The sequence below is a fragment of the Bos grunniens genome, chromosome 8 (genome assembly GCF_055505025.1).
Source record: "Bos grunniens cultivar Pamir isolate PY7600 chromosome 8, Bosgru_T2T1.0, whole genome shotgun sequence".
In the NCBI taxonomy this organism is placed as follows: domain Eukaryota; kingdom Metazoa; phylum Chordata; class Mammalia; order Artiodactyla; family Bovidae; genus Bos; species Bos grunniens.
In genome coordinates this window covers 109657623-109777322 of record NC_141172.1, presented here as the reverse complement: position 1 = coordinate 109777322, position 119700 = coordinate 109657623, and the positions used below count along the sequence as shown (strand labels likewise).

Sequence of the window (119700 nt, the reverse complement as noted above, 5' to 3'; positions counted from 1 at the left end):
AAATGGCAACCCACTCCAGTATTCTTGCCTGGAAAATTCCACGGACAGAGGAGGCTGGAGGGCTGTATAGTCCACGGGGTTGCAATGAGTTGGACATGACTGAGCACACATTCAGTTACAAAGTATATAAAGATCTTATTAAGAACAGAAGATTCTGACAGCTAATTGCAAGATAAACCTGACAACTGATTAAAAAAAAAAGCAACAGAAGACTCCTGGGCCTCATCCCACTAAATTCAGTAAGTCTGGTTAGGTACAAACTTCTCGAGTCCTGGGCTTTTATTTAGGCTTTGGAATGAATGGGTGTTGGAGGGTGAACCTCTGAGTAGGATACAGGACTCTAGGCTTAAGGGCAGAGAGACATGCATTGGAAAGCAGCTCTGCTACTAATTATCTGTGTAATCTTGGGAAATCCACTTAATCTTTCTGATTCTCAGTTGTCTCATCTATAAAATGGGGTTAGCTATAGCTATCTCATAGTATTGCAGTAAGATTATAAATTGTGCCTAGTTACCATGCATAGCTGTTGGGACCTAACTCAATAAGTGGGGGTTAATACTATTGCAATAACATGGCAGACCAGTGGCTATGAAAACCTATAGTGTATAACAGACTCTCGGCAGTAATTAGTGGTCTTTAAATACTGTGAGACCAGAAGAGGAAGCACCTATTGATTCCCTATTGATTACTAGTAATCTCTATTGATGACTGTAGCCTGCCAGGCTCCAGTAATTGGTATGTTGAAAATGTCATAGCAGGTACTCACAAATAGCTCTTTGTCCTATTTTTAAATATTTATTGATTTATTTGGCTATGCTGGGGCTCAACTGGGACACATGAGATCTTCAAGCTTTGTTGTGGCGTCTTTCATTTGCAGCATGCGGGATCCCATTCCCCGAACCCAGGCCTCCTGCATTGGGAGCGTGGAGTCTTAACCACTGGGCCACCTGGAAAGTCTTGACCAACAGCTTTTAAACGGACGAATGAAGCTCTCATCTCGCTTCTCTGCCAATGTCGGTGTTTGGCTTCCCAGTGCTTATTTCCCTGTCAGCACTGGTTGTGCTGGAAGTTTGGGGTGTGTGTGTGTGTGTTTTATGTTATTTTGAGTCTTCCAGATACCTTTTGTTATGTAGTCACCTCAACATGGAATAAGTTGTTAGAGATCAAATTGTTTTCAAAAACGTGAGGGAGTTGTTGCTGAGGATCCATCCTGCTCTGATGTGTTAGGATTCTCTATGGCTAAGAATTGATGTTTTCAAATTGTGGTGCTAGAGAAGATTCTTGAGAGTCCCTTGGACTGCAAGGGATCAAACCTGTCAATCCTAAAGGAAATCAACCCTGAATATTCATTGGAAGGACTGATGCTGAAGCCGAAGCTCCTATACTTTGGCCACCTAATGCTAAGAGCCGACTCATTGGAAAAGACCCCGATGCTGGGAAAGATTGACGGCAAGAGGAGAAGACAGTGGCAGAGGATGAGATGGTTAGATAGCATCACGGACTCCATGAACATGAATTTTAGAAAATTCCAGGAGATAGTAAAGGACAGGGAAGCTGGAGTGCTGCAGTCCATGGCGTTGCAGAGTCAGACTGAACAACAGCATCTGATTCAATGTTTAAGTAACACCTTAATCAGACATAGCAGATGTGCATGTGTACCGAGTCACTTCAGTGGTGTCTGACTCTGCAACCCTATGGACCATAGCCCGCCAGGCTCCTCCGTCCATGGGATTCTCCAGGCAAGAATACTGGGGTGGATTGCCATTTCCTCTTCCAGGGGATTTTCCCAACCCAGGGATCGAACCCACATCTCTTATGTCTCTTACACTGGCAATCAGGTTCTTACCCTAGCGCCACCTGGGAAGCCCAACATGACATACGTTCATTGCAAAAATTTGAAAAATACTAAAGAGAAGAAATAAGGATGTGAAAATCACAGCTTACGCCACTCACCCACAAGAAACACTGTTAACATTTTTGTGAATTTTCTTCAAGCCCTTTTTTATATCTCTGGATAATTTTAAGTGAAACAAAAATTAGAATTAGATACTAAAAGAAATTTTCATGTATTGCACTGTGGGGAAATAATTCTGGTTTACACATGAGTTAACTTGAATTTTATGCTAACTGAAAGAGCCTATAGGTGGCCTATCAAACATATATTGTACATCTGCTTTAATTATTAAAGAAAAGGACACATTGACCAGAAGGAAAGAATGTCACGTTCAAAATAAAAGACTAAATGCCTCTTCCTGGGACACCAATGCTGGTCCTTCCCTGACGATAAGACTCCCTTCCCAGGCGCCAAGGCCGCGCTGAGTCAGCGTGTGTGTGTTGATCTGCTCTTTTTGAAACCTTGAGAGAAATATTTCCCTCACGTGTTTGATGTCCTTTGGTTTTGACAAGACATAAAACTCTGCTGACAACCATGTTTCTCCAGCACAGTTCCTCAGAGTAATCTGAGAGACGGTCTTCCACGCTATAGTCCTCGCTTTGGCTCAAGTAAAACTCTTCTATTATAGATTATCTATTTGTTATTTTCATCAACACAGACTGTATACACTCTTTTGCAATGTGTTTCAGTGTTGTTATATTATCTGATTTTTCATATTATTAATGTTCTACAAAAGCATGATTTTTTTTAGATATCTCATAGCTTTTTTTTAATTAATTTTTTATTGAAGCGTAGTTGACTTACAATGCTGTTAACTGCTGCTGTACAGCATTGAGATTCAGTTATACACACATATATTCTTTTTCGTATTCTTTTCCCATATGGGTCACCCCAAGATATTTGAGTATAGTTCCCTGTGCTATTCAGTAGGACTTTGTTGTTTACCCACGTAAATCTATATCCACATCTCTGAATTTTCCTCCTTAAATGTGAATAGCCTTTGAGATGGATCACCAAACTGCCCTCCAGAAAAATTGCACACATTTACATTCTCATCAGTAACATTTGAGTGTGATTTTCTCCACTGATTCCCCGTTGTTGGCTACCGTGGTTTAAGAAAAAACTGTGCCTATGTTTCAGATGAAAAATAGTATATCATTTATTTTAATTGTGTTGTTTTATTCCAGTAGAGTGTAAAATTGCATAGACATTATTTTCACAACTTTGCAAAAAGATGTGTACATATCAAATGTGAAAGAAACCTTGGAGAAATGTCAGCAGCTGTGTTATAGGATTATGATATAATTCCATTGTTATAGGCTTTTTTAATTTAAAAAAGCTCTCTAGCTGATCACTATTTCTTTCCCCAAATCCCTCCTCTCCCTCTTCCTGGGCAGAGCAGAGACTCCGTTTCTGAGCCTTGCACCTGGAGGTGGCCGTGATTCAGTTCAGACCATTAGGATATAAAAGGAAGTGATGTGCAAGCTTTCTGAGTCATCTCCATTTAAGCTCCTCATTTTAGGTGTTGGCGCCTTCCTCTTTCCCAAGAGTAGCAACCCAGCTTTGATTAAGCAAATGATGACCCCCTAGGGGACGGCGGAACAGGGAACCCGGTACTGTTCACAGCAGAGTCACCTCATCAACCCAGCCTGCCTCACCTGTTTTTTTTTTTTTTTTTTTTTAATAACTTTATTTATGTCTTTATTTTCGGTTGTGCTGGGGCTTCCGTACTGTGCGGGCTTTTCTTTAGCTGAGGCGAGCGGGGCTGCTCCGACTGTGGCGCGCGCTTCTCCTGACAGGGTTGCTCTCGTGGAGCCCACAGGGCACATGCGCGTCTGTCTTGGCAGCACGTGGGCTCCATAGCAGTGGCGCACAGGTTAGTTGCTCCGGGCATGTGGGATCTTCCCGGCTCAGCGACTGAGCTCGCGTCTCCTGCCTTGGTCGGTGGATTCTTCGCCGCAGAGCCACCAGGGAAGCCCTGTCTGATCTGTTTTTAAGAGAAATGAATTTCATCATGTTTAGGCCACTCTAGAGTCTTTGCTGTAGCAGCTTAGCTGTGACCCTAACAAACACAACTTCACCCCACCCCAAAAAAAGATTTGGGACAGTTTAGAGGTCAGTTCACAGTTCATGGAGCTGGTTGGAAGCTACCATGCATTGTACAGAATACCATAAAGTATTGGTCTTTTCTATTCCTTCATATAAACTTTGACTTCTCAAAAATTATATATTTAGTATATCTTAAGCTTAGGATGTTTAGAAATAATACCTGTAATCTGTTGTTATTTATTATTATAACCTAAGATATCATAGATAATCAATATAATCTAAGTGTGTTGATAGAACTCAAAAATAACATTTACAGGGAAGGAATGGAGACTTAAAGGACAGGCTTGTGAACACTGTGGGGGAAGGAGAGAGTGGGATGAATGGAACAGTCGCAAAGACGTATACACTACCCCGTGTAAGTAGATAGCTGCTGAGAGGTTGCTGTGTGACACAGGCAGCCCAGCCAGGCACCCTGATGATCTAGGGGGTGGGGTGGGGGAAGGGCAGGGGGGCTCAGAAGGGATGCGGTATATGTATAATTACAGCTGATTTCTGTTGTAGTACAGCAGAAACCATCACAGCATTGTAAAGCAATTTTCCTCCAATTGAAAAATAATTTTTAAAAAGTCACAACTACACACATGCAGCCAACATCCTCTCTATAGGGGCTAAATTTTTCCCCATGAATATTTTGAAGGCTGCATATTCATCATTGGTTTTGCAGCATTGTGTATTCTTTTTTAAAAATTTTATTTCACTGAAGTATAGTTGACTTACAATGTTGTCTTAATTTCTATGATTCAGTTATATTGGGCTGTATTGAGGTGTATTGGTTAGACTGGGTTTTTCCATAACATGTTGTGGAAAAACCCGAATGAACCTTTTGGCCAATCCAATATATGTATATGTATTCTTGTTCATATTCTTTTCCTTTATGGTTTATCCCTGAATACTGAATAGAGTTCCCTGTGCCATACAGTAGGACTTGTTGCTTATCCCTTCTATATAGAGTAGTTTGTATCTGCTGATCCCATCCCTCCCCCCTGCTCCTCCCCCTTGCAGTCTGTTCTGTAGCTCCATTGTGTATTCTTAACGGCGATGACTATGGGATACGCGATTATGACAGTGGAAAGCATACATTAGAAGAGTCACATGGTGGGTTGGGCTGAATGCACACACAGTTGCTGCAGTTGAATGTATGTGCAGCCACTGCTCTGGACGCACAGTGTCAGGCAGCACAGAGCCAGCGTTGTCCCGGACACTGAAGGCAAGCAAGGGACTCCAGCACAGCACAGAAGTTCACAGGGTCACACGTTGCCATCGCAGTACGTCACCCACTGCGTCCACAAATGACTGGTTCCAGAGCCCCAAGAAGACCTGTATCCATGATTCTCATCACGGTTTTATAGCCAGCTATGACCCACCCTCTGACAACCCCGTATCTAGGGAGGCAATGTGACTGCTGCTCCCTTGTCAGTTGGGAGGAAAGCCCTCCCTCCTCCCGTGAGTGGTCCTCGCGTGGCAGCTGCAGCAGTGTGAGACAGCAGTGGTCCACAGCCTGCTCCTCATGGAAGCAGCCCAGATCCTGTTCATCTCGGTGATGTGGCAGAAATGGGACTCTTGTGGCCAGAGGGCTTGGGTATGCTTCCCAGCGCCATGTCTTGCTATTTTGAGAACCAGTGTGGGCAAGTGATGCAGTTCTGCATTTTGTTGTACTGATTTTAACTGAAGGTCATCATTAGCAATTCACTTAGGCTCCATTGCCGTCATAATTAGCATTTTTGCTGACTGTATACTATTTCATCAGATAAAAGAATCTGTCAAAATAGCTCCTTATTATGGACTCTTTAAGAAGTTCCATTTTGCGTTACTGTAAAAGTTGCTTCAATCAGTATCTTTGTCAATGTAACCTTTTGCTTCAGTTGAATAATTTCCTTAGGAAATGGGGTAAGTTTTGACTACCTCTTACGGAAGACCAGAAGGATGCTGTGATGACATTTTTTTTGTATTACCATTTTGTACTAGCCAAAAATGGGAAGACCAGACCTATTCTTTTTTTAAAAAATTCTTTCTCTATTGCCATGCTGTGTAACATGCAGGGTCTTAGTTCCCCAACCAGGGACTGAACCCACGCCCCCTGCACTGAGAGAGCAGAGCCTTAACCACCAGTCCACCAGAGAAGTTCCAAGACCAGAACTATTCTTAAGTAATAAGTGCTTAAATAAATTATGTTACATCCAATCAGTAGAATACTATGCATTAAAAAGAATGGGGATTATTCATAATAGACAAAAAGTAGAAACAATCCAAATGCCCATCAAATAATGAATAGATAAACAAAATGTAGTCTGCTGCTGCTGCTGCTAAGTCGCTTCAGTCGTGTCTGATTCTGTGCGACCCCAGAGACAGCAGCCCACCAGGCTCCCCCGTCCCTGGGATTCTCCAGGCAAGAACACTGGAGTGGGTTGCCATTTCCTTCTCCAACGCATGAAAGTGAAAAGTGAAAGTGAAGCTGCTCAGTCGTGTCCGACTCTTCGCGACCCCATGGACTGCAGCCTACCAGGCTCCTCCGTCCATGGGATTTTCCAGGCAAGAGTACTGGAGTGAGGTGCCATGGGATTGCAAAGAGTTGGACATGACTGGGTGACTGAACAACAACAATTAAACAAAATGTGGTATAACATCCATACCAGGGGATCTCATTCAACCACGAAAAGGAGTGGAGTTCTGACACACTACAACACAGGTGAATCTTGCAAGTAGTATGCTAAGTGGAAGAAGGCGGCACAGAGGCCTCAGATGACTCCATTCATAGGAAGTATCCAGAATAGGCAAGTCCACAGGGACAGAAAAAGGCTGAGTGGTTACTGGGGGTGGTGAGAGGGGAGAACGGGAATGATTGCAAATGGACACGGGTTTCTTTGGGGGATGATAAAGCTGTCTTGGCATTAGATAGTAACGATGGTTGTACAATCTTGTGAATGTACTAAAACCCGTTGAATTGTACACTCTAAAAGAGTAAACTGGGAAATTCCCTGGCGGTCCAGTGGTTAGGACTCTGGGCTTCCATCGCAGGTGGCACAGGTTCGATCCCTGGTCAGGGAACTCAGGTCTCACGTGTCATGGGGCAGGACCGAAAATAAAGCAACGTGCAGGGGAGGTTGGAGGGAAGCTTAAGGAGGAGGTGTATATGTAAACTTAGGGCTGATTCACCTTGGTTTATGGCAGAAAGCAACACGACATTGCATAGCAATTATCCTCCAGTTAAAAATTTAAAAAAACAAACAAAAAAGAGTGAACTTTATGGGATGCGAATTCTATCTGAACTAAAAAAGAATGAGGACGAGCTCTATTGACTTTGATGTATTATTCTTTGAAGAAACTTGCAGAACGATATCTAAAATATACCATTTGGGGGCTTCCCTGGTGGTCCAGTGGTTAAGACTTTACTTTCCAATGCAGAGGGTGCAGGTTCAACCCCTGGTCAGGAAGCTAAGATTCTAATGCCTCTTGGCCAAAAAACCAAAACAGAAAACAGAAGCAATATTGTAACACATTTAATAAGGACTTTTCAAACGGTCCACGTCAAAAAAAAAATCTTTAAAAAAATAAAATATACCATTTCTGTGAAAGTCTTTTTCTCTGTCTATAACAGAGGAGTATATCCATGATGCCCGATCCTATAATAAGTTCTTGTCCCAGAGCAGCCCCTTTCTCTTGGAAGCAGGGCACCTGCTGTGTGTCCGGAGCTGAGATGGTATGTAGGGACTTCTATATAGTGTATCATTATTCCCACTGAATAATAGGAAAAATAATACTTTTTTCAGATAACAAAACTGAGAGGGTAGAGAGACAAGTGGACTGCCAAGGTTGTACAGTGAGGAAATTGGCTCCCAAGCCTGTGTAACTCCAGAGAAGGTGGACTGGAGGCTCGGACACCTGGGGGCCGTCCTCAGCTTCATTTATTCTCTGTAGATTGGCCAGCCAGAGGCACGGAGGCTGCTCCACTTCACATAGCACGGATTGTTAGAACGCAGGTTTATGAATTTACACGAAGTCAATTAGGTCCTTTATTTGAGGACAGTAGAAAGGGGATTTCAGAGTGTCATCTTGCCCCAGCCAGTTCGCTTATCTCTGAATGGGAATATTTCAGTAGTTCCTGACTGGTCCTGTCATGCTCCCTGAACATCCTTTGCTCCTTCACAAAGCTGCCCTGACTGTTGTTTCTAACTAGAAAACCCTTCCTGCCCACCAATCATTCAACAAATTCCTACTTACATGTCAAAACCCAGCTTAAAAGTCCCTTCTGTTGTTTTCTGCTTAAAAACACCACTTATAATTGCCACTTCTAGAGCCTTTACAATAATATTCATAATATTAACATTAGTCATTATCGTTCAGTGAGCCCCCACTATGTGCTAGGCAATTTTAACTATTGATGTGCTTTGTCCTTTTCATCCTCCCAGGAATTATGCAATACAAATACCATTGTTCATATTTCTTTCAGATGAAGAAACAACCTAGCAACGTTAGGAAAGTTGCCTGAAGTCACACAACCAGGATGTGAGGAAACAGATCTTTCCAACTTCAGAGTTCACACTCTTCTCCTTTCCCCTCACCCCCTGTCTTGACCAGTCGCCGAGAATTGCAGATGCTGCTTGTCGCTGTCCCCATCATTGCATGTGAGCTCTAGAAGGAAGGTGATAGCTTTGATTTCAGGACTGTGACCCCACTGCAAAAAGTACGGGGTCTGCTCCCAAGTGCCCCATGTCCTAAAAATGTAGTTAGGAGGGAATTGTTCCACTTGGAGAAACCCAGCCTGGAGAGTAAAAGCAGTGCGTCTGTCCAATCACTGCGGATGGGCCTGTTCCACTGTCTCCCCTGGAAAGGTGATAAAGTCATGGGTCTTGCCTCCTTGAGGACTTGCAGATGTTTCCTGAGGCCATGAGAGCAGTTTTGCTTCTTGCCAGCTCTTGTGGCTGCTGGGAATCTAGCGCCAGGGTTCTGCTCTTGGGAATGTCAGCAGCCACCTCAAGCCCAATCTCTGGAAATTGCTTTGAAGTAGGAAGGCCGGTGGAGGCCACAGAGGATGGAGGCTCCACTGCCCTGTCTGCTGGCTTCTGGCTGAAGCCCAGAAGGAGCTTCGAAATCAAGAGGGTAGGCCCTGGCGATGGGGGCCTCCAGCTTCACAGTCTGTCTAGCTTGGAAAACCATCTTCATCTCTTACTAAGTCTGTGGCCCAGGGGCAAATTTCTCAACTTTTCTAAAGCCCAATTACTTCATTTTTACCAGGGAGGAATTGCCTCCTTTTCAAAGTTATAGGTAAAAAGAAATAATGTGAGCTTCCCTGGTGGCTCAGGGCTTCCCTGGTAGCTCAGTTGGTAAAGAATCCGCCTGCAATGCAAGAGATCCTGGTTCAATGCCCAGGTCGGGAAGATCCCCTGGAGAAGGGATAGGCTACCCACTCCAGTATTCTTGGGCTTCCCTTATGGCTCAGCTGGCAAAGAATCTGCCTGCAATGCGGGAGACCTGGGTTCGCTCCCTGGGTTGGGAAGATACCCTGGAGAAGGGAAAGGCTACCCACTCCAGTATTGTGGCCTGGAGAACTCCACGGACTGTATGGTCCATGGGTCTCAAAGAGTCAGACACAACAGCATCTTTCACTTTCCCTGGTGGCTCAGTGTTTCCAATGCAGGAAACACGGTTTGATCCCTGGTTCCTGGAAGATCCCATATGCCACAGAGCAGCTAAGCCCATGCGCCATGACAGCTGAGCCTGAGCTCTGAAGCCCGTGCTCCGCAACAAGAGAAGCCACTGCGATGAGAAGCCCCCTCACTGCAACTAGAGAGAAGCCCGAACAGCCACAAAGACCCAGCACAGCCAAAAATAAATAAAATAGAGAAAAATTTTAAACCACAAAAAACAATGCATGGGAAACCCTTACCACCAGACCTAGCACAGTGTCCTCAAGTAACAACTGACACTAATGATGAAAATAACAATAGTTGTTATTATTAAATGATCTGCAGATGTTTGTTGTTTGTGGCTAACTCTAACTGATACAGTTAAGGCTCTTACTTGGGGGTGCAGGGCAGTGTTCAGGAGGACAGGTCACTTGAGCCAGAGGGGCAGTTTCCCCTGGTCCAGGACAAGCTTGCCTGAGAACGTGATCTCCCATCCTTTGCATGTGAGCACGTGCTACTCCTTCTTTGCATCCCAACTCCCAGAGTAATCTGAGAAGGGAAAGACCAGGTCAAGATTCCGTCCCCACTCTTCTGACTCCCAGATAGCAAACGCTCAATTTCTATACCAGCCACCTAATGCAGGATCGAGCAATTAGCAGTTATTAAATGATGTTTTACTTTTTCAAGAAAGGGAATCAAAATTTTATATTGAAACATACTTAAAAGTCAGAAAACATTTTCACAGGGATTATTTTATCTGTCAATCCATTATCCAAGGACACAGTTCAGTTCAGTCTCTCAGTCATGTCCAGTTCTTTGCCATCCCACGGACTGCAGCATGCGAGGCTTCCCTGTCCATCAGCAACTCCCGGAGCGTGCACAAACTCATGTCCATCGAGTCGGTGATGCCTTTCAACCATCTCATCCTCTGTCATCCCCTTTTCCTCCTGTCTTCAATCTTTCCCAGCATCAGGGTCTTTTCTAAGGACACAAATACCCATAAAAAAGAAGACAGGCTTTATTTCAATTCTTAAAAAATCTTTCTTCAGCTCTTCCAGTTTCCACCTACAGGCCTCCAGTCACCTCCATATCCGAGGATGGGGAACTTGCAGATTCAGAGAGCCAAGTGTACATTGAGATTGGAAGTGGCTGTTTTTCATTCATCCTGGAAGATAACCCTTGCTGTGAGGCCCAGTTCACATGGGGAAATGTCTCTCTGAATTCAGTCCTTAACAAGAAGAAACTAGGGGCTTCCCTGGTGGTCCTGTGGCTGTAACTCCAAGCTCCCAGTAAAGGGACCTGGGTTCTATCCCTGGTCAGGGAACTAGACCCCCCATGCCACAGCTAAGACTTTGCATGCCACAATTAAAAGAGAAGAATATTGCAGTGAAGACCTGGTGCAGCCAAATTCGTTTTAAAAATAAAATAAATATTAAAAAAGAAACTAGCACACTGGGCAGTGTCAAATCCAGGAGGTGGCCTTTCTAGAGCACAGTGAGGAGGTTTAAAAAAAAAAAAAACACTTGACAGACGTATACAGTTTGAATTTCAAGCATTTTCCCTGGATGTTCCCTCATGTATACTTTCCTACGGCTGGACAAGATTTACATTTGTCATTTGTGAGCTTCTCATCGTATTCCTTCCAGCGGATGGGCCAGAGTTTGTTCGTCCAGCTGTCATTTGGTGCCTGTGTAGCTCTACCTGCTATTATATATACAATCAACCTTTATTAAAGCAAGACTTTTAAACCGTCTTTAGAAGTACTTCTTTGGGATAAATTCCTGGAAGCAGGTTGAGAGCGCAAAGGCAGGAATAGAGTTTCTTGGCCTTTCCTGAAGGTTAGATCATTCTGATAAAAACCCATGCATGAAGACTGCCCATGTGTCCTTCCTGGTCTGAAATGGAAAAGAAATACAGAGGCAGTGCCAATAAGGTAACAGGACAATTTGCTGAGCCAGGCAGAACTTTCTGGAAGGGGCTGGACTTTTCTTTTCCATGAGAGCATCCTCCGCTGATATCCCAGTCCTCAGTTTTGTGTTGTTGTCGTTCAGTCACTAAGTTGTATCTGACTCTTTGTGACCCCGTGGACTGCAGCACACCAGGCTTCCTTGTCCTTCACTGTCTCCTGGAGTTTGTCCACATTCATGTCCATAGGGTAGGTGATGGTCCTCAGACCATCAGGCTATTCAGGACCACTCCCCTTCACAAATACCTCTGCTAGAATCGTACCTCAGCAGTTAGCACAGAACCGGGCGCTCTCTGGAATCTCCCGTGAATTTCCAAGAGTCAAAGGCCTGTGTTGAGCAGGAATCAGCATCTTCCCGGAGCAAGGCAACACGGTGGAGGCAGCAAGACATGCGCTCCCTCCACCGTGGAGTGGAGGAGGACTGGAGCGTGGAGTGAGGGGCCTGCGCTCCAGGCAGGGCCCTGCCATCCGCCTGCTGACTCAACAGGCGCTCCACCCCCTGGAGAACCCAGGACTGCAATTACACAACTGCAGTGCGTTCCTTTAGCTCAGGACTTTGACTCGATAAAACACAGGAGAGGTCACACCCCGTTTACACCCCAGGGTGACTGATGTCATCCTCTGTGGATCTGAGCGCAGACCTGATGGGGAAGGGAGGTGAAGAGTCCCGCCCCAGGAAAAGGATTCAGAGTCCAGCCTTTCACAAAAGCTCTTAAAACTAAGCTTCCTTCTCTGCTGCCTCTGACCTGTGGGGCTCCCGCAGGAGCGCAGTGCCCCCAGGACAGTTGCAGACCAGGCCCGCTCTGGGTTGCTGGGCTCAGACAGAAATCGGGAAGTTTCCTGTTGGATTTGAAAACACAGCCGCAGGTCCTGGTGGAGCTGCCTGTGGGCCCCAGCCCAGCCGCGCCGCACAGTTCTCCTCACAACGGTGCTGTGATTCCTACTGTGTCGGGGCTCTGGTACTCTGGCCGTGGACTCAGCACCCTGATTTAATCTTTTTTTAGAAAAATTTTATTTATTTTTTGGCTGTGCTCGGTCTTCATTGCTGCTTGCGGGCTTGTCTAGTTGCAGAGAGCGGCGGCTGCTCTCCAGCTGCGGGGCCCGGGCTGCTCCTTGCCGTGCTTTCCTCGTCACGGGGTGCAGCGTGCACAGGCTTCAGTAGTTGAGGTGCACGGTCTTACTGCCCCTCAGCATGTAGGATCTTCCTGACCCAGGGATCGAACCCGTGTCCCCTGCATTGGCAGGCAGATTCGTAACCGCTGGACCGCTAGGGAAGTTCTCTGTGATCTAATCTTTACTCCAGTCCAATACGCTGTGGCTTGGATCACAGTCACCTCTCTGATTTTATCTCCGCCCCCTCTCCCCCTCATTCTTGGCGTCCTGCCCGTCTGGCTTTTCTCTTCCTCAACCACACTAAGCTTGCTCCTGCCCCAGTGACCTTGCGTGCACCGTTCCCTCTCCTCAGATCTTTCCCTGTCCACTCTGTGTCCTCATTCAGCCTTCAGCTCATCGGGCACCTTTTCCAAGTGGTTATGCTGCCCCCGGTCCTGCCTCTATTTTCTTCTTAACAGTGTCATTTTGGAGAAGGGAATGGCACCCCCACTCCAGTATTCTTGCCTGGGAAATCCCATGGACAGAGGAGCCTGGCAGGCTACGGTCCATGAGGTCACAGAGTCAGACATGACTGAGCGACTATCACTTTCTCAAACTATCTTCTTTGTTTATTTAGCCACAGACTGTCTAACTCCCTAACCAGAACATCAGCTCCACGAGGGCAGGGTCAAAGGCCGTTCTGTCCTCTGCTCAGACCTGACAGCAACAGAGGGATCCGCCCAAGAGTCCCAGACGGAGCCGCCCTCGCTCTTCCTTATCCGGCTTTCTCCTTCTCCTAAGTGGGGTAAGCCAGGGGAGAGGGCCCTGGGTGGGCAGCTAACTCAGCAGTTTCATTTACCGGGTGAATTAGGCTTCCTCCTCTCTCCAAGTCTGCAGAAGGAACAGACTGGACCCATTGAGCAGAAACTCACAGAGACAGACTTGAGATGGATGTAAATACTTCTGAAACCTTTTGGAAGGACTCATTGGAAGGACTGATGCTGAAGCTGAAGCTCCTGTACTTTGAGCACCTGATGCAAAGAGCAGATTCATTGGAAAAGACCCTGATGCTGGGAAAGATTGAAGGCAAATGAAGAAGAGGGTGGCAGAGGATGAGATGGTTAGATAGCATCATCAACTCAATGGACATGAATCTGAGCAAACTCCAGGAGACAGTGAAGGACAGGGAAGCCTGGCATGCTACAGTCCGTGGGGTTGCAAGAGTCAGACACGACTGAGTGACTGGACAACAACACAACAACAGTACTTCTGAGCAGAGCTGTCAGTGACTGAAAGATAATGCTGCTGCTTACCCGGGCCAGCTTTACACTTGGTTCATCCTTTCTCGAGCTGTCAGTGAGTGAAAGATAATGCTGCTGCTTACCTGGGCCAGCTTTACACTTGGTTCATCCTTTCTTGGCCCATTCACCTCCCTCTGCCTCCCTGGAGCCTGACTGCCAACCTGCAAACCCACTGGGCTCACAGGTTCTTGGAACTGGTCCCAGGATGGATGCTAGGGACTTTGCATGGCTGAAGGAACTAGATCAGACCATCTTTGTGAGCCATTTCATCTCCCATTTCAGGGCCTTGGCGGATAGGACTTTATTTCTAACCCTCAGCCGGTGGCCTGCAGGGCCTTCAGGGAGTGACAGACTGGATTAAGAGGCTAATTGTGAGCCAGGGTTAAAGCTCGGTGACCTGCAGTGCCAGCACACCGGTGACTCACCACGTCCCTGACACCTGCTGTTTGCTTTGCACTGAAACCTGATCGTCTGAATCAGGAATGCAGAGCCCGGGGAAAACACAGGCCTGGTCCTCTTGCCAGCTTACTGTTTGAGCTTGACTAAGTTCTTTCCTTCTCTGAGCCTTGGTGTGTATTTCTGGAAAAATGAGACTGTTTGGATTCGACTTCGATGCTTTTAAGGGCCTCTCTTGGCACCCTAACATTCCAGGAGTGAACCGCAGACCTGTGGTCAGGGCTTGTGCCAGCCTACAGTTCTTCAGCAGGACATCTTTCTTGGTGGACAGCCTGGTGGGGAATCAAGACTCCTGACCTCCATCATCGGAAGCTCAAGTCTTTTTGGTGTGTCTGGGTTTAGTCACAGCTCTGGCTGGGCAGAGGACGTTGATATGGGAGCTGTCACTGGGCAGAGCCCAGGATGTCCGTCAGGAGAGAGATGAGCTGAATCTGGTCCAGAATCACCCTGGAGGTTGTCTCACCATTACCCCTGACCGGGCTGCTCATCCAGAGGGCAGGCAAGGGACTTTTTCTTTTAACTGAAGTATAATTGAGTTGGGCTTCTCTGGTAGCTCAGCAGTAAAGAATCTGCCTGCGATGCAGGAGACCCCAGTTTGATTCCTGGATCCAGCAGATCCCCTGGAGAAGGGATAGGCTACCTATTCCAGTATTCTTGGGCTTCCCTAGTGGCTCAGACAGTAAAGAATCTGCCTGTAATGCGGGAGACCTGGGTTTGATCCCTGGGTAGGGAAGATCCCCTGGAGGAGGGCATGGCAACCCACTCCAATATTCTTGCCTGGAGAATTCCATGGACAGAGGAGCCTGGTGGACTACAGTCCAGGGGGTCACAAAGAGTCAGACACGACTGAACGATTAAGCACAGCAGCATAATTGATTTACAATGTTGTGTTAATTTCTGCTCTACGGCCAAGTGACTCAGTTATACACACACATATGTATACACTTTCTTTTTAAGTGTTCTTTCTATTACGGTTTATCCCAGGAGATCGGAGACAGTTCCCTGCACTGTGCAATAGGACCTTGTCGTTGGCCCACCCTGGTACCAGTTTGCATCTGCTAACCCCTAACTCCCGATGCAGCCCTCTCCCTGCTCCCTCCCCCGGCACCCACAGTGTGTTCTCTAGGCCTGTGAGTTTGTTTCTGTTTTTCAGGTAAGTTCACTTTTTTAGAGTCCCCATTTAAGTGATAACATGTGATATTTGTCTTTTTCTGACTCACTTCCCTTAGTATGATAATCTCTAGTTGCATCTGTGTTGCTGCAAATGGCATTATTTTGTTCTTTTTTATGGCTGAGTAGTATTCCATTGTATATACGTACCACATCTTCTTTTTCCATTCCTCTGTCCATGGACGTTTACGCTGCCTTCCTGTCTTGGCTAGTGTGAAAACTCCTGCTGTGAACATAGGGGTTCGGTACACACACCTCTACAATCACAGAGCATAGATTCTCAGAGGACTAGACTGTTCATGGTACAAAAATCTTTCAGATCACTACTAAAAGAACTGATACACTGGCTGTAAGAGAATACACCTCTCCTGTTTACAAAATTAACAAATACTAAAATTTAACAAATGAAGAAGACACAGTCGGTGCTCTCAGAGAGTTTGGATAAATTCTTTCACGTCCTTTAAGTCCCAGTCCTGCAAAAAGGGGTTAATATTCCCTGTCCACCTTTTTTTGGTAAGCAGCTGAATGTGACCTCTGAAAAATGGTGCACTATTCACTTGACCCAGAAAACCCCACAAAATCATGCAAATCAGGAGGTTCGGCGCTTCATGTTCACTTTAAGAACACTCATGAAATTGGCCAGGCCATTAAGGGTATGCATACCAGAAAAGCCAGCAAGTACCTGAAGGAAGTCGCTATAAAGAAGCAAAGGTATACAGAGGCCAAACAGTAGGGGCTGGACACTGGGTTGGTGGCCCCAAAAGATGCTGGATGTTCAGTGCACGTGCTCCAAGAGGCAAGGAGTGATGCTGAACTTAAGGGCTTAGACGCAGGTTCTCTGATCACTGAGCACATCCAGGTGAACAAAGCCCCCGAGATGCAGGCGCAGGACTTAGCAGAGCTCGCGGTCAGATCAACCCACACCTGAACTCTCCTTGGCACATTGAGAGGCTCTTGACTGGAAAAGAACAGATTGTTCCTAAACCAGAAGAGGAGGTTGCACAAAAGGAAAAGATACCCCAGAAGAAACTGAAGAAGCAAAAACTTATGGCCCAGGAAGAAATGCCTCAAAAAATAAATGCAAATAAAAGTAAAAAAAAAAAAAAAAATCCCTGTCCAGTATTGTTAGACTTAGCAGCAATCTCAATTTCAGATAAACAATGAATAATATTTTAGCATAGATATGTCCTATGCAATATGTGGGATATACTTACTATAAAAAAGAAACTATTTATTATTCATTGTTTATCAGAAATTCAAAATTGACTAGCATCTTGTATTTTATCTTGCAATCTTACCTCTGTCCAAGCTTGTTCAGAAATTTTATGAGGTGCAAAAAATAGTATGTGAATTAACAACGTATAGAAGTACTTTACAGTTTACAAAATTCTGTGTCAGCAGGATGACTTGGGGTTGTACTGCTTTGATGGAAAAGCTTCTCTTGCAGGCCCGTGAATCTGTTCTCAGAAGACGTGGGGAGAAAGATTCTGTCTGCATCCAGATGAACACTTTTTATTCCAGGGTGTGTCCATGCCAAGTCACTTCAGTCACATCCGACTCTTTGCGACCCTCTGGACTGTAGCCTGCCAGGCTCCTCTGTCCGTGGGATTCTCCAGGTAAGAATACTGGAGTAGGTTGTCATTCCCTTCTCAAGGAGATCTTCCCAACCCAGGGATCAAACCTGAGTCTCTTGCATTGGCAGGCAGATTCTTCACCACTGAGCCCCCAGGGAAGCCCTTTCTAGGGTGAGTGAGTGTGAGTGTTAGTTGTTCAGTCGTGTCCAACTCTTTGAGAGCCTATGGACGGTAGCTTATCAGGCTCCTTTGTCCGTGGGATTCTCTGGGCAAGAATACTAGAGTGGATGGCCATGCCCTCCTCCATGGGATCTTCCCAACCCAGGAATTGAACCTGCATCTCTTATGTCTCCTGCCTTGGCAGGAGGGTTCTTTACCACCAGTGCCACCTGGGAAGCCCTTCTTCCAGGGCAGTGGACCCAAACCAGTAGCACAGATGGAGCCTGGAGCAGCACACGCGAAAAGGTCCCAAGAATTTGCTTCTCAGAAAACTCAGAGCAAGACCGACCAGGATACAAGAGCACCTTCTGGCTGCATCCCCAGAAGTGTGCTGTCTAAGAGGCTGCCACTGCTTCTCAGCCCCCGGCAGGTGAAAAGGGGTAGGAATGGCTGGATTGGAGGAGGGGGAGGGTAGAAACCATTGTCCTGGCTGGAGGGGGGCGCGGTGAGGAGAAGGGTCTAACTCAGAGGTCTGTGGACCCGGGAGACAGCAGCCATGGCTTCTCGTCTAGCATGGGCCCTGCCTTCTGGAGGTGCCACTGCCATCCGAGGTGGCATTTTTACTTCAGTCAAGGGCTCCAAGCAGACATTCCTTTTGTGTCAAGAAGCAGGGCACCAATAGTGACAGCAATCATTCAAAACGTGAAGGCTGGGCAAGCCCTCGGAACCCCCCACTGCTCCCTCCTTCCATCTTCCAGACCGGGACCCTGAAGACGGGCTGAGAAGTGACTCGAAACCACGGAGCAAGTCAGGGGCAGACCTGGGACTGGAGTCCGAACCTGCTGCTTCCCGACTGAGGGTCAGATGTAGTATCTGTCCCGTGGAGTTCCCCTCTGTTGGGGCACCCCCCCGCCCCTGCCCACAAGGAGCCACTGTCCCCCGAGACCAATAATCCAGAGACACTGCTGAGAAACCCTGGTCTCTCAAAGCGTTTCATCATGGTGGTGGTCTCCCACTGCAGGATGGTATGTACCAGTCTGCAGAATACTTTCATGCCATCTACCTCCCCTTCCACTGACTTCTGCCTTCTTATGTCCTGTCCTCTCTGCGCTTGTCAACTCTCTAACGTGCCCGACCCTCCCAGGGAGAGGCAGTCCGTGTCACGGTTGGGACGTGGTCTCTGGAGCCAACCTGCATGACCTGGAGCTCGGTGTGAGGTGCTGTGGCCTTGGGCGAGCAATGGAGAAGGCGTTCACTGTGCCTCGCTCTCCTCATTCATGATGTGGAGATGATTACCACAGGCCTGCCTCACAGGGTTCTCATGTGAGGATTAAAGAAATTAACTGGTACTTTTCATTATTACTTTATCATTTTGGCCATGCCCCTCGGCCTGTGGGACCTTAGTTCCCTCACCAGGGATTGAATCTGGGGCCTCGGCAGTGAAAAGCTTGGAGTCCTAACCACTGGACCACCAGGGAATTCCCTTAACTTGCACTGACAACAGTTCCTAGCACACTGTTAAGGGAAGACCTGGTGGCTCAGCGGTAAAAAATCTACCAATGCAGGAAGCCTGGGTTCAATTCCTGGGTTGGGAAGATCCTCTGGAGGAGGGCATGGCAACCCACTGCAGTATTCTTGCCTGAAAAATTCCTTGGACAGAAGAACCTGGCAGGCTACAATCCATGGGGCTGCAGAGAGTTGGATACGACTGAGTGAACAAACGACAACATCTTGCTGTTAAGGCTTCACAAATATCACTTATTGTTACTGTTATTGCTGCTGCCCTGTTAACTTCAGAACTCTCTTCCGTGACCCCAGAGTCCTCCGCCTCAGTCCTGGTCCTTCTCCAAGACTCAGCTCAAATTCCCCTCCTCCAGGACGACCTCTTCGATCCTTTTCCCTTAGCAGAGTTAGATGTTCCCTAACATCTTCCAAACCCAATTGAATGCCTACATTTGCCTGTTTTCTGGTCTGCCTGCCTGCCTAAGCATGCTCTTCACCCCTGTCTTTATCAGCAACAACAAGGCACATCTATGTGCTTCACGGATGCTTGTTCAATGACTGATTGCATTGATCTCCCATCTAGGAATCATCTTTTTTTTTAACCTCACTCGCTCACTTCTGGCTTTATTCTTTTTTAAAAATTTTATTTTTAATTGGAGGGTAATTGCTTTACAATGCTGTGTTGGTTTCTGCCATACAGCAACACGAATCAGCCACAGGTATACATATACCCCTTCCCTCTTGAACCTCCCTCCCACCTCCTGGAATCATTCTTGTTTTCTTTCTTTCCCCCACCCCACACCCAATCTAACAGTAAGTCTTGACATCCCATATCTAAGATCAATTGTGAATCGCCTTTAGGCCAGTGCAGGCTGCCGCCTTCTCACCTGCGAGCCACTCAGTCTTCTCACTGTGCTCTTGCCCTTGTTGCTTCTGATTTCACCTCCATCCCCTCCTTAAAAGGCTCCCGGGACTTCACATTTCTCTTAGAAGAAAATCCCATCTACTTACTCGGCTACGTCTGTGCATGCTAAGTCTCTTTTTCAGTCGTGTCTGACTCTTTGCGACCCTATGGACTGTAGCCTACCAGGCTCCTCTGTCCATGAGATTCTCCAGGCAAGAATACTGGGTGGGTTGCCATGCCCTCCTCCAGGGGATCTTCCCAACCCAGGGATGGAACCCGCATCTCCTTTGGCTCCTGCATTACAGGTGTATTCTTTACTGCTGAGCCATGGGGGAAGCCCTATGTGGCAACAGAGCTCTGCATTTCCATCGCCCACCTCATTTTGGACCACTTAATGTGCTCTCCCTCACTTAATACACTCTGCCTATTCTGCCTCCTTTCAGACCCTTTCCTACCTCATGACTGCACTTGCTGCTTCTTGCAGTTTTTGCAGAACTAGCTTCTTCTTTTGATTTCAGACTGAATGCTACATCCTCAGAGAGGCTTTCCTTGACCACCCCAAGGAAATGTTTCCCAGTTTCTCTTTGTCACAGAACCCTTTCTTCTGCTTTGTACTATTTATCATAGGCTGTAAATATCTTGCTTACTTACATGCTCATTAACAGGTGTTAATTGGCTATCTCACTCGATATATTGTAAGCACCACAAGGGCGAAGTACTCACCCTTTTTTAAAATCTTATTCACTAGGATATCTCTTAATCAGTATTTAATATGTTTCTGCTGAATGAATGAATGATTTAATCCTCCTAGAAGCAGAATGTATAAACCAGGCATTATATACTCACTTTACAGATGTCCAAACTGAAGCTTAGAGGGCTGGATTCTTGCCCTGATGACATAGGCTGGAAGTAGTATAGCCAGGCCCTAGATCATGTACTTTTCCTGCTAGACCCTTTCACCCTGAAGGGAGATAGACTCTGGGTGGGGAACCCAGCTTGTCTGATTCATAATCTAATTCCCCAACATGAGACCAGGGAGCCAAGATTCCAAAGTTCCTGTCTGTAAAGAGGTGTCTGTATGTGGCTAAGGATTGCAATCAGTTCCAAATTCCAGGCTGCATTGACGCATACACCCAATACACTCAATGATCACAAGAAAAGTGCAGAGACTGAGGAAGAAAATCAGACCCACAGGCCTGAGAGCTGGCCTAATCTCCTAGGATCCTCTTCAGAGCTGTTCTAATTTAGGCCTGATGGAATGGGAAAGATGTTGTTTCTAGTTCCTTTAGTTTAATGTGGCCTAATTTGGAAGATTTTGCCATTTTGAGGTCTCAACTACCGCCTGAGAGCAGCCCTTGGTTATTGTTATCATCTAAAAGAATACTTTGGCTGTCAGTAGAGAGCTAGCAGCATTTCTTTGATTCCAGGAGGAAAGTTCCTGGTGAGGGAGCCTGGTGACATAAGAGGCCCTGGACCAGACACCAGAAGGGCGGTGCTGTGGGCGGGAAGGCCCTGGGCTCCCACCAGCAGACTGTTGGCCCCTCGCCGGCTCCCAGCTTCCTCCTCTGTAAGGAATGATGCAGGTCTGATTGTGGCCTGAGAGTCAGGGGGTTTGGATCTGACCCCGGCTCTGTTACTGACGTGGAGCATGGGATCCGGTTAAGGCCCTTTCCTTCTCTGGGTTATCGGTAGATCATTGTTATGAGTTCAGGTTTGGCAGGGTGGATTCTTAAGTTCTCTTCCAGCTCTGATATTTACTCATTCTGTGGCTTTTTCAGGGAAACATATTCTCCCCCAAGAACTGGGTTTCCTTATTTTCCAGCCCTTAGAAATCAGCATGAGATCTACATGGCCACCTCAAAATAGTTCAACCAAGAGTCTTAGTCCCAAAGGCCTGGGTTTCTTAAAAGTACCTGAGGAATCAAGTGCCCACTCCTGCTACTCTCCCAGCCCTAAACACCAATCCAATGACAGGTACCCACTCCAATGAAGGAAGCCCTTCAAGAAGGCCAAGGTCATGGAACAGGTTGGGGAGTATGAATCCACTGAGAGCCTAGAAGCTCTGGGCATTAACCCCCAAGGCCATTGTATTCACTTGGTCTTGACCCACTGCGTGAAAAGACAAGGTTCAGGAAAGTCAGATATGTTCCAGCGTCTTCTGAGTGTTTACTGTGGGGCGGGCCTCGGCTCAACACTTGTACACACTGCTTTGTTCAACCTTGACTTGGGAGATAGATATTATGATCCTCATTCTACAGGAGATGATGTTGAAACATGGAGCTAAAGTGAGTTGTCCAAAGTTATACAGCTAGAAAGACCAGGGCTGAGCCTGGTACTCTTTACTGCTGCGCTTGCTTCTCTTCTAACAACAGAAATCAAAAGTAAAGTTGAGGAGGCTCAGTAAACTGTTGTGGAAATCACTCTGGACTTGAGGACTGAAAAACTGGTTATGAACTCTAGTTCTTCTATTTACTATCTGGACTTCCCTGGTGGCTCAGGTGTAAAGCATCTGCCTACAATGCGGGAGACCTGGGTTCAATGCCTGGGTTGGGAAGATCTCCTGGAGAAGGAAACGGCAACCCACTTCAGTACTCTTGCCTGGAAAATCCCATGGACGGAGGAGCCTATTGGGCTACAGTCCACGGGGTCGCGAAGAATTGGACACGACTGAGCAACTTCACTTTCACTTTCTTCCATTTACTAGTTTGGTGATCCTGGGTAAGTCATTTGACTTTTTTAAGCAGCAGTATACTGACCTGTGGGCTTCCCTGGTGGCTCAGATGGTAAAGAGTCTGCCTACGATGAGAGAGACCCAGACTTGATCCGTGGGTCTTGAAGATCCCTCGGAGAAGGGAATGGCAATCCACTCCAGTATTCTAGTACTCTTGCCTGGAGAATCTCATGGACAGAGGAGCCTGACGGGCCACAATCCATGGGTTGCAAAGAGTCAGACACGACTGAGCAACTAACACTTTCACTTTAACTATATTGACCTAGAAAGTGGGGACAATCACTTCTATCTCACAGTATAAGGTTAAAAGGGAAAATGTTCATGAAGGGTTTCAGCATGATGTCCGACGTATAATAAGTGGTCAGTAAATGTTAGTCACTACTGCGATTAGTATACTGCTACTCTAACTATTCCTAGTGCAATACACTACTCCTGTCACTGCTAGTATCCCCGCCTCCTTCTCTCCAGAGTGGTCCCAAAGCTCAAACGAGACAATGACTGGGAAAGCCGTGTGTGTTCTGCACCTGTCAGTAATCCCCTGTATTATAATTATAGCAAGCTAAGGGAAAGAGTTATTTGTGAAGCCCTGACCCCATTCCTCTCCCAAATGGTTCAGATTCTTTGCTCTGCAGCCAGCGGTGATGACGAGCGAGGGTTTGACTCGGTGCCCACTGTGAATGACGTCCTTCAGTGGATCGCGGAGAAGGACAGCAAATGCTTTTCTGAGCTTATTTTAGCATCAGAAGGACTTTCAGGCAGGATTTCAGCATTTAGTTTCATTGGGGAAGGTGCTTTGCCATTAATCTGAATTTACAACTTAAAATTTTCTCCTCCTCATCAACTTAAGAAGAGAGAATATGGAAGCAGATCTAGGATATGGCTGGCAGACATATCCCCAGATCCAAATGAGTTCTAATGTGGGTTATTCCTGATTATTTAAGTAATGTGTGTTTATTGTAAAAAAAAAAAGAAAGGAAAAATGTGTAAAAGTATGAAGAACAATCTAAATACCCATAATGCAATCATTCAGAGACTAAAAGTGTTAATATTTTGTTATATTCCCTTTTAGACTTTTATTTTGTGTCTATATAAAATGTTATATTCATATAGATAGCATATAGAATTAGTAATATATGCATATATTATTTGTACTATGTAAAATAATATGTGAATGTAGGACTTCCCTGGTGGCTCAGACGGTAAAGCGTCTGTCTACAATGTGGGAGACCCGGGTTCGATCCCTGGGTCGGGAAGATCCCCTGGAGAAGGAAGTGGCAATCCCCTCCAGTACTCTTGCCTGGAAAATCCCATGGACAGAGGAGCCTGGTAAGCTACAGTTCATGGGGTCGCAAAGAGTCGGACACGGCTGAGCGACTTCACTTCTTCACTTCAATAATATATGAATATATTCATATACTTACATAATTGAGATCATAGTCTAAATAGCCATGTAAACTATTTTTTAATAAAGCTATTTTTTATTGGAGATTTTGGGTTCACAGCACAACTGAGCAAATGGTATAGAGATTTCCCATCTATCCCCTGCCCCTCACATGCAGTAATAAAGAACCTGCCAGCCAATGCAGGGGACATGGGAGATGCGGGTTCGGTCCCCGGGTTGGGAAGATCCCCTGGAGGAGGGTGTGGCAACCCACTCCAGTATTCTTGCCTGAATAATTTCTTGGACAGAGGAACCTGGCGGGGTATAGTCCATGGAATCACAGAGAGTCAGACACGACTGAGCGAACACGCAAAGCCCACTCTTAACTTCCCCCACCAGGGTGGTACCCTTGTTACACTTAATGAATCTACTTTGACGCATCATATTCATTCAGCCTGTTACGGGTCACTCTTGGTGGTGTGCATTCTGTGGGTTTGGATAAATGGATAATGCCATGTAGCCATCATTGTAGTATTGTTCAGGGTATTTTTGTTTGCCCTAAAAATGCTCTGTGCTCCACCTGCTGCTGCTAAGTCACTTCAGTCGTGTCCGACTCTGTGTGACCCCATAGACGGCAGCCCACCAGGCTCCTCTGCCCATGGGATTTTCCAGGCAAGAGTACTGGAGTGGGGTGCCATTGCCTTCTCCGCCTACTCATCCCTCATCCCCCTGCCACACCCTGGCTACCATAGTCTTTTAACTGTCCCCATCATTTAGCCTTTTCCAGAATGTCGTACAGTGTATGAACTTTTCAGATTGGCTGCTTTCACTCTGTAATATGTATTTGTTTCCTCCATGTCTTTCCATGACTTGACAGCTCATTTCTTTTTAGTGCTGAATAATGTTCTGTTGTCCAGATACGGACCTGGTTTATTCATTCACCTACAGAAGGGCATCGTGGCTGCTTCCAAGTTTTGGCAGTTATGAATAAAGCCGCTGTAAACATCCTTGTGCAGGTTTTGGGATAAACACAAGTGTTCACCTCCTTTGAGTAAATACCAAAGGACACACTTGCTGGTGTGTAAGAGTATGTTTAGTTTTGTAAGAAACCACCAAACTGCCTTCCAAATGGCTGTTACATCTTCCTTCCCACCAGCAGTGAGTAAGAGTTCTCTTGCTCCAAATCCTATCCCACATTTAATATTGTCAGCATTTTGGATTTTTGGCTATTCTAAGAGGTATGTAACCTATTTTTCCATAACTTTATATTGCAAGAATTTCCTTCATGAATATTGTTTTTTAAAGATGTATAGGGTTGCAACATAGGGATGGTATAGAGCACAAAGTGTTTAATCCCTCCCTATTGTTATCTGTTTGTTTATTTTTCTGGCCGAGCCACGTGGTTTGTGGGATCTTGGTTCCCTGACCAGGGATTAAACCAGGGCCTTTAGCAGTGAGAACTTGGAGTCCTAACTACTGGACCACCAGGGAATTCCCTGTTATCTGTTTAGACTTTTCTAATTCTCAGTATTATCCATAACACTCTGATGAACATTTTTGTATATAAAGCTTTATTTACGTCATTGTTTATTTTCTCTAGGGCTGAAGTTAGAGGACAAACACCTCACATTCTCATCGATTCCGTGAGGCGTTCCCTAGCCAGCAACAAGTATTACCATTTTTATAAAATTCGTGCCAAATCAATAGGCAAAAAAATAAGTAAATTACTGTTTCAGTTCACAAACCTTTGATTACTTAAGTTGAATACACAATATTTCATGTATCTTAGCCATTTGTATTTTCCTTTCCGTGAGTTGCTAGTGTCCTTTGCTGAGCAGACTTTGTTCATAGTGGCCCCAATCACTAAAGTTGTCTGCAGATGATGCCAAACTTTGCATCTGGCCACATCTGATAGTAGCCTAGGCTCCGGCAGGATTAGAAATAGTCCATGTCAGCATTGCTGCTTCAATGAAACCAGAAAGGGGAAAGTTTCTATGTTTTATCGGAATCCGAGAAATGAAGTTATTTTTGCTGATTGTATTATTATGCCTTCTTTTCTTACTCCCAAAGCTTCTCTTTTTTAAAATGCTGCTCTAGCAGGAAGGTTAGATTTAGTGTATACCTATTCTTTCTTTCAGTGTGTTCACTGACCGCCTACTATGTGCAAGGGCCAGTGCCCACAAGGATGGCTGTGGAGTCTGAGAACAGTCTGGGTTTTGGAGCTGGGCGGGGTTGGGCAGGGGCTTCCCAGGTGGCACTAATGGTCAGGAACCTGCCTGCCAGTGCAGGAGACATAAGGATGCGGGCTTGATCCCTGGGTTGGGAAGATCCCCTGGAGGAGGGCATGGCAACCCACTCCAGTATTCTTGCCTGGAGAGTCCCATGGACAGAGGAGCCTGGCAGGCTACAGCCCATGGGGTCACAAAGAGTCAGACATTGAAGCAACTTAGTGCACTTGCACACACACACACACGCACACACAGGTATTGGGCAAGTCCTTTACCCTCTCTGAGACTCTCTTTTGCCTTCTTTCAAGCACAGGTGATAACCCTACTTTTGGGGAATAAATGGGTTATAAATGCAAAACTCCTGGAATGGTGTCTGCCACATCACAAGGCCTCATTTGGCTCAACAGAAAATTCTTGAGCTATTTCTTTTTATTTGCCACTGTGCTAGGTGCTGGAGAAGGCGATGGCACCCCACTCCAGTAGTCTTGCCTGGAAAATCCCATGGACGGAGGAGCCTGGAAGGCTGCAGTTCATGGGGTCGCTGAGGGTCAAACACGACTGAGCGACTTCACTTTCAGTTTTCACTTTCTTGCATTGGAGAAGGAAATGGCACCCCACTCCAGTGTTCTTGCCTGGAGAATCCCAGGGACGGGGGAGCCTGGTGGGCTGCCGTCTATGGGGTCGCACAAAGTCGGACATGAACTGAAGTGACTTAGCAGCAGCAGCAGCAGCAGCAGTGCTAGGTGCTGAGGATCCAAAGAGGGGTCAGCTCTCTCTGCCCTCTGCTGCTCTGTGCATCCCTCCCCCCAATTAAGTCCAGTGGCCTTGGATGCCAAGGATGGGTTGACAGCTCTCTTTAGAGCCCTGGGCCTTAGCTGCAGTTCTGGAGCCACAGGAAAAGTACCAAACAACATTGTGATACACAGAGAGTCATAGCCATGATTTTTATCTTCTCTTTTCTTAACATATCATCAGCATTTTCCATTGAGAGCAGAGTTGTTAAGGGTGCCGGCTAGAGTGAGCCAGCCTTAGTCTGATTTCTGGCTCTATCGCTAAGTAACCTTGCAAGCTGTTTAACATTTCTATGGTCTAGTTTTCTTATCTGTAAAGTGGGGATATTAATAGATGGTTAGATAGCATCACCGACTCAATGGACATGAATCTGAGCAAACTCCAGGAGATATGAAGGACAGGGCAGCCTGGCGTGCTGCACTCCGTGGCATGGCAAGGAGTCAGAGATGACTTAGTGACTGAACTATAACCAAACAACAATAGTATCAGTACCCGCTTCCTGGGGTCTTTCTTAGGATTAAACAAAAGAAGCCATATGTAGCTTTTCGGATAACACGTAGCACACAGTAGGAGCTCAGTGGTCCGTTATTAATATTTCCATAATGTCTTCAGAGCCACCATTACAATGACGTTTTATGATTAAAAGAGATATAACACCTGTCTCTGATGTTGGTATTTGGACAAACGTAAAATATTATTCCTAAGAAACCAACAAAAAGTCATCTTGCAGTTTAGAGATAAAGGCAGGACAAGACATTTAAGTATTCAGTGGGGAGTGAATCCACACCAAGACACTTCCATCCCCTTTCCAGAAAATGCAACACTTACTATGCATGTCAACAGGGTAATCAACTCATTTTAGAAACTGCAGTTGGGGGTGACCCCTGTCTGAGGCAGGGAGCTAGCCTGGATTACTTTGGCAAAGCCTTCTAGTCTTTTCTCTGTGATTCTCCAGGCAAAGAAGCTGTATCAGCTTTTCTCTTGTAGTGCCAGAGAATCTCTGATATAGCGCAGCTCAGGGCCAAACCAGAATCTTTCAGCTGTCACTTGGGATATGTGGTAGGGTGGCTGTCAGGCCATGTCAGCCGATGAAGCCGTTTCTGGCTGTGGTCCTTCAGCCAGCCAACAAGCCTCAGCGTTAGCACTGGCATAAATGAGACTGAGCACCTTCTGCATGCCAGGCTCTGTAAAAACAGTCCCTTCAGGCCTCAGCTTAACTGAGGCAGAATTCACTGGTCCCATTTTATAGATGAGGAAATTGAGGCTCAGGGAGGTCAAAGGTTTTCCCTCCAAGGTCACACAGCTGGTAGAGTCATGATCCGGCTCTGTCTGACTTTAAAGATACAAACTCTTCCCAGGGCACCACAGGGTCTCTTTGCGATGTAATTCAAACTAACCAGCATGGATTAGTGCTCACATGGGTTCCCCCTACTAAGCACTGAGAACAGAGAGAGCAGCCTAATAGAGGAGAGCCAGACACAGAAATCCCAAGTTCTAGTATCCCACTGATGCATGCCTGTGAGAAGTAATAAAGCCACCGGGGCAGTTCAATTTATCCTGTTGTATACATTTCTGAAAGCTGTCCTTAATCCTTTCAGGAAGAGGCAGGGAATAGATAGATTGATAGATCAGGGCTATAATCAATGAACAAAGGGCAGTGGGAAAATAGGGAGAGAGAGGTGCATTCCCACTCAGAGATCCAGAAAATTCTCTCAGAGGATACAGTATTTGGGCTGGGGTTTGAAGGGTTAGAGTCAGCAAAAGACTATGGGGGAGGGGCTTGACCTGTCCCCACCCTTCCCTAAGAGAAGTAAAAACGGAATCTTGATTTGTGCTTCTTAAATATTGGTCTGAAACCAGAACCCACACACACCCCTCCCATTTCGCCCCTTCCCCTTACATACATAGAGGGACCTATTAAGATGCATTCATGTTGCTGTTGTTTAATTGCTAAGTCCAGTCCAAACCTTTGTCATCCCATGGACAGTAGCCCACCAGGCTCCCCTGTCCATGGAATTCTCCAGGCAAAAATACTGGAGTTGGTTGCCATTTCCTCCTTCAGGGGATCTTCCCAACCCAGTGATGGAACCCGTCTCCTGCATTGCAGGCAGATTCTTTACCATGTGAACCACACATAGGTACAAATGTAAAAACACACAGAAAATACACATAAAACACACACCAGTCCACGTGCAGATACTTAAAAACATACAATATGCAAAAACAGATACCAGCTCCCATACTTATAAGATCATACAAATATACACTCATATACATAGACTCACAAACGTGTTTATGTTTCATCACACAAGCACATACATGCCCTCTCCCCACCCACTCCTCATTCAGGTAAACAAGTGCATTTTTAATTAACATATAACAGGTTCGCACGCAAATGTGATCGCCCAGTTCTGGCTGGAGGCCGGTGACTAATGGGAAGCCATGTACAAAGGAAGCATCACGCAGGGGAGGCCAGGAATGGGTTGGCGGTGGGGCTGGGATTAAGCCCTGTCAGATGACAAGCGCCCCGGCCCGGCTGCAGCGCCTGTGCGAGCTCTGAATCCTGGGGGACGGTGCGAGGCTGCGCATCGGAATTCCAGCCTTGCACAGGGTTTAGTGTCGCCCAGGGTCAAGCTCTGTGGTCAGACCCACCCCTAGCCCTGCAATAGGCAGGCGGCTCTGAGGACACGCAGGTCTGCGGCGTGGGGCTTGTCCTAACACAGTACGCTGAGTGTAGGCAGCATTAATGAGGGTTTACTGTGGGCCGGGCACTGCGTTAAGCCCTTTCAGGGCATTACTTAATTCTCACATCAGCTCTGTGAGAGAGGGGTGGGCGGTGGGGATGTTAGCTGCCATCAACCCCATTTTAGAGGTAAGAAAACGGCACTCAGTTTTCCCACAAAACCACTCAGCAGGAAGCTTGGAGTTGAGGTTCAACCCTGTCCGATCTCACTCTCCCGGGGGTATAAGGTGAGTGTGCGTGTGAGCCTGTCACCCTCACACAGACGGTCTCTAGAACCCCCGTCCTGCCAGGTACAGCGCCTGGCCCAAAGCAGGTGCCTGGTGAGGGCGTGGGTCTTGGCTCAGTAAGGTCCTCAACAAGGGCCTCAGTTTCCCCATCTCTGAAATGGGAATGCAGCGAAGACCTCGCAGCGCAGGGCTGAGGCCGTGCACTCTCGGGCAGCAGAGGAGGTGCTGCGCTCTACATCCTCGCTGCAGCCACCCTGGCCTATCGCGGGGGTTCCAGCTCCGTCCCCACCCGAGCCCGGGAGAGGCGCTGGCGCCCCATTGTTTAAGAGAGCGGGGAAGCTCCCAAGAGCCGAGTCCCCGTCCCGGGGTCGCGCTCGCCGCCCAGTGGAGCAGACGACTTGGCCCGGCGTCTGCCTCGCCGGGCGCGTCCTTTGTCTGCTCCCCGGCGCCCGGGGCCCGGGGCCCGCGCCCCGCTTCTAGGGCAGACAAAGCCGGGGCTGCCGCTAGTCTGACCGGCTGGAGCGGCGCTCGCTCCACCCACCTCCCACTTTAGTACCGCCCCCTCTCCTCAGCGCCCTCTGATTGGCTCGTGGGGCCACAAAGAGGCCGGGAAGCGGGCAGGTCACGTGAGGCGGCGTGGCCTCCCATAGGCCTGGCCAAGCTGCCAATCAGGGAGGGCGGGCCGTCCGCGCTCGGCCCGGTCGCTCCCTCCGCTCCGGGGCCCGCCCGCGGGGCCGGCCGCCTGTCAGAGGGAGGTGGCGATGGTGCGCCCGGTGGCGGCGGCGGCTGCGGCGGCTTCCCTGGTCCGAGTGCAGCGAGGAGATGACTGACCGACCGGCTGACTGACTGAATGAATGAATGGCGAAGCCGAGCGCGCCATGAGGAGCCTGCCGAGCCTGGGCGGCCTCGCCCTGTTGTGCGCCGCCGCCGCCGCCGCCGCCTCAGCCACCTCGGCGGGGAATGTCACCGGTGGCGGCGGGGCCGCGGGGCAGGTGGACGCGTCGCCGGGCCCCCGGCTGGGGGGCGAGCCCAGCCACCCTTTCTCTAAGGCCACGGCTCCCACAGCCCAGGCCCCGAGGACCGGATCCCCGCGCGCCACCCTCCACCGACCCCAGGCTGCGTCTTCCTCAGCCCAGCCCCCGGAGACCACCCCTCCTCCGACCACCGCCGGGCCGGCTCCGACCACCGCCGCCGGGCCCGCGCGGACCACCTCTCAGGCACCGCTCGTTCCCTCGCGAGTCACACCTCCTGCGGTGGAACGTACTCCGACTACCCCTTGGGTGACAACCAGACCCGCGCCGACCACCCTCTCGACGACCACTGGCCCGGCGCCGACCACCCCTGTAGCGACCACGGTGCGGGCGCCCACCGCTCCCCCGAACCCGACCTCGGCTCTCCCCGGCGGCGGCGGCGGCGGCGGCAGCAGCAGCAGCAGCGTCCCGCCCACCCCACCTGCCACCGAAGCCCCCTCTCCGCCTCCCCCAGGTGAGTCCCAGCGCCTCCTCGGCCGCCGGACCCTCCCCGCGGCTGCCCGTCCTTCTAGCGTTGGGCTTCTTGGCTGGAATGGAGCATTTCTGGCCCCCAAAGGTTCCCCAGATTTCGACTTCAAGGGGAGGTCCAAGCTCTAGATAGCCTGCCCCACCCCCCTCCCCAGTCCCCAATCTGGAAAGCCTTTTGTCCCCCACTTGGGCTGTGCTTCCTTGGGAGGGGAGCGACTGCTGCGTGGATAGCATCGCACCTCCTTCCAAACAGCGCTGTCTTTGCCTTTGTCAGACGCGCTGGATGGTCGCAAACTTTTGGGTTCGGTTCGCTCACCGTGCCCCTCCGCCTGGGTGATCTTGGGAAGTTTGAAAACCAGCACAGTACCTCCTGCGACCAATAGATCAGAAATTGAAGGGATTCCTCCTAAGGCTCCACTTTCCTTGTTCATGTAAATATCAGACGTGCATGTGACAGGTGGAAAAGATATTGAGAGGATTTTGTTTACAAACAGTAGTACAGACCACTTGAGGCCAAAAGAAAAAAGAAATTGTAATCCATGTTTTCCCTGCAAATGAATGGATTCAGTAGTCATTTGGGACAGGTGTATATCTAGGCTGAGCACATTTATAAATTAGGTTAAATCCCTTCCTTGCACCGTTTTTTTGTTTTGTTTTTTCCTTCCTCAATTACAAGTCAGTATGTTTGGGCAAATACACAATTTAAGCAGGGAGGCCCATTTTTTCCTCCTTAAGGGGGATGTTCAGTTTTGCTGATGTTGATAAAAGCCAAATTCTATCTGAGTCCTGGTAAAAAATAAAGCTCTTCTTCCTGCTGATTGAAAGTCTTCAAGCAAAGTTAGAGACAACTTCTGTTCTTTTTCCTCTTGAGATCTAAAGTGGGCCTGGAACTAAACAAATAAAACCTGTCTTGTCAAGATGTTAGACAAGAGTTTCTGAATTCCTTTGCTTTGAGTTGGGGTTTGATTTGTCCAAACCATTTTGCCTTTAGCTGGATTTATATTAATGGATCTCTGACCTAATTCTTAGGCTCAGTGATTTACTGTGGGGTCAGGTATGGACTTTGGACTATAATTGAATTTGTAGAGTTTTCCCACATGATTATGAGTCTTAATACAGTCCAGTCTTGGGTTGGAGCTTGGCATTGACATAAGTAGGAATGCAGATTATTCACCCATAAAAAGCCAAGTTGGTATTTCTTCCAGCTTCAAGGAGTGTGCTATCTAGCTGGATTTTGACTGTAACCTCTTTTGGCCTCCCTATGGAGAGACCAACATGATACTGAGAGGTGGGAATCGTAGTATTTGAGTGTATGGACTCGATTCCATTCTTAGTTTGAATCCTATCTCTGCTGCCTTTTATTAACTGTGTAATTTGGGCAGGTCAATTAACCTCTCTTCATCTGAGAAATGAAGATAATAATAGTGTTTAGCTCATAGGATTGCTGTGAATCCTATGAAATTTGCTGTGAAATCCTGTGAAAATTAACTAAGTTAGTGCATTTATAGCACTTAGAACAATAGTTCTGGGTGCAGAGTGAATTAGCTCAGTATGTATGTTAGCTATCAGTATGATAGTTTGTTTTTTTTTTTTTTTTTTAATGGGACAGAAAGCATTTGAGAAACCTAATAGAGACTTGTGATGATTTTTATTTGTTTTAGTAAAATGTAATGGTAGTATGTGTGGTCAGTCATGTCTGACTCCTTGCGACGTTATGGGCAGTAGCTTGCCAGGCTCCTCTGTTCATGGGATTTTTTCAGGCAAGAATACTGGAGTGAATTGCCATTTCCTCCTCCAGGTAAAATGTAATAGAAAAGGATAAATTAGATTTTCCAAAGTTTGAAGCACACAGTAGTGTTTATTTAGGAAGATTCCTTCTTTTGAAAGGTCAGTATATCATAAGTCTGTGTAATTGATGTTATTTTACCTTAATTTTTGCATTGTTATTTTTAAATCACAAAGGTAAACTTTTTTCCTTTTATGTTGCTTTTTCTTTGTGATAAAATATACATAACATAAAATTTACCATTTTAACCATTTTTAGGTGTACAGTTTAGTGGCATTAAGCACATTCAAATTGTATAACCATCACTACCATCCATCTTCAGGACTCTTTTTTTATTTTCCCCAACTGAAACTGTATCCGGTAAACAATAACTCCTCAATGGCCGGCCATCCACCTTATTCCTAGCAACCACCATTCTACTTCCTGTCTCTGTGAATTTGCTTATTCCAGGTTCCTCATATGGGGAACTCATAGCATTTGTCCACAAAGATAACCTTTACCTGCAAAAATTACCAAGAACCAAAAGTCCACAAGTAAAGAGTGAAAGTCCCCCCCACCCACTCTACTACTTTCCAGTTCCAGTCAGTCCTTAAATGTTACTACCATTAGCAGTTCGATCTTTTCTCAGAGGCAAGTTGTGGCGTGCAGGATGCGTTCCCTCACCAGGGATCGAGCCCATGGCCCCTGCATTGGGAGCGCAGAGTCTTAGCCACTGGGCCACTAGGGAAGTCCCTAAACACAGGATTATTAGACATGGTTTAAAGCTCAGGGTGAAATACTATATAAATTGTATCCATTAGATATATTGGTTACGTGTCTACACTGCAAGCCATAGAGTTTGCAACTTGCTATATCCACTTAACTGTGTGTCATGGTCTTTCTTTTTCATGTCAGTACCTAAAGACTACCTTATTCTTTTCAGCAGTTGTATTTTTCATCATAAGAATATATCATAATCTATTTAACCAATCTCTTGTTTATGGATACTTAGATTGCTTCTTGGCTTCACTTTAAAAAGCACAGAGAAGAATGTGTTCTTGTTTAATCCATCATATTATATTATTAGTCCATCATATTATATTCTCTAATACCTCGTCTGGAGTTTTGTAGACTCCAAATCGATTGTAAGTAAAGCAAAGCTGGATTGAGTAATATTTGCCATTGAAACTGTTCCAGGCCTTTAGTAACTTCCATGGACTACCATATACCTATGTCTATGATGGTCTTCGGGCAACAGAAATTTTAAGATGCTCGAGTTTGGTAGCTCTGCTGTGCTGTAGATTTTCTGTCGCGTGTGGTTTTCTGTGAAGTCACCACGGACCGCCTCTGTCTAGTTCTCAGCAGCTGACTGCCTTTGGGGGCTTACTGCTTTACTGCGCAACTTTAGCTTTACAGTAATGTGATTGAGTATGGTCTTTCTATCTGAACATGGGCTCTAGTCTACTTTAAACAGTAAATACATCTCCTTGACAGAGGAAAGAGATTTGAAAGACCTGGTACTAACTGAATTTGAAAGACCTAGTGAGGTTGGCAAAATTGGATTCTCTGGCTTTTGGGAAGATGAGTACAGGGTGTTTTATTTTAATGTTCATATAAAACTGAACACCATTGATAATATATTATGTGTCTAGATGGGTCTTCTGGCTGCTCTTTGAATTAATAAGAATTTCTTCCATGAAGATCTAGTTGAGAGCTCTTGCCTACCCCTCAGTAAGGGCCCTCTTTTGTTTACAGGGACACTGATCTGCAAACTGAAACTAATTGCCCAGCAAGCAAGCATTTTCCTCCCACGGTCCTGGCAAAACATTTGACTGATTGGTTGGCTGGGTAGGACATTTTACGAAGGGTGAAGGGGAGGCTGTGATACTAGAGTATAACAGTTATCGATAGTAAGAGACTGAAGTGATGATAAATGTTTGATTTTTAAAATTATGGACCTTCAGGGCTAGATAGGACTTTAGAAGCCAGTACCTCCTAACGTGGCTCTACATTGCAAGAAATGCTTCCATGGACTTAGCCGAAATATTTCTCTTTGTGGTTAACACCAGCTGGTTCTGACTCTGCCCTTTCGGGGCCACGCAGAACAAGTCAGCTCTCTCTGTACCCTGACAGTTCAGGGATCTGTGGGCAGTGATCGTGTTCCCTCGGAGTCTGGACTAAATAACTTCAGCTCCCTCAACTGTTCTTTATGTGAAATGGTTTCAGATTCCCTTAGACTCTGCTGGTTGCCCCTCTTAGGGAATTTTTTAGTTTTTCTGTGTCTCTCCTGGAGTGTGGAGCACAGAGCTGAACACATCACCCCCGGTTGTGCTCTGGCCCGCTCGTGGTAGAGAGGGCAGTTGCCTCATTCTTTCTGGATGCTGTACTACTGTGGATGCACTTAGCTCCCGATCACAGGAGCTTTTCTGGCAGCCACACTACGTTGTTGACTCATTGAGTCCATTAAGATACTTAAGTCTTTTTTTTTTTAAACACATACTAGACGAGTCTTTCTTCAGTCTGGACTTAGAAACTCTTTGTTATCCTCTAAAGTATAAACTGAGACAGTTGCCAAGCATGTAAAATGTACTGTGTTAGGTTCAAGCCATCACTTTGGGCCTGCGGTCTGTCAGCGTACCCCACCTAGTCTCTTCACGCTCACCTGCAGGGTGTTCCTGTGCACAGAGTCCAAGGACACGTTAGGGCAGGCCTTCTTACCTCACAGGAGAGAGTACATTTAGGGATGATAAAACAGTTTGGAAGGGGAGAGATCGTGGTTTAGATTAGTTCTTGAGGGTCTCTTCCGGCTCTACAGTTCGGCGATGATTTGGTACCCATGATTCAGGGCACATGACTGCCCCCCAAGGAGCCTTAATCATTTATTTGTGATCTAAGTTAAGAGATGAGACTTTTTTTTTTTTCCCCCCAAGCAAACCTTAGAGTTTGAAAGCTCTGACTACTGTGGCGTGTAAATAAAATATTATGAATGGATTTTATTTGAAAGGAACATTCTGGAAATCAGGGCCCTCCTGTCTGTACTGGGAAATGTTTTCTTCATCCTAAAATTCTGTACAGCTAAGTTCAGGGTGTTAATTTGCTTATGGTTATTCAAGAAGATACCATTCATTTTAAGGACACAGAAATTGTTCAGACTTCAAAGATAATGTCTGTTCATAAACTTTTATTGAAAACCTGTGGGGCTGGGTGTGTTTCAGAATTTAGAATTTTTCTGATTTTTAGGAAGTTAATAAGTACATCCCAGTGAAGTCTAGGACAGCATCCTGTGTAATCAAACACATGAAGGTATTTGTAGCAAAAATGTGTGTATATTCACACTGAATGGGTTTTTAAAAAGGCTATAAATAACCTTGTGTTTGTTCAGGTCAGGTTTTGCTGCCAAATGAATAACAGAAAAACCTTCGGTTTTTTGGATCTTCTGGTATTTACATCAGCTCTGAGTGACTGTGGACCACTGAAATAGCGCTTACACTCACCTGTGGTGCTCCCTATGCTGCAATGCTGTTTTAAGAGCCTTGCATATATTACTCTACTCAATCCTCACAAGACTTATGTGTAATTGAGTTAGGTGTTATTATTATCTTCATTTTATAGATAGGAAACTGAGGCTCAGAGAAGCCCAGCTGTGAGGGAGTCTGCATTCAAACCCAGCCTTTCTGGTTCCAGAATCCATACTATTGGCATTTAAAGAAAGAGTTACATAGCAGATGAGAGAAGGAAACTATTTTGCTAAAAACATTTGTCCTTGAATACTAGTCTGAAAGATTTTCTTCATTCTCTTATGTGCTATTTATTCACCTCAAATCTTCTGTTTTACAATGTTTTACAGTTAGAGCTCCAGTTCTTCCTTTGATTAGGTTCTAATATTGTCTGTGATAGAGAGGATTGCCTGTAGTCTTTAGGGCTAGGCCCAGGGACTTCTGAAGTTTACTATGTCTTATTCCTGACCCAAATGCCTAGATTTCTGCAGAAATTCCTTAGTGTGATTAGTTTCTGGAACAGCATAGTTAAACTCCAGAGCATTAGTTTCAAATCTACTGAATTCTGTCTCCAGGAAGCCTTCTGGCTAGTTGAAAATTTACACACTGAAATAACCCGATTATGTCTTTTTATCTTGATTTTTTTTAAAGACTCATAAAATTGAAGTGAGCATTACTTTTTATCTCAGAATTTCTAAACATGTATATATTAACTTCCAGACATCTTGGCACCCTTATAAACAGAATGGAAGAAAAATATCATGGTACTGTTTTTACTGATGGGTAAATTATGGGTAGAGTGATTACTGCTCTAGGGCACTTAATAGATCAGAGGAGAATAGAAGTGTAAGATCTTGTTTGGGAGAAAGACTGTTAGATGATAGTTTTAGTTAAAAATAGCTTCAATTCATGCTTTTTGCTTTGATCTTTATTTTTGTGTGTTTTCTTTAGATATAATATAAACATCCTTAATAATAATGTTGAGATTATGTTTCAGGTATCTCTTCTGTAGTCACTTAGCCTTTTTCTCAAGTATGTGTTTTGGTTTATCTGCTTTTCACTAGAAACAACTACCCTAACTGCATTAGTAACTTTGAGGGGAGATTTTTTTTTTTTAATTGTCATGAAAAAGATAAAAAGTATGTCTGGATACATATGTGTTTGAATCACAGTAAAGGTTTACTCAAATCTTTTTACCTGTATCTATTCAAGTACATGTGATAAATATGTGTCAAAATACCCTCTAGTAATGCCACTGTTCCACAATAAATATTATTGTCAGAAAAATCTTTTCCTGTTACTTTTTCTTCACTAGGATAAAATCTTTCCTCTGTTCTCCTTGCTCATTTTTTTTTTTTTCACTTGAAACTCCTCTGTATGTCCCACTTTCTCTTGTCTCTTCTTCTTGGACCCATCCATTCTTTCATGTTCTTTAAGGAACCAAATTATCGTCTCTACTTAACAGATTCCCGCTTTGTCCTCCTTCAGTGCCTCCTCAAAGCCTAATTCTTCTAAGAAGTCTTTGCCGGGGAACAAAAGGTCCTTGAAGATGTCCTGGTAACAGGGTGCACAGGGCTGAACACTTTGCACTCAGAACAAAACCTGTCTTTCTCTGTGACTTTGACTTTTTTCCTATGGATCTGCTTTTAAAGTCTGTTTAACTTAGATTATTAAGCCCACTTGTAAGAAAATGTCATAGTTCATACAATATTCAGGATATGGTATTAATTCTTTCTTTTTTAAAAAAATGAAGGAAGAGATTTTATTTTTGTTCTGTATCTTCTTTATTGCCCAGCTTTCCCCCCGCTTCTCCTGAGGAATAATACAGAAAAAACAATTATCATAGCAGACGTTATCTGCCTCCAAAAAAAAAAACCCACAAAATTCCAGTACTTTAAATAAGTAGCAGATTTCTTTTTTTGTTTATGAGTAATATGAGTTGTTTTTGTTAGGTAGATGGATTTGGGCTAAATAGCAATGTAAATGATTTAATTTGGTTGAGAAACAAATGTTTGATTTTTTTGAATGACAGAATTAATTAATCAGCTTCTCTCTCATCTGATTTATACATTGGATTTGTTTTTTCAGTAGAGATTTTTGAAATAGGAATTTTCCTACTCTAAAATTCTATAATAAATCAGATCAGATCAGTCGCTCAGTTGTGTCCGACTCTTTGTGACCCCATCTATAATAAATAAGTTATGGTAATCTCCAAACCATTATGCATCTATTAAAATGCTTACATTATGCTAAAAGCAGTATACATAGGAGGAGGGAAATATACCAAAATAATTAGGTGGCGGAAGCTAAGTAATGCGAGTATGGGTCGTTTTCATTTCTTTGTATTCTTCTGGATTTTCCAAGTTTTTTTTTTTATTTTTAAATCAGTGTACCCAGTTTTATAGTAATAAAAATAAATGAATAAAATATAAAAAATGAGTAAAAAGTTATGATACACTTGATGAGCCTTCAGTTATATGTGATCAAGTCAAGCGATGTTACCCTGGGCCGCTTAATTGTAATTTCTGTGATGGATTCATCAGCTTTGGTCTACCTCAGACGTTTACTTGGCCTCAGTGAGTTGTGGTTCTGAAGAAAGGAGACTGCTGAAGACGGTACCCAAAAAAGGAAGCTGCTCCTGACACCTGCCAAGTCAAGGTCGTGATGACACAGCCAAGGTCTGGTACCTTCAGGAAAAGTTTAACTGAAATCTTAACAAAGTCTGAAAACAGCTGATTCTTTATCCATTTCACTCTGTCTAGGGAATTTAAAGCACAAACTTAAAATTAATTAAAGCAGCTTATGGAAATAGCTCTTGTTTAAATTGTGCAGAATTTGAATTCATGACATTGTCCACAGCCTTTACCAGTAGAAGCTCTTCGGTTATCTCTTCCTCTAGAGATACAGAGCTCCCAAAAGTTTGGTTTCAGTCTGTGCATATGTTTTTCAGTCAGATCAGATGGGGTTGCTTTTATACTGGTAATACAACAGCTGCTCTATATGATATCCTTGCCAGGGAGACAGCACTGAGGAAAGGGGAAATTTATTCAGTTGGAAAAAGGAATGTATCCTGCCCAGTCACAGGGCAAATGATCAGGGGTAGGTATGTTTTCAGCCTGGCTAGAGAATGTTCAATAACCTTTCTTTAGTAAATTTTAGACTCTTTAGATAACTGATTTTGGAAATTTTTGTTTCAGTCTTGCATGCTTAGAAACTGACATATTACCAAGTATCTTATTAAATTTTTATTTTAAAAAATCTGTAGTTTTTATTTGATGTATGTGAGCAAAAAGAAGAGGTTAGGAGTTAATCACAAGGAGAATAGCATGTTCTGTAGTTCCTCTAGTTCCTTTTTGGAAATGATCTTTTAAAGTGAAATTCCTTTAAACATTCTAGGGAAAGTTGTCTTCTCTGAAGGAAACTGCATGAACTGAGTAGCTTTTCCATTCTCTTCAGTCCTATCCATTGTGTATAGAGATGAGATGGCAGTTTGGGAAGGGTTATTAAAGGTAACAATGAGGGGCAAGATGGACTGCTTCATATTCCAAGATGCTTCCTCAGTTTTGCATCTGTATTGAGGATTGATTAGAGGAAGGCATTGGGCATCTTTTTTTTTTTTTTGCTGTAGATTTCTCATGTGACTTCATATTCCTTATAAGTCTACAGTGTTTTTTGAGTTACCCGTTCTATATGAACTGCTGTAACAGGTTAGGCCCACCATCCCTTGATGTTGTGTGGGTTAATGAATAGTTATAGAGTGTACCAAAACCACAAAGCAAACTGGCTGTTGGGTATTATTATACTGGATTGGTGGTGTGTTGCCTGCAAACCCATCCTGTTCAACTGGTTTTACTTTTTAAGTTAGTTTGTTGCTTCAACTTGTCCACAGAGGCAGGGCTGGATGGTCCAGCTAATCAGGGGAGCAGCAGTCAGAAGATCTCATTCGTCTTCCTTTCCACTCACTCTGTAAGTTCCCGAGCACGTTTTCTTTTTTGTTTTTCGTAAATGGGTCTGTGCCTTAGTTTCTCTAACTGTAAAAGGAAGCCTGTTGTGTGCACAGATACAGTGCATGTCACGTCTATACCACTGGCTTCTAGACCATCGTCTGTAAGATGAGTATGATAGTACCAACCTAATGGGGTTCTTGAGTGTTGACCTAGAATTCAAACCCAGCTTTGTCTGACTTAAAAGTCTGTTTTTTTTCTTTCCCTTTTGACTAAACTGTGCTGCAGTGCCAAAGCAGATGGGAGAAGCAGAAGATGAAATAAAGCGTCCCGTGGTTGCAGAGCACACTTTGGGTTCCATTTTTGTCACCTCCCTAGCCTCCTCCCCAGCAAGCCCATGCATTGCCCTCCTCAGCACTTGTTCTGAATTACACAGTTCGATTCAGGTTTGATTGCAGGAACTGCTGTGAAAATCAAAATTAGATCAAAGAGTGTTTCTCAGAGGTAGATACGGGTGTGGAGTGGAGGCGGCAGAGGGGATGATGGTAGGAATCAGATGAAAGGAAGCGGGCAGACTCAATGTGGATGTAAAGCAGAACTCAACAGTAGCTATGAGATGGTCTACTCAGCGCCAGAAGGATTAGGACAGAGACAATGTATTGCTTATTAGCATTTGGCAAGACATACCACACACTGCAAATGATAGTATTGATTGTTGTCAACTTGACAATGAAACCTTTCATCTTCAACTTCGTATGGACTCTCGATCAAGATGCTGATGCCAAACAATGTGTTGCAGAAAGTAGCAGGTGATGTTTGACGATGTGAAAGTCATGGGAGAATCTCAGACTTGTGACATCTGCAGTCAGCCGAGGGTGCATTTCCCCATCCCATTTTATAAACTTCCCTCCTCACTGGAGGGCAGGTTGTCTCTCAGATGAGACAAGGAGAAGCTATTATTTCAAGTCAGAACCAGCCGTTTCTGAACCAGTTGCAAATATACTGATGGATGATATACAGAGTGTTGGAGGATTTGATTTGGAAGCAAATAGCTTCATAAGTGGGAAACAGAAAAACCAATATGCACAGTAATGCATACGTGTATATGTATGTGGGATCTAGAAAGACCAATATGCATAGTAATGCATACATGTATATACATGTGGGATCTAGAAAAATGGTACAGCTGCACCCATCTGTAGAGCAGGAATGGAGACACGGATGTAGAGAAGGGACACGTGGACACAGCGGGGAAGGAAAGGGTGGGCTGCACCGAGAGAGCGGCATGACACACATGCAGCGCCGTGCGTAAAAGAGCCAGCCAGTGGGCATCTGCCGTGTGGCACCCGAACTCGGTCTGGTGCTCTGTGACTGCCCAGCGCGGTGGGGCGGGGAGGTGGGGGGCGGCTCAGGAGGGTGGGGACGTGTGTGCGTAAAGCTGATTCATGTTGTCCTATGCCAGAGACCAATACCACACTGTAAAGCAGTTATCTGCCAATTAAAAAAATATGCATCTCCCCCCCCAAAAAAAGAAATAGCTTCAGTTTGTACAGTATTACTCAACAGTAATTATGTATATTATTACCTCCTGCTAGTGCTCAAGTGTTACACTGTGGTCAAGTCGAACTATGTAACTATAGTTGTGGCGAATAGGTAGACAGTGCAAAACCTGGTCATATCAGTCTTCTGGTTAGTAATTTAAGATGACATGTATGCTGCAGCTGCTGCTAAGTCGCTTCAGTCGTGTCCAACTGTCTGCGACCCCATAGACGGCAGCCCACTAGGCGCCCCCATCCCTGGGATTCTCCAGGCAAGAACACTGGAGTGGGTTGCCATTTCCTTCTCCAATGCATGAAAGTGAAAAGTGAAAGTGAAGTCGCTCAGTCGTGCCCGACTCTTAGCGACCGCATGGACTGCAGCCTCCCAGGCTCCTTCGTCCATGGGATTTTCCAGGCAAGAGTACTGGAGTGGGGTGCCATCGCCTTCTCTGAGATGACATGTATACGTCAGTATAATTCTCCTCTGTATTCGCCATGAGTGACCATTAATGCTTAGGTTTCCTAATACGTCTTAAAACTTCTCTATAGTCTGTGTCTGTCCTCATTTCCTACCACCCTTCACCTTGTGCTTTAAACTCCAACAGATTCGAGTTGCTTCTGTTTCCCCCCAAATGCCATGCTTATTGTCGTCATCATTATTACTAATAAGACAGTCATCTTTGGAGGTTTTCCTCTGTGTCAGTTGCTAAAGAGCTTTAAATGAATTATAATGACCTTGCCTAATTATCTCCATTTTACTAAGCAAGAGTGGCGGCTTTGAGAGTTGAAATCCATTGAACAAGGCCTCACAGCTAGTAAATGTAGAACCTTGATTTAAATTTAGATCTGTGTAGCCTCAAAGCCTCCTCTCTTAATCGCTAAGCTAACTGGCCTCTTGTTACTTTGCTTCTGCTGTTCCCTCAGCCTGGAATGGCCCTTCTCTTCAGTTTGAATACAGGCCTTAAAACAGAAGCAAATGCTCGTTGATTTAGTCAGAAACGGACTTTACTAAACGATTAGTAAAGAGTTCACAGAATCTCCAGGGGAACCAAATTCAGGACATGGAGCTAGAGATAATACCTAGGGAAAACAGTAATCTGGCATTGAGAACCTTTGTGGTGGAATAGCAAGTCTTAAAAATTGGAAATTGGAGAATTCCCCCAAATAGGAAGGAATTAGTAGCAATTATACTATGATACGGGCTTCCCTGGTAGCTCAGAGATTAAAGCGTCTGCCTGTAATGCGGGAGACCTGGGTTCGATCCCTGGGTTGGGAAGATCCCCTGGAGAAGGAAATGGCAACCCACTCCAGTATTCTTGCCTGGAGAATCCCATGGACGGAGGAGCCTGGCGGGCTACAGTCTATGGGGTCGCAAAGAGTCAGACACGACTGAGCAATTTCACTACGACTTCACTATACTATGATACTAGGCTGCCCCCCCCCACCCCCAAAAGAAGACAGAGGTCCACCACATCCCTTTTTTCACCTAATAAACTTACTTGTCCTTGAGAAACATGCAACCTCCTATACTGTTTTACCTTATATATTCTAATATTACTGTACATATTTTTTTTGATTACTTGCTTTTTAAGGATTCTTAGTTTAAGTATTACTTGTTCATGTAATTGATTCCTCTATATGGCACCCCACTCCAGTACTCTTGCCTGGAAAATCCCATGGATGGAGGAGCCTGGTGGGCTGCAGTCCATGGGGTTGCTAAGAGTCGGACAAGACTCAGCGACTTCACTTTCACTTTTCACTTTCATGCATTGGAGAAGGAAATGGCAACCCACTCCAGTGTTCTTGCCTGGAGAATCCCAGGGATGGGGGAGCCTTGTGGGCTGCCGTCCATGGGGTCGCACAGAGTCGGACCTGACTGAAGCGACTTAGCAGCAGCAGCAGCAGCATACCTTATTCTTTAATGGCTATGTCTTAGTGATGTTTGTACTCTCTAAGACATCCCTGAGATAGTGTTCAGCATTCAGTACATAGTAAGTACTCAATAAATAGTTGAGCTGAATTAAGGCATAAATCCTCCTTGCCCAGCACCGCTAGAATATAAGTTCCAGAAGGGCAGGGATTTTTGTCTTTGTCTCTCTGTCTCTCTTTTTTTTAAACCACTGTCTCCCCAGCACCTAGATTCATTCCTAACATATGTTGAAACCTGAGAAAATACTTAAAGAATAAATGAATATTCCTAAATAAAAATTCTTTATTTCTGGAAATGACACTGTCATAAAACCCTTGGATGTGACCGCTGGGAAGACCATAGCCTTGACTATACGTACCTGTGTCAGCAGAGTAATGTCTCTGCTTTTCAGCATGCTGTCTGGGTTTGTCACAGCCTTCCTGCCAAGAAGCACTCGTCCTCTGGTTTCATGGCTGCAGTCACCGTCCGCAGTGATCTTAGAGCCCAAGAAGAGGAGATCTGTCACTACTTCCGCCATTTCTTTTTTTTTTTTGCCGTGAAGTAATGGGGTCAACCTTCTAAATATTTGCTGTTCATTTCATTTTTATATTTTGAATACCTATTTACTTATTGGAATACTACTTATAATAATTTTAACTGTACTGCTGATCCTTTCAATTCCAATTTAGTAGTAATACCCCATTTTACAAAGAGCCTGAGTCTGAGATGAGGTTAAGTTGTTTGCTCAATAGTCACATAGCTCGGAAGTACTAGTGAGCTGGAATTCAAACCCAGATCCCTCTTTTTTTGGAAGTGCTTTCTGTTAGGGCAAAACAATGTGCTAAAAGCAGGGTGTGCTCTAGTTTATCCTCCCAACCCGTGCTAGTTTTTGTTTGTTTGTTTGGCCACAGCGTTGCAGGCAGGATCTTAGTCCCCGAGCGGGGATCACACCCTGGCCCTCGGGCAGTGGAAGCACAGCGTCCTGACCCATGGACCCCCAGGGAACTTCCCATAATGCCTGTTAGTTTTAATGCAGCTTTTTGCCCCTGCCATCGTCACTCTTTCCTGATTTATAGTCATTGTTTTTCTGTGCATACCGTAGACCTGTTTCCCATCCTCTTTGGTGTTCCTCTTGATTCTTTTTTGTAGTAGGAAATATGTATTTTATTTGAAAGATCAAAGCACATCCTCACCTATTACTATGCCTGTTTATTTTCATTTCACTTTCATTTTTTTGTTAGCTTTCTTGATCTGTACAGTGGATCATTTCCAGAAAAGAAGACACAGATACCTGTTATGAGTCAGATGAGTAATATTATATACATTAATCAGGATGGTATGTAAGGACAGATAGCATACACCCAACCAAGGGCCATTCCAGCTGGTAGGACAGGTGAAAGGCAAGATTGTTAGAAACAGACACAGTAACAAATAACGATACAGAGTTACTACAAAAGCTTTTCTGTGCCTTTATCATTGTTTCACTTGTGAATTAAACTTCTATTGAGAAATTAGAAATGGATGCCAGACATTTGTAGCCAAAAAAATGTTTTATTTAAAATTAGTTTCGGAAAATTCTTTTTCTTAGCATATGATCTTTCTTGTTAACAATAGTCCTTTTTTAAACAATTGATGAGAAAGTAAACATTTCTCTTTGCTATATTTCTTTCGGTTGATAATAGATCACTCATTTAGAAATAAACAACTTAAAGCCAGTGATTAAGTAGTCTTCAGGAAATAAAGCCACAGGTGTCACAAGCTGTTACTTTGTATTTCCTTATTGCTTAATCAGTCTGAAGTGGTACCTTCCTCTTTCTTTTCTTTACTTCCTTTCTCTTTGCTCTCTCCCTTCTCTCTCTCTCTCTCTCTTTTTCTATTGTTAATCAGACAAGATTTCAGATCCTTTTTCATGTGTTTTTTTTTCCTAGGTGGGGGTTCTCGTCATGTTAAAACTGGCCTTTCAACTATGTTTCATTAGATGGTTCAGCTTAAGACTTTACATTCACTTTTATTTAAGTAATAGAGAAAAGGGTATGCTTTGTCAATAAGTTTACACTGGGCTTTCTGTGTCAACAAAATTAAGTTTTTTTATTCATTTATCAGATCATTGTTGGTTACCTGCTGTGTACCTAGTGCTGGGCTGGAGAGATGCTAGAGAGACAAGTGAGATGTGTTTGTTTTCTGTCCTGATCCAGAAAATCAGACTACAGGTGGATAAGTTCCACCAGAGTGGTACGCACATGCATCAGGAGCAAAGAGGGAACTCCTCACTCAGACCTGAAGGGGGAGGCGTGAAAGACAGTGTCCTTTCTGGAGGAACTCTTCTCTGAGCGGAGTCTTGAGAACAGACAGGAATTAGCCAAGTGCAGGAGGGAGAAAGTGTGGCAGTAGGAAAGCACGTGCTAGGCCTGTTGAGGGATGTGGAGTGCTGGGCGGCTCATAGGAGAGGGGAGCGCGTGTGCGGCTGGAACAGGGCTGGTGGGGTCTGAGGCTGGAACAGCCGGCGCTTGCCAAATCAGGCAGTACTTCGTATGTCGTGCTCAGAAACCGATTCTGAAAGCAACGAGGAACTGTAAGCCCTGAAGTGACATGGTGGGGTTTGAGTTTTGCGTCAGTCTGGAAACTGCAGGATACTCCTAAAAGTGATCCCCAGCAAAGATAATTAGAGGCCACTGACTGCCTCTCTAAATCTTTCCCAGCATTAATTTTGGATTAAAGGGTTTAAATGCTAAGATAATGTAATAATAGGAGGGGGACATGAATTGGCTTTCTATCCTCTCTTATTAAGCAAACATTTGAAACCTATTTTGCTTGTTGGTATAACACACGGACTTAGATGACTAAAATTAGAGACCCGACAAACGAGCCAGCAATGGTGCTCGGCCTCTTCATGCAGCTGGTGTCAGACTGAACAAACCCAGGGGTTTCCTGTGTGCCAGGCACTGCTGAGCTGAGCACAGAGAGGTGGACGACTTAGGTGTTTCCAGTCTGCTGGAGGGATGGACTTGTACACACGTGCTTTAGCAGACTTAGGTGTTAGATTCCTTTACTTAAATTTTCATTTTCTATCCTTATCTCAAACCTTAAAAGTGTGCATGAGGAAATCAAGGATAAGAGAGAGATTTCCCCCCAGATTTATTAAGATATAATTAATGTGTAACATCATATAAGTTTAAGGTACAGAATGTGATGGTTTGATGCACATTTATGTTGTAAAACATTTATCACAATAAGGTGAGTTAACATATTTCATGCCATTTTGTTGTTGTTCTGATGGGAATATTAAAGTTCTACAAAGAGAGGTATTTGTGTAATAATGAATGACAAATAGCTATAATTCAGCATTCCGTTTACCTAGCTCCAGAGTTTTTCCTTTTTCCCCCATCATATATTTAGCTTCCTCTGACAAGATGTGCATGCCTGCTGAGTCACTCGGTCATGTCAGATTCTTTGTGACCCCATAGACTTCAGCCAGTCAGGCTCCTCTGAGCGTGGGAGTCTCCAGGCGAGAATACTGAAGTGGGTTGGTATTTCCTTCTCCAGGGAATCTTCCTGACCCAGGGATCGAACCTGAGTCTCTGGCATCTCTTGCATTGCGGATTCTTGACCACAGAGCCATGTGGGAAGCCCTCTCTGACAAAGCAATGCATATGTATTTTCAAGCCTGAAAGTAGTTTTCTTCCCATATTCTCTTAATTCTTTCCAACACTACCCAAACTAGGTGAGCCTCAGAGGATCCAGCCATTAGGGGTTAAAAATGCAGGCTTCAAAGTCATATTGTCCGGAGTCAAATCCTGGTTCTATCACTTACCCTGTCTGTCAGCCTGCTTCATAGAATTGTGAGTTCTGTGAGGAGGTAATGGTAAAACAGCGGAAGCATAAGGAAAGAGTTCCCTACGTGTTCGTTGTTAAAATTGTTTTTGGAATAGCAACTCGTATTTTCCCAAACATTCAGGAAATTTTGCTAAACTGTGTTTGAATCAATCTACCTTACTCAAATGAATCTTGGTGAAGAGCTTTCGCCTAGCATGCACGTTTGAAATCTGACCTCTTGAACAAGAGGGGGTCAGTGAGTGACTTGGTATCACAAGCATCTATGAAAATATGCCTGTGAAAGTAGCACAAAGACACTTTACACTTTTTTTATTATGTAATATTTTGAAAATAGAAGATGACAGACCAGTGTAATGGCCTCTTTCACACCTATGTCACACGCCTGGAGAGCCATCCAGGCCAGTCCTGCCTCATCCACACCCCCGCCCATTTACCCCTCTCCTATTTGATTTTGAAACAAATCCTAAAAATCACATCATTTTGTCTATGAATATTTCAGACAGTATTTCTAAAATGTAAAACTTCTCCTATTTTTCTTAAGTATCTAAATGAGAATATGAACAATTTTTTAATATCATCAAAATGCTTTCTTTATGACTGGGGAGAGGAATCCTTCCTTTTTTCTGGCCATAGCGCGTGGCTTGTGGGATCTTAGTTGCCCCTGCGGTGAAAGCACCAGTCCTAACCCCTGGACTGCCAGGGAATTCCCCTTTCCTTTTTTAGAGGTAAACCTAGAGACATGATTAATCAGTCTGGGGGAGTAGTAATGAAAATTGGTTATTTTTTGTTATCATTTCTGACATTGCTAAATACCTCATATAGCCCAACTGTTAGTTCAAAACTAACAGTGTAAGGACTCCCTTAATTGGGTAGAATAAGGTACAGAAATTTTACTTTGGGTTGTGCTGGGTCTTTGTTGGGCACCCGGGCTTTCTCTAGCTGCTGTGGGCGAGGACGCCTCTTCACTGCGGAGCATGCGCTTCTCACTGCGGCGGCTTCTCGCTGCGGAGCAGAGGCTCTAGGCACGGGTCAGTAGTCGTGGCACACGGGCTTAGCTGCTCTGAGGCCTGTGGTATCTTCCCAGACCAAGGGCAGAACCTGTGTACCCTGCACTGGCAGGAGGATTCTCATCCACTGTACCACAGGGAAGTTCATAAGGATTTGCTGAGTTCAAGGAACTTTCCTATTTATATTCCTTTTAAAATGTCTGTGGCCCACATTATTTTTGTAACAAAGATATTCTTCCTTTTGATCACCTAATTTCTTTTATCGCCTTAGAATTTTAAAGTACTTTCCCCCTCCTATCTCCTAGCCTAACTTTTAGCTGGTTGGAGTGACTTTAGGGCTAATACAGGGGAGGTTTTGGTCTCCAGCAGAGGGTCAGTTGCAACTATGAAAACAACTGAAGCAAATGGTCTATTGATAGAAGAACACTTCATTATAAAAAGTTCTTTTCAAATTCCAGGATATGGGTTGCTTGGTCACTGAAGAGTCTGTTTTCCATTCACTAGCACCCTGGGTGTCTCAGCAGACCTGGTTAGGAATGTACTGCTCATTTTGAATGAGAAAAAAGGATAGAGAAGCTGCCCAAATGCTGCATCACTCAAGTCAAACATGTTACATCTGCTACATAGGTGACACAAGCCTTAGGCTTTTAGAATTCACTCAGACGTACAGATAACTTCCATTTTGAGTGGTGCCAATTTTGATTACAAAATGCCCATTGTACCAACCTCTAAATCCCCATTCTTTAATTTTTAAGCCCTTGGACCTCATAACTTCCCCGAAGTTTTACGTAATGCCAACTCAACAATTAGCAGAAGTGGTCGTGCTGATGAAACAGGTCTTTGATATTGGTTCAGTTATAGATCTGGAATGTTTATTCCCCTGGGCTTTCCAGCTGAGGGATTCCCAGCATGAACTCCTACTTTGGAAAATATCTGAGTGGGCAGCCTTGTTTGCCACATTGCCCTCATTGTCTCTTTGTTTATTCAGCTGAAAAGCTGCGCTTGTCTCTTATACAGTCAGGCATGAATCTCTAGGTCTCAGAAGCTGTTTAAATGGGTGGAAAGATGGGGAAGGGAAAGGATGCAAATTGTTATCGGATACTGACAGGGTGTGCCGTGAACGTGCTCGCTTAGGGAAGAGCATTATGACTTTAAGGTTATTACCAAGCACAACTCTGATCACATTTTTATAGCCCTGTTCTATTAGGGTCTAGGATTCAATGCAGTTTTCCTACCTTCTGGGTAAGAGACATTGATAATTCATTGGCACATGTGATTTTTTTTTTTTGCCGCAATAGAGAAATAGGTTTTGAGAACATGAACATACCATCTGGCCCAAGCAGTGATAAATTTTCTCTGATTATAATAGCGTGCACATGCTCTTGGCATTGACTTTTCTGGCTATCTGTCAGCTGGATTATTTTATTTTAGCAGGTTACTAAAAGGTCTCTTTGCCTTCATTCTTTCCCAATGCATTCTCTACATACGGTCAGAGTTATAGTTCTAAACTGAAGGTATGATCATGACATGCTTTTTTGTATAAAACTTTCCATGGCTACCCAGTTCCCTCAAGAAAGCCCTGAACCTATCACTATACCTGCTTCGTATTCAGGGTCAGAGCTAAGATGAACTTTTCTTGGTTCTCTGCCCTGTTTTAGCCCTGGTCACTACACATGCTACCCATTGCCATTCGGGATAGTCTTCCTTTCTTAGCATGGCCACACCTCATTCCTCGTGTCCAGTCTAGATTTCTTCCTCTGGGAAGTCTTACATAGGCGTCTTTCCCTGTGAAAACACATACCATGCTTTCGCATCCGCGGTGGTGTGGCTCCACCTCAGCACTTTTCATACTGTATCGCTGCTTTGTTTTTGTCTCTGCTGTAAGACCTTAAGCTGCATAAAAGCAGGAACCGTGTCTTTTTTCCACATCGTTGTGTCTTTAGCATCTAGAAATTACATTACTCATTTCTGGTTCAAAACTACTTTGTTGATAATTGAATTAATAAATTATGTGCTTTGCCAAGGGTTGTTTCTCTAACAACATCAGAGTCTGTTTTCATGTTCTTGATATTTTCCTTTTCATCTTCTAGTCATATACATTCATTCACTTACTCACTCATTTAATTATTCAACAGAATATTGCTTTGAACCTTTGCAGCCTCCATCCTTGCCCGGAGCATGTGGAAACAACAGGCAGAAGGCAGGCTGCTGCACATACATGCGCTCCTGTTGGCCAGCCCATGGAGACGGGGCTCTCCAGCACCCGCATGCACAGCCCTTCCTCGCCTCCTGCACAGCCGCTGCGTTTTTCTTTCCTGCCCTGCTTTTCCTTCTTACTATTTAGCTACCTTCTAATATACTCGATATTTAAGCTGCTTATTGTATGTCTCCCTCTGCTAAGAGGTGAGGGCCACACGGGCATGAATTTTGGTTTGTTTTATTGACTGCTGCATCCCCAGCCTTTAATGCTATGTCTGGCACAGAGTAAGTCAATGCCTATTAATATTTGCTGGATGAAGTAACAAATTCATGCCCTTAGGTGTGCTTCTCTTTCTTTTTCACTCTTTTGGTGCACCTGACTCAGTCCTGCTTCCAGTACCGAGCTGTTTGCTTTCTTTTACTTTTAGGACTTTGCATTTAGTCCTTATCTTGAGGCCATAGTCTTAGCCACCCCAGGCAAAGATTCTGTTTATCCATTTATTGCCTTGGGTGACCATGACTTAACTTCAATCTGACGTCCGCATCTCCTAACCTGGTGTCTGAAGCCCAGAGAGCCATGGATGTGTGTGTTGGGGAGGGCTGAGTATGCACTCAGAGGTGGATCAGATGTGAAACCTGTTTTTCTAGAACCCAAATAGGACAGGTAGATTAGTAACCATAGTACAAGGTCATGTAAGATAGTGTTAATAATGAGGAATATTAATCATTGGGGAGTATGTCTTGTAAAAAATTATGAAATACATCAAGCTTCCCAAAAAGCGTAGAAAGTAAGATAGTGAACATCCCCTCTGTACCTAGCTTTTGGCTTTGTAACATCTGAACTATCTCCCACATTTGCTTCAATTTTTTTGTTTTGTTTTGAAATAAAATACTAGATATGACTAAAGTCTCCAGTGTTCCTCTTTTATCCAGTTTTCTTCTTCCCTCCTCAAGTGTAACCACTATTCTGAATTTGATCCTGTGTGTGCACATGCGTGCATGCACACGTGCACACACACACAATATAGTGTGTGGTTTTATGTTTTAAACTGCATGATGACGTCTTCCCATGCTCTTTCCACTCAGCATTTTTTTTGAGATTTATCTCACTGGCTCATGTAACTCCAGTTGTCTAAGTTGTTGTGTGGTTTCCTACTGTATGAATACACCACAGTGTGCTGATTTTCTTACTGATCAGATCAGATCAGATCAGTCGCTCAGTTGTGTCCGACTCTTCGCGACCCCATGAATCGCAGCACGCCAGGCCTCCCTGTCCATCACAAACTCCCGGAGTTCACTCACACTCATGTCTATCGAGTCAGTGATGCCATCCAGCCATCTCATCCTCTGTCGTCCCCTTCTCCTCCTGCCCCCAATCCCTCCCAGCATCAGAGTCTTTTCCAATGAGTCAACTCTTTGCAAGACGTGGCCAAAGTATTGGAGTTTCACCTTTAGCATCATTCCCTCCAAAGAAATCCCAGGGCTGATCTCCTTCAGAATGGACTGGTTGGATCTCCTTGCAGTCCAAGGGACTCTCAAGAGTCTTCTCCAACACCACAGTTCAAATGCATCAATTCTTCAGTGCTCAGCCTTCTTCACAGTCCAACTCTCACATCCATACATGACCACAGGAAAAACCATAGCCTTGATAAGACGAACCTTTGTTGGCAAAGTAATGTCTCTGTTTTTGAATATGCTATCTAGGTTGGCAATAACTTTCCTTCCAAGGAGGAAGCGTCTTTTAATTTCATGGCTGCAGTCACCATCTGCAGTGATTTTGGAGCCCAGAAAAATAAAGTCTGACACTGTTTCCACTGTTTCCCCATCTATTTCCCATGAAGTGATGGGACCGGATGCCATGATCTTTGTTTTCTGAATGCTGAGCTTTAAGCCAACTTTTGCACTCTCCACTTTCACTTTCATCAAGAGGCTTTTTAGTTCCTCTTCACTTTCTGCCATAAGGGTGGTGTCATCTGCATATCTGAGGTTATTGATATTTCTCCCGGCAGTCTTGATTCCAGCTTGTGTTTCTTCCAGTCCAGTGTTTCTCATGATGTACTCTGCATATAAGTTAAATAAGCAGGGTGACAATATACAGCCTTGACGTACTCCTTTCCCTATTTGGAACCAGTCTGTTGTTCCATGTCCAGTTCTAACTGTTGCTTCCTGACCTGCATACAGATTTCTCAAGAGGCAGGTCAGGTGGTCTGGTATTCCCATCTCTTTCAGAATTTTCCACAGTTTATTGTGATCCACACAGTCAAAGGCTTTGGCATAGTCAATAAAGCAGAAATAGATGTTTTTCTGGAACTCTCTTGCTTTTTCCATGATCCAGCGGATGTTAGCTATTTCAAATAATGCGTTTCTTTACTGTTTCAAATAAAGCTACAGTGAATTTTGCCCATGTCTCTTCACAAAGAGGAGACTTTCTCTGGGACAATGCATTGCAGTTAGTGTGCATAGAAATCACCTGGGAATCTTGTTGCATCATAGGTTCTGGCTCAGTTGGTATGGGGTGGGCCTGAGAACCTGCCTTTCTCACAGGTTCCCAGGCGATGCAGACCCATGGGCCACACTTTGAGTTGCAAGGCAGCAGTAGGTGGCTGTGCATCGTTGTCTTTCTAGATATTGCTGTATGCTTCTCTGACGACGTTGTACAAGTTTATGTTCCCCTCAGGAGTGTATGAGATATTTGGTTGTTCCAGGAGTAGCCCCTTATTAATAGTATTGAAATGTAATCTGTAGCCATTCTTTCCTTAAAATTAGAAAGATTTTTGGGTGAGAAAACATGAATAAAACAATAATTTCAGTGGATAGTTAGCTTAACTACAGTATTTCTTAGGAATTGACCTAAATTAGATATATGGATCCTAATTAAATAATTTTTTAAAAAATCCACTTGTCTCTTTTCAGATTGTCACTCCATTTACCATTGTCAGCCCGGACAGGGCTCTGGCTATTAGATCAACTATCCCAGATGCTCAGAGGGATGGGGAACTGTGTGGCAGGCTCTGTGCTGCACTTTCACTTAATCCCCACTTTTGTACACGCTCCCAGCTAAGTATTACAGCAAATGTTGCATCGCATCTGTTTGGCTTCAAGGTTTATATGTGAATTGAGTTTACTCCTCTTAGCTTCAGTTATCTGTAAAAAGGGAAGTAGACCAGATAATTAGATCCTTAAGTCCCAGCACTTAATGTTTCCTAGCTTCTCTGATAAATTAAGAAGTTCAAACACATACATATGATGATAGCTTCCACCCACCTATATTTTTAATTATTAAAAAGCACACTTAAAACTCACCACTTTGGCCATTCTTAGTGTACAGTTAAGCATTAAGTGTATTTACACTGTTGTGAGACAGAGCTTCAGAACTTCTCATCTGCAGATTTGAAACTCTCTCCTCATTAAATAGAACTCTTCCTTCCCTCCTCCTCTCCCTGAACCCCTGGTAACTGTCACTGGACTCTGTTTCTCTGAACTTGGCTACATTAGATACTTCTTATAAGTGGAATCATGCAGTAGTCATCTTTTTGTGACTGATTTCATTTAATATAATGATTTCATTCCATCCATTTACAGCATGTGACAGGATTTCCTTGCTTTTCAAGACCAAATACTATTTTGTGGTGTGTATACTCCACACTTTGTTTATTCACACCTGTAGCTGGACATTTGGGTTGCTTCCACGTCTTGGCTATTATGAATAATGCTGATAGTGAACAGGGGTGTGGCAATATCTTTTCAAGACCCTTCTTTCAGTTTTTTTGGATATATATTCAGAAGTGGGATTACTGGATTATATGATCATGCTACTTTTGATGTTTTAAGGAATGTCTATATTGTTTTCCATAGCGATTGCACCAGGTTACAATTCTGCCAACAGTGTGGTGACATCTACTGGCACAGAAAGTAGCGAATGGGATGTGTGAAATCAGAAGTGAAGTAGGGAGAATAGGCAAGTCCACCGGAGTGAAGGTAAATTTCACTTTGCTAGTATCTGTTTCCCTTGGCTATTTTAGCTAACACCGCTTGCTTCTCTGAGACTATTACTTTAGGAGTGGAGGAGGAAGCCAAATTATTTCTTCGTTGATTTCTTATTGACCACTGGTCCCTGAGAGTTTCTGAGACGGTTCATTCCAGCAGTGCTTTAGCGATGGTCAAAGGAAGCTAGAAGGCTGTGTGTTGTATTGTTTGCAAAGTTGAACAAGGCCCTTGACATCTCGGTGCTCCCAAATTCTCATTTAAGAAAAAAGAAAAAGGAGCCTTCCAGTCCATGTTTTATTGATCGAATTGTGACTGCTGACCATTTCAGTTTTCTTTTGAGGATTCTGTGAGTGTTTATATGTGTGTTTTCAAGAGGAGAGATAATTGGATTCCACTTACCGTGTGTATAGGAAGAGCTGGAGTGAGCAGTGGTATTGCAACAGGAATTTCTTCTCTCTTGTGCCCTTATTTTTGAATCTGAAGTGTTACCCAAATGCTTAGTCATGATGATAAGGCAAAGAAGTTCACAGCTTGCAGTGTGAAACAATGTTTATACTGTATAAGTGTTTGATAATAGTGAAGTGTGGCAGGAGAGTGGGAAGAATTTGTCAACATGTTTTGAGGAGTAAGAGGATTAGATGGGGAACACAGAGTAAGATAGCCCACATCCACTTTCAAAAGAAAAAAGTTCTTTCAAATGTGTTTTGAAATAACTCAAGGCTCAGCTATTTTCACTTGGCTCTTAACTCCAAACCATTTAAACTTTTAGCCCTGCAGACAGCTGCAGACAGGTATATTTCCCGCCTTGCCATGTTTGTTGATGAAAGCAAGCAGACTTAATTTCACTGTATAACATACATACAGGTGTCTGTATGTTTGCAAAAGCAATTCTTACTCATGATGCTCCCCGATTTCAGATTTTCCTGTTCGACTGTTACAGTATTTATCAGTAAATCTATCATCTCAACTCTCCTGTCTCGAATCCTTCCTTCACACTGCTGCTAAGGATAATCTAGTCCCAGCTGGACTCCTTGAGACCATCTGACCTTGAGGACCCTCCATTTGCTTATCTTATCCCTTATATTACCTGTACTTACTTACTGATTCCTTGAAAGTTTTACATGTCAGTGTGTGTAAAGTACATAAAACAGGGCCTGGTATGTAACAAGGAAATAAGTAAACAAATAATGAATAGTAGTAGACATGGTTACTGTTGTTCCTATTGTTGTTGCTATTTTGTTCTCGTTGTTTTTGTGTCTTTCATTTATCTGTTTGTTTCTGGCTGAGCTGGCTTTGTCAGCCTCTCTCCGGCTGTGCGAGCTGGGGCTGCTCTTGCTTGGGGTGCTTGGGTTTCTCGCCGCAGCAGCTTCTCTTGTTGTGGAGCATGGGCTCTAGGTGCCTGGGCTTCGGGAGCTGTGACACAGGGGCTCGTTAGTTGTGGTTCGAGGGCTGTAGAGTGCAGGCTCAGCAGTTGTGGTGCACAACTTTAGATGCCCGCGGCGTGTGGGATCCTCCCAGACCGGGAATGGGACTGCGTCCCTTGTGTTGGCAGGCGGACTCCCACCCACTGTGCCACCGGGGCAGTCCTGCTGTTTCTACTTCTGAAGCCCGATTCTGGCCATATCATTACTCTGCTCAAGAATTTTCCATATTCTTTTTTGCCTGCAGCAAACTTTTTGGGGACATCAGAACCATTTTTGAAGCCTGTAAAAAAGTGCGTATCTCTGAGTCCCTGCCTCCCCCAGATAGAAATAGAGATTTCTATTCAGGAGGCCTAGGATGGGACCCAGGGAATCAGAATATGAGTGTGCTCCCCAGGGGATTCTGAAGCAGGTGGTATGGGACCTTATTTGGAGAATCATACCACGTAGGATGAAGTACAAACTCCTGAGTCTAGAGTTCAGAGCCTCAGTAAACCCTGTTTGTATATATTTTCTCCTTCTATTACTTCCTGTTAGTCTGTTGCAACCGTAGTTAGATTTCCCCTCTACTCTTGCTTCCCTGGGTACCCCAGGTGCTTTCCCAGGATGGTATGGCATAATTTTGTGATCAAATATTTCTAATAATCCACAAACCATCTATTTAATAATATGATTAAAACTTGGCTTGGAGTGAATATTAAACTGTAACATGTGAGACCAACCTTCCCTTTTTCGAAAATTAGGAAACAGTTCCTAGGTAACATCACTGGGTACCTTAGGATAATATTTTAAAATTGACCTTTCCTCTTGTTCTCTTTGCACTGCTCTTCTCTGAACTCATTTTACAGGTATTATACTGAGCAAATAGTTTTAGCCTTTAAGTTGCTCAGCTGTGCTCTGTAAATAGAGACACTCAGACAAATCTAGTCCCAACCTCAGAAGCCGTTGGCAGTACTTGAATTTCTTTTATGTTTCTTTCCTTTTGTGTTCTGTTGCTACAAAATTAAGGTATTAATGAAATTGTTTAGGGTAATTTGAGTGTTTTCTGAGATCACTGATGATCTCTTTTAGTTCTCAATACTTGCAATTTTTAGTAACATCTAAGAATGCTGTTTTGCTAAAAAGATTACTTATAATAAAATATTGTTTGGGGAAGAGAAGGCCCTATCATAGGTATTTTCTTTGCCTTGTCTCCTCTTATTTTTATTTTTTTAATTTATTTTAATTGGAGGCTAATTAGTTTACAATATTGTAGTCGTTTTTGCCACACGTTGACAGGAATCAGCCATGGGTGTACATGTGTCCCCCATCCTGAACCCCCCTCCCACCTCCCTCCCCATCCCATCCCTCAGGGTCATCCCAGTGCCCCAGCCCTGAGCACCCTGTCTCATGCAGCGAACCTGGACTGGCGATCTATTTTAAAACATTCTTATAAGTTAGGTATCATTATCCCAGTTTTATGAAAAGTCTTTACAAAGAGGGTATGAGATTTAATATCGCATAGTTTATAAGCAGTGATTACAATATCTGACCCAGACCCCTTCACCTCATGGCCTCGCCTCTTCCTGCTGTGGCCTGGAGCTAGATTTCAGTGTTCACGTTTGTTTGCTGTATTTGCTCTCCTCCCCCTTCTCGTTTTCCCTTAAACTCAAGGAAGCTGTGAAAATGCTGTAAATAATAAGCTCACCAAAATTCAGAGTTTGATAGAATAGTCATTCTTCCAAGCCATAGGGGCAGTATTTGGTTAATTCTTTCAGTGCATTTTGAATTTGATGGTGGCCTGAAGGAATAAAATGCACTTTTAAAAAGTAAATAATTGACTCGTATTAAATGGAAAAATTAGCTTTTTTTTTAAGCCTTGAAAAATGCAAACAAATGGAAAAATAGTGGACATGAAGAAAATGTTTTGCCTAGGTAGCAATTTAGCATATTCCATATCCATGACCTTTGACTTCTAGATCAGTACGATTCTTTTAGAGAGATACTGGAAATACTAATTAGCAGTATTCTCTTAGCTGTGAGAATGCACTTAAATAAACAGATCCCAAATACCAAATCATGAGCATGCATGTTTGCCTTTGAGCAATATATTGACTCACCAGCCCAGAGCAAGTGCAGCTCTCCAAGTCGCCAGTTGGGGATTATTTCTGAAGCTGGAGCAATTGTTTCACTCTGCCCTACTGTTTGACACTCATTTGACTTGTTACTTTCTCACACGGAAAGCAGGTTGAAGAAACCTCTAGACACACACCCAAAGCGAAAATCCATAAAAATTTATAAATTGGACTTAATTAAAATAAATTTAAGACTTTTGCTCTTTGGAATACTACTAAACAGAATGAAAACTCAGCCATTGACTGGAAGAATATCTGCCAAATCACGTTTCTGTCAAAGGACTTGTATCAAGAATATACAAAAAACTCTCAAAACTCGAAAAGCAAACAGTGTGATTTAAAAATAGGGGAAAGGTTGGGACAGACCCTTCACCAAAGAAGACGTGTGTGTGGCAAATAAACACTTGAAAAGATGTTTGCTTTTGGTGTGTGTCTAAGAGTTTCTGCCTAACCCAAGGTGAATCAGATTTTCTCGCTTTCTTCTAGAGGTATTATAGTTTTACATTTTACTTGTAGAGCTATGCTGTATTTTGACTTTTTACAAGGTGTGAGGTTAACTCAACGTTCAGTTTTTTTGCATATGAGTGTCCAGTGGTTCCAACTCCATTTGTTGAAAAAAACTATTTTTTTCTCTATTGAATTGACTCTGCACTTTGTCAGAAATTAGCTGATATTTGTGAAGGTCTGTTCCTGAACTCTGTTGTGTTCCATTGGTCTTCATGTTTTTCTTTCCCCGATAACACATTGTCTTGATTGCTGCAGCTTTAGACTGTCTTGAAATCAGTTATTGAGACTCCTCAGCTTTGTCTTTGGCTATTCATTTCTTTGTTTTATCATATTTAGAGTCAGCTTTTGAATATCAACCAAAAAATCCTGCTGAGATGTTGATCAGGTTTCATTGACTCTGTAGATCTAATTGTTACGGTATGTCTCTCTGTTTATTTAGGTCTTTTTGGTTTCCTTCATCAGTGTTTTATAGTAAAAGCACAAAGACCATACATATATTATTTTGCTTTGTACCTAAGTATTTCATATAGACAGATGGCAAGAATTATCCGTACTGTATAGATTGAGACACTGAGAAGCAGAGCAGGTAGACTTACTGAAGGTCACAGAGCTGGTTAAGTAGCAGCAGATTCTGGTTTTCAGATGTCTTGCATCTGTCTAGTGTTTTTGCTACTCATTTTCATAGCAGAAGCTTCTCATAGTGAAAAGACGTGTACTTTGGAGTTATTTAGTTTGAGTTCCAGTCTTTTCTCCGGTACTGGTTAGTTTAATGATTTGTTTCATCTGTCTCAGGCTCAATTTCCTCATTCAAAAAACCTTCCTCACGGGATTGTGAAGACTCAGGGAAGTCATATGTGTAAGTTCCTGATGTGATGTTTGATATACATGCAGCACGTGCTCAGTAACTGGCAATGTTATTATCATCTTTGTTACCATTCATAGTAGAAGGTAGTTGTTACAGCCTTTCCCAGAACTTGCTGTCTTGTCTCATTAATTAGATGAATTGTCTCTGAATTGTGGAAAACTGGCGATGAGCCAGGGACAGGCACTAACAACATGGTCCTTAAAGCGTGAGACAGAAGAATTTCCAGAAAACCCACATCATGCTGCTGCTGCTGCTAAGTCGCTTCAGTCGTGTCCAACTGTGTGACCCGATAGACGGCAGCCCACCAGGCTCCCCCGTCCCTGGGATTCATGCTAGCCTTTTATTTTTCATATGTCTACCGTAAAGTGGAAGAAATGTTTTGCAATAGTGAATTGTGATTGGGAATTTTGATGGATATATTTTTAGTTTAAAAGGTAAAGCTTTCTTTAAAAGTGGTGGCTTTAAAACTTTCCACATTTCTACAAAGCCTGGTTTAACTCAAAAAGTCATCAACTTTAATATTAAGTTTCCCAGCTTTGCAAAGATTTGTGACCCTACGCTGGCATAACATAAATGTGAAATGTAATTTGAGTATCAGTGTTATGCTAGAGTAAGACCTTTTATAAAAATAAGAGCTGTATGTTGATAATTCCTTTTCCTGAGAACTAGGCCTTTCCGAGCTTTCTTTAAACCTGCAAAGATGAAATATGGGCCTAATAAAAACTACATTTTAAAATAACATAGTTATTGTATGATTTCCTATACATTTAGGAAATCAGGTCTGTGGTCAATACACTGTAATTTGTTCAGTTGTTATTTTCTATTCTTTCAATGTGCAGGTGAGGTTTGAATTAAGTATTCTTATTCTTGTTTCTGACGATTATTTTTCCTTTTCTTTTGTTTAAAAATCAGGAAAGATGTTATTTTTGTAGATGCTATCGTAGGTTTGTGAAAAAGGTGAAGTTTTTTGTTGGATAGATTCAAAGTTGTTTTCCCAGTCTTGTTTAAATAGAGTAGGGTTTTAAATGATGAATTTCAAAGCAAAATAAGCAACTGTGTATGAAAGGGGGATGGGAATCCTATATATCTTTATCTTTCCATTTTTTCCTCTTCTCCCTCATTCTACACAGAAGCAATTACAATCCAAGACTTAAGATGAAGCCAAAAGAAAAAAGACAGAAAAGGAAAATCCTACCTTCTTTTAGTTAAACAACATTTTGAATCAGAAAATGTTCCACAATCCAGTAATGTTCCTAATGTAGTAAGCAGCTGAAGCTTTAACCAGTTCTTGCTGTTTTAGTTATAACATTAGCTTTGAAAAAGACTGAACTGTTAGTTGGGTTCTGTGTTGACTTTAGCGCCACAGCTCAGCTAAAATCGCTGCTGTGGCGCACCAAAGCTTCCCCAGCAAAATGGGAGAATCTGGTCTAGAAAAGCCTCATTGCTCTTAAAAATTTTTTTTAATTTACATCCAATAAAATTTACTCATTTTGTACTTAGTTCTATTAGCTTTGACAAATGCAAAACTCAAGATATAAAACGATTTCATTACGCCCTCAAAATTCCCTCGAGCTGTTCCTTTGTATAGTCCTTCCTCTTACCTCTGATTCCTGAAAATCCTCTGGTCTTTTCTCTGCTGTTGCAGTTTTGCCTTTTCCAGAACATCTTGTAAATGGAATCATATAACAAGTAGCTTCTGAGTCTGACTTTCTTCATTTAGCGTAATGCATTGAAGTCCGTCACATCCTTGCGTGTCAAGGCTTCCTTCTTTTCAACTGCTGAGTATTCCTCACAAGGAAGTACCACAGTTTATCCAGTTAAGTCATTGAAGCACATTGGGCTGTTTTCAGATTTGGGTGATTATGAATATGTAATTGTGCTTAGTCTCAGTCGTGTCTCTTTGCGACCCCATGGACTGTAGCCCGCCAGGGTCCTCTGTCCGTGGAATTTTCCAGGCAAGAATACTGGAGTGGGTTGCTATTTCCTCCTCCAGGGGATCTTCCTGACCACAGGATCCAACCCTTGTCTCTTGTATCTCCTGCATTGGCAGGTGGATTCTTTACTACTGCACTACCTTAATCTATCCTAAAGATTTTAATACAAGTTTTTGTGTGAACATAGGTTTTCATTTTCAGATAAATACCTAGGAGTGGAATTGCTGAATCATATGATGAAGCTATATTTAATTTATAGGAAATTATCAAACTATTTTCCAAGGTCTCTGTACTATTTTTGTGTTCCCAGCAATAATTTTTGAAAGTTTCAATTGGTCTACATCCTTCGCAGCAATTGATATTGTCACTTTTAAAATTTTTGTTTACTTAACTTGAGCCATTCTAACAGGCTTGTGGCCTCTTATTGTGCAGTTTGCTCTTTGATTTCATTCAGTAGATGATGTTATGATTGCATTGTGTGTGTAGAGAATAGAAGTACTTTTAAACATTAGAGTACACTTAATAGAAAAAAGAAGGAAAAGGAGAAGATGGAGGACTAGGAGATTATTCCCTGGGAAGTTTGGAAGATGTATTTTTTCTTTGACTTTAGGGTACAAAGCAGGAAATGGTGACAATTGCTCCAGTATGATGAATGCGGAAATGACGCTTGTCATATGACCTCAGTTCATAAAGCTCCCCAAGTAGTTTATGTCCTGGAATCGGCTTATTCCCATCTGATAATAAGCCTGAGACGCTAAATTTCTCCGTAATTATAAATGACCTACAGATAGTGCCTTACAAAATAATTATATTTTCCTGAAGGAAATACTAAAGTGTATTTATTTTTTACTTAGGTATAAATTTTCAGATAATTTTAAACTTACTAAGCTTGAATTCTTGATGTTTTACATTTTCATTGTAAGATTAAGTGCTGAGTTTTAAATACTTTTAAATAGTTTTAAATACTTCTAGTTTTTGCTGCTTTGAGATTGAGTGGAAGATGCTGCCAATATTATAATATGTTTGGTATATCATCTGAATATGGGGAAGAATGAAAAGTTTTGAAATATCCCAAAGCAGTTTCCTTTCTTTCTCTCTTTGGTATTCTTAATAGATATATTTTTTATATTCTTTCAGTATCTGAAGATTTAAAAAGCAAGAGTGGAATCATTGTTTAAGGAATGAGTTAGAGATTGAGTTTGGCGAAGATATTTCCACAGTTTTACAAGAGGCTATAGAGAGAATTTCAGGTATATTTCTGAACTAGGTTCCCGTGAGTGCTGGGTGTATTTTTCGGTATCTATGCTTAAGTGCAGAACTTGTTTTATAATCATTTTAGTTCAGCAACAGTGCCGCTAGCAACATTTCTTTGTGAGATTTGCATCATGAATTGACCGAGGATGCAATATTTTCACTTTTTTGTTCAAATCTTTCACTTCTTTTATAGTTCTTTTTTAACTGCAAAAGGCTAACACACTATTATTAATGTATCAAACTGCCTTAATCTCCAGACATCCTAGTTAATAGCAGCACTCAAAAAGGGCTTCAAAAACAGGCACAGAGAAGCAAAGTACACATTAATTAGGCCATATTATTACAATTAATATTTTTCTAAAAATCCCATTAAAGTAGCTACAGATACCAAAGCATTATTAAAATTCTGTAGATGATATCATGGACTTTTTACTGAGCTGAGGACATGAGTTGGTTAAAAGTTGGATGCAAAGAGAAACTTACCAGGTGTATGAAAAGCCTGGGAAAGGTCTTTATTATGTTCAAGGAGATAATCTTTTACCAGGACAGGTGTTTGTGCACAAAGAGGGGACTTCTAAACAAAATTACTAATTTTTTATTTTTTCTTTAGTGCTAAAATTTTCATCTCTTGGCCTTGGTAACGGATGTTTGAAAAAGTGCAGTGTTTAAATGTAATGATTGCTTTGGGTACTTTTACATCAAAAGCATACCATAAGTTTAAGGTCTCAGAGAAAAGTGCCCATTTATTGTCTCTTCTCTCTTCCTATTTCTATTTTTAAACAGTTTGAAGTCCAGATTTGAGTTTCTTATTCTTCTTTCAGGTTCAAGTCACCATATTTCATTGTTATTCAGAAGTGCAACAAAAAGAAGATGTCTCCCTTCTAATACATATGTTACTCTTCTCTTATTATCTCTGTACAGTTTTCCTAAGAATTATAGGGCATTGAAAGGAAACCTGCTGTTCAAATGATGTTGAGTTATTCCTCCGTATATCTCTCAGGCAGCCCAGTGAGTCTTCTGGCATTTTACTCAGGCTTGTCTGTGACGAGCTTTTAGAGTCCTCTTCGTGTTTTACTCAGGCTTGTCTGTGATGAGCTTTTAGAGTCCCCTTCGTGTTTTTCTTTCCCCGTAACATACACACTAGTGGCTCACCATCAGTCACGCCACAGACTCCTTTGTGCTGTTCCAGTGTCTAAGAGTCTACTTCACTAAAAGAGCAGCACTTCATCTCTTGCCTTTGACTATAGGTCCTTCCCACTGCTTTTATCAATTGACATGTCTTTTTTTTTCTTTTTTCACATCGCCAGTCTCCTGTAAAGTGCATTGTTTCAGCATTAGCTCCTATCTGGTTCTGTATGAATGTCTAGAACTGTGAGGGCTCTGAGAGTTTACTCTACGTACAAGCTAACAAGTTATCCTACACAATTTGGTGAATATTTGTAGTCCTTTGTATTTGTTCCTGTTGCTCATACTATTCATTTAATTTGGGTCATTTCATTTGAGGTTAGACATTGAGAAAGGGCCTCAAATTCTGAGCTCCAAACAGAAAAGATGCATATTTTTTTGGCACGTGGTATGCCTCACTTCAGCTTCCTTCCCTTTAAATTTGGGGAGGAATGTTAATGGGATAGTGTATTTTTGTCTTGATATATCGCCTTCGTGGCAGTAGAACTTGATCCTGGCACTAGGGTGATCTCTCTTGCTGAAATATTTGCAGTTCACCATACTACTGTTGGGCTTCCCTTGCGGCTCAGCTGGTAAAGAATCCACCTGCAATGCAGGAGACCTGGGTTCCATCCCTGGGTTGGGAATATCCCCTGGAGAAGGGAAAGGCTACCCACTCCAGTATTCTGGCCTGGAGAATTCCATGGACTATATATAGTCCATGGGGTTGCAAAGAGTTGGAAATGACTGAGCGACTTTCACTTACTCACTCACTTTACTACTGTTAGGATGATCAGTACCGAGGGTTTATAATCAATGATGCTGTTTTACTTCTCCCTGAAACCATGAGCTGTGCCCTTCTGTTTTCATCATATTTGTAAACATCTTTATTGATAGTGTGCGGAGCCCAGGATATGAAGGATACCATCTTCTTCCCCATCTTGCTGACTCACAACTTGAACTCCTCAATGTCAGGACACTGATTCTGCTTCGTGGACATTGTCCAAAACTGCCATGGTAATAAACCCAAACTCGGCTTTCAGATCTCGTCACAAAGCTGTAGTCTGTGACTATGCACAGAGGATGAGACGGTTGGATGGCGTCATCGGCTCTATGGACATGAGTTTGAGCAAACTCCAGGAGGTAGTGCAGGGCAGGGGAACCTGGCGTGGTACAGTTCATGAGGTTGCAAAGAGCTGGACACGACTGATGGAGAGAACAGCAATAGTAGTCCATTTCTTCCAGCTATTATAGTTACTATTTTGGCACTCCAAACCACTTCCAGTTTGTGTGTTGGGTCTGAGTGTTATAAATACTTAATTATGCCCTGTTTACAGATGAGAAAAAGAAGGCACAAGGAGGTTAACTAAGTTCAGTTCAGTTGCTCAGTCGTGTCTGACTCTTTGCAACTCCATGGACAGCAGCATGCCAGGCTTCCCTATCCATCACCAACTCCCAGAGCTTGCTCAAATTGATGTCCATCAAGTCGGTGATGCCATGCAACCATCTCATCCTCTGTCGTCCCCTTCTCCTCCTACCTGCAATCTTTCCCAGCATCAGGGTCTTTTTCAGTGAGTCAGCTCTTTACATCAGGTGGCTGAAGTATTGGCGCTTCAGCTTCAGCATCAGTCCTTCCAGTGAATATTCAGTGTTTATATCCTTTTGGATTGACTGGTTTGATCTCCTTGCAGTCCAAGGGACTCTCAAGAGTCTTCTCCAACACCACAGTTCAAAAGCATCAATTCTTTGGCTAAATTGCCTTGGTCATAACTAACTTTGGCTAACTAACTTGCCTAAGGTCTTGAAGTTAGTAAGTGATAGAGCTGGATTTAAACCTGTAGCTGTCTGCTTCTATAGCCCATGCTCATATCTGCTTCACTTACTTTCTCTTTAAATTACTGTCATATGAGAGTTATAGGTGATAGATGTTACGGATTCAAACTGCGGGTGATAGAATTAGAGTTTATGGAGGAGTAAGTTTCAGCTGGTTTTTTAAATAAAGGATAGATTTAAATGTGTGGACAGGAGAGAGAGTTCCATGGAGCACAGAATGAGTAAAGTTTCAAAGACGGGTCTGAAGAGTCTGTTCAGGGGATTACAAAGAGATTGAATCAGCTCTATAGAAATAATAAATAACCAGCGAACTGAAGGTTTATCCATGAGACTTTATTGAAAAAATACTTAGTTTTTTTTCTCAAAGTTCTTAGATTAATTGGGTTCTTCTAGAACACCTCTTGGAGAAGGCAATGGCACCCCACTCCAGTACTCTTGCCTGGAAAATCCCATGGATGGAGGAGCCTGGTAGGCTGCAGTCCATGGGGTCGCGAAGAGTCGGACACGACTGAAGCGGCTTAGCAGCAGCAGCAGCAGCAGCAGCAGAACAACACCTCTACTAAAAATTTTGTCTCATTTACTGGGAATTCAGTTCAGGTTTCAGTTGGAAGTACGTTAGTAAGGAAATAATAGATAAAATTCTCAGTCTTTGTTATAGAGCTTTTTAGTCCATTTATTTTTCTTGAGCTACTTCTGCCCACACCAGCATAATTTGGTTGGTTTAACTTGTGATGAAATTGGTCCAGCAGGAGGAATTAAATGTATATTGGAAATGTGCCAGATATTGGGAGAAAATGTTATTTTTAACATTCTGGTCATTTTGGTAGAGTGATCTTGCCATGAAGTTGCTATTGGAAGGTTTATAGACCACTAAACATGGCTTTCTTATTTACAAAAACCACACACACACACAGAAACTAGAAATAATGTGAAAACATGTAACTTTGTCAAAAAATGTCACGCTTACATAGCCTAGTGAAAATAAGAATCCCAATTGAGATGGAAAGCTTATTGCTGCCCTAAGCTTGGGGATGAAGAAATTTGAATTCTCCTCTGGGTTTTGTAACTGATTCCCCACTGAAGCATAAAATATACATAAAATAAACCACTTTTCTATTCATTCATTCGGTATATTTACAATTTAGAAGAGGTGTGAAGAGCAGGGAGATGAGCTGACACAAAAGGTCAGGAACTGAGGAAACATGGGCCGAGAGCCGACCAGGTGAGAATATCTCTGTGGAGCCTTTGGTTCTGATGGAGGTGGATGAGGAGCTTGGGATGACATAAAGAATTTTGAAGGTTAATTTCCTTATCTAGAACAGAGGAGTAACTTTTTTATAACTTCTAGATTTGCAGTTTATCCAGTATCTTTTTAAAAATCATAAAACCTTGCATTAGTTTTTTCCAAGCTAAACTTTTGTCTATAATTATAATGTCATTTTATATAGTTGCTTACCTATTCAGAAATATAATTTGTGCCATAGATTTCTCTGGGCTTTTTAAACCCAGGTACATAGCTACTTTGGAATGGGGGCTATTCTTAAAATATGTACAAGGTTTTATTTTATCTGCAGTTGATTCTAACCACATGTTTTTGTGCATGCTTAAAAAGTCCTGTGTTGATATTTTGTCAAACTGTGTTGAAAATACTTTCTTCTTAATAAAATGAGTATTTGTTGTTGCTCAGTCGCTAAGTTGTGTCCAACTCTTTGCAACCCTATGGACTGTAGCACACCAGGCTTCCCTGTCTTTCACCATCTCCTAGAGTTTGCCCAGACTCATGTCAATTGAGTTGACAGTGCCATCCAGCCATCTCATCCTCTGTTTTCCCCTTCTCCTGCCCTCAATCTTTCCCAGCATCAGAGTCTTTTCCAGTGAGTCAGCTCTTTGCGTCAGGTGGCCAAAGTATTGGACCTTCAGCTTCATCATTAGTCCTTCCAATGAAATTCAGTGTTTATATCCTTTTGGATCGACTGATTTGATCTCCTTGCAGTCCAAGGGACTCTAGAGTCTTCTCCAGCACCACAATTTGAAAGCATCAGTTTTTCGGCACTCAACCTTCTTTATGGTCCAATTCTCACATCCATACATGACTACTGAAAAAACCATAGCTTTGACTACATGGACCTTTGTCGGCAAAGTGATGTCTCTGCTTTTTAATACGCTCTCTAGGTTTGTCATAGCTTTCCTTCCAAGAAGCAAGTGTCTTTAATTTCATGTCTGCAATCACCGTTTACAGTGATTTTGGAGCCCAAGAAAATAGAATCTGTCACTGTTTCTGTGGATGGAGGTCCATAACACTGTACAGGAAACAGTTACAAAAACATCCCAAAGACAATGAATATAAGTAAGAGCAGAAGTCAATCCTAACTGACCTTTAAATGAATGTGCATTAAAAAGCTAAAGCCAACTAGTTCTAAATATTTTCATTCAAAAACTGTTTGAAATATACCTAAAGACAATGTTTATTTTCTAAATCTTTTAATTTGGGAAAGATTTCAAATTGTTATTTGATTTTAACCCACTGATCAGGATGCCCCTGTAGACATTCTCATCTGGGATTTATTGTTCATAATTTCCTCATATTAAAGTTTAAATTCTCCATTAATTTCTTCCTGGGAAGAATATTTTGTTCATGGTTCCAGCTGTAGCATAATCCTGTCTGACCTGTTTAAGTTACTAGTCAACCATCCGAGCCATAGGCTTCTGCTGCTGTACAATGGGACTGTTTATTATTTAGCATGTTGTCATTTCCAGTATGTGCTCTCAGTTCCATGTAGATAAGCAGAGGCCCTGCCTTTGGAGAGGTCTAATCGAGTGAAACTAATGTATATAGATCCATGCACACTTTGGAGTGTGGCGTAAGAGGCTTAGAAGAGTATTGAAAAGGAAATGGAGAATGTTAGTTTTATTACTAGTTTATGTGCTTTGCTGTGTATGATTCCCAATTTGTGCTGTGCTCAGTCGCAAGGTTGTGTTCCTCTCTTTGCCACCCATGGACTGTAGCCTGCCAGGCTCCTCTGTCCATGGAATTCTCCAGGCAAAAATACTGGAGTGGGTTGCCATTTCCTTCTCCAGGAGATCTTTCCAATCCAGGGATCAAACCTGTGTCTCCTGCATTGGCAGGCAGTTTCTTTACCACTGAGCCACCAGGGAAGCCCATAATTCCCTATTTAAACAAACTAAATAGGATAGAAAGTGAATTTGTACTAGAATTTATTCTACCCATCCTTACAAAATTATCATGAATGTTTACCAAGAAAAGTAAAAGAGTTTATTAAGAAAGCATTAACTCTTGATTGATAATATCTTTTTCTCTCTTCTCTTTGCAGAGTATGTGTGTAACTGCTCTGCGGTTGGAAGCCTGGGTGTGAATCGCTGCAACCAGACCACAGGGCAGTGTGAGTGTCAGCCGGGTTATCAGGGTCTTCGCTGTGAAACCTGCACGGAGGGTTTTTACCTGAATGGTACTTCCGGGCGCTGTCTGCCCTGTGACTGTAATCCACGTGGAGCCCTCAGCACAGTCTGCAGCAGGTAAGCAGCAGAGATTGAAGGTAAAATTAACTTTGTTTTATCACACTCAGAAGGCGGCCCCTGCTCTCAAGGACCAGACTGGCATAGAGTCATCAAACATTTCATATTCTTTGTTATCATTTTGACTTGGGGTCCACATTATATTTAATGTCTAGATTTAAAAGGTTCTATTGACATAACATTGTAAATTAACTATACTACAATAGAATTATTTTTTTAAAAAGCTTCTGATTTACTGATTTAGTTCTTCAGATTACTTGGGTAACCAGTTTTGCTTTGTAAGGTGCGGTGCTTAACTAAGTTCAGTCGTGCCCGACTCTCTGCAACCCCACGGACTGCAGCCCCCCAGGCCCCTCTGTCCATGGGGACTCTCCAGGCCAGGATACTGGAGTGGGCTGCCGTGGCCTCCTCCAGGGGATTTTCCCGACCCAGGGATCCAGCCCAGGTCTCCCGCTCTGCCGGCGGAGTCTTTGCCTGAGCCACCAGTAGTTTTCTGACTTTCATGGAGCAAAAGTATTGAGAATGTAGCCTGCTTTCTGGAAGCAATAACTTCTAGGCCCTTCCAGTGAAAATGAGTGTTGGGTGCTCAGTCATGTCCAACTCTTTGTGACCCAATGGACTGTAGCCCGCCAGGCTCCTCTTGTCCATGGTATTCTCCAGGCAAGAATTCTGGACTGGGGTGCCATTTCCTTCTCCAACCTGGGGCTTGAACCCATGTCTCTTGCACTGGTAGGCGGTTTCTTTACCACTGAGCTACAGGGGAAGCCATATGGGTGCTTTTCTGTGTTTTAATTGCAATTTACGAAGTTGGTTGGTAGTTTTGTGTTAACATGTAATGCATTGTAAGTTTTTTCACTTAAAATATTGGAAAATGGCTTCCTTGTTAGCATTTATGCAGAATATCTGGTTTTCAGTAATGGATGATGCTAGGCAGGTAGAAGATATTATTCTTACCTCTTCTATGTGAACTGTCTTTTATGTGTACTTGACAGGTTCTGTCATCCTTAGAGGTCTTTTAGAAATGAGTAGCACATGATTTTTTATTATCTGCATAATGGCGAAGTATGTTGATTTTCCATTCCCTTTCCTTAGTCTTTTCCTTAGTCTTCTAAGGAAAGGCCTTGCTTCTCCTGCAGCCCTTACAAGTAGTGGCTGTCCTCACTCTCCTGCTTCTCTTGTCTCTAGACCTGGAGCTGGAGTGTCTTCCTTGTCTCTCGCTGCTGCTTCTAGAATGCCTTCCCTTCTGGCTCACTGACACCTCCCTGACCCTATGCCTGTCACGGTTCTGGATGATTTTTCAGTGTCTATAGATAGTCCTAATGACGCATTGGCCGAGTCATGACAATGTATGGCAAAAACCATCACAATGTTGTTAAGTATTCATCCTCCAATTAAAATAAATAAATTAATTTAAAAAATGCACGGGCCTCTCTGTTTCTTGCCCTCTCTTCCAAGAAGTTTTCCTCCATCTTCCTTCCAATCTTTATTTCTTTTACTTGCCTTATTTCTTGATTGTGTTAGTCCCCAAGAATAAGCTTATTAAAGTTTTTAGATAAATCCATAATTCTTTTCTATGAGTTAGTGCAGACTAATACTTAATTTAAAATTTTAAAACATTATTATTTCAGAATGTCAGGTAATTTGTCAGAGCAAGCACTGCATCCCAAAAGTCATTTGAAAACCTGTAAGTCATTAGAAGGAAGGCATGGGAGCTCTAAATCCAGCCCTAAGCATCTCACGTCTTCCCACCAGAAAGGAAGTTACATGGGCATGAGACTAGAGGAACAGAAACAGGAGGTTGCAGGACTGTGCACTTCAGCAAGACCACATGGGTGATCCCTGAGGAAGCACCTCTATGTTCTGTTCTGCTTTAAGGTATATGTGGGTGGCTTAAGCGGAAAAGGAATTGTAGGCAAGTAGTGTGACATTTGGCGGAAAGGAGATGGAGTCTGAAATTAGTAGACTTTGAGTCCATTCTTGATTCAGCCACTTAATAACTGTATAATCTTTTATTTCACCTCACCTCAGTGTTTTCATCTGTAAAGTAGGATTAATGCATATAACATGAAGAATTTTTGTGAGAATTAAGTTGTGTGTGTACACCCATTTACACTGTAACTGGCACGTAGATTCAGCTCAGTAACACTCCAGTCGTTGAATATGTTTTTTTTTAAGTGAGGAATAGAATTGTTGACTCACAGAAGAGGGGACTAAGTCACCAAGTTTGCGTATGAGTAGGGACTGAAGTATCTGTTTCTGTTGGTAGTCTAAAGAAGAAGTTGTTCACTGCGAAAGAAAAAGAAGTTTAGCTTATTTTCTTCCATTTTCGTGGAGAAACCTATTAATGCTTTTTAAAATTTTCAGTTTAAAATAATAGTAGTAAAAATTAATTGCAGACACACTAGGTATGATCCTGGGCCCTTTGCATGTAGTAATTCATGTAATCCTTGCAGCAACCATATCAGCTAGGCACTATTATTATTATTCTCATTTGTACAGGAAAAGAGCTACAAGTTAGGTACTTTGCCTAACTTACAACATCAGTTCAGTTCAGTCGCTTAGTCGTGTCGGACTCCTTGAGACCCCATGGGCTGCAGCACACCAGGCTTCCCTGTCCTTCACCATCTCCTGGAGCTTGCTCAAACTCATGTCCATTGAGTCAGTGATGCCATCCAACCGTCTTGTCCTCCGTCATCCCCTTCTCCTGCCTTCGATCTTTCCCAGCATCAGGGTCTTTTCCATAGTAGCCAGTAAATAAGAGTTGGAAATGAAATGTATGCAATCTGAACCTAGAGTGTGTATTCCTATCTACTGTGTTGGTACAGCACTTTTCAAAATCTCAATATTGAGCAAAGTGAGTGTGTATTATGAGAAACTTTGATGCAGTCGTGCCCACTACTTGATGTTTTATAGGAATGTCTTTTTAAAACATATTTATTCATTTGGCTGCATTGGGTCTCAGTTGCGGCACGTGGGACCTTTTGTTGTGGCACACAGACTCCCTGGTTTTTGCATGTGGGCTCTAGAGCTGTAGGCTCAGTTGTGGCTCAGGCTTAGTTGCTCTGCGGTGTGTGGGATCTTAGTTCCCCAATCACAGATCAAACCCACATCTCCCACATTGCAGGGTGAATTCTTAACCCTTGGATGACCAGGGAAGTCCCTATAGGAATTTCTTCTGATTATATAATTCATGCTATATAAATAACTCTATCGGGAAAGAGTAATCCCAGTTTTAGCTTAGGAGACATTGAGAACATTAGTGAAAGTTTATAAATATATGCTAAATTTCTAAATAGAACAGGTTAGAGTAGGAAACAAGCAGAAGTAATAAGGAGAAAGGATTCCCAGATGAGCTAGGAACTGAGTTGTGCCTTACAGATTATGGTTTGGGAAGGCAAGAGACAAAATTCAGGAGGATTTCCTAAGGTTATACAGGATGAGAAATCTGATCTGCCAGAAGTGAAGTGAAGTGAAGTCGCTCAGTTGTGTCCAACTCTTTGCGACCCCATGGACTGCAGCCCGCAGGCTCCCCTGTCCATGGGATTCTCCAGGCAAGGATACTGGAACAGGTTGTCATTTCCTCCTCCAGGGGATCTTCCCAACCCAGGGATTGAACCTGGGTCTCCTGCATTATAGGCAGAGGCTTTACTGTCTGAGCCACCAGGAAAGTTTGCAATACCAATGCAAATACCAATGCAAATTCTGTCATGGCCTCCTTGTTCTCTTTTTAAAAAGAAATGAAAGGAGAAAAGTGCACTCAATTCTATCCTGATTCACGTATCTAGTGTTCATGAATCAACAGCTGGCTTTTAAAAAATTCATTCGCCTGTTCCTTATGCCCATATATTTCAGTGGGAGTTGCCCCAGTGAGGGTAGAGTTTGGCTGCAGGAACCAGATGTGGGTTGAGCAATGTCTTTGTGTGCAAACACAAGGTCCTCTATGTACTGACAGATGGCCGCCCCGCACATCACCACTGCCGCTCCACCTGTTTAATGGGAAAGAGTCAGTCAACAGGGCCTTTTCATTTCTGCTTTTGGAGTGCATTTCTAATGTTTTCCTGATTTACATTTAGATATATTGAACTTAATAAATGGAGAAATCAGAGAGCATTTTATCTCAGTAAAGGAGTATACCTAGTGAGAGCCTGACTGTTAATATAGCCTTAGAATGTTGTCAGGGTTGACTTATATGTAGACAGTCATCTACAGATTTGAGATTTTTTAATGTATCTGTAGTAGGTTAGTGTACCAGGTGCATCATTTTAAAACTGCCTCTATGAGATGATGAAGTTCTGTTGTGTAATATCCTTTCCCGTAAAACCTGTGGTGGCTGCTGTGTGGTGTGTGTTGAAATATTTACTACTTTGCATTTTTAATTATGGGAATATGCCGCAGGGCAGAAGACAAAACTTTACTCATGAAATAAACTTATGCTGAAATAAACGTCAAATAGAAAGATGACAAAATCTCCAAGACTCATATTCAATGGGGCTCTGAAAATCACCTGTTGTGTAATAACCAGGAGTAACAGTTGCTTGTGTAAACTCTTATTTATTACTTTTCCTATAATTCTGGGACATAGAAACGTTATTTCATCACCAGAAATAATTTAAAACTGAGGAAGCCTTTGTCATTTTATCCACACATTTCATTTAATAGAGATTGCATTTGCCAACTGTGTATCAAAAGATATTATCCTATGCTCATGGAGCTTGAAATGGAAAGATAGAAATATAAACAAAATAGCATTTATAAAGCACACAGGAGATTCAGGAGGTCTTGAGAGAGAAGATTACATTTAAATTAAAATTTGAATGATGAGTAGACGTTTATGTGAAAGAACAAGCCATCTTTAGTAGACTGCAAGGGGCTCACTGTTTGCTGAAGCAGGAACACTGGAGGCAGAGAGGGAGGTTTGAAGAGATGGGAGTTGTGTCTCTCTGCTTCCTGCTGTGTGTCTAACACCTAGAGTCGTGCCTGGTACAAGGTGGACACAGTGAACACGTGGTGAGTGAACAGTTGGAGAAGAAATAGGGCCAGACCACCGAGGGCCTGAAATGCCGTGTCAATTAGCTTGTCCACTGAAGACTGCTGAGTGTGTAGTAACATTGGATTTGCTCTCTAGAATACTTACTCTTTCAGAAGTCTGCTGGATGGAGAGAGTGAGCTCAGGCAGAGAGATCTGGGAGAAGGCTATTGTGTAACTGTTCAAGCAAGAAGAGTTAAAAGGCTGATCTAAGCCAGTGGCGTTGGCAGTGGTGCTGGAGAGGAGGGAACCAGTGTACGCAAGAAAAATCCACAGAACTGGGTGGTTGATTTTATTTATGGAGTGAGAGAGAGAGATGACTTCCATGTTTCTTTCTGACCTTAGGCTTTAGCGTGTTCATTTTCTATGGGATGTTCAGATAGAGATGACTGGGAGACAGTTGTGCACATATTAGGTGCCAAGCTCAAGAAACCTTATAAACTAGCATATTGTAAGGAAAACAAAGCTTCGTAGGTTTAATTTTATTTTAAAATAACTTTACTCTTTACCCCAATTATTTTTCTTGAAATTATACCAATCTTTAGTTTACATCACCTTTTTCTGGTATACTTCAGTGTTTCTTTCCTTGAAGGTAGAATTTTAAAAGGTAGCCATCGTGGTCAGAAGCAGGTAACTGATGTCAGGCTTTATCCTGTCATGGCTCGTTTGTTTCAGGAAATGTTTCTACAGTGCCAAATGGTTTATGTCTTAGAAAATAAATCATGTAAAGTTCATGGTAAAACCGATTAGACTAAAATTTGAATGTTAATAAATGGCCAGACCGGGGCTTATTCAGCAAAGGCACTGAGTGCATTGAGGTTTTAGTGTAAATAATGCATGTCTGTTACAGCTTAGAAAGCTCTGTGTTATTCAGTGTGTTTTTGTCTTAAATCCTCCTTTCAATACAGAGTATGGTCTGCCCTCCTGGTCTTCTAATTATTAACTAAATATCATCTGTGGTCAAACAAATGGGAAAAAAAAAAAAACAAAAGAAAATGTTTTTTCCTCCCAGCTATTGGTGACCCTTGTGAACATTAACATAACATGTCACAGTGAATTGATGTAGTTGCTGTTGATCAAACGTGTAATTTTCCCTAAACCGTATTGCAGACTCTACTACTTGTTTCATTTTATTAAGTCACTTTTAGGTCAGTTGGAAATTTTTTAAAGAAAAAATTTAAGTTTTATTATTTATAATACTAAAATACTATTATTTTGCTTCTTCTGAGAAACTCCCCCAGATCTATAGTTATGTACATGCTAATAATATTAATATGAATAATCAAGTTCATATAAATGTATGAACCATTTGGTACCAAAGTATTTATTTGTTTAACAAGTTTATTTGTATTTGGTACCAAAGTGTTTATTTGTTTAACAAATTATGTACAGGGTACTTTCATAGACCTTGTGGGAAGTAAATAAGACAATGGGAAAACAAACGGAGCTTCTGGCCTGGTAAGGTTATAAAGACACAGGCTTCCCTGGTGGCTCAGTGAAGAATCTGCCTGCCAAGGCAGGAGACTCAAGAGACACAGGTTCAATTCCTGGGTTGGGAAGATCCCCTGGAGAAGGCAATGGCAACCTACTCTGATACTCTTGCCTGGAGAATCCCATGGACAGAGGAACCTGGCAGGTTAACAGTCCATGGGGTCTCACAGAGTCGGACATGACTGAGCAACTAAACAGCAACCACAAATATATATGTAATATATTTATATATATATGTATATATATAATTATAGTACAAAGTACAACAACCACAAGTATGTATTTATATATATATATAGTTATAGTACAAAGTAAAAACTGACCCACATCATAAAATAGAAAGATAAAATGTTAAGGAGATTAAGAAACTGGGAGATGTCACTTATAGCTGGAAAAATCAGAGATGATATCATCGAGGAGATAGCTTTTGACCTCAGTTTTGAAGGAAGGAAAGGATTTAGACATACGGAAGTGGAAAAGGTGCAAAAGAATGCCACAGAGCAGGAAGCAGCAAGATGAACATCTCAGAGATGTGCTTACACAGGATGTAAGGTGAAGGGGGAGTCGGGACAGAGGAGATACATCTGGCAAGCCCTGCCGGGGTCAGGTCCCAGATGGGACAGATGCGTTAAGGGCCAGACGCGCGATTTGGATTTTATTCACAAAGCACTTTTTAAGCAAATGAAAGACCAGCCGTGCATGCCAGCAGTGGTAGAATGGATGGCTGTAAGCAGGCGGAGAGCCAAGGCAGGGTGAAAGCCAGGGAGACCGGGGCGACGACGACGGAGAGGAAGGAGAGTAGTGAGAATGGCGATCGCCCAAGGAGAGCGCTGTTTCTGTGCATAGTTGTCTAGAAAGTTTATGGCTCTGTGCTTTAATGCATGTACACAAATCGAGAGGCAGTTTGTGTTTCCAAGTTGAATTTAGCGAATTGCTCAGTCCCAGGGTTCCTTCCTCGGTCCGTACCCGTGTGCTCACCGCTCTTCCTTTGTCGCCCGCTGCCTCTCCTCTGCTTCTGTAGCTGCCGCCACCCACTGCATCCCATGGGGTCTTTATTCCCCACAAGCCTTGCTGCTGAGTGTCAAGCAGTGTCCCCATACCCATGTTCTTTCTGTGTTGCTAGAAATAAACCCAAGGGCCTGTACCTTTGAAGATTTTTAAAAACTATTCATCTTTATAGAGAGCTCTGTGGCAGTAGCAAATATAATAGATATGGGGAAGTTGAGCGCTTATATAACTGTCAGACTTTCCACAAACAGGGTTCAAATGTAGGCATGCCTCCTTTATTTTCCAGTTAATTACTCTGACGCTCATATGCCTCAGTAGCACAAACCCAGTGTCCTCTTTTTGAGTCAGTCCATTCCCCAACAATTGCTTACTAGCTTTCCAGTAGCTCGAGGAGTTAGTCCTCCTCTAATGCTGAGTATCAGCTGGACGTGATTCTGATCAGTTCACTGATGTTGTTGTTTCTCACTCATATATTGAATTTGGGGTTGAGGCCTGGCCCTCAACCTGATGTGATCAGTGATGCTCGATCACTACTGGCGGTTGATTTTCCTGGACCAGAATAATTGGCAGCAACAGTTATCTGAGGGAAGATGAACCCACTCCCTTGGTTCCAAGTTCCTTCAATGATGCTCTAAACTGGGGCTCTAAAGTTAGAGAAATTTAGCAATTGACTCCTTTAGTGTATATGTGCAGTTCCATCTAGTGTACAAGCCAGTTCCAAGACTACTGGTTGAGGACATTTTGTAGCATCTTTTACCTAACAAATCCCAAATATCCCTCCTTCCCCAATACAAAAGGTCTTGTTAAACACCTCTCTCAGACAGTGGGACTTGTTCACTCTAAACTTACTAAGGGAACCGTAACTTAAATGATTCTTCTCCCACCAGTAGGATCTGCTCGAAAGTTATTTTCCAGCAAATAACCCCTGCCCACATGGCAAAGCAGTTGCAAACTTCTCTTGCAAAGGAGAAAAAATGCGCGTATTTAATCTCTAGTTCAACATCTCTCTGATAGGACATTTTGCTATACTTAAAAAGTTAAAAAATCTTACAAACATGAAGTATTTTTCTGGGCTGTACTTTGACTTCTTTCTGAGATGAAACTAGCACACAACACAACTTGGGAAATACTACTGACATTATCGTTGTTCAGTCGCTCAGTCGGGTCCAACTCTTTGCGACCCCATGGACTGCATGTAGCCCAACAGGTTCCTCTGTCCATGGAATTTCCCAGTTAAGAATACTGAAGTGGGATGCCATTTCCTACTCCAGGGGATCTACCCAACCCAGGGATCTCCTACATTGGTAGGCAGATCCTTCTACCACTGAGTCACATTATTACTACAACCATCAGCCCCAGAATGTACAGCATTAACATTTATTGACTGTTTACTATGTGCCAAGCTAAGTGCTTTATATGTACTATCTTGTAAAGATAAACAACAGCTGACTGAAGTGGAATTATTCTCATTTTACAGATGAAGAAACTGAGACTTGAGTAATTTGCCCCCTAACAGGCAACTGGTAAGTGTCAGAACAGGGCTGCAGCCGACACCTGTCTGACTGCACTGACACCTGTCTGACTGCACTGCCTTCAGGAGTCCCTGGGCCTTGTTTGTGTGGCTGAGCCTCTGCTGCTTTTCCAGATAAGCATAGTGACCATCCTAGTTTAGCTACTGTACAGACCGACTCCTAGCATGAAAAGTTACCATTTGAGTGGCAAAGATAATACTGTTAGTGGTAAGTCATGGGAGTATCCTGTCCTCCCTGATATGATAAAAGGAGGAGGGCATGTTACTTCTGTGATATCCTTACCCCAAATTCATAACCTCAGTCTAATCCTGACAAGACAACAGACAAATCCACGTTGAGGGACATTTTACAAAATGCCTGACTGGTGCTCTTCAAAAGCTTCAAGGTAGTAAAAGATGAGGGAAGACCAAGACACGATCAGATTGGAAGAGGCTGGGGGATGAGCAATGTAAGGTGATGTCCTGGACTGGACCCTGGAACAGGAAAAGAACCTTGGCATAAAAATTAGGAGAATCTGACAAAATCCATAGTTAGTAGCAATATAGCAAAGTTCTTTTTCAGTTTTTATGAATACACCAGGGTTACATGAGAAGTTCACAGGAGGATAAATAGGACACGGGCACCCTCTGTGCTACCTTTACAACTTTTCTTTACTATTATTGCAAAATAAAAAGCTAATAGAATAGTTATTTGGAACAGTCCATCAAGGGAATATAGGTAGTATTACTGTCTTATTATGAGGGAGGAATTGGTCCTGGTGACAGTTCTTAGCCTTTAGGTTCAGAAGAAGAATCAGGATAAGGAAAGAAACTCATTGTGAAAATCTTCCATTTTGGATGTATGGCCTTCTGGTTAGAATGTGCAGTCAAATCCATAGCCCATTTTAATGTTTTAAATGTATTTTTTTTCCTCTAAAGTTTTAAAAGAAGAGCTTCTTAAGTAGACTTGGGCTGAAATAGTAGGACCCTTGTTCCCGAAGAGAAGGCTTGTCTTCCTGTGTCCCCTGAAGAAAAATTGAATCAGCATGACTTTTTCCATCTCAGATCATTTTTTTTTCATAGCAAGAAATATGTTTCCTATAGGGTAGAAAGAAATATGGGACTACTCATCTTTTTTTCTCTTTGATTTGATTTCCACTAAAAATATCTAAATTCCTCAGTCTCAGAGAGAGAGATGTGGACTCGAAGTCTCTGTAGATCTCCTTTAAAAACGAGTATGAGCGCTTCAGCCATGATTATTTTGACATTCAGAGTGTACGCGACTAGTTTAAAATTCGTCCCATAAAATCTCATTATTATTAAAGTCACTACCATGCTATTTTATTTATTAAGTTAATTCTCTGGTATGATATATTCCATGAATTTCAATAATTTGAGATTTTCGAGTTTGTTCCTATGTTTATAAACTTAGTAGGTTTCTGGGGAATAAAGTCATTTACAAACAATATTCTTTTCTCCTGTACATTTTCTCATTTCATTCTAACAACAACCCTGAGGGGTAGGTAACAATTATTTATCCACCAAATTATAGATGAAAAGTAGTATTTGAAAGTTCCAAGAGAAGCCCAGAGCTGGATATCTATTAATTACCAGAGTGAGAAGGAGTATTGCAGGGTCTTCCGACACCGTATCCCATGTTCTTTCTGTTGCATTAAACTTCCATGGCATGCAGTTCTGGGTTTGGTCAGGAGTTCTTAACCTAAGATGGGGAAGTACACGAAATGCAGTGGTGATCTGGGCATTTTTCTGTGGAGAAGATCTGCAGCATTCAGTAGATTCTCAAAGAGATCTGAGATACCATCGAGTTTAAGGAATTTTCTGAATACTATACAGGAAGAACATGGATGTTCTTCTCACATTGCCAAAAGCAGTGATGAAAATACGGCTTATGTTATCCGTAACAGAATCCCTGCGTCTCTTCTGCCCATTCCTGACACGTACACTACACTACAACGCCATCTCTTTAATTTTTATTTTTCTTGGTCTTGAGTTGATTTTTTTTAAAGAGTTCTACAGTTAAATAGGATGTCCAATAAAACAGATATTATAGATGTTTGAAAGGCTTTTGCAGGGAAATAGTTTTAGCTTTCTGGACTAAGCTGTTCACCTAAGGAAATTACGTAATTCAGTAGGAGGACCAGAAGGAAATGAACACCTAATGAACACTGTTAAACCTCGATGCTTGATGCTTTACGCATATAATGTCTCTGATTTCTCAGAACAGTGTAGCTATCTTGCTCTTGGAGGCTAAGTTTCTCAGCCGTATGGCCTAACTAATAGATTTGAGTCTAGGTCTATCTATCTTCAAGGCTTTCCCCACTGTATAGAAATGTCCCCTAAAGTAGAATGAGCAAGATTAGATATGGCAGTGTCTCAGTAGAAGTGCAGAGCTGGGTGTGGGTTAGCATGACTCATCCGCCTAAGAACTGGCCCATAGAGACATAAAGCTATTAATAGAAGTTACATCTGGGCACTGTGAAGATAAATATTTCATGCGTGCGTGTGTGCTCCATCACGCAGTCGTGCCTGACTCTTTGAGACCCCATGGACTATAGCCCATCAGGATCCTCTGTCCATGGAATTTTCCAGGCAAGAACACCGAAGCAGGTTGCCATTTCCTACTCCAGGGGATCTTTCTGACCCAGGGATCAAACTCACATCTCCTCTGTCTCCTGCAGTGACAGGCTGATTCTTTACCACTGAGCCACCTCAGAAGCCCAGATATTGCATAGAAGGAAACAATTTGAAATAATGAGAGTATCTGTAGAGAATCCATATCTATAAAGACTCATTAGAAAGGCAGAAATTAGCACATTAATGGATATCAAAGCTGTGTCCACCTGACTTGCTGGCAGGCATTTGACATGTTGGAGATCTGAAAACAAGTGTCACGGACCTAACCACTGAGGCGAAAAGTAGGCAGACAGAGCAACTAGGACCCAGAGCCAGGCCTTGAGAAATTAGTTGTAATTCATCTATTCAGATAATAATTGTAATTCAGTCATTGAGAATAAAGGGGTCTGAGGTTAACTGAGCCAGTAAGCGAATGGAACTTAATGACAGGCAGATCACTGAGGTTGATTGCTTATGTCGGAAATGATACCAAATAACGGGTTCAGCACTAAGCCTAGAAGTAGAAATTAAGCAGCTTTACCAGTCAGGGCTAGGAGTATTAAAAGTATTAATAGGTAGTAAAATAAGAATAATCTTATTAACCTAGTGCAGGGGTTCTCTAAGTAGGGTTTCCAGACCAGTATCAGCATAACCTAGGAATTAGAAATGAAAATTCCTGGGGCCAACCCTAGACCTATTGGATCCAAAATCCTGGGATAGGGCCGAGCAGCCTTCCAGATGCATGCTTAGATTTGAGCACCATTGATCTAGTGGACAATATTGCCCCCTAAAACCTAATATCAACTTATATGTAGGAGAAAAGTGAAAGAAAATTAAGTCACTCAGTCATGTCCGACTCTTTGCGACCCTGTGGACTGTAGCCCACCAGTCTCCTGCGTCTATGGGATTGTCCAGGGAAATGGGTTGCCATTTCCTTCTCCAGGGGATCTTCCCAACCCAGGGATCAGAACCCAGGTCTCCCACATTACAGGCAGATGCTTTAACCTCTGAGCCACCAGGGAAGCAGCATGTAGGAGAAAACCAGAAGGCCTTCTAGCCTCTGTTCTTTGTTTATATGAGGACTGTGTCCATTAAAGGGGCCCTTTTAGCAGAGTCAGGATATTGAGGTTAAGCAAAATAACATTTTCGTTGAGAGCTAGTACTTATTTTTGGAAAACAGGTATTGCCTAGTAAAGTTGATCATGCACAAACTCAGTGACCTTGCAGTACCATTCCTTGGTAAGTACCCTAGAGAAATGCATGCTGTTGTGTACAGAAGGGACATATAAGAAGGCTCACAGAAGCCTTTGGTATCCAAAATAACAAATGAAAACAGCCCATGTGTTTAGAAGAGTGAATAAATAAATAGGATTATATTTATGTGATGAAATACAGTACAGCAGAGAAAAATGAATGACTATAGCTATAACAGTTTACTGTGATGAATTTCAAAGCATAATATTCTATGGATCAAGAAAAAAGTGAATTAGAGAGTACATAATTGTTTCTATTAATAAAGTTTAAGAGCAGGCAAAACTATGTGATAAATGATTTAGTAATACATATAGAGATGGTAGGGTTTCCCAGATGGCCCTAGTGGTAAAGAACCCACCTGCCAATACCGGAGACATAAGAGATGTGGGTTCGATCCCTGGGTTGGGAAGATCCCCTGGAGGAGGATACGGCAACCCACTCCAGTGTTCTTGCCTGGAGAATCCCATAGACAGAGAGCCTGGCGGGCTACAGTCCACAGGGTCACAAAGAGACGGACACGACTGAAGTGATTTAGCATGCACACACGCATAGAGATGTTAAAACTCTTAAAAAGCTCGAGAATGATCAAAACTTAATTGCTTCTGTGGTAAGAGAAGGGGATGCAGTTGAGGAGGGCTACGTAAGGGGCTTCAAGTGTCTCCCTGGTAGACATCAAAGCTTTGAATGTGTTGTTCTTTCAGTTGTATCATCTTTAAATTTGTCTACTTTTGAATGAATAAAAAATTTAATAATTTAAGAATGAAAATTGAAGTACTTTCCAAAGTTATAACAATAAACTTGCTAGGGGGTAAAAGAAAGCTTTGCAAGGAAACTGGCTGAAATCTGGCATTTGCAAACAGTGCTGGATACAAATAGGAAACTAGCGCCCCAAGTCTTGGAATCGTGCTGAGACAGATTGGAAGCAATATCTCATTTCTTGGGCAATTATTTTAAAGTCTCATTCAATTGGAGATATTTAAATGACTGATGACCGAGCCAGCAGAAGATCGACACAAAAAGCTTCTTCTAGGAGTTTTGCAAGTCTATGAAGATGAGCCATTAAATCCTTCTAAATTGCTTTCATATGTGTATAGAAGTAACCTAGAATATAGGAGAAAAGCATTTTGTTTGTAGGCGGGAAACTTAGGCTGTAATTCTGATTACCCTCTGGCTGTGTGACCTTGAGAAATAAGTCATTCATACTACTATTTTCTAACAATTGGGGGTATTGAGAATATTATTATTTTACCATTTAAGGAGCTACTAAAATTTGGAAGACACTTAAATATGTAAACTGAGACCATTTTTGAAACAAGGATTATTATTTTTCAGATGTGGAAATTTAACTTGCCCAGTAACCAAACAGCAAGAAACTGACAAAACTGAGGCTAATGAACATAATATTGTAAGAACAACAACAAAAGAACAAAATTAAGTAATGCATAGATAAATATTGCTCTATGCACTTTCTTTATAACCCTATAGTAGGAGTTAAGATTCATATTGTCCCCTGACCACTGCACTCCTTAGAGGGTTCGGAACTCAAAGGCTTAGTTAGGTATAGAGGACTTGGTCCTCAGAACGGTTAATATCAACGTTTTGAGCTAAACAGGTTTTTGTTTGCTCATCTGGAAACTAAACTACCACTTATGCTGTCATTTCTGTGAGAAAATGAGTTCTAAATTCTAAGAACTACAAGTAATTTTTAGAACACAGCATGTACACAAATTAAGTATTAATAATCGTCCTTTTACTAAGCAAACCTTTTACAATGGTTACAAAAGACTACAAATGTTAACACATGTGAGAAGCATAATCTTTTCAAGAACATGACACTGGGACTTCATGCTTTTTCTCTTTTCAAAATGGCTTTTGAGATGCAGAAATCTCCATCAAATAATGGAGTAATTGTGTGGGTTTGAGAATTCCTATGGCTGTATTTCTTCCATTTAAAAAAAATGAAGGAAATAAGAAATAACTTTCTTAGTTTAAGTTTGCTTTCCCAAGTTGTGGCTCTGGAAATATGATACTTTTATTTTTTTTGCCATTAAGTTTTACTTCTGACTTTTCAAATAAACTTTTAAATTTGATTTTGGTAAGATCAGCTATCAGAAATATTTTTACACTTAGGCAATGCCCTTTTTGAGTATTAAGAATTTCTGCCTGAATATGAATTTCCTCTAAAAATATTTTAGACTATTTGCCCTCAAAAAAATAAGGAATGTTTAGCATAATAGCCCAATGTTTTCAACAATAAAGCTATCTTTTTTCTTTCTTCCAGAAAAGAAGCTTTGGTCATTGCATAATAGTATTTTCCATGATTGTAGAAAGACAGAGGAACACTAAATGCAAATTGTCTTTTGCCAAATTATTGAGTTTCTTTCATAGAAAGGTTTTTTCATTACCTTTACAAACCGCGAGTCAAACATGAAATTAAGGATTGTTAATTAACTTTTCATTTTGTTTATTTTCCCATGTAGAAGCTTTTTCTGGTTAGAAAAACTTTCACTAGCTGCCTTTTAATATTACTTTTAATATATTGGGAGAGCTTACAGTAAGAAATTTCCTCTTAATTTCAGATTCTATTTTGACTAACAGTTTAAGTCTCTTTCTAAACTACATTGCTTTTAGTTATTGAAAGAGGCAGAAGAAGAAAATTAATACACTTAATTGTTTATCTGTTTCTGTTTCTTGTTCTTTCCATGTCAGAGTGCCGACATGTAAGCTGTTTGAAAAAGGAGGAAGGAGAAAAAGCAGGGCTTCTGAATACATTGATTTTCCCTAATTAGAGCCAGATCTCTGTAGTGACTCTATGACTGTTAATTGATAACATGGTATCTAAAGGTATGCCATCATGTAAGTTATAAATCTTAGGAAGAAAATAGATCATGTTTTTGATAATATAAAAAACATCAAGACATTTGGCAATTTAGAAAAAATTAGATCAATTTAGCTGGCTGATACAGAAGCATATCAGGCCTCTCTGGCTTTGGTCCCACCTAATATAGGATTTTGCTGATTCTCAATTTTTAAGTTTTCTTTCCAAAAACTGTTTCTACCCTGTGTTCATAATGTTCTCTCTTTTCCGAGCCACATTTTGGCTCCAAACTAGTAGTTACCCCATAAAGTCTTGTCATTTTTCTAGGTTTGTTAACAGAATTTTAAACATAAACAAACTTGTCTGTCTTTGCCTACTCGAGATTCTAACTGATTTTCTTCACAATTCACAGAAAAAAATTAAAGATTTAGGACCCATTGTCTTCATCTTCATCGTTCTTTCATTGTTTTAAGTATTGATTATGTGCCAAACACTGTGCTAAGTACCCTGTATATGTGATCTTTAATCCTCACAATAACTCTACAGAGTTTGGTCTAATTATCTTCGTTTTACAAATGAGAATACTGAATCCAAGACAGAATAAGTACTCAGTCGTAGCTAGTTACTAGCAGAGCTGGAATTTCAACCAAGCTCTCTGTGTCTCCTCAGGCTATGAGTTTTCCATAGACTCTGATACCTCCCTTCCTGTGTCCCACCCTTCCTACCCTAGTAAAATATTGGAAATTCTGAGGATTCTCCACCCACTCATCTTAAACAAAACAGAACCCTTAAAATGATAGTTTGGCTAGTACTTGTGTGACATAAATATGTACTATATCTTGAGATGATATAGTACATAGTATATAGTATATTTGAATTTTCTTTTGAAAAATGAATCACTTCATGTCAGAAAATACATTCTTTGTTTACATTTTGAGAGAGACTTTTTTCAGTGTTTATAATAGTTGTTCACACCTGTGAATGTGATAAAATCTATGCTAAGCACTGACACCATAAGAAAATCTGCTCATTCTGTCTGGGATAGTTTAAGATGCATAGTATATACTTGGTTATACTCAGTGTAGCTTAGTTCCACAGTGTTTGTGCTTCCTTTATAAATGATTCCACGTTCACCTTTCTGGTATAGCTATCCGTACTTCATTAACTCTTTGTGCCGATGGTACTAAGTTACTTTAGTTGTGTCTGACTCTGCATCCCTGTGGACTGTAGTTCACCAGGTGCCTCTGTCCATGGAATTCTCCAGACTAGAATAGTGGGCGATTGGGTTGCCATTTCCTCGTCCAGGGGATCTTCCTGACCCACGGTTTAAACCCATGTCTCTTACGTCTCCTACTTTGGCCTGCGGGTTCTTTAACTATCACCACTTGAGAAACCCCAATCAGTTCTTTACTAGCAAGTAACTCATGTCTATAAAAAGTGATGCCAGATGAGGAAATTCCGTCTTAAATTCTTGGTTAGTTGATGTCAGCAGTATAGATTTCTAACTTTTCAAAATCCAGTTCTGTGCCCTTATTCTCCAGATATGAAGATGTGAGTCTGCTTCCTTCATTTTAAATCTGTGGATAAGCATAAGTGGTCTATTAACAGGACTTTTTTTTTGGCTTTTTCTTTTTTTGAAATTTCATTGCATTTATATCATTGACCTTTGCTTCAAAAAGCATTCAACAGTCTTTAACAGAGGGAGACCATGAAAGGGGGTGTTGTAAAGGCTTTCTTCTATAAAAGAAGTCATACAGGGAAAGCCTTATATTTGCTGAGTGATTTAATTCTTATATGTGCAGAAGTTGGCCGTGGGCCATGAGGAACATGGTGGGCAGGCACTGCTGGTTGCAGGCTCACGACCACATCTCCCTACTTCAGCCTGTATTTTTTTAAAAAGAGAGAGAGAAAAAAGCACCTCCTCTCTTGTTTTAAAATCTACCCGAGAAAAGTGATGCATGGTATCTAGACTAGTCAATTGCCTTATCAAGATTCATCAAGTCACTTTAAAAAGAAAAAATCAAGAACTGAGGAGCATATTCTCCAGGGAGAAAGATGCCTGCTTAAATCAGTCTTCTGAGTGCCTAGAGCAGAATTATGAAGGGAAAGTTCACTTATAGGAATAGCGACTACTTTGGGAGCATTGGCTATATTATGCTTATGAGATATTATTAGGGGATTGGGTATTCCAAGGTAATACCTTTTTCTTATAGATGGTGAATTGATCAGACACTGTCATTAAGTAGCTGTTTATCCTTCTCTTTACCAAATAATCTAATATCTATAGAGAAATGGGGAGCAAACATATTTTGATTAACATTTTTAAAGGCTTAGAAACTGGCTAATGAAGTATTATTAGCCAGTCTCCAAAAGGTACATTATATCCTTCATAATTTTCTGATAGTATAGTGAGACTTAGCAGTTGACTGGTTCCTTCTTGTTGAGTCATAAGATAATCCTGAACTTCATATTTGATGAATACAGGTTTACTTTGCTAGATCTTTAAGTACCTCAGGGTATTTTTATGTAAGACTGTGTATATGTATGTAGGTAGGGTTTTTTTTTTCCCAGTTGTTTTCTCTTTTGCAGAGTTACTTGAGAGACATGCTTGGAAATGTAAATTTCTATTACAGTTTTAAAAATCATCTTCTCTAGTCTGATCGATGCAGACTTCAATTAAGATTAACTAAAATCACTGTGGACGCAGGCTGCAGCCATATTAAAAGATGCTTGCTCCTTGGAAGAAAAGCTATGACAAACCTAGATAGTGTATTGCAAAGCAGAGACATTACTTTTCTGACAAAGTCTGTGTAGTCAAAGCTATGGTTTTTCCAGTAGTCATGTGTGGATGTGAAAGTTGGACCATAAAGAAGGCTGAGCACCAAAAAATTGATGCTTTTCAACTGTGGTGCTGGAGAAGGCTCTTGAGAGTCCCTTGGACAGCAGGGAGATTCAAGTTAACCCTAAAGGAAGTCAACCCTGAATATTCATTGAAGGACTGATGCTGAAGCTGAAGCTCCAATACTTTGGCCACCTGATGCAAAGAGCTGACTCCTTGGGAAAGACCCTGATGCTGGGATAGACTGAGGGAAAGAGGAGAGGGGGCGACAGAGGATGGGGTGGTTGGTGGTGTCACTGATGCAATGGGCATAAGTTGGAGCAGATTTCGGGAGATAGTGAAGAGCGGGAATGATATGCTATAGTCCATGGGGTCACAAAGAGTCGGATACAACTGAGTGACTAAATAACAACAAATACATCAAAATCTGGGTTGTGTCTCTGAGAACCTTGGGACTTTGCTAGGCTGCAGTGTCTTCAAGCAGAAAAAACTCTCAGATTTAAGGGAGATCTGAAACTTACTGGCAATGAGAAGAGAGACTGGGTTTATTCTGGGCAAGGCAGAAACAGCTCACTGAGGTCAAGAACCTAAATAAATGGTGAATTGTGGTGCTTGGAATCTACAGAATAAAGCTTGATACCCAAGTGGATATCAGATTATTTGGCAGGCAAATTTATTATACAAATTTAGAGTTAAACTGAGGGAGGGTAGGTAGCATAGTGGGAAAGTCTGCCTTCGTATAAATAAACCTGCCTTTATTAGGTGTGGACAGTAACTTTAACCCTTTGAATTCCCTCAGTAGTAAAATGAGGGTTATGACTGCCACCTTGTAGAGTTCCTTTGAAGATTAGAAAGAATATGTATTTATTGACATAGGCCCCAAATAAATGATTGCTTACTGTTTTTATCATCATCACCACTTCTTTCAGATGTTTCCGTTTTACATTTTCTGTAAATTTGTTAGTCAAGAAATTGCATAACCCAATATATTAAGCAGCTTTAAGGTAGAAATACAGAGTTTGATAGGTAACTTCTCAGGATATAAGGCTTTAAGATATGTTAAGTATTTATTATTTACATAAGCATGGGTTTCTTTCCTTTCTTGACTGGCTTTGAGTAAAGCCCTAAAAATATACCATGTAGAACTATTTTTCTGCTCCTTTTTGGCACACCCTGGGATATTGCAAAGAACCATGAGTTAAGTGGGAGAGAGAAGTGAATTTCAACTATAACTGCTCAAAATAGTTTTTTTTAGGATAGAAGACAAAAGCCTCGTTATTTAGCCCAGGGCATGCTGATAAACAGAGAGGCACATCTGAATTAAAAAAAAAAAGAAAATCTTAGGTTTGTATACTACAAGTAGAATCCACACAGCTGAAAGTTACTTTAGTCCCATTCTGCAAATTTTGACCCAAAGTTCCAATAATGCTCAAATTTAGAACTTCTATTTTTATTACAGAAATAGGAGTATGGGAAGCAGTAGGGGATTACTTTAACTGATACGTGTAAGAGCTGTGTAAGTATTAACAATTTTAGCTTAGGCTCCTGAAGTAGAATGAACATCCCCATGCTGCTGCTGCTGCTAAGTCGCTTCAGTCGTGTCCGACTCTGTGCGACCCCATAGACGGCAGCCCGCCAGGCTCCCCCATCCCTGGGATTCTCCAGGCAAGAACACTGGAGTGGGTTGCCATTTCCTTCTCCAATGCATGAAAGTGAAAAGTGAAAGTGAAGTCGCTCAGTCGTGTCTGCTCTTAGCGACCCCATGGACTGCAGCCCACCAGGCTCCTCCGTCCATGGGATTTTCCAGGCAAGAGTACTAGGGGCTCATTATTAGGAGCTGAGTCTCTAAAATAATTATATTGAGATGCAGTTCTACATTATATTGGCTCCCGTCCAATATGACTGGTGCCGGAACTCTACTGATTGAATTCTAAAAATTTGATGTCCAGAATGAGCGTGTATAGAAGAGTCACACTGTTGGAAAAAAGGGAAAAGTACTTTAGCTGTTTTGAGAGTCCTGGTCATTAGTGCAGCCTTTCATTTTTCTTTTTCCCTCCCAGTGCTTAACTCTAAAACTCAGTTTGTGTATTGAGCATTTATTTATCAAGCATATATTAATGGTCTGCAATAAGCAAGGTACTATACTAGACTCTGAAGACAGCAAGATGGCTAGGATAGTGTCCCTGAACTCTGCAAACCTACCAAGTAACAAGTATGATGAAGACTGTTATAGCACACTATTCCTCTGCTCATGCTTGGCTTGAAAGTGTTCATTGCCCAGATATGTTCGACTCTACATCTTGAAGATAACTTGAAAAAAGGCTGCATGATATGGCCTTTGCTTTAGGCCTTTTACAGTCTAACTAGAGTTACATATATGAAAGAATGTAGCAAAATCCATAATTAGGAATAAAGTGTACAGTATAGAGAATGTTCTGTCAGGAGGCCAAAAGATCTCTGCTGACCACTCAGGGAGAAGTCATGGGAAAAGATGAACCTGAACATAGGAGAATTTTTAAGAGTTGAAGAAGAGGAAAGATATTGTAAGAGAGATGACTATAGAATAAATAACAAGAGATAATTTGGAAGAAAATCTGACCAAAACTGGTGGTATATTGAATTTGCATGAGTGACTGGAAGAGCATGGAGTCGAGAGAGAAGAGTTGAAAAGTGAAACAAAAGTTTTAGTTTCGCTGATTGGAAAGAGGTGATATCACTGATGTAATGCACATCTAAGAAAAGAAAACAGGTTAATAAGAAGAAACAGAACACTAAATAAAATAGTTTTCTTACTTTAGATTTTTAGTCCTTTTTTTGGAGTTGACAATCAAGCATTTTTATTTGGGTTTAATACAGAAATGAATAGAGGTCCTCATTACAGTCATATTCACTTAGTTGGGAATTCCGGTTAATTGCCAGAATTGTGTTAATACAGCACTGGCCTAAAGTAGAAAATCATATTGAGTTTCTAGCACATTCATTAGAGTCCTTGTTTTTATATTTTTCAACCAAAAGCTAGACTGAGTGAGACCTGGGTGGTTTTCTTCTCCTCTTCAGATCGGGCAGTTTGGGTGCCGGGCAGCTGTGGATGATCTGGGGACGAGGTGCAGCAGCAGTGCCAGCGCTGTACCCAGTGCTGTGCGTAAACAAAGATGTTGGAGGACCAGGCACTTGAACTCTCCATGGTTCCTTTATCATTTATTCTAAACTATCCAAGTACAGAGGATTAAATTGTCAGAAATGATTAGTGTTATTAGCATGCTAATTGAATTAATAGTCATGAAGTTGCTCAACTTATAATTCAAAATAAAAATCACTCAGTATGTATAGCAACTAGAATCTAGCTGACACTATTTCTGCATTAAGATCATCTATGATGAGATGTTAGGCAACAAAACCTTCAAACTGATTTATTTTGTTCATTGTCTTTGCTTTTATCTGCAGCTCTGGGAAATGTCAGTGCAAAGTGGGTGTCACCGGTTCTTCATGTGATAGATGCCAAGATGGATATTACGACTTTAATGAGAATGGCTGCTTGCCCTGCCAGTGCAATAATCGGTCTGCCAGTTGTGATGCCCTCACAGGTACACACTTTCCTTACCTTTTTATGTAATTAGTCCATTGTTCTTTTCATTTTGAAGTCCTTCTTCTCTGAGTTAATTCTTCCCAAAGAGTTTGTAAGGATCTTTCTCTTCTACGTAGGATGTAATAGGTCATAGCAAGCCAAACTTCTTCATATAAATTTCAAAAATCATATTGGTTGGCAATCCATGGAAGCAATGAAAACTATATGAACTAAAATTCCAGAAAGGGTAGAACTCTTCCTAAGTAAGTTGATGCTCACCAGCCACTTTCCTTCTAAGGGACATTTGCCGATTCTGGGCACAGACTAAGGAGTGGGCTTGGTCCAAGTAAAAGGATTCTTCTTGAGGAAAGATACAAGAAGAACTTTTGGCAGTTATTTGGGGCTTCCATTATGAATTGGAAACTGTTGCTGCTGCCGCTAAGTCGCTTCAGTCGTGTCTGACTCTGTGTGACCCCATAGACGGCAGCCCACCAGGCTCCCCTGTCCCTGGGATTCTCCAGGCAAGAACACTGGAGTGGGTTGCCACTTCCTTCTCCAATGCATGAAAGTGAAAATTGAAAGTGAAGTCGCTCAGTTGTGTCCGACTCTTCACCACCCCATGGACTGCAGCCCAACAGGCTCCTCCGTCCATGGGATTTTCCAGGCAAGAGTACTGGGGTGGGGTGCCATCGCCTTCTCCGAATTGGAAACTAGAGGAGCCCTAAACACAAGGCCAGTTTTCCCACAGGATGTTAAATGACTGTGCAGGAGATGGAAGGCTGGCCCAAAAGGTAGAAAGAAATTTCTCAGTCTTATGGTGCTTAGGAGACAAAATCTTTTTAGAAAGAAAGGGCCTGCAACAACATATGGCCATCTGTCTGAAGACATTGCCAGATTCAAAAGGTAGATTCTGTGGGATTTAGGCTCACATCCATTATTCACATTCTAGATCTATTGCAGTCTTTCATGGCTGAGGAGACACCTGCTGGGTTCTCAATCAAAAGCCTTAGAAGGCTGTGACCAAGAAGTAGTGATGAGCCATAGGTGAACTGCCTCATACTAAAATTGCCGTTTATCCTCAACCTATCTCAACTTCTGACTGAATTGGGGTGACCCTCTCACTACATCTGCCTAACAGAGGTAAATAGATGGGGAAACAGTGGAAACAGTGTCAGACTTTATTTTTGGGGGCTCCAAAATCACTGCAGATAGTGATTGCAGCCATGAAATTAAAAGACGCTTACTCCTTGGAAGGAAAGTTATTGCCAACCTAGATAGCGTATTGAAAAGCAGAGACATTACTTTGCCAACAAAGGTTCGTCTAGTCAAGGCTATGGTTTTTCCTGTGGTCATGTATGGATGTGAGAGTTGGACTGTGAAGAAGGCTGAGAGCCGAAGAATTGATGCTTTTGAACTGTGGTGTTGGAGAAGACTCTTGCGAGTCCCTTGGACTGCAAGGAGATCCAACCAGTCCATTCTGAAGGAGATCAGCCCTGGGATTTCTTTGGAAGGAATGATGCTGAAGCTGAAACTCCAGTACTTTGGCCACCTCATGCGAAGAGCTGACTCACTGGAAAAGACTCTGATGCTGGGAGGGATTGAGGGCAGGAGGAGAAGGGGACGCCAGAGGATGAGATGGCTGGATGGCATCACTGACTCGATGGACTTGAGTCTGGGTGAGCTCCGGGAGTTTGTGATGGACAGGGAGGCCTGGCGTGCTGCAATTCATGGGGTCGCAAAGAGTCGGACATGACTGAGCGACTGAACTGAACTGAACTGAACAGAGGGAAGAGGAGTAATCTGTGGTTCTTTTGTACACTGCGTCTGGCAACTAAAACAGAGGGCAGTTCTGAGGTAGGAAAAGGTGGCCAGTAATAAAGAGAAAAGCAAGGGAAGCAGATCCACAGATGACCCAGGTATTAGAGTTATCCTAAAGTGAATTTAAAATAGCTAAAGTTAATATTTTAAGAAAATAGAGGAGAAAACAGACAAAATAGGTGAAAAGAGGCAAAATCTCAAGAGATTTGGAGTCAAAAAAATAATCAAAAGAACAATCTAGAATTGAAAAATACAACATCTGAAATTAATACCTCATTGCATGGACTTAATAGCAGTCTACAGTATATACTGTGAAGACAAAGTTATATACTATTGTATACAGTGAAGACAAGGTTAGTAGATTCAAATACAGTTCAGTTTGAAATATCCAAACTGCAGCATAGAGAGAAAAAATGCAAAGGAAAGAGCAGAGCAGAAAAGACATGTGGGATACAACCAGAAGGTCTCACATAAGTGTACTTGAAGGCTCAGAAAGAAAGGAGAGAGATACTGGGACAGAAGCAAATATCTAAAAAGATAATGGCCAAGAGTTTTCCAAATTAATGAAAGAGACCAACTCACAGATTCAAACAACTCAGCAAACCCTAGGCAGTACAGGAACAAAGAAAAGCATATCTAGGCAAACTTAGTTAAACTGTTAAAAACTAGAGACAATTAACTTCTCTGGTCTTCAGTTCTTATTCTTTCCTAAATCTTATTTCCTAAACCTTTCTAAGAAATCTTTCCTAAATGTTCCTAATCTTATTCTTTCCTAAATGTAAGGATTAGAGATACTTCCTTGGAAATCTCCCCCCGCCCCCGCCCCCCAACAAAAATCAGAACATACTAGTCTGATAAGTAACAAGTGTTTTTATGAGATTAAGGTAGCAGAATATTTGAACAGAAAGTACTCTGGAAGAAAATCTGTGTTGAAATCTTATTCTTCATTCTAATCCTCTAGTCTTCAGTTCAGTTCAGTTCAGTCGCTCAGCCGTGTCCGACTCTTTGCGACCCCATGAACCGCAGCACGCCAGGCCTCCCTGTCCCTAAACAACTCCTGTAGTCCACCCAAACCCATGTCCATTGAGTCGGTGATGCTGTCCAACCATCTCATCCTCTGTTGTCCCCTTCTCCTCCTGCCCTCAATCTTTCCCAGCATCAGGGTCTTTTCAAATGAGTCAGCTCTCTGCATCAGGTGGCCAAAGTATTGGAGTTTCAACTTCAACATCAGTCCCTCCAATGAACACCCAGGACTGATCTCCTTTAGAATGGACTGGTTGGATCTCCTTGCAGTCCAAGGGACTCTCAAGAGTCTTCTCCAACACCACAGTTCAAAAGCATCAATTCTTCGGCGCTCAGCTTTCTTTATAGTCCAACTCTCACATCCATACATGACCACTGGAAAAACCATAGCCTTGACTGTGTTGAAATCTTATTCTTCATTCTAATCCTCTAGTCTAAGGAGAAACAAATTGATTTAGAAGAAACTGTGTTATTTTTTTCAATTACACGATCCAGTCCCTGCCTACTTGCCAGTTCTGTCTTGTGCTGTTCTTTTTCTTTACTGTTCGTGATCCAGTCACACTGGCTTCTACTTCTTTTTTTTTTATTTTTAAACTTTACATAATTGTATTAGTTTTGCCAAATATCAAAATGAATCCGCCACAGGTATGTTCCCCTGTCCCAAGTCTCTCGCACATAATTTTTCCTCTGCCTGGAATGGTCTTTCTAATATACTTGTACCCCAACTCCTGGCCCCTTTGCCTTATTAAACCATGTCCTTCCTTCAGGCCTTCAGCTAAATGTTACTTTCACTAGAAAGCAGTCTATGCACCAAGCTAAATGACAGTTTCCCCAGTTATACACTCTCATATACATGGGTTTTTTCATAGCACATATCACAGTTTGTAATAATACCTTTTATTTGTGGTTGAGTCATATATGGTTTGTTCACTACACTGTAAGTTTCATACCAGTTTTGTTCACCATTTTTCACATTTATCTTGGAAATTAGTCCACAGTAAGTATTTACTAACTTTTTGTTGGATGAATGACCAAATGAATGGGAGAACTTACAGAGGAAAATGAGTTTCAGTCCTGGATGACAGAAGCGCCTCATCATGTTGAGTAGGTTTAAGTCGCTGCCTGATTCATTTGTGGCACCAGGAAGCAGTCTACACTGTGGGTTCTCATTTCTGATCTTCCTCGTGGCAGTGGGGTAGCTCTCTTAAATGTCACGTAAATCCCAACCTGTTTTTGGTCAGGAGATAATTTAAGGCAAAAGAAATGCTTTTCGTGGTTATGATTTCTAAAGGCTAGTAATAAGAAATAAATGATTTATCTGTTTGGAAGTATGATAAAAGTGGAATCTAACATGAGAGAGTATAGATACTCCATATGACACTGTCAGCTTAATACAAAATCAGTCTTTGCTTTTGTCTCAAATTTTGAAGACTTTCCCACCAGCAGCGTCCTGGTGCACAAGATTGCCCTCTGGTGGCCACTTACTGCGTTGTCACAGGCCTTACTCCCCCCTCACCCCTCATCTCACCTACACCTTGTATGTTAGATTGAATTAGATTTTTAAAGTAACCTTTTTGTGATAAAATATATTGAGAAAAATATTTTAGAAAGCAATATGTATCAGAAGTCTTAAAAATACTTCCCTGATTAAGTAGTTCTTTTTCCCAAAATCAATTTTTAGGAAATAATTCAAAATTCCTAAAAAGCTTTATGTTCAAAGATGCTCACCACAGTGGCAGTTATAATTCTAAGAAATTAGACAACTTTACTTCTAACAACAGAAAATGAAGCAAATCAAGTTATCTAGGCAGTACACTATAAGAGCACAGAAAATGAAATCTTGACTTACCTTGGACTAATTACTTAGTCTTTTCACTTAGGAATTTGGTATTATAGCAGTAACTGCCTAATGCTATGTTATGAAGATTCAGTGCGATATGTTTATCCAGAGCCTGGCTCATTACAAGCAACAATAAATAGGCTTCCCAGGTGGCTCAGTGGTGAAGAATCTGCTTGTAATTCAGGAGTCTTGGGTTCAGTCCCTGGGTCGGAAAGATCCCCTGGAGAAGGAAATGGCAACACACTCAGTATTCTTGCCTGGAGAATCCCATGGACAGAGGAGCCTGGTGGGCCACAGTCCCTAGGGTCCCAGAGAGTTGGACACCAACATGAGAGAGAGAACGAAGCAGGACAATTACATGTGCCTGTATTTAGCCTGTCTAAGAAGCAAAGCCCAAAACTTCTCCATATAAAAGAGAGATTCAAGGAAAAGTATTCAAAATCTTAATGACAGATTTCTTCGGTGATTTTTTTTTCTTCTTTCTGTTCTCCTGTATTTTTATAGATTTTCTTTCTTCAACACATATTTCCCTTAAAATGGAGGTAGGTGGACTGTTATTTTTTGAGCTAAAATTTTATGTTCACATGGGCTTCCCTTGTGGCTCAGCTGGTAGAGAATCCTCCTGCAATATGGGAGACCTGGGTTCGATGCCTGGGTTGGGAAGATCCCCTGGAGAAGGGAAAGGCTACCCACTCCAGTATTCTGGCCTGGAGAATTCCATGGACTGCATGGGGTTGCAAAGAGTCGGACACGACTGAGCGACTTTCACTTCACCATGTTCACATAGCGTATACTTCTCTGTGAGGATTTAAGGTGCCTTCGTGTATTCATAGTGTCACATGGTGAATACTTTGACCTCAGCAGCTTGACGGGCTTGCCCACTCCTTCATCACTCAGTGACCTTCTTCACTTTAGGATATCACCCATTTCCCCCCTTTTTTTCATGATCACTTCTGCTAGATCTTCTTTTCAGCTATAAGCCCTGGAGTGTCTGAGGTTTGTCTTGACACATTTGTCTTCTGCATTTATACTTTCCCTGCATGATCTCATTCAGTCCTTTGAATTTAAGTGCCATCTGCAAATGTTCTGATAACCAGATTTACATTTCTCCCTTGGTTGCTACACTCAGAGCTCTAACAGTGCCCTTGACATCTTCACTTGAGCGCTCCGTGTGGCACTGTAGCCTGATGCATCCAAAACAGCTCTTGATTTTACTCTATACGCTAAGCCTACTTTGCCCCTCGTGTTCTTCATTTGGTGACTGGCACCACACGAGTCATATTTGCTCTTCCTTTTTGTAAATATCTGGGGCTTCCCAGGTGGCACTAGTGATAAAAACCCTATTTACCAATGCTGGAGACATAAGAGATGTGGGTTCAATCTCTTGAGTCAGGAAGATCCCCCAGAGGAGGGCATGGCAACCCACTTCAGTATTCTTGCCTGGAGAATGGACAGAGGCGCCTGGAGAGCTTCAGTCCATGGGATCGCGAAGCAGTGAACATGACTAAGCGACTCAGCACGTGTGCATGCGTTGTAAATATCCAGTCCGTCAGCGAGTTCTGCTCAGCCTGCCATTCAGCGTGACCTTCATTGCCATCCTCCTTGTCTAACCAACTGTCACCTCTCGAAACTGTTTTCACCGTCTCTCATCTGATCATTCTGCCCCTTTTCTTGTCCCGATCCTCTGAGCCCCTCTCTACCACAGTCCAGTCTCCACATAACAACCAGAATGATCTTTTAAAAATGTAAAACCGGATCATGTCATTCCCATGCTCAAACCCACCAAAGGCTTCCCATCCCTCTTCGAATAAAATTCAAACTGCCTTCCATAACTAGGTTTTCTTGGCCTCTGGCTTTCTTTCGGACCTTATGGTGATTCTGTTACCCGCTGCCTTGTTTCCTTAGGCTGTCCTTCTTTCTGTTTAACAGGATAAAGTTTGCCTTCTGTTCAGTAGAGAAGATTAGGCATTAAAAAAAAAAAAACGAAGTAACTTGCTGCATTTCTGACAGGTTATATGTGAACTAGAGATAGTGAAATAAAGAAAGAAAAGGCTTTTTACAGGTGGTGATTTATGTTTCCAAAGCTTTGTCACTGAGTTTGGTTGGAAAGGAATCCTACATTCTTTCCTTTGACCAGTTATTTTCTTGGTCACCCCCACCAGACTTTTTTGATGCTTAGCCAAGGAGCATGAGATCATCTTCAGGAAACACTAGTTCCTTTTTTTTTTTTTGCTCCTTTGGCCATCTTTCAGCAAAGAAAATGTGAATTTTAAGACAGTATTGTTATATTTTGGAGGTTCCAGGCAAAGCATAACGAACAAAGTTACACTTCAGCTAATTCTCATAGCATATCATTTATCATGATCGAAAGATTCTCAAGTTTCCGGTTTTAAAAGGAATTTAGATCTCATCCGGTTCAACTTTCCTAATTTATAGATGAGGAATTTGAAGCTTAAAGAGAAAACACTATATCCTATGGAGCAGTTTTTCACCCTCCGAAATATTTACATATATTAAATCATTGGGCAGGGAGTTATGATTCCATTTTACAGATTAAAAAAGTGAAACTCAGAGAAGCTATTTGCTGAAGGTCACTCAGAGAAGCTTCCCTGGTAGCTCAGCTGGTAAAGAATCCACCTGCACTGCAGGAGACCCTGGTTCAATACCTGGGTCGAGAAGACCCCCTGGAGAAGGCTACCCACTCCAATATTCTTGAGCTTCCCTGGTGGCTCAGCTGGTAAAGATTCCGCCTGCAATGCAGAAGACCTGGGTTCGATCCCTGGGTTTGGAAGATCCCCTGGAGAAGGAAACAGCTACCCACTCTAGGATTCTGGCCTGGAGAATTCCATGGACTGTATAGTCCATTGTGTCACAGAGTTGGACACGACAGAGCAACTTTCAGTTTCACTCAGGGAAGCTATTTGTTGAAGAGGTTCAGCTGAGAATAGAACTCATATCTGACATTAAATACATGATAATGATAAACACACATCATTTTTCTTATGCTATGTTGCCTCCCAAAGAGGATTTGTAAGCTGGTAGAAAAGCAGATTCATATTATTAGTTCCTACTGTAAATGGATTTTAAAGTTATTTTTATTTTTATTATAAAAAATCAGTCTTTAATTTTGTACATGAAATGCTTTTTAAGTTGCATGCTAAAGTCTTTGACTGTGTGGATCACAACAAACATCTTCAAGAGATGGGAATACCAGACCACCTTACCTGTCTCCTGAGAAATCTGTATGCAGGTCAAGAAGCAACAGTTAGAACCGGACATGGAACAACAGACTGGTTCCAAATTGGGAAAGGCTGTACATCAAGGCTGCTTATTTAACATATGCAGAGCACATCATGAAAATGCCAGGCTGGATGAAGCACAAGCTGGAATCAAAATTGCCAGGAGAAATACCAGTAACCTCAGATATGCAGATGACACCACCCTTATGACAGAAAGTGAAGAGGAACTAAAGAGCTTTGATGAAAGTGAAAGAGGAGAGTGAAAAAGCTGGCCTAAAACTCAGCATTCAAAAAACCTAGATCACGGCATCTGGTCCCATTGCTTCATGGCAAATAGAGGGGGAAACAGTGGAAACAGTGAGACACTTTATTTTCTTGGGCTCCAGAATCACTGCAGATGGTGATTGCAGCCATGAAATTAAAAGATGCTTGCTCCTTGGAAGAAAAGCTATGACCAACCTAGATAGCGTACTAAAAAGCAGAGACATTACTTTGCCAACAAAGGTCCGTCTAGTCAAGGCTATGGTTTTCCCAGTGGTCGTGTATGGATGTGAGAGTTGGACCATAAAGAAAGCTGAGCGCCGAAGAATGGATGCTTTTGAACTGTGGTGTTGGAGAAGACTCTTGAGAGTCCCTTGGACTGCAAGGAGATCCAACCAGTCCATCCTAAAGGAAATCAATCCTGAATATTCACTGGAAGGACTGATGGGGAAGCTGAAACTCCAATACTTTGGACACCTGATGTGAAGAACTGACTCACTGGAAAAGACCCTGATTTGGGGAAAGATTGAAGTCAGGAGGAAAAGGGGGCGACAGAGGATGAGATGGTTGGATAGCATCACCGACTTGATGTACTTGAGTTTGAGCAAGCTCTGGGAGTTGCTGATGGACAGGGAGGCCTGGCGTCCTGTAGTCCATGGGGTTGCAAAGAGTCGGACACAACTGAGTGACTGAATTGAACTCAGTTCTTGAAATGTTTTACAGTATGCATGTGATATACTTTACAATGTATTAATTTTATAATCAGAAGAATTTAAGATAGTAAAAATAATAGTGATAAGTGCATAGTAGAAACACTTTGAAAGTTAAAGGGGAAAACACTTACCTGACAGTTGTCCCCACTCCTGTAGTGAGCATTCTGGTGTATTCATGTCTGGTCTGTCCGTATTAATCTTGCTTATTCTCTAGCTGTGTTCCAGGTGTGTGTGATTTTTAAATAACATAGAGTGATGAGTTTTCAAAAACCTGTGAATTCTGTTGTTATACTTGTTTTTATCCTTACTTTTAAGATAACATACTCACCACGTAGAGTTATTTTTTTCTTATTGACTTCTCATTGCAGCTTATGGCATAAAACAAATCAAAATTAAAAATTTTTCTGGAGAAAATGTAAAATGCTCTAAAATAAATGGTTTAGGAGAGTGGAACTGTATTGTGATAAGCAGAGAGACAGATGTTTGTGGTCTTTTCTAGAATAGTAGAAAGTCCCAAAATAATAAGCATGTAGGTCCATAACATTATAGGAGCAAAATATTATATATATGTAATTATTTCCATTGAACATTTTTAATATGGGGAGAGCAGGTAGACAGATTTTATACATAAAGCAAGTTTTGTATTTTCCAGCCTGCAGAACACTTTGACTTTTAACATTATTTTATTTTTACAACAAGAATGTACAGTTTCCTAGTATGTATTTTTCAGCTATTTTTATCGTCACGAAGATACATAGCTAAAGAGGGATCAGGATATAATAGGATCTGGGAAGAAATCAGTACCTGAAGTGTTCGTCACTATATGAGGATATACTACTTGTTGTATATATGAAATATATCATTCGCAGTATCAGACCTTAAAAGTTATATGATTAAAAGTGATATTTACATGCAAATGTGATTTAAGGGTTAAGTGTTCATATAAAAAATTTTTAAATGTCTTTCTAGATAAGTTCATGAAGTTTCAAAGAACTTTGCTGTAATTGCTTAAGAGTTGAGAGTTGACATGTATGTTAATAATTGTATGTATATTAATCATTCTTTTAGTTTTTCAAATCTTATTCCAGTTGTCAGATCATTTTATTACACAATCTCATTCTGTCTCTTCTTTTTTGTAAATATTTCACTAGTAAGGAAGAGGAATCAAATAAAATTATTTATGATGGTTTTAGCATTGAACTGTAGTTAGCTTAGCATGTAAACTTTTTATTGTCTTCCTAGATTTCTACATAGACTTCACTCATTTCTGCGATAGTAGTTCTGAGTGTCTCTTTGAATGTAAATTATACAGTTTTGTTCCGTTTGTAGACATTATGCTCCTTCAGTGCCCATCGAATGTCCTTCCTAATAGGGGACCAAAGGGTATTATTAAGACACACACAACTTTGCTTGGCTCCTTCCTTTTCATTTCATTATTGTTTTCATTTTTATTTTAAATTTTAAAATATAAAGCCATGTGGAGCATAATATGACAAATACTCATGTACCCACACCTAGAGAACTATTAACATTTTGGTATTTTGCTTAATAGAAAATTTCCAAATAGAGTTGGAGTCCTTCTCTTTGTTTTCTTCCCTACTTTCATTTTCTTCCCTCCCTCTACAGAGATAAACAAAGCATAAAACTTGCCTATACCCTCTCAGTCTATGGTTAGTTTTTATTGCATTTGAATGTATCCCTCTGCCTAGGGTATTATGTATCCATTTGCTTAGTATTGTTTAGTATGGCTTTTAAATTTTTACTTCAGTCAGTCGATCAGGGGCCTTCCCTGGCAGTGCAGTGGTTGAGACTCCAGACTCGGTGCTCCCAGTGTGGGAGATGCAGATCTGACCCCGGGTTGGGGAGCGAAGATCCCATGTTCCTTGCAATTTGCCAAAAAAATTTTTATTTTTTAGTTTTTTTTGCAGAGGAATAAATGTTTATTGAGTTGAGAGGAAAAATCTCTGAACATAGAATTAATTACAAAGCATAAATCACTCTTTTAAATGAGGGTAATATGGATATTTTAGATAAATGCAACTAAGAAAACTCAAGGCATAAGAAGGAATTGTGAGAAATAAAGATAGAATTAATATATACTATTTTCATATATTTAGGTCAAGGGAGGAGTGATTATACTTCATATGCTCTGAGGTTCTTCCTGTGGGGGGTAACGTTATTGGTTAATTTTGGACTTAGGTTATTTTATACATTTTTATTTTATTATTTGTTTAAATTTATTTTAATTGGAGGCTAATTACTTTACAGTATTGTAGTGGTTTTGCCATACATTGACATGAATCCGCCACGGGTGTACATGTGTTCCCCATCCTGACCCTCCCTCCCCATCCCATCCCTCAGGGTCATCCCAGTGCACCGGCCCTGAGCACCCTGTTTCATGCATAGAACCTGGATTGACGATCTATTTCACATATGATAATTTTTTAAATCAATTAATTTGTACAAAATTTCCCCCCCAAATTTTAAAAATCAATTAATTTGTACAAAATAATTAAGCACTCCTTTTTTATGTATTATTCTGCAGTTTGCTTTTTTCCATGCAATATTTGTAGGATTTATGTGTATTCATACATATAGGCCTAGTTTCCTTATTTAGCTACAGAATCCCAACCAAGGAAATAACACTTTCTTCTTTTAATAGATCTTTAGGTTGTTTTTTTTTTTCTTTGCAAATTGTTGGCCTGCTTTCGGTATGTAGTCAATCAATCAACAAGGGCTTATTACAACTCTAGTCATGTACCCAGCCCCTTCCTAAAGCGTTTACAGGCTAGTAGGGACCGGAGCTGTAGGCCTGTTCAGTGTAGGAGTAAGATGGGAGAGAAACTGAACTCTGCGACCTGTGTTGGGTGACTTTTTCTGGTTTCCGCTTAAGGTTTTTTTGGTTTGTAGGTACATATAATTTATTTAAAGTTACCGTGCTTTTGCAGTAAATCTTTAACTTCTTAAAATGATTTGCTTCTTTTAGGTGCTTGTTTCAATTGCCAGGATAACAGCGAAGGGGATCACTGTGAAGAATGCACAGAAGGATTTTATCAGAGTCCTGATGGCTCGAAAGAATGTCTTCGCTGCCCTTGTTCAGCAGTGACATCTACAGGCAGTTGTATCATAAGTAAGGCCTTTCTCTAAATACTCATTTTTAGAGGAAAAATCAGTGAGTCAGTGATCAGCAGGTAGAAAGTTCTAGATGCTGTAGGTGAAAGGGAGTTATGAAAACAGTAAAGCTTTGCAGTAAATGCATTTGTGAAATGAGACACAAAGGAGGGATGAGAGTGTTGTTGTTAAAGCTGTATTTTATCCTGTCTTACGCGATTAAAGAGGAAGAAATAAAAGAATTACGAGTGCCTCTCCATCTCAATTACTCAGATTCTTTAGATGAGCGTACTTCTTTTGTTCTCTTTAGGTTTTCTGGACAATTAATAAATAAAGTGTAAATTGTTACTTTGGATTCCATGTGTTTCTTAAGTTTGAGAGGAGATAATAGGCGGAGGCTGTAAAATGTTTTTTTGTATGTGTGGGGGGGGCGGGGGCGGGGTTAGTAGTAGTTTTGCATCTTGAAACAACTTGAAATTGTACTAAACCATGTTGGTGTTCTTGCTCTTTAGAGTTGGGTGAATCGGAACCTGAATGTGTCCAGTGTAAAGACGGTTACACAGGCCAGAACTGCAATGACTGTAACCACGGCTACTATAATTCTGACAGCATCTGTGTGGAGTGCCAGTGCCACGGCCACGTGGACCCAGTTAAGACTCCAAGGGTTTGTGAGCCCGAGAGCGGGGAGTGCATCAGCTGCCTCCACAACACCACCGGCTTTTGGTGTGAAAACTGCCTGGACGGTTACGATCGAGACCTCGAGGGAAACTGCATCACGAAAGGTAAAACTTCTCCTAAGGGTGTACAGTTAATATCTTAACCTAGCAAGGAAAATGTCAGGACAACTACTTTTAGCTTCGTAAAACCTTCCAGTCCCACCAGGGAAGTTTTTTTGGGAAATAGATTTCGATAGAGATTTGCCCAAAGAGATTCCCTTCTATTCCTGCTGCTCTGCTGAGACTCCAGAGTCAACTCCAGAAGTTTGAGGACCATGATGAAGTCATTGCGGTGTTCTCACATCTTCTCTTCATCTGTTTTTATTTTAATAATTTAAAGTCCTGTCGTTTCTTTTATCTTTTGCTTCCTGTATTCTCATCACTTCCAGGGATCATCAAAGATCTTTTTAAGTAGAAACCTACAACTTGACTAGAAGTTAGCTGAGAAATAAGAATTTATTCCAGCTTCTGTCCTAACTTTGAGCCTAAGTTTTCCCACCTGATGGAGGAAATAGTAAAAATATTCCTTCATTTTTGAAAGAAAAAAGTTACTCATGTGGCAAAATGTTTCTTACAGGGAAGTTCAGTAAGGATTCAGATAAAAATTAATGATTAGAAATTCGGGATGAGTTGGGGATATTCAGACTTACTTAGGTCAGAGATCAGACCATGCTCTTCTATAAACTGTTCTTTGATATTCTGACAGAAGCCGAATCCTGGGCTGATACAGTTGCCCTTTGGCAAGAGTTAGTCTTGTACCATTTTCTTGATATCCTTATTCTGCTGTGATCAAGGCTCAAACACTCAGATTGAACCCTATCCCTAGTCCAGAGAACCTGCCACTCAATTTTCTTTCCCACTGGAGGCGTACGCCTTGTCCGTATTTAGCTGACCAGGCTGTGATGACTTTCCTTATTAGCTATTAGGGAATGTAAGACACGCCTCTTTTTAGGGTGGATTGGTGTGCCGGCTGTGGTGATGAATTGTGATGATAACAGGGATCATTTCATCGAGTGCCTAGTATGTGCCACGCACTATGGGCATTAAATGTAACGATGTTCTATACTTTATTTAATCCTTCCCAAGGACTCTGTAAAATAGATACCGTTATTCCCATTTCATAGGTGAGGAATCTCAGTTTTAAGAAGATTGGCTCACTTATTTATTGCTACACAGTTCTACTTGATCCCAAAGCTTTTGGTATTTCTACTGAGCTATGCTGCATTAGAAGTACACAGTATAGTACCTTAGTTGTAAAATAACTATATCTATTTAAAGGAAAAATCACTATGCTGGCAATGGCTGTTTTCTCTCTCAGCTGATGTCAACTATGGCCATTTAAATTGTGTTTTTCAGAAGCAACTAGAAATGCAATTTTCCCTATTTTGTTTTTGCCCCCATTAAAGAGAATTTTACCTTTATGAAGTGCCATCAGACATGCTGAACTTATTTTAGTTCAAACGAGTATTAGCTATCCCTTTCACTTTTAACAAAGTGATTTAGAAGTCACTAGTGACATACTTACTACCTTTTCAGGAATTTGTGTGAATCTATTCAAGAGTACAGGAGGATGGAAAACTCCAACATTAGAATTTTCCCAAAGATTGTAGTATGGATATTATATACGTTTTGGATAACAGCCATGGGTGTAATAATCTAGTTTTCTAGACCCTGATTCTTTCCACTATATTTCTTGAGAAATTATTTTTTAACTTACTTTAACATTACTTGAAAGCAGAGTATCATGTCAACATCCCATATCAACTTCCACTCCCATGTGTATTTCTTTTATTGTTTCTTAAAACCAGATATTTTGTCCTTTACATTTCATCCTCTGTTTTTATTTTCAGAAGTTATCGTTCCAACACCTGAAGGTTCTACCACTCTGGTCTCCAGGGCCCCTTTGACCACGTCAGTGCCCACCCCTGTTAGAAATAGCACCTTTGCCCCTGCCACCCCGCAGACTGTCTTTGCAGTCAGCTCTGCAGAGAACAGCACGTCGGCCTTAGCGGACGTGTCATGGACCCAATTTAACATCATCATTTTGACAGTCATCATCATTGTGGTGGTGCTGCTGATGGGGTTTGTGGGGGCTGTGTATATGTACCGGGAGTACCAAAACCGGAAACTCAACGCCCCCTTTTGGACCATCGAGCTGAAAGAAGACAATATCAGTTTCAGCAGCTACCACGACAGCATTCCCAACGCAGATGTGTCAGGATTGTTGGAAGATGATGGCAATGAAGTGGCTCCCAACGGGCAGCTGACCCTGACGACCCCAATGCATAACTATAAAGCCTGAGGAGGAGCCAGAGCTGTTCTCCTGGACTTTAAGGCCACAGTGCTTACTAAGACAGCATCATTCTCTGCGCCACAGCCTGGGTAGAGTCGCTGAGATGAGAAAGCAAAGGCATGTAGTGCATCGGAAATTTTCAGGTACAAACGTGTAATGTACTTAGCCTGTTACTCTTAGTTTTCCTATGAAGATCTGAAGCAGTCACCGACGATGAGGACTTGAAGTAAAGTGTATTTTTGTACCGAACCACGTGGGAGGGTAGAAGGCTGGGCCTCTCAGTGCAGCCCCAGTCCGCTTTGACCTCCAAACAGATTCCTGGGGGAATGTTCACCATCAGTGGAAACAGGATGATGGATGTGGAGGAGAAAGGACTGCCAGAAGACTTTATCTCCATTCTTGATAAAGGAAGGCCAGGAAGGATATTCATTTTACTGGACTAAAAGACATCCTTGAGGAAAAGCTGATATTTGGGCTGTGTCATAATACACAATCTTGATTGTTTCTATAATAGGGGCAGTGAAGTCCCAAGAAGATCTTTAGAAGGGTTTGATTTTTCTTTCCAGAGTTTTTGCTCAATAATAAGATTAAAGCACAGGATAAGCTTCTAATGGTAGAGAGAGGAAGGCAATGTCTGGGAAAGCATAAAGCTGATGATTCTCCTTAAGGCCTCAGTGTAAATGATAAATTGTTTAAAAAGAAGGACTATTCCTGCCTCTAGAGAAATAAGGTGTATATAGTTAATGTAGAATATCTGGTCAGCATTGTATTTGTATCTATTTGTAAAAAAAAAAATCATGTCTTATTTTATCATCTAGAATTTATTTGTATAGCAGTTAATGGCATTGTAAAAAGAAAACGTGGGTTAAAATGCTGTGAAATAGATGGCAATATTGCTGGAGCTGGGACTCTGGTGAGCATCGGTGACTTTTAGTCCCTCTTTTGACACTGTTGAAATTTATAACAGGTTGGATGTTTCTAATTTTTCCCTTTTTCAGTCTAAAAGTAGAGTTCTATCGTCTTTGACTTCCTATAGATTCAAGCAATAGATTTTGAAGACAATGATTGTTAAGCTGGGACACAAGGCTGCATTCTCCAAACTACTCACCTGTTTAGACATTAGCTTCTCTATATTTTACATAGATTAAAGTAGAACAAACACATGCTTATTAAAAAAATTTTTTAAGTAACAATAGTCTTCCAAAGGAAGAAATGTTTTAGCTCCAAAAGAAAAGCCATCATATCACTTGGGATCCGCTGTGAAATATCATACCTGTGAACTATTTATATTCTCTCCCACCCCCAAATACTCCTGCATTTGAATGTAGCCGGTCACTCAGATGCCACGGGGTGTGGACCACGTCCTGCATACTGCAGTTCTTGTATCTTCCTGTCTGGCTGGAAGGTGGCTCCGTGGTTGAGAGGGTATAGTCAGGCATTGCATTTACACGCAGTTTTTTCTTTGAGGCCATCTCTGCCTTTGCTCTCCTCTAATTATGATGTTGACAGATTGTAGATTAAGGAAAGCCAGGAAAAACAACCAGAAGTCAAATGCAGATATTTATTAGGAGGAAGAACAAACTGTCAAGTAGTTAGAAAAAAAAAAAGCAAAAATTAAACCTACGAACCCCTGCCAAGCTGATCACCCTACCTGACTTCTCCAGAGAAAAACCTGGAATTTGGTCATCCCTCTGCAGTTGGAGATGATGCTCTGGAGGATGTACAGGCAGATAATCTACTTCTAGTAACTGGAGAGGCTCTGGATATCTGGCCATTGCTCATGAAAGAGAGATCACATTAAAATCAGATAATGTTTCTATAGCCCTCTGCAGTTTGCAAGGCGGCTTTCTGTACCTGTGTCCTTCGTTCCTCACCACAGGCCTTTGAGGAAGTAATTGTTGTTCCCAGTTATCGGTGAGGTTAAATGTCGTGTTCAAGGCTACACCGTATGTTATTAGGCTTGGAATCAGGACTCCTAACTCAGAAGCACATGTTTTTTTCAGCTGTATGCTTGTGCAGAAATGACCCAGCTGCAGACATTGGAAGGCTGGGAGGAAGAATCCCATCTGTGAACGTTTCTGATTTTTGTAAATACAAGGTACAATCCAGGGCTATATAGCCACGAAGGACTTTGCAGAAAGAACATGGAGGATTACTCTCTGAAGCCAGTGTTGGTGATAAAATAAAAATACCAGTCAGTGCTTCATAAAAGGAAACTGATCTTTCCAAGCAGGGAAAGAAAACCCGATTTCCCCAGCAGCTGCCACATATGCGTATAGAGACTGTTCCAAGGAATTGTGTAAAGTGACATATGCCTTTCCCAGACTATCACGCCCTCAAAGCCAGGGATTGAGGATAGTGGGACATGAACGTTTGTTCACAGAAGTTAACACAATAAAGAAAGAAAGAGTTTGTTGGGGTCTAAGAGCCAAAGCTGAACGAACAGTCCAGATTCTGGCTATGTAGACATTCCTTGAAATAGACGTTAAAAGGAGTTGCAAAAATCGAATCACAAAGAACGTTTACATATTTATGAACAGAGCCTAGGTCATGTTCTTAATTTATCCTGGTGGAAAAAATTAAGCTCTTAAAATCTATTTTAAATAATATTCTTTAGTGTTCTGTGTTTCTGCTGGTGGAGGTAATTTTGCTCTAAAGTAGAAATCCATCATGAAGTGATCTACCACCAAAATCACTCTAGGAAATTGGCCTGAGAAAAATGCCTTGCACAGCAGTCATTCCGCTAGAAGTGTGATCCCCACGCACCAGGGTCCCATACGTCCTTTAGAAAGACTAAGAGTGTCTCAGAAGTAGGGATGTGTTTATTTTCAAATGCGGTGAGACTAGTGTGAATCTGATTGACGAATGACAGATACTGCTGTGGGATGACATTTTCATCTTCATTAATTCATTGCAGTGAGCCCTGTGCATTTCTGACAGTCATGTGTCCTGGGTAGTGTTGAGAAGTGTGTCTGTCCTCCTTTACTTTCCCCTCCCTACTGCTGTCCTCTAGCTCCCAGAGGTGTCTTACTAATAGAATTTCTCTAGTTACAGAGAAAAATGATGATAAAACTAAACCTCATGTATACTAAGGTCCTGTGGACTTAATGTGTTACTTTTAGGGAACCTGAATTTTAAGAGCGAACAGAGCTGACACGGAATGGGAGGAGAGAGGTTTGTGGGGGAGAGGATTTGTGGAAGCGTCGCGTTGTATGTCTGCACTCTCGCCCCAGGATTCCTGGAGACTTTGACCGTTAAGCAGCACTCAGTGACCTGCGGCTCGCTGTGGCCAGCTGAGTGCCTGGAGGACACGTAGCCCTTCTTGTGCTGCTCTGGAGCCAGAGAGCTGAAACGACAGCCCTTCCTACTGACAGCCCTAGTTTGGACCGCATTATTAAATCATTCACTTTGGTCCTGTCTTTCTTTGTAGGACATACGGTCAACATAGCACCTCTGATTATGAACATTCCCTGGTTCTTATATTTTGAGGTATGTGGGAAGGAGTTCAATTTATATATCACAAGGAAAGAAAGCTCCCACAAAAATTTCGGAAAACTAAAAAGCAACCCAAGGTAACCCGTTAGGGCAAAGGAAGCGTCTCTGGCCTCATCGACGAAGAGCCTGTGGTCCGCTATGATCGTCTCGGTAGGAGTTTGGGAGCTGAAACGAGTTTGGTGTGCGCAGGGGAGTGACGGGAGGTTAGTGTAAGTTTTCCCTTCAACCTTGAGCCAGTGACTACGCCAAGGGAAGAAGCAGGAAGAGCACACTGGTTCACCTGAAGACATCAAACGATACCACGTGAACTAAAAAGGCTACGGATCCCCAGAGTGTCAGAGGTCCAATGATGCTTTTTCAAAGGCCACTGGGAACCATCTGCAGTAACTGTACCAGCAGCTCTAGAACGCGAGACCAGGCCTGAGGCCTGCACTAGCCTGAGAGCTGACCAATTGAAAGCGACTTCATGCTAGGCACAAGCACTCTGTAATACGTTAAATTTCCGCCCAAGCAATTGGGAGTGTTTCTGAAACATTAAAATCATATTTATGTCACTAAAATTCTAACGCACATCTTAAAAACATGTCTCATACATATGCTGGACTAGGCTTCATGATGCATTTCTAAATTTGTGTATGATTTGAATATAAGAAAGAATTTATACAAGAGTGTTATTTAAAATTATTAAAAAAATAAATGTATATAATTTGTACCTGTTGTAGATTTGCTGTTTTACTTTTTTATGTGGTCACAGTTGTTGGAAGTCTTTTAATATGTGTCACAGATCACTTATTTTCAAACTGCTTCTTGAAAATCTTTGTGTCCTGCGTTTATTGATCATGCTTTCTGTTTCAAGAAGTTCCTTTAAAGAATGTTTTCCACTTAGGGGAAAAAAATGCCACACGAAGAATATTCCCCCTCTCAAAACACCCTGAAGCAAAAAGCATATATTAACATATAATCTTGTTTAATAACTGTCCCCTATGAGATCCATTGGACTTCCCTGGTAGCTCAGACATTAAAGCGTCTGCCTACAATGAGGGAGACTGAGTTCAATTCCTGGGTCCAGAAGATCCTCTGGAGAAGGAAATGGCAAAGCACTCCAGTACTCTTGCCTGGAAAATTCCATGGACGGAGGAGCATGGTAGGCTTCAGTCCATGGGGACACGACTGAGTGATGTCACTTTCTTTCTGTCTTTCTATGATATCCATTGGGCATCCCTGAAAGCTCAGTTGGTAAAGAATCTGCCTGCAATGCAGGAGACCCCAGTTCAATTCCTGGGTCAAGAAGAACCACTGGAGAAAGGATAGGCTACCCACTCTACTATTCTTGGGTTTCCCTTGTGGCTCAGCTGCTAAAGAATCCTCCTGCCATGTGGGGGACCTGGGTTCAATCCCTGGGTTGGGAAGATCCCCTGGAGAAGGGAAAGGCTATGCAGTCTATTCTTGCCTGGAGAATTCCATGGACTGTATAGTCCACGGGATCACAAAGAGTCAGATACGACTGAGCAACTTTAACTTCACTTTAATCTCTGCTCCAGATAAGGAAGAGTCTTAACCTTTCCTTATGCTCACTACCAACCGTATTAAAATAATGTATACTTTCCTGTATTTGCCAGGTTATATGATGTCTTTTTCCATTTGTTGGTACTGTCTCTTCTATCTATAATGTCCTGGAAAATGTTTATTCATTCTTTGCAACCGCTTGATAAAAGAGGGTTGATAAGTCCTTAACATATACCCCCGTTGGCCTAAAGAAGAATTCTCCTATTGCACATATTTTATTAAAAATACTTGTTCTGTTATGTCTTCCTTGGTAAACTGCAATCCTTGAAGCCAGGAACACATGCTCTTTCGTCTCTAGTATCTGGCACAGTGCTGGCATACTGTGGGTACTCAGTAAATGGTGGTTTAAAACAAAAAGTACTTGACAGGTGCAATAGTTGATCTGAACTTATTTGGTGAAGCAGTATAAGAAATTTTGTATTCAGTGGGTAAGACAGTAAGTCTTATTTAATAGAAATGTCAGCATACACGATTCAGAGGGTCTGAGAAACTTGAAATTGTGAACACAAGTGTGCAATGCTTACTTGTGAACATAAACAGTTTGTATGTCTTTTTTTTTTTTCCTGGAGAAAAGGTCCATACTCTTAATCATAGTCTCTAGAGGATCTATGGTCCCCAAAAGATTGATGGCTCCTAGGATGCAGATTCCTTTCTATATTTCAGCCATAATCCTCTCGCTCATTGAATGTAAATCAGTTCAGTCTTGATTCAAGGGATCCACTTCCAGAAATCCCTCATAATAAAACGACCTAAAAAGCAGAAATTTTTGTGTGGAAAAAAAAATCTTCCCCCGAGTTGTATATAAAGTTTAAAAAGTGGAGACGAACTTTAGATGTTCAACCATAGACATGGCTTAGTGCATACACTGTTAAATTAACATTTGGTCATTAAGAATAAGGAAGAATGATTAGAAACAGAATGAAAAATAGAATATTTTGAAAATGTGCGTGCAATTCCACTCCTGGTGTATAGTTTAGAGAAACTTATGAATGTGTACCAGGACCCACATTTCAAACTCTTCATTGCAGCATCATTTGTCATAGCAAAATAACTGGAAACATCCCAATTGCCTATCAGTAGAAGAACGGATTAATTGTGGCCTATCCATATACTTTGGAGAAGGCAATGGCACCCCACTCCAGTACTCTTGCCTGGAGAGTCCCATGGATGGAGGAGCCCGGTGGGCTGCAGTCCATGGGTTGCTAAGAGTCGGACACGACTGAGCGACTTCACTTTCACTTTCCACTTTCACGCATTGGAGAAGGAAATGGCGACCCACTCCAGTGTTCTTGCTTGGAGAATCCCGGGGACGGGGGAGCCTGGTGGGCTGCAGTCCATGGGGTCGCACAGAGTCGGACACGACTGAAGCGACTTAGCAGCAGCAGCAGCAGCAGCATCCATATACTTTGAATAGAATTTTATACAGTGGTCAGAAATGAATGAAAGAGTCGGACACGACTGAGTGACTGAACTGAACTGAACTGATCCATATACTTTGAATAGAATTTTATACAGTGGTCAAAAATGAATGAATTACAGCTATCTACATCAGTATGGATGAGTCTCAAGACATAATGTCAAGCAAAAAAAGCTAGGCATAGAATACATACAATATGATTTCTTATATATAATGACCAAAAATGGGAAATGTAATATGTTGTTTAAAAAGACATTATACAGGAAAACTATAAAGAAAAAGGAATGATGAATACATGAGTATAAAGATAATGATGATGGATATCATCACATTATCTGTTCAGTTTGAGGGCTGGGACTGTCTTCATTTTTTAATGCCATTGCCAAGCACAGTCCTGGCACCAGAAAGTGCTCAACAAACGTGAGTGAATGATGGACTCTGCTACACTGCAGTGCTTACACTGGTAAGTACGGTAAAGGCATGTAAGAACTGCAAAGAAGGCTTTAAAGTAAAGCAAGTCTAAACCAGAAATCAAATGGACTGCGATTTGGGGCGGCACCAAGTCACTTGTAAACAGGGATGTTTCTGAGTGACGCTGGGAATAAACAGCGCAGAATCCCCTCCAGTGGAGCGGGGCTGATGAAGCTCACTCCTGCACTGCACGAAGGTCTTGTCCACAGACAGGACTGTGTACCCTCACACGTGCGCTGCCTGGGCAGGAAGCAAACTTAGTCTGCTATGTGGATGCTTTTGGTGTCCTCCCCTTTCTGCCTTTGTTTCCAGAAGCTTGCAGAACCGAGAGGCTATATCTCAGCTTTTTAATTCCCCCCAAATATTTCCCAAATGAGCCATTGTTATCTCTAATCACCATGGCCAGGGGATCATCCAGTTTCATCTGAAGAGGCTACTTCTGGCAAGAGATGAGATTCTTCCAGACAAGGATAGGGACATTAATGATCGTCTGTGTAGATCCTGTTTTAGTTGAGGTAATAATTTGGGGGCAGTTAAGCAACTTGTGTAGACTCCAATGGGCCATGAATCCCCAAAGGAATTGTCTGAAGTGGAGAGGGCTTTGTATTCCAGAGCAAAGATCAGAGTTTGGTTAACAGTTGTGTTTTGAATTTGCTCCAGTTAAAATGGAAAGGAAGCAGATATATTAACAGGTATTGGTCCCGGGTAAAGGATGAGCTTCATTTACTTATAATTTGTACCTCACCTTTTTGTATTAAAAGACAGAGATCATTAAGCCACCAATTAAGGATGAAAGGACCAGTTTAGTATATCAAAGAGGAGGAGGAGGTACACTAGCCAAGTTAGGCTAAGACTACATTAGCAAGTGTGCCAAAGCCTCTGACTGTGTGGATCACAACAAACTGTGGACAATTCTGAAAGAGATGGGAATACCAGACCACCTGACCTGCCTCTCGAGGAATCTGTATGCAGGTCAGGAAGCAACAGTTAGAACTGGACGTGGAATAACAGACTGGTTCCAAATAGGGTAAGGAGTACGTCAAGGCTGTATATTGTCACCCTGCTTATTTAACTTATATGCAGAGTACATCATGAGAAATGCTGGGCTGGAAGAAGCACAAGCTGGAATCAAGATTGCCAGGAGAAATATCAATAACCTCAGATATGCAGACGACACCACCCTTATGGCAGAAAGTGAAGAACTAAAGCGCCTCGTGATGAATGAAAGAGGAGAGTGAAAAAGCTGGCTTAAAGCTCAACATTCAGAAAACAAAGATCATGGCATCCGGTCCCATCACTTCATGGGAAATAGATGGGGAAACTGTCAGACTTTATTTTTCTGGGCTCCAAAGTCACTGCAGATGGTGATTGCAGCCATGAAATTAAAAGATGCTTACTCCTTGGAAGGAAAGTTATGACTAACCTAGACAGCATATTAAAAATCAGAGACATTACTTTGTCAACAAAGGTCCGTCTAGTCAAGGCTATGGTTTTTCCAATAGTCATGTATGGATGTGAGAGTTGGACTATAAAGAAAGCCGAGAGCAGAAGAATTGATGCTTTTGAACTGTGGTGTTGGAGAAGACTCTTGAGAGTCCCTTGGACTGAAAGGAGATCCAACCAGTCCATCCTAAAGGAGATCAGTCCTGGGTGTTCATTGGAAGGACTGATGTTGAAGCTGAAGCTCCAGTACTTTGGCCACCTGATGCGAAGAGCTGACTCATTTGAAAAGACCCTGATGCCAAGAAAGATCGAAGGCAGGAGGAGAAGGGGACCACAGAGGATGAGATGGCTTGATGGCATCACCGACTCAATGGACATGAGTTTGGGTGGACTCCGGGAGTTGGTGATGGACAGGGAGGCCTGGCGTGCTGCAGTCCATGGGGTCTCAAAGAGTCAGACATGACTGAGCGACTGAACTGAACTGAACTGAACATTAGCAGCTGACACCTAATTTAGCTTACTTTCCCAGCAACCAACGACATAGATTACTTGTTGTTCAGTATTCAGGATTGATTTCCTTCTCCATGTACCAACTCTAACATCTGTACATGACTACATAGCTTTGACTATACAGACAGATTACTTAGCTATTACTAATGAATGGATACATCTTGGAACATCAACAGAAAAGCTCTTTAACAATACAAAGAGCAAATGAAAGCTCTTTAACGATACAAAGAGCATCAGCTTTGGAAGAAGGAGGATTCCAGTGCGGGCTCCAGTGTAGTGCCTTGGGCAGGTTAACAGAGGGCCCCTGGTCCTTCTCTCCTCCCTGTAGAAGAGTAATGATGCTGACCCCTTAGGGCGCACTGAGGACGCATGGGAAGCACCCCAGCGCGTGCCACGTCTGTAGTGAATGCTGGGTCCTGTCCTCTCTCCCTTTATTTAGGAGGCCTTCAATTCAGGCATTACCCACCCCCCAAAACGCAGTGTTCTTCTTTCACCGTTGGGTAGTACCAGGTGGCTTGTTCTCTGAACAGAAAACCAACCCATAGCCCAGTATTGGAGGAAGGCCACTCCTAGGTTTTAGGTATCTTTGGAATGAAAGGAGATACTTCTCTGAGCTGAATCGCTGCTGTTCCTGTGCTGTGGTGGGTGACCCCGGGACCAGGGGGGCGTCCACAGGGGGCTGGAGCAGGCAGCGTGGCATCTTGCAGCATTCCTGTGCTTCTACGGGGATTCATGGAGTCGGTATGTTTGCCTGCGGGAAAGGGATGGGACGTGAGTGCTGGGGAGTGGGGAGAGTTCAGGCCTTGGAGTCTGCTCTGAACAGGCTGTAATCCGTGCTCTGATTTTACACAGTGAACCAGGGCAGGCCATGGATCCCACCAGTTCTCAATATTTCCATCGATACATCCAAGAGATTGAGTTAAATGGTTTCTGTGAGAGCCTTTTTTCATTCCTGTATTCTGTTAGGCAGAGAAAAAAGTGTTTAGGACAAGATCACTAATTCTGATAAAGATTTATAATTCATTCTTTTACCAACATTTATTAAACACCTATTATTTGCCACGCACTATAAGAGATCTTTAAAATCCCCCTTCTCCGGAGGGTCTTCCCAGCCCAGATATTGAGCCCAGGTTTCCTGCACTGCAGAGTAGTCGGACAAAAAAAGAAGAAGAATCTAAATTGGAAAGGAAGAAGTAAAATTGTCACCATCTGCAGATGACATGATGTTTTACATAGAAAATTCTAAAGACACTACCAAAAACCTGCTGGAGCTCATCAGTGAGTTCAGTAAAGTTGCAAGATACAAAATAAATACGCAGAAATCCCTTGCACTTTCTGTACAGTAACAGTGAGCTGTCAGAGAAATTAAGAAAACAAGCCCATTTACAGTCACACCAAAAAGAGTAAAGTACGCCGGAATGAGTCTAAATATGGAGGAAAATACCCGTATTCAGAAAACTATAAGACCCCCTGGAGTAGGGAATGGCAGCCCACTCCAGTATTCTTGCCTGGAGAATCCCAGGGATGGAGGAGCCTGGTGGCTACAGTCCATGGGATCTCAGGAGCCAGACACGACTGAGCGACTAAGCGCACGTATAGACCTTAGGGTGTAGAATTAAAAGTTCCCATTTTCAGAGGAAGCCAGGCACAAAAAGTGTACATACTATAATGCCTGGTACACGAAGCTCTAGAAAAGGCAAATCTTTAATGCTAGAAAGCAGACCATGGTTTCCTACATGAAAAAACAAACTTATGGTCTTAGGGGAGAGAGAGGGGGAGGGCCAAATGAGGAGTATGGGATTAACACATTCAGACTGAAATATAGAAAATAGATAAGCCGCAAGGACCTACTGAATGGCACAGGGACTTACACCCAGTATATTGTAACAACCTATAAAGGGATATAATCTGAGAAACAAAACAAAAGTGAATCACTCTGTTGTACACCTGAAACTGTAAGTTGACTGTACTTCAAAAAAAAAGATAAAAAATTTAAAGATTAAGTTCTTCATTCCCGTAACCACATTACCAGGGTTCAATAGCCACACATGGCCAGTGGCTGCTCCGTCGGACAGTGCTAATTCAGAACATTTCCATCATCTGGGTTCTTTCGCAGAGCACTGTTCTGTGTCTTGGCTGTGGTGGTGGTTACCTGGGCATATACATTTGCCAAAGCAGGTCAGAATGTATACTTAAATCGTCTCTGTGTTACTGTATGTAGATTATATCTCAGTGAAATTGATGGACAGGGAGGTCTGGTGTGCTGCGGTTCATGGGGTCGCAAAGAGTCGGACACGACTGAGTGACTGAACTGAACTGACAACTGATGTAAAATAAAATCCTGTTCTCAAGGAGCTCAGTCTAATTGAGGAGACAGGCAAGTTAGTGGATGATTATAGAGCTGTGTTAGTGCCATAAGTAAGACCCGGGTACCCTGGAAGTTCAGAGGTGCAAGTTAGTGGATGATTATAGAGCTGTGTTAGTGCCGTAAGTAAGACCCGGGTACCCTGGAAGTTCAGAGGTGCAGCAACTATAGAGATGGTGGCCCAGAACATTCTCTTAAACTATGGGTGGGGAAACTCCGGGAATTAGGCCGAGAAGGGGAAGGAGAGGGATTCTAGATTCTTCAGAAGCACTAGCACACAGAGTTCCTTTGGGAGTTAGGAAAAGGTGCTCCTTCTTTGGAGTGGACTCAGCGTGGGAAGTGGAGCCCCCAGCCTGGCAAGCAGAGCGTGGGCTGGACTTCAAGCCTCTGCCCATCCTTGGCTGGGCGTCCTCAACAGGGCGCCGGCTGTGCAGTCAGGGGGAGAGGCATATGCGGGGACACAGGTCCTTCACATTCATCCCTTTGAGGAATCGGGTCCTACAGCCGTTCCTTGTGGTCCTCCTTCATAGGTCCTGGCCTGTTCTCTTATTAGGAATTCACCACATTTAAGGGAGAAGTGACGTGTACCACCCCATCCTGCAAATCATGATCAAGACATTGAGATTCTTTTAATCTGCAAAATGTCCAGAAGATTGATTAGCTCAGTTTCCCGAGTTTGCCTACAGCTGTTGCTGTTTTACATATTCAAGTGTGCAGCTGGGAAGAATGCTTGTAAGCTCTCCCTGGTACCTTAGGACAGTCTTCCCAGAAGTCTTTGACTCTCTTATAGTCAGACTCTGGCTTTGGCTGCATGGGGATCTGGCCATGGTACTGAGCGTGATCAATTTAGGCAGGGAGATCTTGATTTGAGATGCCTTCTGTAAGTTTCACACACACACACACACACACACACACACACACACACACACACCAGGAGCACCAGCTTTTGGCAACTAGAAAACTTGAGGTCCAAGTTTCTTCCTCTGTGACTAGCTTACCGTGTGACTTCGGAAAAAATCAGTTCTTGTCTCTTGGGACTCAGTTTCCTTATTCATAAAGGACAGCAAACTTGTTAGAATTATGAGACAGCTTCAAGGAAACTGACATGGGCTTGGTAAATGGGGCTGCACCAAACAGCGGTCTTCTTTTATTTCTGGCAAGTGCCGGTTTCTCCTCTGCCTTTGCAGGGCACACATCTTGCTTATAAAACACCGTTACCCCTACCTCTCAGTCCGAATGACTCATCTGTTCTCTCTGTGCCCCTAGAATCTTACTCTTATTATTCTTATACCAACGAAGTATTCAGATGTTTTATTTTGGTTTATAATACTTATCTGCACTTTAACCAGCTTAGTGACTGCAGACATAACAGCAATTCAGTGAAAGGCACAGTGGCATGGTTTTCAAAAGCCTGGGCTGTAGGATAAAGTCTGGGTTCGGCTCCCAGCCCCACCACTTGGCTGCCGAGCGACCAGACAAAGCCTCTCCTGCTCAGCCTCAGTCGTGCCAACCGTGAGCTGGGCCATAGTCAGTCTCTGCTTCACGCTTACCATAGTGCCCAGCAAAGAGCTCAGTGTGCGGCGACTAGCATCATCATTTATGGAAGGGAGAGCTG

At 42.3% G+C, this 119700-nt stretch overlaps 1 protein-coding gene and 2 long non-coding RNA genes across 4 annotated transcripts; all 3 read left to right on the top strand.

The window, feature by feature from the left end:
• The first annotated feature begins 17059 nt into the window (after positions 1-17059).
• Positions 17060-18694, top strand: LOC147367895 (uncharacterized). The gene is made up of 3 exons (XR_015168781.1): positions 17060-17228; positions 17551-18370; positions 18490-18694. It is a non-coding gene; the product is annotated as an uncharacterized LOC147367895 (long non-coding RNA).
• Positions 18695-30578: 11884 nt separating this feature from the next.
• Positions 30579-111025, top strand: MEGF9 (multiple EGF like domains 9). Its single transcript, XM_086413970.1, has 6 exons — positions 30579-31339; positions 69458-69659; positions 91684-91823; positions 103685-103828; positions 104322-104591; positions 106376-111025. Exons 1-6 carry the CDS (start codon positions 30709-30711, stop codon positions 106825-106827), a joined length of 1839 nt encoding a protein of 612 aa, XP_086270096.1. The 5' UTR covers positions 30579-30708; the 3' UTR covers positions 106828-111025.
• Positions 31346-51948, top strand: LOC147367894 (uncharacterized). Of its 2 annotated transcripts, XR_015168774.1 has the most exons (3): positions 31346-39293; positions 40505-40581; positions 40848-51948. It is a non-coding gene; the product is annotated as an uncharacterized LOC147367894 (long non-coding RNA). The 2 variants fall into 2 exon arrangements; XR_015168773.1 differs by having other exon boundaries at positions 31346-40581.
• Positions 111026-119700: the final 8675 nt, after the last annotated feature.

Excerpts from the sequence above, each read along its gene's own strand:
- MEGF9 (XM_086413970.1), top strand. The coding sequence starts at position 30,709 with ATGAATGGCGAAGCCGAGCGCGCCATGAGGAGCCTGCCGAGCCTGGGC. Across the intron at positions 31,340-69,457 it reads CCCCTCTCCGCCTCCCCCAG|AGTATGTGTGTAACTGCTCT; the intron begins GTGAGTCCCAGC and ends TTCTCTTTGCAG. Across the intron at positions 91,824-103,684 it reads CAGTTGTGATGCCCTCACAG|GTGCTTGTTTCAATTGCCAG; the intron begins GTACACACTTTC and ends TGCTTCTTTTAG.